This window comes from Myotis yumanensis, unplaced genomic scaffold (assembly GCF_028538775.1).
Source record: "Myotis yumanensis isolate MYYU_CA2020_CCGP unplaced genomic scaffold, mMyoYum1.0.hap1 SCAF_5, whole genome shotgun sequence".
In the NCBI taxonomy this organism is placed as follows: Eukaryota; Metazoa; Chordata; class Mammalia; order Chiroptera; family Vespertilionidae; genus Myotis; species Myotis yumanensis.
Window position 1 is genome coordinate 58,143,215 of NW_027223756.1, and position 136,741 is coordinate 58,279,955.

At 39.8% G+C, this 136,741-nt stretch overlaps 2 protein-coding genes and 1 pseudogene across 4 annotated transcripts; all 3 read left to right on the forward strand.

Moving 5' to 3' along the window:
* Window positions 1-14,002: 14,002 nt before the first annotated feature.
* On the forward strand, window positions 14,003-102,084 carry LOC139011367 (uncharacterized). Its single transcript, XM_070416931.1, has 20 exons — window positions 14,003-14,210; window positions 18,234-18,334; window positions 19,598-19,667; window positions 23,892-24,022; window positions 27,228-27,316; window positions 29,195-29,294; window positions 31,099-31,142; window positions 32,151-32,228; window positions 36,209-36,405; window positions 44,557-44,621; window positions 46,360-46,466; window positions 49,460-49,571; window positions 55,004-55,103; window positions 65,024-65,063; window positions 68,914-68,965; window positions 78,664-78,778; window positions 81,372-81,455; window positions 83,441-83,564; window positions 98,344-98,434; window positions 101,022-102,084. Exons 1-20 carry the CDS (start codon window positions 14,003-14,005, stop codon window positions 101,097-101,099), a joined length of 1,986 nt encoding a protein of 661 aa, XP_070273032.1. The 3' UTR covers window positions 101,100-102,084.
* On the forward strand, window positions 87,507-87,767 carry LOC139010056 (cytochrome c oxidase subunit NDUFA4 pseudogene; annotated as a pseudogene).
* An 8,836-nt stretch (window positions 102,085-110,920) lies between the features above and the next one.
* On the forward strand, window positions 110,921-116,213 carry LRAT (lecithin retinol acyltransferase). 3 transcript variants are annotated; one of them, XR_011471555.1, is made up of 4 exons: window positions 110,921-111,061; window positions 111,146-111,686; window positions 111,847-112,016; window positions 114,259-114,345. XR_011471555.1 is itself a non-coding variant. In XM_070415356.1 (3 exons), the coding sequence occupies exons 2-3, from the start codon at window positions 111,147-111,149 to the stop codon at window positions 114,409-114,411; spliced, it is 693 nt and encodes a 230-aa protein (XP_070271457.1). In that variant the 5' UTR covers window positions 110,921-111,061; window position 111,146; the 3' UTR covers window positions 114,412-116,213. The 3 variants fall into 3 exon arrangements, 1 of the variants encoding a protein (XP_070271457.1); XR_011471556.1 differs by having other exon boundaries at window positions 111,847-112,101; window positions 114,259-114,327; XM_070415356.1 differs by lacking the exon at window positions 111,847-112,016 and having other exon boundaries at window positions 114,259-116,213.
* The last annotated feature ends 20,528 nt before the right edge of the window (window positions 116,214-136,741 follow it).

A 136,741-nucleotide genomic window follows, 5' to 3' on the forward strand; every position in this document is an offset into this window, starting at 1 on the left:
AGAGGAGGGAGGGACACCTGGGAGGTTGCATGATGCAACCTCTTCCAGTATTTGGCAGAGAGCAAACACTGAGAGCTGGCCTCCAGCAGAACAAACCCAGCCAGCTGACCTCCATCAGAACAACCCAGCCCAACCTTAAGATGGAGCCCATATCCCAACTCACTGAAAGCTCTTTCTGAGCCCATGGATTCGGACACATAATTATTTTTAACCTGTGGCTGTGGCAGGAGGAGACTTTGCTTTCTACCGGGTCCCAATGTGTTAGTATTCCCAGAAACAAGTGACACTGGAAATATATTCCTCCCTGCTCTGTGTTGGCCGTTTTCTTTCTTTTTAATTGAGATGTAATTGACATATCCTATCTAATAATAGCCAAACATGGTAATTGACCGTACCTTCGTTACCCCTCCCATTGGCTAATCAGCAAGATATGCAAATTAACCGCCAACACAGATGGCGGCTAATTTGCATACTGCAGGCAGGGAGGGACAGCGAGAGCCGCCAGCATGAGCCACCATCCAGGCTCCCGTGGGCAACACCAGGAGCCACCTGCCTGCTGCCCGGGACCTGATCCGGTCCTGGGCCGCAGGCATGCTGGCCCCGCAAGCCCCAGGAGCTGCCTGCCTGCCACCTGCAACCAGATCGGTCCCAGGCCGCTGGCAGGCCCCAGAAGCCCCAGAAGCTGCCAGATATGGCAGTAACTCTATCAGTAAACACTCTGAAAGTCAGTGGCATAAATGCACCAATTAAAAGACAGATTATGAGGGTGAATCAAAAACAAAACCCACTTTAAATAAAAAGACACATATAGATTAAAAGTATATGAATTAAGCTGCAGCCTGTTTTGCTCAGTAGATAAAGCATTAGCCCTTGGACTGAAGGGTCCCAGGTTAGATTCCAGTCAAGGGCATGTACCTCAGTTGCTGGCTTGATCCCCAGTCCCTATTAGAGCATGTGCAGGAGGCAACCAATCAATGTGTCTCTCCCTTTCCCTTCACTCTCTTTAAAATTCAATGGAAAAATATCCTTGGGTGAAGATGAACAAAAACAAAGTAAATGGATTAAGTAACATTAAAGAGATTATAAGAAAAATATATTCCAAATTTTGTTAGTTGTATAATGGTTATGTTTAAATTATTAACACGTAAGAAATTGGGTGAAGGGTACATATAATATGCTGTAGTATTTTATAGGTTTTTTTTACATGTATGAGATTATTTCAAATTAAAATATTAAAAAATTAAAAATTAATAAAATATTAATTGAAATGCATCTGCATTACATGAAAAATCTCCTAATTGCTTCTAGCATAATTTATTAAATTGTGCTAAAATTTACAAGGGTTCAATTAAAAAGTATCTTAATTCTAAATGATATAATAGAAAATATATAATAGTGCAGTTATAAGCACTTATCTGAAAAAAAAAATTAAAGAAGTGAATTTAAAGAAAATATATGCACAACCCATAGACACAGAGAACAGTATGGTGATGGCCAGAGAGAAGTAAGGAGCAAGAGCTGAGTAGAGGGGGCAAAAGGGGGGAAATAGGGACATCCTATATAATAATAATAAAAGGCTAATATGCAAATTGACTGAATGGCAGAATGGCCAGTTGCTATGATGCGCACTGGCCACCAGGGGGCAGACGCTCAATGCAGGAGCTGCCCCCTGGTGGTCAGTGCACTTCCATATGGGGAGTGCCAGCCAGCCAGAACCTGGCTCATGGCTGGCCAGCGCAGAGGTGGTGGCAGGAGCCTCTCCCACCTCCGTGGCAGCACTAAGAATGTCCAACTAATGGTTTAGGCCCGATCCCTTGGGGGCCTAAGCCTTTAGTCGGACATCCCCCAAGGGCTCCCTGGCTGCCAGAAGGATGTCTGACTGCAAGCTTAGGCCTGATCCCCCTGGGGAGTAGGCCTAAGGTCAACAGGTGGACATCTGCCAAGGGGTCCTGGACTGCAAATGGGCACAGGCCGGGCTGAGGGACAACCCCTGGCCCCGAGTGCACAAATTTTTTTGCACCAGGCCTCTAGTATCATTATATTAATTTCAGGTGTAAGACATCACGATTGGGTATATTGCAAAATGATCACCACAATGAGCCTAGTCAGCATCCATCACCACACATAGTTACACAATTTTTTTTCTTGTGATGAGATCTTTTATGATTTATTCTCTTAGCAACTTTCAAATATAACAGTGTAGTATTATTAAGTATAGTTACCACATTGTCCATTACATACTCAGTAAATAATTAATTAGGACAACAAGGTGAATATATCGTCCTAACTGGTTTGGCTCAATGAATAGAGCGTCGGCCTGTGGACTGAAAGGTCCCAGGTTCAATTCTGGTCAAGGGCATGTACACACCAGTAGGAGGTGTGTAGGAGGCTGCTGATCGATGTTTCTCTCTCATTGATGTTTCTAACTCTCTATCCCTCTCCCTTTCTCTCTATAAAAAAATCAATAAAATATATTTAAAACAAACAAACAAACAAAAACAAATGAAGTGAATATATCAAACCCAGATTTGTGGCCTTTTCTCTCTTCTTTAATAGTTCCTCTTTCTGACTTACCAGTTATTGCCAATCACATCATCAGATCATCAGCCAATTAAAGTCACAGTCTTCCTCATTCTCCTTACCCATTTATCTAATCAGTTGTTAAAGCTTGTTGTTAGAACTATCGTCACACTACCACTTTTATTTTATTCCTCCTATTTCCACTGCCAACATGCTAAAGGAGGCTCCCTTATTTCTTGTCCAGACTGCTTGTCTATACTGCCTGCTGACTGATCTCCCCCTCCACTCCAGTCACTTCCTGCTCCAAACCATTCACTGTGCTGACAGATTAATCTTCCTATAATGTAGCTCTGATGATGACATTTACCTGATCAAAAGCCTTCAATGACTCCCTATCTCCCACCATAATGAATGTAAACATAATTGTCCCTTCCCACCTTTGCTGTGTTTTCTCTCATGGAATCACATAACATCCCTTTAATGTGCACTATAGAGTACTCTCAGACTGTGTTTCTCTTTTTATATGTACCGCCTTCAGCCTGGGTTGCCTTCATACATACTCTTGCATCTCCATCAAAATTCTATACAACCTGAATGTCCTCTTTCATGATTCCTACTTCCTCCAAAACAAAACCTAAAACTTCGGGGCCACAGCTCAGCCTTTTTCATAGCATTTATAGAAACCTTGTGTTGCTATACGTGTGGTGTGCATCTCATTAGATGCTAAACTTATTTTTGTGGCTACTGCACCTAGCGTAAGAATATTTAACACTCAGTAACGCTTTGCTGATATGGAATTGAATTGGGCTGGAAATAAGTCTTTAGAGTTTACACTTGTAATATCTCTCAAAACTTCCAAATGCAAAATTAAATGACTTTGCCAAGGATAATATGTGAAGATAAATAACCAATCAGAAAGTAGCTGTTGATAAGGTGGTTGTATAAAAATTACTAATAAGAAACTAATAACCATCTACAATAATAAAAGGGTAATATGCTAATTAGACTGAAAGTTCTTCTGGATGTCCTTCCTTCCAACAAAGCCGCAGCAGGCAGGGGCTGAGGCAGAGGCAGCAGAGGCTCCCAGCCGCAGTGGCAGTGGGCAGGGGCTGGGGCCGAGGCCCTTGCATGAATTTCATGCATTGGGCCTCTAGTTTTCAATATAATAGCCATCACACTTATAATTTCAACCACACACATACAACTAGATAAAACATCTCTAAGGAAAAATTACTAGAAGAAAATAGGAAACCATTGAAAATTTGAGTATGGAAGGTCTATCTAAATATGACACAAACTCCCAGGAAAGACTAATGTATTTTAACTACATTAAAATAAACCTCTTCTCAGCCCAAAACAAAACAAAAAACCACTATATACAAAATCAAAGACAACATACTAAAAGAAATCAGACTACATATACACACATTAGCATATACATTGAATATCATTTCAGGATTACACTCAGAGTCTACCAGGGTTTGCCTCTGTGGAGATGTGTGGAGCAGGAGCATAGAGGATAAGGTGGGGAAAAGGCTTCATTTCTCGGTATATTTAAAATTTTGACTATATGTTCATATTACCTACATATCCCCAAAATAATTAAAATATGTAATGATTTATTTGCTGTGATAATTATTTCATAATTACTTTTTATTTTAATATAAAAGGTGACTAAGGAATTGCTTTTCAAGGAAAGTATAACTCAATTGAAGAGACTATGCGTAAGTAGTTGTTAAAAGCTGTGGAGTTTGAATCCTATCTGTACAACTTACTGTGCCATTTAGTACAAGTTATTTAACTTCTCTGAGTTTCAGTATCTGCATTAATAAAATAGAAAAAAATATTTACAGTAACACTTCATAGAGTATTATGTCACCAGAATTCAAGGAAATAATGTGTTGAGTACATCGCCTGATTCACAGAAAGTGTTAAATAAATGTTTATAAGGCTTATGAATTACCAAATGTTTTAAATTGTCAATTGGAATTTGTATAAATAAGTATTTTATTTCATAGAACTGTAGAGTAACCATTATTGCCATATCTGGCTCATGGGGACTAAGCATTGTTGTTCCAGCTACAAAAAGTTGTCTCTAATCAATGATCTGTTGCTACTAACTGCAGGCTGATGTTGTAATGCTCCACAGAGAAGAAAGCATCTGGCTGTCTAACTTAGGTGGAGACTCCACTTAAATTAATTCCACCAATCAAAGGTGAAATGATTATAGAACTAGACTGCACGCCTTGTGAGAAGGTGTAATTCCAATCAGAGTTCAAGCACAGTGTGCCAAATAGAGCATGCTGTCTGTCATTATGGTTCCTCTTGCTGAAGACCATAAAATATTGCTTTGTTAAGATACCAATTCATAACATTGTGTTAAATCTTACATAGAGAGAATACATAACCTCATATGCAAAAGGCTGATAAACACTTAAAGAAACTGGAAATTCCATCTTATTCCATTGTAGTATGCCTGGCTTTTTGCTCATTTGTGTTAGAATCTGAGATGTGGTATCATAACTTTAAAGAAAAGATTTGCTTTTTACCACAATCTCAAATTGTAAATCAGAATTCTATTAGGTAAGATGTTCTCTGAGAGAAAATGGCCAACAGTGATTTAGTGACCTACATTGGCCCTGCATTCGGTCACTAGGTTTACATTTTAACTACCTGTTTTCTTAAATGTTTGGGCCAGTTTTTTCCTCTGATAAATTATAAATGATTAACAAATTCCAGGAAAGAACAATATTTCTTACATCAAATTTCCTCTACTTCCACGTTTGTTTTCCGAGAAAAGAGCACAGGTAGTATTTAAGCCAAAATAGTCATGTAATTTAATTCAAAGGTCAATGAGCTTATTTGTTGAAATAATAATTTCCCAAATTATCTATCAGCCATTTGTGTTCTGATTTGAAAATATAACATCTACTGCTAACAATCTTCATATATATTAAATAACTCACTCTACGAGTTCCTTGTCTGTTTTGTTCATTTATGCCCCAAAGTTATTTGCTGAATTCAAATTTGATTTGGTAGAGTTACTTTAAGTTCTTGACCTGGGGGAAATGATGTAGGCCTGAAGGAATAACAGAAAGCACCACCAATTTTGAGCATCTTCTTAATGCTCGCTGTCATGCTATAGTTTAGTTGTTGCTATTTTGCATGTTCTCTCATTTAATCCTCAGAACAAGCCTAGAGGGAGATATAATTATCTGCATCGTATAAATGAGGAGGGTCTTTGAGAGGTTACAGTGATATATGCAAGATCACTGTTCCAGAACAGGGATTCTGATCCATAGGCCCGATGCCTGTACTCTCAACCACACTTCTAAATATATTCACAAAACACTTCTTGATCTAAGGTAACATATAGATACAAGATATTATTATGAAAACAATTCATGGATGGAAGGAGTTCCCAGCAGAGATTATGGATTTTAAAATATGATGTGTTTATACATACCTGTATATGAGATTATATGAGCATATATTTGCATCTATCCAGGTCTATCTAATATGACTTTCTAGCTTCCTCTCTGGGTTAGAAACAAGGTGGTTGGATGGTCTTTTACAGCCTTTCTCAAACCTGGATTTCAATTGTTTTTTAATATTTGTATTTTCAGTCCAATTATAGGTAGAAGCAGTTTTTCAATGCTGACTACATGGTTCAAGTTCAATAAAATTTGATGAACTGAATTCTCTCAGTACTTTAAAGAAAGATACATCCATCAGGAGGTCCCAGGAAGCTCGACTCAATGCTGACAATGATATGTCCGTTTTTCTAATAAGTAAACCATTTATAGACCTAAGTTAAATGTATATTGGTAACCTGACTCCTCAGAATTGGATTTCTTCAAAATAGGCAGGAAGGAAATGATTTGTTGACAGGTTGAAAATCAGTCCAACCTAATAGCAAAAATATCCCACTAAGGGAAACAAAGTTATCTGTTAGCATATTTGTTTATAAAAACAGCCCAAGGAAAGTGAAAATGAAAATGGTTTTTGAGTCTATGAGCAATGTGCTTTTAGTTTCACTGTGTAAATCAAAGACAGAAAGCCAACAGGGGCTATGTAACCTGGACTTCTTATGGGGCAGTGGGGCGGGGGTGAGGCAGCCACCTGGGTTTTGAGCTTCTTAACTTTATAAAGCTCCATCAGATGTACCACTTGGGGGCGTTGGGCCATGGGGCAGGGGTGCTTTGGGTGAGATTTAGAAAGTCAGGCAAGCCAGTGCCCAGAGAAAGAAGGATTGTCCCAATCAGAATTACATCCAGAGACAAAAATGGCCAAGAATCAGCCATTTTTAATGCTGGCCAGAGATCAAGGAATGCTCTGAGGCTGCCCTGGATGGAGACACATTGGAATGGAAAAGTTAGATTTAAGTGTTTGCTGTGCCAATTAGTCTGTTACTGAGTTATTGGTTGGTTTGTTTGTTTCTAGCTTCACATAAGTTACAATTTGAGACCCTTACCCTTTGAAACAATTTTCATCACTAGATGTGATCAGCGGAATAATTACAAGAGTAAGTGAGTGTGGTAAAAACAAAAAAACGTGGCCAAGTTACATTCCTCTGTTTGATGAAGATTCTCGTGATTTTCTCAAATAAAGTATCTTTGAAGGGGAAAATTATATAATACTCCCAAAGAAAGAGGGGAGGTTGGAAGAACAGAAAATGTTATGAGGTCAATAAAAAGACATCTTCGCTTAATGCCCACATTTACTTTAAGCTTCTATCTTGAATGAAGGCAAATGAAATATGACCTGTATCTTGGGTTAGTTTACTATCTAACTGTGACTGCACTTACAGTTCTTTCCATTCAAAATTAAATCCATAAAAAAAGACTATGCTGTGTATAAGGGTCAACTTGACATTGACATTTGGAAGGACCTTGCTTCTTCCGCGAAAGGTGGCTTATGTTACCCTTCTTGCAATGGGGGTTGCTGTGTGTGTTTTACCTTGAGTGGTGGAGCAGTGACCTCCGCTTGGTAAACAGAGGTGCGATTTGTAAAAGCCCAAATATTTACTGAATGTTTTGCAAAGAAGAGCAGAGTGTCAACCACATTCTTAGTTGATAACTGTTGTGCCAGTAGGTTCTTGAGAAATGGCCTTCCGCAGGACTAACCAGGACATGCTCATCTACAAAGAAACAAAATACCTCAAAATTCAGAACACAGTGTTTTCATTTTTTACAAACAACACCGAGGAAATTCTATGTACCCACATCCAGGAAACCACTTGCTTAGTCGTACAGCCCTCTTTTCAGAAAACTGCCTGGTAATCTTATATCAATACTTCTTGTGGATCTCATCCAATGTGCTTTGTTAGGTTAGTTTCCCCATTATCACTTCATGGATAGTTAATATTGCAGCATCTCATTGTGGGATGGAAGGCTCCTTTTTCACACCCCTTCTTCATATCTACTTGAAATGAACTGCCTATAGCTCCTATAGGATTATCCTAGGAAAATTCCTGAAATAATGCTTAATCAAATATGCACTCCCAAATTGGTTAAAGGCTAGTTACAAAATGTGGGGTTAGTTACAAAGCTCATGAATGGCTCACTATTGCCACCTGCAGGCCTCCTGGAGGGTGGGCAGTTGGAAGCCAATATGTACATATATTTTTATGTGGGGCTGTCAGAGATTTGACAAATCCAGATAAGAGACGGAGTGAAAATAAAGTAGAGGAGCCCTGTGAAAGCTAGCCCGCAATCACCACGAAGCCCATCTGAACACTGTCCTACGATGGTGCCCTGATAATGTCATTCTCCTCATCGAAACCTGCAAAGACTCCCAATCTCTTATCCTATTAAATACAAACTTCTCAGCCTTGTATTTAAGGTTCTCCACAAAAAAAATGCTCAATATAACTTATTAGCCAGATCTTCTAAATGAGGTCTCAAAATCCCATACAATGTGAAGGTATTATTATAATCAGCAAAAATAAATTAATTAAAATAATTTTATGTAAGCCCCATGAAGGCAAGGCTTTTTATCTGCTGGTATCTGCAGCACTTAACACAGTGAACTCAATAAACATTTGTTGAGTGAATAAAGTATGTTTTCATAAACCATTACTAAATAGTAAATATTGCTAAAACACTAAAATAAAATATTAAAATGCCATTTGAGGCCAAGCAGATGACCATTAAGGGCTTACAAGATCAGTCGAGAAAAGAAAAGACAAAGTACACCAGCCTCGAAAGCATCTGTCTCCGAGCAAAAGCTGTTCACAGATGTAACAAGGTCATCAGGTGCCACAGGGCAGGTCAGTTGTGAAACTGGGACAAACGACAGTGATTCTTCTGTGGCTCCATTTGAGTGGCATCAGGAGCGGAGAGAGTCAGTCACTGTGGCTTTTTGACTGAAGGGGACCCCACATGTATTTAATTTTTGGAAAACAAAAGCAAAACTATATAACACTTTAAAACAAATCCAAGTTTCAATGATGTCCATACAATGGGCTGGACAAGTCCCAGGATGCCACAGCACTAGGAGGAATTTCCAAGAGCTACTGGTCACTGCTTCTGATCCACTGTCTGGAGTATAAGGAGACAAGGCCACAAACAGGCCTCTGAGCTACTCCCACTTGCCTGGAACAAGTTCGGCCAAACAAAACATACAACCTTAACAAAGTTAAATAAAATACTGGGAGGTGGGGAGATGAGGGAATTGACATAGTGTTGTATTTCGGAGCTCTGTCAGGATTTGCACTAACTTAAAGAAAATGTTTAGAACACACAGGACCAGGGAGAGAATGTAGGGTAAAGAAAGCCCAGTGACCTTTACCAGCCCCTCTCCTTAGGTTTGTCTGTCCTGGTCTCACGCTTTAGCCCAGCTCACTCACCTATGTCCCATGCCAGCACCAATAAGAGGGGGGCATGGCTTACCTTTGGGAAGTTCCGCAGGGTGTTAGGATTCAGGATCTTGGGTTCCTCACCTCATTCCTCAACTGCAACTTGCAATTAAACCTCAGACTTCCACACCTCTGTCTGTTGTAAGAAAACATACCACCGATGCGCAGCTTTGCCCCAGTGCCCTACCCTACTGGGGCACATGGTGGTACCTTCTTTCTCCTTTCAGGAATCCCTACTTACTTCCTGCTCTCCCAAGAACAGGATCTGAGAACCTCACATGCAGTGAAGCATGAAATACTAATCTGGCCTAAGGTGTTACTTCTACCAAGATTGAAATTTAAATCTGAGATAAAACTAGAAACCAAAGATAGGAGCTTCTAAAGATAAAATTAGAGGAAATAGTCTATTGGCAGAGAATTACTAAGAGTAGTTGTGTGAAGCAATTTTATGATGTAAGAACAGTATTCTATTTCAAGTACTTAGACTTTTCTTCTGCATGACTGTTTCTTAAAAATACTCCTTAGCCCTGACCAGTTTGGCTCAGTGGATAGAGCGTCGGCCTGCAGACCGAAGGGTCCCAGGTTCGATTCCAGTCAAGGGCATGTACCTTAGTTGCAGGCATATCCCCAGTCGGGGGGTGTGCAGGAGGCAGCTGATCGATGTTCCTCTCTCATCGATGTTTCTAACTCTCTATCCCTCTCCCTTCCTTGCTGTAAAAAATCAATAAAATATATTTTAAAAAAAATACTCCTTAGATTTTTATTTTGTTTAAAAATGCAGATTCCTTGGCCCTTTTGCCAATCTACTGAATCAGAGTACCTGGGGATGGACCCCAGGGGTCTGCATTTTATGAGCCAGCTTCCCCAGGTGATTACTATACTATGTGCAGGAGAGTAGGAGACCCACTGCCTCACACTAAAGAGTACTCACTCCTGCTTTACATAAGGAGGCTGATTTCGATTCGGCAATTTCAAAGATCATTCAATTCCTCTGTTATATTTTATACTGAAGGCACACTGAAATTATTTTTTGTTCCAAAAAGAATTTTTTAAAACCAAGCTGTATCAGTTTCTCCTCTTTAAGTTAAAAAATACATGTTTGGTGTCCTAACCGGTTGGGCTCAGTGGACAGAGCGTCGGCCTGCGGACTGAAGGGTCCCAGGTTGAATTCCAGTCAAGGACATGTACCTTGGTTGCGGGCACATCCCCAGTAGGGGTTTGTGCAGGAGGCAGCTGATTGATGTTTCTCTCCCATCGATGTTTCTAACTCTCTATCCCTCTCCCTTCCTCTCTGTAAAAAATCAATAAAATATATTTAAAAAAAAATAATTTAAAAGATAAATAAATAAAAAATACATTTTGGTAATCAACTTACTGACATCTGTTGCTTTAAGAGCATTGTTTCAATGCTGCCCAAAGAATGCCAAATAGACTGGCCTCAAGCCCCATGCCTTAACACATTGCAGAAGTCCTTGCACATAGGAGGTGTACAAGAAATAGTTTGGAAACATTCAAGCACTTTATAGAAATAGACTAGAAAAGACCAGTCTGTTTAGGAAACGGTTGAATTGGGAGGAAGAGCCAAGGGAGGAAAGGGTCAAAGATAATAACTCTGAGGAACAGAAGAGCTGACAATTAACATAAGTAGGAAAATAAGAAGGAGGAACCGATCTAGGGGAGACAGAAAACGAGTCCATTTTCTAACATTTTAAGCTTGAGCAGTAGTGAAGCCTCTAATAGGTGGTGGTATTGGAATGCTGAAGACAGGGCTTTGGGAATGAGAACCAATGTTGAGTCAATGGGGGACAATGAGGGTTTTCCAAGAAGAAAACAAGGTGTGAAAATAAAAAAGGGCCCGAGGACAGAACTTGGACCTGACTTTAAATCTAACAGAATGAACAGAGAACGAAAGAACGGCTCTGCCCCTGCCTCATGCCCTAATCCTACAGACATGCCAAAGACTTCAGATCTCCAGAATGAAACCCTGGGGGCTTGAGCTCACCTGTGAACCTGGGCCTTGGAATGCGTTCAAATTAAAGAGTAATGAACAATATTCTACGGAGAGTCCCTTTGCTGTTGGGCATGCCTGATAACCTACAAGGAGCAGTGGAGTAGTCGTTTTACTTATTTCATGTTCTATGGAGCCAGAAGCAGGTGGATTGTCTAGTAGTAAATAGAATTTGTTCATGATTCTGTGAAGTTAACCTCCTAGTTGTGCTGAATTTCCTGAGAAGCGTGGAGGACTCTGTTGGATTGAATAGTAAATGGGTTTAATATCACATACGTCATTGTTGATGGCTGTGATTACATAGCACTTACTGGAGCTAGTGACCAGAATATAAACAACTAGAAGTGTGTTTTATTTAAGGCCCTATCAAGGGAGCCAGACTCTCCCTGATATGTAATGTAATAGCGACACCTGCTGGTGAAGTTGTTTCATTCTTAGACAACAACAGGGTGTGGATAAATACTCATCTATGCAAACTGCCTCGCAGATTCTTGTAGGTAAAATATCCAACCTTCTCCTGTTGCATGTGTACAATTGACTGTCTGAATGTTAGACTCCTCTGCCTTTGTGCAGAGGGATGGCAATGTAGGAGTAAATCATCAGCCAGTCTCAATCACCAGCATTCAAAGTGGATCAGGTCAGAACCCTGAATTCAGAATTTGAGTGTGTCATGCCTGAGAGAGACTTGGCCTGGTGGAGCTGTGGATTCTGACAGTGCTTGGGTGTACTTCCCACTGGGTCTTAGGATGTGACAGTAATAAGTCAAAGATGGCCCCGTATATTGGTTTCTGGGTTGTTGATTTCTTCACAACAGACTGGGACCCATGAACCCAAAAGCCTGCGGGCACCAGCATCTAATTCTTATATTTAAAACACACTCAACTGTTTTAAACACGGCACAAATTTTAGCTATTGAGAACCGGCCTGCTTTGCATACTTTGAGAAGCTACATCCAATATTTGCTGGTCAGATGTTGGATAACTTTGTAGCGATTAAAGACCCCACTCTGCTGCTGTCCTTGGGAGCTCCCTGATCCAGAGACTCCCAGAGGGATGGCTGAGTGACCTCACCTAGACAGGTGAGTCCCCTCCCCATCCCATCATTCCGCTGGGGTGTTCCCTTACCTTCCCTTTGTTCTGGGGGGTCGCCCTGGGCAGCCACAGCTTCTGGACGGTCCCATGCTGTGTGGGACTCCTCTGTCCTGCTCCTGCATGCACACTTGTCAAAGTGTTGCCCAAATAAAGCTTTGCTGTGTGCCCCTCCCTTCTTATGATCATATGTTTTTCCACGACCAGCCCCAAAATCGCTGGAACTCACTACATTGAGCAAGATAGGCCTTGCCTCCGCAGGGAGAAAGAAATGAACTCCGTAAACTGAAATAAATCGAGTTGTTAATTTGGTCAAGGCCATACACATCCTCTGTGCCTCTTCTTTGTGCTCTTGTTCCCCTTCAGACAGCGACATTGTTTCCAAAGTAGGAGCAAAGAGGGTTTGGTGGTACTGGTGCCCCTGGTTATTCCTTCCCAAAGCATCCTGGGGACCTGGCCACAAAAGGGATGAAGCTCACATGTGAAGGCCCTTTAAATATGCTATGCCCAACTCAGGGAGGCGTTGTCCAGCTGGCGGCAAAACGGGTGGACCTTAGTGTGGCTCTGAGTTCAGTCACGGCCCGTTATGGCCAGTGGAGCGCAGGAATGGTGGAGTTGCTTGGAAAGACCATCCCACCCAATGCTAAGCCCGAGGAGGACACAAGGGACTGGGCCTAAAGTCCAGGGGCTCAATATGTGAAGGTGATGAAAGCTTCACACACTTTGTGGCAATTCCTTCTCCTTCTGTATGACTCGCATTTCCCCTCCCATGGTAGTTAAGGATCAAACTGGCTGCTAGTGTCTTGCCTGCACCAATTTCTAGCTCCATTAGTAGCCTCTCTGTGCCTAAGTTTCCTTGCCTGTAAGATGGAGACAATAACAGTACCCACCTGGTTGGTTTGTTGGGGGTATTAAATGAGGTCACAGTTATTATTTTTTTCTAACTGGGGCAGTGTGCGGTGAGAGCGGAGAGTGTGGAGACTGGAGCCAGACTGCCTGGGTTTCAATTCCAGCTTTATAACTTCTAGCTGTGTGACCCTGGGAAAGGGACTGACTTCGCTATGTCTTGAGTTTTCCTCAATTGTACACTGGGGATACTTGTATCATCCATCTCGTTGGGTTGTTCTATTTAATGTGTTAGTAAATATTAAACATTTTAAAGCATGAACTCAAAAGCCTGCGAAGTAAATAAAATAAGTAAAGCTCTTAGATTAGCTTCTTGTAAATCGTTTCTTCACCGGCCTGGCTGTAGGAGAGCTGGCGTTGGTGTAATTCTCTAGCTCCTTGGAAGAGAAGTCAGGGGCCCCCATGTCTTTATCTTATTGGGTTGTCTTCGTTCTCAGGCTCAGAATTTGAAAGGGAATAAGGCGTGAGGACCCTCCTGGGTTGGCAGGACTGGGCCCCCGAGGCCCGGGCTTCGGGCGCGGGTGGGGCGTGGCCAGGAGGGGGCGCGCGGGGCGCGGTTACTCCCCGGAGCGGACGCGAGGGCACCAGGGCGGCCGGGCTCCCGGGTGTGGAGCGCGCGCCATGAGTTGTGTAGGGCCGCTGCGCCCGCTGCGGGCGACTGTCCGGCTCGGGCTCGGGCTCGGGCTCACGCGGGCGGCCGCCTGGGGCGCAGGGCCCCGGGCACTGGGCACGCGGGCCGAGGCCGGCGCGGGCGAGCAGCCGGGGTCGCGGGGCTGCGCCGTGCGTCTCGGCTGCGCCTCCGCCTTCTGGGGAGACACGGCGGCATCAGGTAACGCGGCTGCGATCTGCGCCGCCGCTCACTCCACTGAGCCCCTTTCTGCCCGCTTCCCCGGGAGGAAAGGTTGGAAGGGAGGCGCGAGGGCTTAGGGCAGCCCTGGAGGGACGCCACGCGTGGGGGACTAGCTCCCGGAGCCAGGGCACTGGGAACTCTGGAAGGTTTCGAGCCCCACGACGGGGCTTTTCTGCGCCACGCGTCCCAGCCTGGCGGCGACCTTTCTCCTCCCCCGAAGCCCCGTGGGCCAGGTGCCAGCGCTGGCTCCGCCTCTCCCTGTAAAAGCGCCCGCCTTCCTCTTTTTCCGGGCCCTGGGACCGTCAGCCCCTCCCTCCGCTCCATCCCGAGTAACAAGTCAGCTCGGAGCCAAATCCGTCCTTTCCTCCACCTGGCCCCCGTCTTCCCTTGGGAACGCTTCGCTTTCCTGGTCTGCAAAATCTTTCAGCGGACTTTGGCAGCAGAATGACTCCTTGGTTGTTGGTGGTTGTGATTTTTTTAAAAAATTAAATCTGTATTGTTCAGATTATTACAGTTGTTCCTCTTTTTTCCCCCCATAGCTGCCCTGGTGGTTGTGATTTGAGGGGAGCAGTTGGGACTGTTAAAACGGGCATTATACCTAAATGGTTTAAGACTCTCTTGTGCCTTTGGTCCCCTAGAAATGTGTTAGAATGTTTAAATCTTAAAATGAAAATTTAATTTAAAACTAAGACCTAAAGTAAAAATGTATTCTCCTCCCTCCGTTTGGGCACCTTGATAAAGAAATCAGGTGGCCCTAGCTGGATAGAGCATCTACGTGCTGACCGAAGAGTCCTGGGTTTGGGTTCGATTCCTGTCAAGGGCACACGTACCTTGGTTGCAGACTCCCCCAGGTCTGGGCCTTGGTCAGGGCTCATGCAGGAGTCAACCAATCGATGTGTTTCTCTCACATCGATGTTTCTCTGTCTTTCCGTCTCTCTTCCACTCTCCCTAACAATCAATGGGAAAATATCCTCAGGTGAAGATTAAAAAAAAAAAAATCAGGTGAAGGAAAGAGGGTGGGGAATCAGATCCCCATTATTCAAGCCCTGATTATACATAGTGCTAGTAACATATGGGAATGGGGCCTGGGAGAATTTATTCATCACTTTTTTTTATATGGAAGTCATCTAGTGAAATACTGCCCAGAGAATTCCCTTTGAGGAGATGTAAACATTTCTTTGTATTGCAGTGTGTTTTGACACCTGGGCTTGCTTTGGTTGCAGTGTCTGCCTCTTTCATTTGATTTGAAGGGTATTGTCTCTGTGTCATTGTGCCCCCAAATTCTGATATTGATGTTTATTCCTTTTTGTTTAAAGTCTTAATAGAGGCCTCCTTCTGCCTCACAGTTACCAAGGGCAGGTTGACATCATAATATGTGATTGAAGAAGAGCCTGCTCTGGGATTCAAGAACCATGACTAACTTCTGAAGGCTTGTGTTCAGTGTGGGTTCTGGGCCCAGTTCTGCTGCTAACTGGCTAATGATATGTGATCTTGGTGTTCAATTTATTTAATATCTTGGAACTTTGTTTTTCTTTTCTTCTTCTTTTTTTTTTCTTGTTGTGTTAATCCTCACGCAAGGATATTTTTCCATTGATTTTTAGAGAGTGGAAGGAAGGGAGAAGAAAGAAACATTGATGTGAGTGAGACATACCAACTGGTTGGGGCTGGACATCCCCAGTTGGGGCCGGCCTTCCGCACCCCCCTGGTTGGGGCTGGGGTTTGAACCTGCAACCAGGTACATGCCCTTGATCGGGAATCGAGCCCGTGGCCCTTCTGTGCACGGGTCAGTGCTCTAACTACTGAGCATACTGGCCAGGCCAGACCGTTGTCTTTCTTATTTCAGAGAAGCTGGGACTAATAACCTCTACCCATTTAGCCAATGACTCCTAAAGTGAGGGGTCAATCTTGGCCCTCCTATTCCTTGACCTATCAGTAGTAGTATTAACTAAATTGATCACTGTCTCCTTAAAATTCTTTCTTCTTGAGGTCTCGTGAAGTTTTCCTCCTTCTTTCCTGCCCCTTCCTTCTCAGTCTCCTTGACTAGTTCCTCTTCTTCTTAAAAGCTAAAGTTTGGAGTGTCCCAGGCATAGGTGCTCTTCTCTATAATATTTAACATCAGTACCTAGGAAGACTCTACACTTATGCCTCCAACATGGACTTTTCCTGCTCTAAAATCCATGTTAGGGTATCCAGCTGCCTTCTTGATGCACTTGGATTTTACCACTTGTGCCTGTTTGAATTTTGCACTGTTGCTAAACATCTTGGCATAAAGTCCCAAAGAGATATTTCTTCCTTCCCTGAAGTCACCTATGAAAGATTCTGTTCTGTGTGCTGTCTGTAGAATGGCTTAGCTGGAGATTGACGGACATTTCGGATGGTACTACTTATCCCAACATAGTTGCTTGTGACCTTCCTGAGCTCAAGTGTGGTGGAGAAATACTAGTAACATAGCATTAATTATAGAGCCACTTATCTTTCAATAATCCTCCTATTTTAATGTTTTTTTGTATGTACATCATGTCTAAGTTTACTCTTTTATGATGGTAAGAGCCATCTATCTGTCTTCTATGGTACTAGAGGCTCGGTGCATGATATCGTGCACCGGTGGGGTCCCTCGGCCTGGCCTGTGGGGATCAGGCCAAAACTGGCTCTACAAAATCCCCCGAGGGGCTCTGAATTACGAGAGGGTGCAGGCCAGGCTGAGGGACCCCACCAGTGCACAAATCCGTGCACCAGGCCTCTAGTATGCATATGAGATCTTTGGTTAATTTCTTCCTACCCTTTCCCTTCCCCGCTTCCCTCTGAGATTCATTAGTCTGTTCCATGTTTCCACGTCTGTGGTTTCTGCTCCTGCGTTGAGCGTCATAGCTACTGGTTGGACGGTCGCTGAGGCTTTTATATATAGAGATCGTAGTTGCATTATGCTGGGAAAAATATGTAAATGACTATCTCAATAATTAATAAATACTTCCAACTCTGTATTTACTTTATGGAGTCATGTAAGACTTGGCTTTGTCAAGTCCCTAACCTAGTAGGAAATGTTTCTACTTGTGAGAAACCTTTGCATAGAATCTTTTCAGTAGGTTTTAGAAATTTCACCATGCCAGAATAAAGAATTCTATGGCACTTAACAAGATTTGAGGCTTAAGTAATCCTTGGGTATGCCATGATAGTTTATGAAAAATGAGAGATATGATGAGAGAGATGAAGAAACCTTCAAGAAGAGCTGATTTGAAATGTACTCTTATGTAAACAATCAACTTTTGCTAAGTACCATCAGGTACAAAGCTAGACAGGGACACCAGATTAAGACAAAGCTCCTACCCTTAAACACACACTATTTAGGAGGACAGCATAGCTTATGATAGCATTTTTCTTTAGACTTTTATGTCTCTTGTGTTTTACTTTGAGAATTGCCTTTGAGATTTTTAATAACACAACCGGTTATTTTAGAATAATGGAAGGAGGAAACTAGAAGCTTGGTAAGAGCAGATATTAGATATTCCCTTTGACCTTGCCTATTTCTGTCATACCAAAAGCTGTGAGGGACATAATTGATTTTTGCCTGAATTGATTATGAGCTTGGAATAGCAAAGAAGATTTACACCTGATACATTGGAAAATTTGTCATTTCTTTTTACAAAGAGATCTTTGCCATTAGATGGAAATAAATTCTGGAGAGCACTGGAAATGGGGAAATCTGCTACCATAGCTACAGATATTTTTCTGTTACCCTATAATAATTTACTTTTTTTAAATCAGCATGATGAAGTGTATGGATTATCACCCCAATATGGCAGTGCTTGGATGTAAAGTACAGTGACCAAAATCTCATTAAGCTAGGAAGGGTTCCCACAAAACGCATATGCATATATGTGCAACTTCTGATTTTGGATAACATAAAGAAAATGCGATTTCATTCATACTTTTTAAAAATGTTGATTAAATTATTGTTAAATTTAAATTTTAGAAAGTAAACTACACTTTGTGCTTTACTTCTAGTTCCTCAGCTACTATACGGAGAGAAGCTGGATTATTTGGTTTTTGATTATCTCTCAGAGATAACTATGTGCCTCCTAACTGCTGCCAAAGTAAAATCATCTGTAAGTTAATTATTGTAATCATTTACTTATTATTGTTATCTTTTAATCTTTCTTGTTGAAAGTATTACATAAGTTCCCTTCTCCCCCCCACCCCAGCTCCTTCTAGCCCACCACTGCCCCAGGCCTTCACCACATTATTGTCTGTGTCCATGGGTTATGCATATATGCATATAAGTTCTTTGTTTGATCTCTCCCCACCCCCCTATTGTAATCATTTTAATTACCATGAAATGATACCTTAAAAGATAATTACATAAGAAAATGTTTTCATAGATGACTTATAAAACTTTAAAATGTTAGTTCTCATTATTAGAAAAAATATAAGTTGTTTGGTTATTTACTGTCACTGAAGTCAGATTATCTTAAGGAACTATAGCTAACTGTGGAAGAGCTTTGCTCACAAAGATGGATAATGTAGCCTTATTTATAACATGCACAGAAAATGAAAGACCTAAATGGCCAACAATAAGGACATGGTTAAGTAAATGATGAGAGATCCAGACAATGAAATCTTATGTAGCCACTAAAATTATACTTATGAAAAAGGCTTTATTAACATGAAAAATTGCTTATGCTGTCATATATAATATGTGATCAATGTCTTAGTCCTAACTCTGAAATATTTTTGTTATATCCAATAAATTAATTATTTTTGTTTTAATACAAAAGGCCAAGAAATTGGCCCCAGGCATGGAATATCCCAGCAGAAATTCCATTTAGACCAGAGGACCATTTGAATCATATAGCTTGTTAGAGTTAATTTAAAAGTGAATCCCTAATAATGTAACTAATTATCTAGTTTGTGCTTTAAACTACTCTTACTCCACTCCACTCTATTGGTTTCCTACATCAGTTTCTATAATCTACCAAATAAATGTAAAAGCATTACCTTCTCTTGACAATGTAGGGGTATGCTGAGGACATGTATAGTGTTGGGAATTTTAGTTTTTAATAAAACTTTGGAGTTAAAACTTCTATAGATCACAAAAGAAAAGTGATTAGTTTGTTTGGTTATTCTTATTTCATCTCTTTGGTAGTAATGCAGGTTAAGTTTATTTTTATATCATGTAGATATTTCCATTGATTTATTATAACCTCAAATTCATAAGGGATTAGTGATTTTCAGACAACATAAATATTACAATTACTTAAAATTTAACTTAAAAGTAGCCTTGAAAGTAACTAAAGGATTGATTAGTCTGTTGCCTTTGAGTTGCACAGATGCATTTCATAGCGGATAACATATTTATTTTTATATTTTAGGATTTGGGCTATGTTCCTGATTTTGTACAGACTGCCATGGCTCCATATATAAAGGACATTCATAAAAAAGGTAATTTGAAAAACATTTAAATCATCTTAATTTTCTGTATTTAATGGCATGTCAGGTTTTAAGAAAGAGAGGATATATATTTATATGTTATGTAATATATATTACTAGAGGCCCGGTGCACAAAAATTTGTGCACTGGTGGGGGGGGGGGGGTTGTCCCTCAGCCCGGCCTGTGCCCTCTCGCAATCTGGGACCCCTCGGGGGATGACCACCTGCTGGCTTAGGCCTGCTCTCCGGGGGGATTGGGCCTAAGCTGGCAATCAGACATCCCTCTGACAGCCCGGCAGCCCTCGGGGGATGTCCACTTGCCAGCGGGGAGCAGACCTAAGCTGCAGTTGGACATCCTTAGCGCTGCTGAGGAGGCAGGAGAGGCTCCCACCACCACTGTTGTACTGGCAGCCATCAGCCTGGCTTGTGGCTGAGCAGAGCTCTCCCATGTGGGAGCTCACTGACCACCAGAGGGCAGCTCCTGCATTGAGCGTCTGCCCCCTGGTGGTCAGTGTGTGTCATAGTGACCAGTCATTCCCAGTCTTTCTGCTGTTAGGGTCAGTTTGCATATTACCCTTTTACTATATAGGATAGAGGCCTGGTGCATGGGAGGGGGCTGGCTGGTTTGCCCTGAAGGGTGTCCCGGATCAGGGTGGGGGTCCTGCTTGGGTGCCTTGCCAGCCTGAATGAGGGGATGATGGCTGTTTGTAGCTGGTCACACCCCCTTTAGGGTGTGGGTCCCCACTGGGGTGCCTGGCTAGCCTGGATGAGGGGCTGATGGCTGTTTTCAGGCTGGCCACACCCCCTTCAAGGTGGGGGTCCCCACTGGGGTGCCTGGCCAGTCTGGGTAAGGGGCTGAGGGCCGTTTTCAGGCTGGCCGGCAACTGAAGCTCCCAGCCTCTCCTTTTTTTCTTTTTTTTTTCTTTTGGGATTTATTTACCTTCTATAATTGAAACTTTGTTGCCGCCTGCTCACTCCAGCTCTGAGGCCGCGGCTGGCTGAAAGCAGGTATCTGGAGTTTGTTTAGCTTCTATAATTGAAACTTTGTTGCTTTTGGAGCTGTTGCTTTCAGAGCTCAGAGCTGGGCCGCAGCAGGCGGGGAACTTGGCTTCCTCCTTCACTGGAGCAAGCAAGCCTCCTGTTCACTTCAGCTGCGAGGCTGCCGGCCACCATCTTGGTTGGCAGTTAATTTGCGTATCTTGCTGATTAGCCAATGGGAAATGTAGCGGAGGTACGGTTAATTACCCTTTTGTCTTTTATTAGATAGGATATTTATATGTATTTATGTAATACAGCTAAATATATCTAAATACTATATTTATATTATATAGATAAATATATATTTACATATACGATGTAGTCATTAAAAATAAATAATTAACTCAATGAACATTTAAAAAGGCCTTATGAGCCACTTTGATGTGGTTCTGAAGAAAGAAGGCAGTTGTTATTAGGTGAGAGAATGTTTAAAAATATAGCCAGTGTTAACACACCAACATATTTGGGTTGATTTCCAGTCGGAGAGTTATAATTATACTGATTCGCACTGTCTCACCCTGGGTCTCTGTGGCTCAGAGCAAATCTTAGGAAGATGTCTTGGGATCTATAAAAGCCGCTGACTATACTTGAACCAAATCTGAGACTCTGACCTCATTGCCATAGTGCTGTGACTTATTGGGCTAACAAAGAAAGTCTTTTGCAGTTGGGTCCTGAGGTAACTTCCAGTGACATTACTGAGTATCTTTTAAGTACTGCATATGTATCTCTGCTTAAGAAAGATAAATCCCTTACAATATGTTGTTGTTTAAGATCTTTAAGATGAAGAGTTGTTGTGTGTTTTTTTTGAATCCTCACTGAAGGATATTTTTCCACTGATTTTTAGAGAGAGTGGAAGAGAGGGAAAGATAGAGAAATATCAATGTGAGAGAAACACATTGATTGGTTGCCTCCTGCATGTGCCTTGACTGGAATCGAACCTGAGACCCTTTGGACTGTAATCTGATGCTCTATCCACTAAGCCAAACCAGCTAGGGCAAGATGAAGAGTTTTTAATAATTGCTAGTCTGATGTGGTTATTGTGTACCATTTAGTTTTATTGTTGGTGAATCTCAGAATATATGTTAGGAGGTTCTGTTTTCTAAAATATCATTATTTTCCTCTAGAGGGAGCTATATGTCCTTTTTAAAAAATAAGTTATCCTGAAAGTAAGGCACAAAGAAAGCAAGGTGTCAGACTTAACCAAAACTTTTTATGGACCTTAAGTATTCGTAGTAAATTTGTTATTTGTATATTATCTTTCATTTTAGAATCATAGAATGTCAGTTAACACACAAGGGCCTCTACTTCTGCTCTTGCTATACGTTAAATATAGAGTTAGACATCACAGTACAAACAAGGTTGAAGATACTACCACTTAGATGAGAGGGTGGAAATAGAAACAGGTTTGAGGCAAGGAGTTTTAATCAATAAAAGTACTAGTTGAATCCATTATTGGGAAGGATTTCTTAAGGAGGGAGAGGTGGGAATGGATATAAAGAAAAGTAGGGTTGAGCTTTAGGGAACCCTTGAAAGAGGAGGGATGGTGGAGTCAAAGAACGAGATATAAAATGTGAGGCGGGGGGGAAGGAAGCGGTGAACTGTGGAAGAGACAGGGAAGAACCTGATAGTGCAGTCACCAGAACTCAAAAAGGAGGGAGTTTTAGGAAAGTGTTAGTGGGGTGGAGGGAGGTGGGGAGGAGGATGTAGGTAGATTCAAATGTACCTGAATAGGTTAAAGAGAGTGAAAACAGATAAAAAAAATATCGCATTTAGTTAGGAAAAGTATAAATTCTAATAGTTTATACTTAATAATCACTCTTTGGCCAGTTAATAGGAGTGGTTCAGCAAAACATTCAGAGCCCTTTGCAGATTTTGTGTGATGGCCATTTGGCCATTAACCACCCACACAGTCCATATAGAATCTGACACCACAGATGACAGATGGGGAGTGGGACACCCAGGGTTTTCATCCTGCCGCTGTCCCTAACAAGCTGCACAACCTTGGACGCGTCACTTAGCTTCCCTGCACCTTGGCTTCTTCATCTGTAAACGAGATAGTTGGATTTGGTCAATGTTTCTTAATCTGGTATCCAAGGCGAGGCGTCAGGGAATCTGACATGCCCCTGAAATTATAAGCAAAAGAAGCTTTTTCCCCTAAGGAGAGAATCCATAGTTTTTATCAGAATCCTCAAAGGATAATGAATCTTTAAAAGATGAGAACACCTGGAGTAGGTGACCTCTCAAGTCCTCTCTACCTTAGAATTCTGGAATGTTGACTCTCTCTCTTTAGCCACTTTGTAGTACAGTGGGGCCTTGACTTACGAGTTTAATTCGTTCCGTGACGGAGCTCGTAACTCTAATTACTCGTATGTCAAATCAAAAGTGAACGAGTAAGACACGTGATGCTGGGCTGATGTTGTGGAGTTCACTGTGACGTTCGCTGCGCCAACTAGCGGTGGGGTATCTGAAGCTGGCTCATAACCCGAATTTTAGCTCACAACTCAAAGCAAAAAATCGGCCGAGAGACGGCTTGTATCTCGAAAAACTCGTTAGTCTGGACACTCGTAAGTCAAGGCCCCACTGTATTCCAAATAGCTGTCAGACATCAAATTAAAGATTAGAGTTTTCAAAATGGAATTGATTGGATCAGTTCCCTCTAGAGCAGTGGTTCTCAACCTTCTGGCCCTTTAAATACAGTTCCTCATGTTGTGACCCAACCATAAAATTATTTTCGTTGCTACTTCATAACTGTAATGTTGCTACTATTATGAATCATAATGTAAATATCTGATATGCAGGATGGTCTTAGGCGACCCCTGTGAAAGGGTCGTTCGACCACCAAAAGGGGCCCCAACCCACAGGTTGAGAACCGCTGCTCTAGAGGATTATTTAGAAAATCTGGAGAATTTTAAAAATCAGAACTAGTTATTTCTTTAATAGCCCACAGATATTTTTATGAGGACCCAAGAGTTACATCTCCCTTCACATCAGTTACCAGCCATGCATCTGATGAGCGTAAACACCGGAAGTGGCTTCAGCCACTTAAACATTATATAGGGATGCCATTGCCTTTGGTATATTTGCCTATAAAAGGTAAAAACAAACAAACAAAACAGTGGGCAGAGAAAGCAGTTCTTTGAATGAAAACTGCTAATTGAACTTGCATCGGAGTGATTGCCATGTGTTTCTCTTCTGGCAGGCGTGCGTGTGGTCAGCAATGCTGGGGGTACCAACCCTCTCATGTGTGCTGCTGCCCTGGACAAGATGGCCAGGAAGGCTGGTGTTGATTTGAAAATAGCAGTGGTCACTGGAGATGACATCCTGGGAGAGGTTATTGACATTTATGTGATACACTCCTAAGCAAGAAGCCATCTATCATGTGATGAACAATTAGGATCCTTTACCTTGATCTAATAATTGGATTTGGGTATAACTCTTCAGACTGAGCTCTAGAAATCTCTCTCTAATCTGTGTCACTTTAGTCTAGAAATTCTGGTCTAGATTATCCATTAATGTTTATAAACCTCTTATGTGCCTGCTATGAAAGATTTATTGACTCACTGAAGACAATGTTTAGAATAACTTTGGACCCTCCTTTGAACATGGAAGTGTAAGTTGAAATTGTGTTTCTTACAAACATGAAGTTTTTTTTAACACAAGTGATTACTTACCTTTCTAATCTTAACATTATTTGGGTTCCAGCTGATGGATTTTGCTGCAGGTGAAACATTCTGTGTCACAACAGGAAAGGAAAGGAAATTATACAGTTTTTTATTAACACTTCAATTTGAAAAGCTAGATGTTTCAAGCTTTTCCTTGGTGCTTTTTTCTTAGGCTGAGCTTGGCTCCCTGTGAAATTCAAAGGCTGTAAAATCCCACTTGTGAAATGCAAGCAATTTCTGTGGGCTCTTGGATACTTATGCTAGCTGTCAGGAACACACAAAAATCAATGGACTCATTTGTTTGAGAGTAAACAGAACAGATCTGCTAATTAGCTTTATCTTGGTAGAGCCTTTGGCTTGCTCATATAGGCCTGCTAAATGTCCTCTCTGTGCAGGTTTAGATTCCTGATTTGTGAAAACTGCTGTGGAGATAACCTTGCAGAGCTGTCCTATTTCTGTGTAAATAGTATATTTTAAATTCATCTGAATCCTCCTTCTAACTGCTGTGAGTGAATTTGCTGCCATAACTGTCCACTGATTTACTTTATTTTTTGTTTTATTGATTTCAGAGAGGAAGGGAGAGAGGAGAGATACTAGTAGAAACATCAGTGATGAGAGAGAATCATTGATCGGCTGCCTCCTGCATGTCTCCTTCTGGGGATCAAGCCCACAACCCAGGCATGTGCCCTTGACTGGAATAGAACCTGGGACCCCTCAGTCCACAGGCTGATGCTCTATACACTGAGCCAAACCAGCTAGGGCCACTGATTTACTTTAAATATGATGTTACATTAGCATGTGGCAGACTTCTGCTTTAATGATCCCAATATGATGACAAATTCTTAAAATCTTATCCAAGAGAATTGAACTGTCGACCTGTTTTCCTCTTATGGTAAGGAATCTAACCCTGGACAGATTTTCATTTGTTTGTAGAGAACTAATATGGAAACAGTAATCCTGTGAAGCAGGTCCCTGCCTTAGGACGATCAGAGTTTGACCTTTCATAGCCAAAACCCTGCCTACTCCTGTTGAAATAGTAACTGAACACAACGAAAATATGTACTTATCATAATAAGTCACACACTTTCACATGTATGCATATGTTATGCTATATATTACTAAAGGCCTGGTGCACAAAAATTTGTGCACTCGGGTGGCGGGGAGCGGGGGGTCCCTCAGCCAGGCCTGTGCCCTCTTGCAGTCTGAGACCCCTTGGGGGATGACCACCTGCTGGCTTAGGCCCACTCCCCAGGGATCGGGTCTACGCTGGCAGTCATACATCCTTCTGGCAGCCTGGGACCCCTCAGGGGATGTCCACTTGCCAGCGGGGAGCAGGCCTAAGCTGCAGTCGGACATCCTTAGCACTGCTGAGGAGGCGGGAGAGGCTCCTGCCACCACTGCTGTGCTAGCAGCCATCAGCCTGGCTTGTGGCTGAGCAGAGCTCCCCCTGTGGGAGTGTACTGACCACCAGAGGGCAGCTCCTGCATTGAGCGTCTGCCCCCTGGTGGTCAGTGTGTGTCATAGTGAACAGTCATTCCCAGTGGTTCTGCTGTTAGGGCCAATTTGCATATTACCCTTTTATTATATAGGATAGCTATATTTTTTAAAAATATATTTTATTGATTCTTTACAGAGAGGATGGGAGAGGGATAGAGAGTTAGAAACATCGATGAGAGAGAAACACCAACCAACTGCCTCCTGCACACCTCCTACTGGTGATGTGCCTGCAACCAAGGTACATGCCCTTGACAGGAATCAACCTGGAACCCTTCAGTCCACAGGCCAACACTCCATCCACTGAGCCAAACCGACCAGGGCTATAGCTATGTTTTGTAATAGATATAAAACACCAAATCCCTGTTGGGGACTTAAGGGTGGAGCAGTCCCAGCTTTAATCTTTGGTGGTGACGTTGCTTTGGCTTTGGTGTCACTCGTGCTGTGACGGACTTCAGGAGAACAGAACGTGTCATCCACTTTTAGAGCCTCTGGGAGGTGATGACATGTTCTTTTTATGAGTGACCATCTCTATGTAGGTGTAGCTGATGCTGTGGTGCTTCACACAATTTTCAGGTGCTTTGTCCTGTTTGAGCCTGAGCCCTTCTTTTGAGGGGGGAGGTTGTAGAGACCACCCTATACCATGCTCTCTCCCGTGCTTTGGTGCTTAGCCTGGGAAAACATGTCGGCATTAGGAGTCCCTGAATACATCATTTCATGATTAAGGGGAACATGCATTGATAACTTTTATTCTGAACATTGGCTTGATAGGAAGCATGATTCTTTACTGGAGAGAAATTGCTATAGGACCTTTCAAATTCTGCATATCACTTTGTAAGAACTAGAATAGATTATATATGTATTTACACCAATCCTGTGGGATCGATACTATCAGTGCCCTGCTTTAAAGATGAAGAAACTCAGAGAAGCACAGGAAAGCTGGTGGTTTGCTAGGGGCCAGAGCCCACATGCTTCACCAACAGGCTTCACTCAGCCTTTCTTGATTGGGTTCTTTGTCTACAAATTAGGGGTTGTGACACCTGCCTGTCAGGGTTGTTTGGAAAACAAAATGAAACACTGTATGAAAAATGCCTGAAATAGAATATACAGAATAACTTTTTAAATATATTAATTTCTTCATCCCAATAATGAAATGTATAGGAGTCTACTTATCTATTACATGTTCTTATTGTTCAGCATATACAAGATGGGGCAAAAGTAGGTTTACAGTTGTGAGCGCACAAAACACAATTTATTCTTTTATTATTTATTAATTATTGTATTACTTTTCATATGAACAACTGTAACTCTACTTTTGTATAATACAGGTAAGCTCCCTGTAAATAAAGGCTTAAAATATTTTTGTAAAATATTTATAGAAGGAGGCTCTGCAAGGATCCACTATCACAGATATGGAGAGTGGGAAGAAATTTCCAGACACCATTGAAAGCATGAATGTGTACCTTGGGTAAGGTCTTTTCTCTTATGTCCCTTATTCCTCCCGCCCTTCCTTCCATCCTTTCGAATATAGATGGACACTTGTGGCTTCAAAGGGTTGGCCATTTCAAAAGCCTTTTTCCCAGGGTGCCAGGTAGCAGCAGAAACTCTTAGGAATATCCACAGGACTTTCTCAAGAACCACCATAATTTGCAGCGCCCAGGCCAGACAATAGGCCTGAGTAAAGGAGGCAGACATTCTTTGACAACTGTCGCTGCTACAGTGTTCCCTTGACCTATCTAAACCAATAGCAGGACAGAAGGAGGAATTTAACTTTAAGCCTTGGGTGTTAAAAAGTTTATGGCTGCTAATATCACCAGCACATCTGGCAGAAGCAAATGCAAATCCAGATGTTCCCTCAAAAGAGGCTGCTCCACAAATAAAGCCTCACCAAACTTAATAGGAGTTCGCAGTCTGAAATTCCAAAAAAATGTAAATGCCCATGGAATTCATAAATTGGAATGTTTTTTTTTAATATATATATTGAATTTTTATTTGGGAGACATTGAACACTTGTAATTGGAATGTTTTGATGCAGAATGCTATAAGCATGTTAAAGATGTTTAAAGAAGTGAAGATGGAATAAAAACCAGAGCAGGGAAAAAGCTTTCAAAGAAGGCCTAGATGGATTTGAATAGAAACCAAATGAACTTTATTAATCAAACATATAGTCATTGAAATAAAACTTTAATGGGTAAATTAAACAGCAGATTAGATACAATTAATAGAAGATTAATGAATTGGAAAAATAGATCTGATAAAATTTACTGAGATCAGCCCAGGTTAAAGAGATAGAAAATGAAATAGAAGTTTGAGATACGTGGATAGAATTGTAAGGTCTAACGTCCTATCTAAGAGTGAGAGAAGAGAATATAAAGAACTAGAGGTCCGGTACATGAAATTCATGCACTTGGGTAGGTGGGTCCCTCAGCCCGGCCTGCGCCCTCTCACAGTCTGGGAGCCCTCAGGAGATGTCCTATTGCTGGCATAGGCACACTCTCCAGAGAGAGCAGACCTAAGCAGTAGTAGGACATCCTTAGCGCTGCCATGGAGGTGGGAGGGACTCCCACCACTGCCGCTGCACTCGCCAGCCGTGAACCTGGCTCAGGGCTTCTGGCTGAGCAGTGCTCCCCCTGTGGGAGTACACTGACCACCAGGGGGCAGCCCCTGCTTGAACGTCTGCCCCCTGGTGGTCAGTGCATGTCATAGCAACCGGTCATTCCGCTGTTTGGTCGATTTGCATATTAGCCTTTTATTATGTAGGATGGGGGAAAGCAATGTCCAGAGACAATGGCTGGGAATTATTCAGGGTTGATGAGACATATTTATCCACAGGTTCAAGAAGGATAGTCAACCCCAAGCAGATTAAACAAAAAGATATAATACCATTCAACTGTCTAAAACCGAAAAGTAAGATTGTAAGAGCATCCAAAGAGAAAGGCAGTACACAAGCATCAATACTTAGACTGATAACACACCTCTCAACAACAACATTGGATACCAGGAGATTGTGAAATAGTCTCCATGAAGTAAAATAACTGACATTCTAGAAATGTATGCCCAGACAAACCGGCATTGTATAAGGGGTGAATGTTGACAGAACACTTGATAAACAGCTACAGGAAATACTGATTTAAAAATAATAATATGAATGGAAGTATCTAGGAGAGTGTTTTTGTCCACATCATTTAATGCCTGGAATTACTTGAAGTATATTTGAGTCATTGGACAAAATGATAAGCAGTTGTGTGTGTTTTTTGTTGTTGTTGTTGTTGTTGTTGTTGTTTAATCAAAAGCTTTGATCTGACCTGGGTGAAAAACAATAACAGGGATGATCTGTTTCCCAAAGAGCAAGACCCATAAGCAGGGCCCTGGACCTCGGTGCCGACATCGTTCTAACGGGGCGCTGCGTGGACAGTGCTCTCGTGCTGGGACCCCTCATTCACGAGGTAAGTTGATGGGGAGAACACACTTGTCACCTTGAGCTTATCATCTTTGTTTTGCTAACTAGCACACATGTAATTTTCTTTGGCCATTACAAAGTGTGTTCAGGTGCCAATTTGTTAAGTTCATAATATTAAAAACAATCCAAAAGTTAATAAATTGCTTTCCTATTAGAGGTCTAATATGTCTAGTGTACCAAAAGGCATACAGTGAATTTCAAATTTGATTTTATATAATGATGTTCATTAAAATATGGTAGAATATTTTATTGTTGTTAACTAAGTTATTCAGAAATGAACATGTGAAACTGGTTTATATATGTGTGTGTGTGGTTGGTGTAATAACTCCTGCAGCTTTTTATTCAATACCTTGGGATCCTTTAGAATATTCAGAGTTTGAGAACACTTCTATGTGTTTGGGGACTACTTTGCTTATGCTAATTTTTTAATAGTAATATTTTTCTAAAAATAGATGTATTAACCCCTTCCTTGTCAAATTCCTAGTTCTTGGTGTGCCTCCATTTAATCCCTTAGGGACTTGAGGTTCTTTGTTGTAAAATATTCTTAAGTCAAATCTAGCCTCTCAAGGGCACTGGAGGCTCTTTCTCTAGATATGGAGAGAAAATTATAATTGTGTTATATAGATAGAATGAGCCATCTTTTAGGCTTCTTCGATCTCCCTGTTCATCCATTCAGACCCAACCCAGTGTCTAATTTCACTTTTTTGAAATTGTGTTCTCTAGTTTTAAGTCTGCACTCTCCCGGGGGAGGCTGCTTCTAAAGCCTTCATATTGGTCCTCAAATCCATGTACCTTTGGGCCCAGCTATTCCTCCAGTGGACTCTTCCTTCCCTCCCTTTTCCAATCCGGTCATCTCTTTAGGGCCTAGCTCTTCCTCTCTTTTCTTCCTCCCACTCAGAAAGTACTGTTCTTTGTAATGTTGGTTTTGCTACTACTTGGAACAAATTGTATCCTATGTATACTCAAGAGCAGTGATGGCGAACCTATGACACGCGTGTCAGAGGTGACACGCGAACTCATTTTTTTGGTTGATTTTTCTTTGTTAAATGGCATTTAAATATATAAATAAATATCAAAAATATAAATCTTTGTTTTACTATGGTTGCAAAGATCAAAAAATTTCTATATGTGACACGGTACCAGAGTTAAGTTAGGGTTTTTCAAAATGCTGACACGCCGAGCTCAAAAGGTTCGCCATCACTGCTCAAGAGGCTTCCAATATTTATCATTATCTCTAGTTCTTGGCTGCCTGCTTAACAAGATCTCTAAAGTTCTCTATCTGTACTGTTCTCTCTTTGTGGTAATCTATCCTGCAAACTCTAGTCATCATGGTCTCCCTCGACTCTCAGCTTCTTAACTCAGGGAACCTGCCAGCTTCCATTTCAGTTCCGCCTCCCAGCACCGGGCGTGGAAACTCAATCACAGACCCATCTCATTTGTTTCAACTTGCTTAGTTAGGGGTCACTAGTTTCTGTTGCCTGATGTCCAATGTCTTAAACACTGTGGTTTCATATATGTTACTTGGCTTTTTTGTTGTTCCAGGCATTAGTTTAAATTAGATCCAGGTTATTGCATCTTGTCCAGAGCAAAATTCTACTTCTTGTTTTTCTGAGAGGTTTTTGTTAGTTTCTCCATATAATTTTGTATTTAAATCTATGCAGTAATCTTGAATTATACTTTAGATCAAGTAGGGAGTTGATTAAACACATGCTATGTAAAGATTCTATATCGAAAAGGTGAATTATAAATAAAATAATTAATTTTTGTGGGTGTCTTTTTTCCCCTCATAGTTTGGTTGGAAAAGCAATGACTTTGACTTATTAGCCGCTGGAAGGTAAGTTTAATAATATTAGTAGTGATTTTCCTCTTTTAACTACATTACAGTAAAATTTACTTAAGCTTTTCAGAAATTAAGATATGTGTGTCTGGTAGGTCACCTTAAATACATTTTAAACTGAAAATAATTGTATTTCTTTAATACTACAGAGTTTTACAGCTGAATAAAGATGTCTCTTACAAAGATTGAAGAAATTTTATGAAACAAAGTAACCATTGATTGAATAAATTTTAAGTAACCATCGTTTATTATTGAGTGCCTACCTACTATATGATTTAATAGGCACTTCACAAAATTATTTTTTATTCTCACAATTTACTTATTAGGTAGATGTTGTTATTCCCATTTGAGAGATGAGGGAATTGACACACATTAGGGTTATGTAAGTTGCCCAAAGTCACAGAGCTATTTATGTGGTGGAGCCTGGGTTCACATAGGCCAAATAACTAAAATCCAGAGTGTTTTATTTTCCCATGTTGTCAACTCTATAAAGAGCTTCAGATATTTCAGATTTTTGAAGAGGAAATTTTAATAGTAGATATATTGATAAGTTTTTGTCCATTAACATATCAAATAGATTGGTAATATTTTACACATTTTCTCCCCTATTCTATAATATAATGACAATTTAATGTCACACTTTAAGCCTGGTAATAACTTACATGTTGAAGCACTTTGCAGTTTTCATGATGCTTTAACATGTTTTTATTTCAGTTAATTCTCACAACCTTATCAGTAATGCATTAGTCCCATTTTGATCAGTCTGTCACTTGGCCTAGGTTCTCGTGATTCTCAGACCAGGCCATTTTCTGTTATTCCAAACTAGCCTTTCTGCATCATTACCCTACTTTATTAAAACAAACAAAAACAAAATGGCCAAGGTTTTTCTCACTTTTATGACAATACCTTCAAATATAAAATTTTATTTATAGCATTATTTTGTATCTGAGAAGGCATTGAAAATTTTGCTCACCATATTAATGCTATTTTTTGTTTGCTTTGTAGCCTTGCAGGCCATCTCATTGAATGTGGTGCTCAGAGTACTGGTGGAATATTCACAGATTGGCATTTGGTACCAGACTGGTAGGGAGCTCTATTTTGTATATACATATGTTATAGCATGGCACATAACATCTGATTTTATAAATTTTACTAGAGGCCCAGTGTACGACATTCGTGCACTGGAGGGAGGGGGGTCCCTCAGCCTGGCCTGCACCCTCTCGCAGTCCAGGACCCTTCAGTGGACATCCTCCAAGGGGTCCTTAGTGGCTCCCGCCACCGCTGCTGCGCTCACCAGCCGTGAGCCTGGCTTCTGGCTGAGCTGTGCTCCCCTTGTGGGAGCACACTGGCCACCAGGGGGCAGCTCCTGCATTGAGCGTCTGCCCCCTGGTGGTCAGTGTGCATCATAGCAACTGGCTGTTCCTCCGTTCAGTCAATTTACGTATTAGTCTTTTATTATATAGGACTTTCTGTTTATGAAATTATAATTATTGCTATTTTAAAATTTGAATTGTTTTTATTTGTATTGTATATTACATTTTACTGGTATTGTGAAACACAGACAAACTTTATACCCTAGCCATCATTACCTTATTAGGATCCAGAGCTAAGTTTCAGGAGAATTCTTTTTGGCATGTTAATAATCATACTTCCCTAAAATAACATATGATATTTTATTATGGCCTCTAGTTTATTATTAGGCTGAGCTATGTACTTATTTGGGGTTGAATTATACTCCCCAAAGATATGTTCCAGTTCTAGCCCCCAGTACCTTTGAATGTGACCTCATTTGGAAATAGGGTCTTTACAGTGGTAATCAAGTCAAAATGAGATCAGTGGGGTGGGCCCTAATCCAAAAGGACTTTTGTTCTTATAAAAAGAAATTTGGAGCTAGAGGAAGACACATACAGAGGGAAAACAATGTAAAGATCCTGTGAAGGAAGAATTGGGTGATGCATCCACAAACCAAGGAATGCTGAAGCGAGGAAAAGGACAAGGAAGGATTCTCCCCTAGAGCCGTCAAGAGAGCTTCACCCTGCTTGTCGGCCCTAGGAAACCAATACAGTACCTACAATAGAAATAGAGTCTCGCTTTCTTAGGATTAAATACACTAAATATACTGGAACCTTGAAATTTCAGAACATGCTGGTAAATTACTTTTTCTATGATCCTATTCCATCTAGTGCTGTGTTGTTAGAAGTCTCTTGATCTCAACTCTAAGAAGCTCCTACAACATGAGCCAACTTACTAATAAGAAGCTTACAGTGCCTAGGCCTTTGCCTCTAGTGTAAATTAAAAATCCATAGACGACTTTGCAGACCCCTGTCAGTCTAGTCAGTGGCAATCTCTTTTGAGTCTTGTTGCCCACTCTTCCTCCTAACTTTGTCTAGAGCCAGGCAGGTGCTGCTCACTCTTCTTTCTGATTCTTCCTTCTCCTCTTCCTAGGCTTCATATGGTACCAGACTAATAGGAAGCAATAAAACATGAGACTTATGACACCAATGGGAAATGTGTCCTCAGCCCTTTGCTCTTACAGGTCTGGATTCTCTCCCTCAGAATGCTCATCTGCTTTTGCAGTGTTGACACTGGCATGGGAGCAGATGACTTCCAGATTTATATCTCCTGCCCTGCACACAACTCTACTAGGAATATCTGAATAGATTTGCTTTTGTTTATAATTTTATTCTTACCTTAAACTCATCAGCCTGTATTGAAGACTTATATTTAAAAATATATATATATTTTTATTGATTTCAGAGAGGAGGGAAGAGGAAGAGAGAGCTAGAAACATCAATGATGGGAGAGAATCATTGATTGGCCACCTCCTGCACATCCCCATTGTGAAATCAAGCCTGCAACCCAGGAATGTGCCCAGACTGGGAGTTGAACTGTGACCTCCTGGTTCATAGTTTGACATTCCACCACTGAGCCACACCAGCCAGGCAAGACTTGTACATTTTGAGAGTGATAATGGTCGGTCTCCCACTGACGTAGTCTCTGGTGATCTTTTTTTCTCTTCCATAGACTCCCTTTATCTCATCAATTTTCAATAAGGTCAATTTTCAATCCATAGTATCTTTCACTTCCTTTCATATTTATCCACATTTGTAGGTTTCTTATCTAGATTCTGAAGACTATCTTATCCTATATAATAAAAGGGTAATATGCAAATAGACCGAACGGCATAACAACCGGTCACTATGACATGCACTGACCACCAGTGGGCAGACGCTCAATGTGGGATGCCCACTGGTGGTCAGTGTGCTCCCACAGGGGGAGTGCCACTCAGCCACAAGCAGGGCTCGCTGAGTCCAAGGGGAGCGGGCCTAAGCCAGCAGGCGGAAATCCCCTGAGGGCTCCCGGACTGCGAGAGGGCACAGGCCAGGCTGAGGGAGCCCGCCCCCCCCCCCCCCCCCCCCCGACACCGCCCAGCCCTGTGCACTGGGCCTCTGCTAGTCTTCTAATTGGTTCCATGCCTCTTGCTTCCAGTGCAACAGCTTTTCAACTGTGAAACAGATTATTGACCTGTTGGAAACCTGAGATCCTAGATTCATCATATTGGCCTTATCTGTTCAACTAGGTTGTAAACTCTTTAAGGGCATGGATCTTTGCATTCCTACAATTATCAGCTGCATTTCTTAGCCCAGAATAACAATCAAGGAGCATAATCTCTAGAGACATTGCTTGGAGTCCTGGTTCTACTACTTCCTACTCCATGAGATGGGACAAGTTACTCAGCCTTTATGTGCTTCAATTCATCCATCTGCAGAATTAGGGTGCTGGTAATATCCATTGTCATTGCATTATTATGAGTGATATGTAGTAAGTTTTTAATCAAGTTTTTAATAAAGTGTTCATTTTTATTTTATCGTTTTGCACTATTTCCTCCCGCTCCCCCTCCTCCTCCCCTTCCCCCTCACCCTCTAAAAATCAGTGGGGAATTTTTTTTAAAGGTCATGCTTAATTTTTAACATTACTAAATGACCATTTCAGAAGCAAACTAGGGTCATAAGCTATAACTCTACATTCTCTAAATTACCCTTAATCCCCCTTTTTGTTTATCTTTATGCTTCTTAGTTAACAGAAGATCAACTTTATAAATAAACTAGAGGCCCGGTGCATGAAAATTAATGCACTCCGGGTGGGGAAGGGGGTCCCTCAGCCCGGCCTGCGCCCTCTCGCACTCTGGGACCCCTCAGGGGATGTCTGACTGAAGGCTTCGGCCCGCTCCCTGGAGGATCAGGCCTAAGTCAATCAGACATTCCTCTGGCAGACCGGGAGCCCTTGGGGGATGTCCTAAGCCATTAGTCAGACATCCTTAGTGCTGCCACAGAGGCAGGAGAGGCTTCTGCCACCACCACTGTGCTGGCCAGCCATGAGCCAGCTTCTGGCTGAGCGGCACTCCCTGCTGTGGAAGCACACTGACCACCAGGGGGCAGCTTCTGTGTTGAGCCTCTGCCCCCTGGTGGTGAGTGCACATCATAGCGACTGGTCGTTCCACCTTTAGGGTCAATTTGGATATAACCCTTTTATTATATAGGATGGTTCGTTGAGAGCTGAGGCCCAAATTTCACCATTTTGGCTTTATAATTAAGGGAGGGAGGGAGAGCCCAGCTGATCACTAATGGAGTAAGCCGTGCTCACTCTGAGACTTATTAGGGACCAGAGAAATTTGATGGGGCAGAAATCTAATGATGTGCAGCCCTCTAGATGTCACAGCTCCTGCAGTCTCATAGGGGTTCTCATCACTTCCCATCAAGAGGAGCTAGAGACCATTTCCAAACCTTCTGAAAACAGTTCTCTGAATTTTCACACTGAATATTCTTCCATTCCTGTCAATGTGATTTCTTTCTGTTTGGCTCCCAGACATCACCCATATTCAGTACTTATCACACATGAATAAGCCATCATATGATTTTTAAAAGGTAATATATAATATGTAAAATGCACAGTTTTGGGTTATTGTTACTCATCAAAAGTATTGTTTGGTATAAGGTAATATCTTTTCCTGAGGTTTTCTTCCTGGCTGTTGTAAACCACAGTGTCCCCTGATTTTCACCCAGGCACAATATAGGATTTCCCGTACTGGAATGTTTTCCTGATGGACAGTTCATCCTCTCCAAGCCTCCTGGCACCGGGGGATTGGTCTCCTTTGGTACAGTGGCTGAGCAGCTAGTGTATGAGATTGGTGATCCTCAGCGTTTTCTTTTACCTGACGTCACTTGTGACTTTTCTCAAGTCTCTATTACTGAAATTCCAGGTCAGTGACTAATAAGGGCTTGTGTTCATGTGTTACATTCTCTCCCTTTCTCTCTAGAAGTTTTTAACATAAAATTGTGATTGTTTTCAATTCCAATACCATCTTTTCTAAGCCAGATGTGTAGATAACTTGAAAATTCTATGATGTGATTTATGGCATATATTAGAAAGTAGTTGGAATGAAGTGGGAAAGATTTTTTTTTAAAAAAAATTGCTTTTAACATGTTTAACAATTTGGCAAAAAAGAATAGAAAAATGGTGTCTTAACTGGGTATTTAGCCAATATTAAGGTTAGTTTTTTTGTGAACTTCCAAATCATTTTACCTGTATCTTTCACATGGCACTGAATGACTTCAGCCTTGTGTTATTCACTTATGTATGTATGTGTATGTGTGTGTATATATATGTGTGTGTATATATATATATATATATATATATATATATATATTTCATATGTCTTCTACTACATTGTAGACTTCTTGAAAATAAAACTTTTGTCTGGTTAATTTCTCTCTCCTTTGTAATCTCTACTACAGCACCTTTCAAATAATAAATAAGAGACAGACATTTATTGACTGAATGAAGAAATAAATGCTTTATGTTCAATTAAAACCAATTGTCAATACATCATAAAGAGAATGTAGATATGCTGGAGAGAAACAAATGTGCCTTTCAGTTTAAGAAGCAAATTATACACTTGAAGTTATATTGTGAAGCTGAGGACAGGAGAAAGTGATAAACAGTGGAATGAATTTTTACTCAATCCATTTAGAATCCTTTCTGAACTTGAAATATATACCAGTACTGTATAGAAAGAAAATGTTTTCATCTGTGAACCCGGAAATTATGTCTTAAATTTTGTGTATTTAGTCACTGCTACTCTTCTAAATTAAATATGAAAGGTTTTACCCAAAAGAAAATCTTAATATTTTTGCTTCAGTAATAGAGACTTTGACTAATATTTCTTCCATTTAGACTTTTTTCAGTGATGTAGTAATTTTGTCCCAAATGAAACATATTCCACTTGGCTTCCTACATTTTCCATAATTTGCCTGCAACTGGCGTACCTTAAATAGCATTCTTAGCGATTGCAAACTAAAAATCATCTCTATTTAGTAGTAAGATGATACAGGCATACCTCAGAGATATGGCAGGTTTGGTTCCAGACACCTCACTAGAGAATATAGCAGTAAAGTGAGTCACAAAGTTTTTGGTTTCCCAGTGCATAGAAAAGTTATGTTTATACTATACTGTAGTCTGTTAAGTGTGCGGTAAGATTATATTTTTAAAAACAATGTATATACCTTAATTTTAGAGCACCCTGTTGCTAAAAAATGTTAACCATCATTTGAGCCTTCAGTGAGTCATGATCTTTTTGCTGTCAAGGGCTGCTGACTGATCAGGGTGACGGTTGCTGAAGGCTGGGGTGGCTGTGGCATTTCTTAAAAGAAAGCAACAGTTACGTTTGCTGCATTGATTGTCTCCTCCTTTCACAAACGATTTCTATGTAGCATGCCACGCTGTTTGACAGCATATTACCCACAGGAGAACTTTCAGCATTGGAGTCAGTGCTCTCAAACCCTGCCATTGCTTCATCAACTAAGCTTATGTAATATTCTAAATCCTTCGTTGTCATTTCAACAGTCTTTATAGCATCTTCACCAGGAGTGGATTCCATCTCAAGAAACCACTTTCTTTGCTCACCCACAAGAAGCAACTCCTTATCCATTTAGGTTTCATCGTGAGGTTGCAGCAATTCAGTCCCGCCTTTAGGCTCCGCTTCTAATTCTAGTTCTCTTGCTATTTCCACCACATCTGCAGTTATTTCCTCTGCTGAAGTCTTGAATCCCTCAAAGTCATCCGTGAGGGTTGGAATCAGTTTCTTCCCAACTGCTGATAATGTTGATATATTTTTTTTTTAATTAAATCTTTATTGTTCAGATTATTACATTTGTTCCTCTTTTTTCCTCCCAATAACTCCCCTCCTTCCAGCTCCCACCCCACCCTCCACCCTCACTCCCCACCCACTGTGTTCATCCATAGGTGCATGATTTTTGTCCAGTCACTTCCCGCATCTCCCACACCCCTTTTCCCCCCAAGAATAGTCAGTCTATTCCCTTTCTATGTCCCTGATTCTATTATAATCACCAGTTCATTCTGTACATCAGGTTATTTATTCACTTGATTCTTAGATTCATTTGTTGATAGATGCATGTTTGTTGTTCATAATTTGTATCTTTACCTTTTTCTTCTTCTTCCTCTTCTTAAAGGATACCTTTCAGCATTTCATATAATACTGGTTTGGCGGTGATGAACTCCTTTAGCTTTTCCTTATCTGTGAAGCTCTTTATCTGACCTTCAATTCTGAATGATAGCTTTGCTGGATAAAGTAATCTTGGTTGTAGGTTCTTGGTATTCAGCACTTTGAATATTTCTTGCCATTCCCTTCTGGCCTGCAAAGTTTCTGTTGAGAAATCAGCTGACAGTCGTATGGGTATTCCCTTGTAGGTAATTGAGCCTCTTTCTCTTGCTGCTTTTAAGATTTTCTCTTTGTCTTTTGCTCTTGGCATTTTAATGATGATGTGTCTTGGTGTGGTCCTCTTTGGATTCCTTTTGTTTGGGGTTCTCTGCGCTTCTTGGACCTGTAAGTCCATTTCTTTCTCCAGATGGGGGAAGTTTTCTGCCATTATTTCTTGAAATAGGTTTTCAATATCTTGCTGTCTCTCATCTTCTGGCACTCCAATAATTCTGATATTAGACCGCTTAAAGCTGTCCCAGAGGCTCCTTACACTATCTTCGTATTTTCGGATTCTTTTTTCATTTTGCTTTTCCAATTGGGTGTTTTTTGTGGAATCTTTGGTTTGATTATTGTGCTCCTCTGGTCTGCTATTGGGTATAATATTCTTTATTTCAGTCCGTGTATGCTTACTTTCTAATTTCTTTATCGTAGCATCGAGGGTCTCATTAGTTTTCGTGAGGCTCTGCACAAATTTATGGCAAGCCCTCAAAATTGCGATTCTTAGCTCCATATCCTCCATTTCTGTCATGTTTTTTTGTCTCCGCATCTTTTATGCTTTCTTGGTGCACCCCTTTGTGGTCTCGGTGCACAGTCTTGTTCTAGCCAAGCCTTAATTGTTGTAGTTAACACTAGAGGGATTTGACCTCCAGGCCGACTGGCTATAGGAATCAGCTGTATGGAAAACGTCTGCCTTCTGGGGAGGCGCTAATCCAGCCTTTGCCTGAGGCGATCGGCAAATGGCTGTGCGCAGGGCCTGGGCGGGGCGGGATCAACAGGGCGGGCGGAGGGAGCAGTTATGGCCGCGCTCAGTCCCGTTCCCAGAGGCTCTGCTTCTCAGAACCCCGGCAGCCGCTGCAAACCTCAGAGAGAAAGCTGCCCTCAGGTTCCAACTGATGCCGGATAATCCCTCTTCTCCCGTTTGAGTCTGGGTCCCTAGAGACTCGCCCGGATCCGGAGCCCAGAGTCTGAGACTCACTCCTGACAGAAAACGACAACCGCGCCCTCAGCCACCAGCCAGCTTTGCGCGCGCACCTCGGTACCTTTGTATTTTCCACACTGCGCCGCCTCTGAGCCTCGATTTGCTGTTCTCTTTCCTTCTAGTTGTAGAGTCTCTCTTCAGCCAGCCTTCCTGTGGTTCTGGGTGATGTCCGTTCCGTCTTTTAGTTGTATTTTTGAAATGGTTGTTTGCGGCAGCGGTCTCTGGTGTTTACCTACGCCGCCATCTTGGTCTCAGGACCAATGTTGATATTTTGACCTCTTCCCATGAATCGTGAATGTTCTTAATGGCATTGAGAATGGTGAAGCCTCTCCAAAGGGTTTTTAATTTACCTTGGGCAGATCCATCACTAGCTCTGACAGCTGTAGGAACTGTATTTTGTAAATAAGACTTGAAAGTCGAAAGTACTCCTCCATGGGCTGAAGAATGGATGTCGTGTTAGCAGGCATAAAAACAGCATTAGTATCTCCCTCTTGTATTTTTTTAGAGAGAGGAAGTGGGAGAAAGGAGAGAAAGAGAGAGAGAGAGAGAGAGAGAAACGTTAATTTGTTGTTCCACTTATTTATGCATAGTTGATTGAATCTTGTATGTGCCCTGATTGTGGATTGAACCCACAACCTTGGCATATTGGGATGACGCTCTAACCAACTGAGTTGCCTGGCCAAGGCCAACACTAATTAATCTCTTTGTACATCTCCCTCAGAGCTCTTGGGTGATCAGGTGCATTGTCAATGAGCAGTTATATTTTGAAAGGAATCTTTTTTTCTGTGCAATAGGTCTCAACAGTGAGCTTATAATATTCAGTAAAACATGTTGTAAACAGATATACTGTTGTTTCATGTATAAAGAGCAGGAGGAGTGGATTTAGCTTAATTTTTTTAAGGCCCTAAGAGTTTCATAATAGTAAATGAGTGTTGGCTTTAAATTAAAGTCAGGAGCTGCATTAATGCCTAACAAGAGAGTCAGCTTGTCCTTTGAAACTTTGAAGCCAGACATTAGCTTCTCCTCGCTAGTTATGACAGTCATAGGTGGCATCTTCTTCCAGTAGAAGGCTGTTCTGTCTACATTGAAAATCTCTTGTTCAGTGCTGCCACTTTCATTATCTTAGCTAGACCTTCTGGATAACTTACTGCAGCTTCTACATCAGCACTTGCTTTTTTTACCTTGAACCTGTATTTTATGGAGATGCCTACTTTCCTTAAACCTCATGAACCAACCTCTGCTAGCTTCAAACTTTCCTTCTGCCGTTTCCTCTCCGCTTTCAGCCTTCGTAGAATTGAAGAGAGTCAAGGCCTTCCTCTGGATAAGGATTTGGCTTAAGGGAATTTATGGCTCCTTTGATCTTCTATCCAAACCACTAAAACTTTCTCCATATCAGCAATAAAAGCTGTTCCACTTTCTTATCAGCCATATGTTCACTGAGGTAGCACTTTTAATTTCCTTCAAGAACTTCCCCTTTGTGTTAACAACTTGGCTACCTGTTTGGCACAAGAGGCCTAGCTTTCAGCCTATCTCATTTTTGACCTGCCTTCCTCACTAAGCTTAATAATTTTTAGTTTTTGATTTAAAGTGAGAGATTTGCGACTCTTCGCTTGAATACTTAGAGGTCATTGTAAGGCTATTAATTGGTCTAATTTCAATATTTTTGTGTCTGAGGGATTAGGAAGGCCCCAGAAGAGAGAGATAGATGGGAACAGCCCTTCAGTGAAGCAGTTAGAACATAGACATTTATTAAGTTTGCCATCTTATATGGGCACGGATTGTGGCTCCCCCAAGCAATTATAATAGTAATGATCACTTATCAGAGACCACCATCTATATATATAAAAAACCAGCGACCAGAACTCCATAACGACCGGTCACTATGACGCCCACTGTGGCCAGTGAACCAGCCTGACTAGGGGTAGGGCTGGCCAGCCAACCTCCTGCGGCCACTCCCCCAAGCCAGCCCCACCCCTAATCAGCCTCTCTCACCTCAATTGAGGGCAGGGTGGCCGGCCAAACCTCTGCAGCCCCTCCCCCCAGCCGGCCCTGCCCCCAATTGCTCCCCTACCCCAATAGGTGGCGGAGCCAGCTGGCCAACCTCCTGAAGCCCCTCCCTCCACCTGGTCCCACCCCAGATCGGCCTCCGTACCCCATTGGCTCATGGCCCTTCCCCCTCCCCCCCCCCCCCCCGCCAGCTTCACCTGCGATTGGCCCCCCCACTCTGATCAGGGGCAGGGCTGGCGGCTACCACCCACAGCCCCTCCCCACCAGCTGGCCCCATCCTCAATCGGTCCCCCCACCAATCAGGGGTGGGGCTGGCTGGCCAACCTCCTACAGCCCCTCCCCCCAGCCACTGGCCCCCCGATCGGACCCCCCAAACCCATTTGGGGGCATGACTGGCTGGCCTACTGCCCACAGCCCCTCCCCACATCTGGCCCCGCCCCCAGTCGCCCCCCCACCCCAATCAGGGACAGGGCCCGCCAGGCAATTGCCTGTGGCCCCCACCCCCGACTGGTCCGGCCCTGATTGGGCTGGGCCAGTGGACCCCACCCGTACACGAATTTGTGCACTGGGCCTCTAGTAACAAATATAACAGTGAAAGACTTTGAAATATTGTGACTTACCAAAATGTGGCACAGATAAGAGAAGTGAGCAAATGCTGTTAGAAAAATGGCACCGATAAACTTTCTGGGCGCAGGGTTGCCACAAACCTCAATTTGTGAAAAGTACAATATTTGTGAAATTAGGTATGCCTATATTCATTTATTATTTCTGATGTTCCTCTCTTTTTCCTATGTCTCTATAGGACTGTTTCTAAATATGTAGTTTAAACAAAGTATTCAATACCAGATAAAATGTGACAACTTGTTCTTTAAATAATATGGAGAACCAAAATTGATCTGCGGCTGCTTCTCTAAGAACAGTCTCAAGGCTACTATCTTAGGCAAATCATCATTGTTGCTGCTATGCATTGCACATGGCCTTCTAAAATGTATAATTTGTATTTATGATGCTTTAAAATGCGGTGGTTGTAATGCAATATAAAATAACTTTAATTAGTATATTTATTCTTTTTCCACTTCAGTCTGTTAAAAAAATAATAAACTCTGAGTGAACTTTTACCCTGTAAATGCCCTGACATGACATATTTGAACTTTCCATGAACTTTCACATGAACTTTTAATTATCCTCTGAGAAATATAACAGATGGAAATTGGGCAGATTTTTCAAATATTTTTAGATGCTGTACTTTGACATGTTTAACAGAGACAGCAAGGCCAGCTATCTCTGTCCGGTGTTTACTTTGCTGACTTTATGGTACTGCAGGCTGTTTAGTTATATTATATGCCTGAATTAAGAGTTTCGGGTCACATATTTTTGTTTGGCTTCTTGATTTTAAACCGATACTTGTAAATGCATTTAAAGACAAAGCTAACCTGGGTCATAAAATGTAAGAAATTCTAAGAGAGCTTTATTGAACCTATTGCAATAATATTGTTTCAAATCATTGAGATACTAGGGCCTTTTAAGGTTCATTTCAGGTTGTAGCATATGAATCAGATATGTTTTTCACTTTGAATAGTTTGCAGCTAGGAATTCAGTTCAAAATGCATGGGGGTTTCTGAACGGTCACTTGAGAAAGGAAGAGGAAAATTAATTGAGCACCACTGTGTTACTGGTACTGCCATGGTGTGAGATAGGCTCCTTGTAAGTATTTAAGCTGCAGCTCTCTTTTGAAGTAGTTTGTATGTTCATTTTACAGAAGAGGAAAGGGAGGCAGAGAGGTTGAGTAATTCGACTGAGAACACACAGCTAAACTGGGATTTAAATCTAGGTCTCCCAGATTTTTAAATCCTTGCTCCTTCAACAATTTCTTGCTCCCAGAAACAAAATGTCTATTTGATCAAATAGATACTAAAGATAAAAGTGTGATAAAGCTATAATACCCTTATAATCTTTGTTTTGAGAAATTAAAGTTTTCTTTATTATTGATTGCACAAATATTGTTAAGTTAGATTTAAAAATTCTCAGAATGCTTTCAGTGATATGAAGATAGTGACTAAGATTTTTGCTTCTCTTGAAAATTACGTATTGTCTACAAAATTATGATACATCTTATCACATTTTCCAAATAATGCAGGCATGTATATTATTTATCCACTGATAATACATCTTCTTGCTTAGAATCAATTCTTACTAACACCCACTTTATTTTCATACCATAATTTATTCATCCTGAGTAGTGTTTTAGATATTACTTTGTTCAGAGAGATGATAGTATGGACACCGACATATAAAATGGCACACAACTGCATTTTTGAGATGAGAATGTGAACTGTATTAAGCTGTAATTAGCCCAAGTTCTCTGACACTTCACTAAGCAATGACCATTTTATTGCTGAGGCTGATAAAGATCTTTTCATTTCACAAGGATGTGTTCAGAAGCTTAAGAGGCCAGTTGTGATCTTGTCAATGATGTAATTTAAATAGATAGCAAGTTAAAATAAGTTGCATTTCTTGTTTTAGGGGAATTTCTAATATTCTCCATTCTTTAATTTTTGAGTTAATTTAAAAAACACAGCTGTGTATTAAAAGTAATGAACAGATTTTGTACTGAAATAAGTGATCCTGATTTTCTCTTTAATGTTTAGGTGTTGAAGGTGGAGCGGTGCGGGTCCAAGGAGCAAAGGGGTCGCTTCCTTCTTCTTTTTATAAGGTCTTTTCTCTTGTGTGATTTTGTTACCTGCTTAGAATTCAGGAAGGAGGCACATTAATTTCCCTCTGTCCAATAGATAGGGGATTGAATTAGGCATAAAGTATTAATTTCCTGTAGAAAGTAGGCAGAGAACATGGGGAGGGGAGGACAAGCCCACAGACCATCTTTGGTTTCTTGATATTGGTAAGATTAATTGGTATATATAAATTCCAGAACTCATACTATGGCAATTCCTTAAATTTAGGGTAATCATTATTTATATGAAACTACAGGTGTGTATGGTAGTACCACAATTACAAAGCACCATAGAGAAGGACCAGAGGATAGGTTTTGAAGTATTAATACAGAGAACATATATCTGTATGACATTAAAAAATAATGTTATTATTTTAGATGTGATATGTTCATGGCAGAAAACAAAATTTAGGCAAATGTGCTTTTTTTTTTTTTAGGCTGTTGCTTTAACAGGGCTCTGAAGGCTATGAGGTGATGCTCTTTCTAAAAGTAAAGCATCAGTTTTTAAAAAAGGCAAACTGAAGTTTTAAAAATGGACTTGTTATTTATAATCTACAAATATTCTAGTTAGGACTTTTTGATTGCAAGAGACAACTCAAACTAGAATAAACAAACATGAGTGGTAGTCACACACAAATATAAACACATATTTAGATATTTTGATTATATTAATTTAACATTAGAAGCATTTCTTCATGATTAAATACTTTTAACATTATTTCAAAAGTGCTCCATAGCATTCCATTATTGGCATATATCATAGTTTACTTAAACATTACATCCTTGTTGGACATTTATATTTTTTCCAATGGAGTATTTCCAAATTCTCATCCCAAGTAGAAGAAAAAGTTTGATTGGAAGCTTAAAAGCACAATTAAAGCCACAAAAAACATTTTTCTAAATTCAGAAATCAAGATCAAATATAGTTGTAATTAATTATCTAGTTAATTTAGTTAGTAAAATGTTTAAATAACATTGAATTCAGTGTTGATTCAAAAGTAATTTTTAAAGAACATATTTCTTATAATGAACCTTAAGTCTGAATTTACTCTTGAGTTGTTGTTCTTCAGTTTTTATCATTTGGTAATCAGGATGTGCCTTCACAGTTGGGCCAGTTTCTTCCATAATTTTAACCAGCACTTATAAGATCTATGCTAACATTTGCAGTTAGAGCTTTGAGTTTCTTGAAACTGTGCCATATCTCCATTAAAAATAAAGCCACAATTCTGATTAAAACAGTTTTTATATATTTTTCTAACTTTCTACTATGAAATTACATTTTTATTATGACCTTACCTCCCACCATTTATTTTTATTTTTTTAATATATTTTTATTGATTTTAGGGAGGAAGAGAGAGGGAGCGAGAGATAGAAACACCAATGATGAGAGAGAATCATTGATGGGCTGCCTCCTGCATGCCCCACACTGGGGATTGAGCCTGCAACCCGGGCATGTGCCCTGACCAGGAATCAAACTGTGACCTCCTGGTTCATAGGTCAATGCTCAACCACTGAGCCACACTGGCCGGGTCCCACGATCAATTTTTAAAGCTTCCACTTTAACCTCTATGAAAGTCATTATTTCATTTAAGAAAATGCAACTTTAAGTGTACTTGGAACTGAAAAGATAATTTCTGCTCAGTAGTTATATGGTCCATTCTAGGGCATATTATTGTTGGCTTAGAGGATACTGTTGTTTATATTTGTAACCTTATGTCATCAGGTAAGCGCTTCTTATCACGATGGTTTCAGAGCCACTGCTGTCTGCCCAATGGGAGGGCCAAAGGCAACTGAAAAGGCAAGGAGAACAGCTGAAAGTATTTTGAAAAGGTTTGTACATGAAACAAAAAGATGTGTTTTCTAGTCTAACTAAATTTAAAGCATGGCAGTGACCAAGTTACTTAACAGGAATCATTAAAATCATATTATGGTCACTTAACATTTCCCCTGAAAGTATTTATATGTTCATTCAGCCCATACACAGTAAGCAACAGGTACTGATACAAATGAGCCCTGCACCAACAATTTTACAGTTTAATCTGCACAGATACCTAGAAACAGGTGTTAGAAAAGTTTTATGGATGCTAAATTCTACTAGAAAACCTATACTTTTCTTTGTCTTAACCTAAAGATTATGTTTAGAAAGTTAACATAAAGCACACAGGCAATGGAGTCAGAAACAACTGGCCCTTTCACAGGTCATATGGCGCCTACAAGTGCTGGTGTCAGGAAATAATTTCATTTGTCCCAGAGAGTTCTCTTTTTTTAAAAAAAAAATCCATATAAAGTAATTTTATGATATTTCTGTAACCAAATTTAACAACTTTTATAAATTTTCTAATGCCCTAATCAAATAATTCACATCCTATCCATAGGAGTAAAGTTCCCTACTATGTTATGCGTTTAAAGTATGTTATTGAGTTAATCAGGAGAATCTGGGTTAAAGATTCAAACCCCTATTAATAAAAATAAGTATTGATGACTGATATAAAAAGGTAAATTAGTGCTAATTTCTTTTTTAATGAGAAGAAACTCATACCACCGTATTTCAATTCTTCACCAACAATGATGATCATAAAACATTTTAAGGTGCAAAAAAATATAAACAGGAAAATGAATGAAATAGCCCATGATACCTTCATTTCATATAGAATCCAAGTGTTTTTAAGTTAAAGACCACTACAATTTGAACATTGTCAATGAATGAATGAATGAATTCTCTCTTTCAACTAACATTTGAATCACTTACTTCATGCCAATCACTTCTGGACCCTGACTATATAATTGTGAGCAGACAGGATGGTTATACTCATGGAGTTCAGTATGTGGATAAACGTTAAACTAATAACTGACAAATAAAGATTTGAAAAGTACTTTGAATAAAAAGAAAAGAGTGTTATGAAAAAGAATAATAGGAGAACATAATTTAAATTTAGCAGGTAAGGAAGGCTTTACTAAGTGATATTTAAACAGATAAACCTAAAAGATAAGTACCTTTGTAGGTACTTAAATAAAATAAAAGCAATGAAAACATAGTTACATATCACAATATCTGACACACATTATTCAGTAAATATTGCTGAATGAATGACTATTCCAAAAGTCTTAAAACAAAGCAAACATTAAAACAAAGAAAGCATAAAACAAGATGTCAAAAGTCAAGTCAAAATCATAGTTGTGTAAGTGAACATAAATGTTATAAATAGCTCAATCAAAAGATAGTCTCTTAGCCCAACTAGTGTAGCTCAGTGGTTGAGTATCAACCTATGAACCAGGAAATCATAGTTTCATTCCCAGTCAGGGCACATGCCCAGGTTGCAGGCTCCATCCCCAGTAGGGAGTGTTCAGGCGGCAGCTGATTAGTGATTTTTCTCTCATCATTGATGTTTCTATTTCTCTCTTCCTTCCTCTCTCTGAAATCAATAAAAATATTTTTTTAAATGGTAGTCTCTTAGAATCGATTAAAGTCAATATTCAAGCAAGTGTTATAATGTGCATTGAAATAAAACAATTGAAAAAAGTAAAAAATATCAGAATAGGCAAGAAACAAGAAAAAGGGTGAGGAGGTAACAAAGGAAGAGGAAGAGAATGAGAAAGAAAATACAAAGGGAGTTGATAGTGATAGTAAGTAAAGTAGAATTTAAATGGCATAAAATGTATCACACACAGTAAAAGTTCATGTAGATATGCTAAATAACATGGCATTGAGACATTTAGGTCAGAACTGCTAGATACATTAAGAAAAATGGAGAGAAATACAATTGCTGTGGAAGACTTTAACAGATCGTGTAATTTAAACAGAACATAGAGTATTAGAATAATATAATAGTGTTGAATTAATAGCTACAGTTAGAACATTTTCTCCCAACAGACAAGTATGCACCTTGTTTCCAAGCATCCTCAAGGCTACCTTACTCCATTTCAGGAAACGGAAATTTTGCAGATCACAGCCTTTGACCATATGTAATACAACAGATTAATAATAAAACTTTAAGCAACTAAACTCTAATCCCTCAGAAATCTAAAAAGTACTTGCACCTGTAATTATTGGGCTAAAGAGAAAACTCTTCAATTTTAGACTGTTTAGAAAATTAGGACATTGAGGCTATAACATACCAAATGTTGTGATTTGAAGCTAAAGCTAATATTCAGGAATGAGTTGATACCCCAAATGCCCTAAATTGCCCCAGTCCTTCAACTGTAATTGTTATTAACATCCAAAATGGGTGATCTTTATCAAGAACCAGCACAATTTACAATAGCTAAGATTTGGAAACAGCCTAAATGCCCATCAGCAGATGAATGGATTAGAAAACTGGTACATCTACACAACGGAATACTACACTGCTGTAAAAAAGAAGGAATTCTAACCATTTGCAACAGCATCGATAGAACTGGAGAGCATTATGCTAAGTGAAATAAGCCAGTCAATGAAAGAAAAATACCACATGATCTCATTTATGGATAATAAAGAACATTATAAACTGATGAACAAAAATAGATACAGAGGCAGAGCAGCATCGAACAGACTGTCTGTCATACTACAGTGGGAAGGCTAGGGAGGGTTGAGCGGGAGAGGTAAGAGATCAACTGAAGGACTTGTATGCATGCATATAAGCATAACCAATGGATGCAAGATACTGGGGGGAAGGGGAGGCCAGGGGACGGTCAATGGGGAAGAAAAGGAGACATATGTACTACTCTTTGTAGTACTTTAAGCAATAAAATAAAATAAAAATAAAAATGAACCAAAACTAAAGGAATGTTGGAGTTGATCTACCATAAATTCATGAATTTTTTTTGTCACCTATACTTTGCTGCAGAACTCGTCTTATGTTTGAAAAAGCTGGCTTAGGAGATTATAGTGAAGTTCATATACAAATTTTAGGATCTGAAGAAACATATGGAGCACAAGCTAAAGCAAATGTAAATGGAGTAAGTAGAAAAGCCCATATTTCTTAAGTTCCAATGTAAGTGAATGGTTTGGAATATTCTTATTCACTTACAGATGAAAGTATTTACTGTAAAGACTGACCTAAGGTTTAATGGGTTATGAATTTTGGGTTACTTCGATTTTATAGTATCTATTTTTTAAATCTATGTTCTACAACAAGCTGGTTATTCAATTTGAATTTTCTATTTGCCTACTGCAAAACTCACCCTAATTCCATCCCCTTTCTTTCTTATCCTATATTTAATATTTGAGTTATGTTTAGGCTTTTGGATATCACATATATGGTTTTCTTCAAAAGTGTTTAGAGAGCTATGAAATTTAAATTTTTAACTTCTGATGAGTTCTCAATACATATGTTGATCTTTAGGAGCAAAAATAGAAATAACATTTCTTTCATTCTTACAGGAAATTTTCTAGCTATTCACTAGAAAAGGTATAAGAGATTCAGAATTGTTTTTTGGCTTACATTAAAAAATTCAATATGTAAAGTATGTCATATCTATTGTGACCACCATTAAAAATCAGTTTCATTAATCTACTTCAAGGCATTTTGAGATTATTTTAAAAATATGAAGTCTTATCAATGTCTCATTAAATTATGGATAATTAATTTGACCTTATCCGGATAGTTTTTTTCTCTATCATATATTTAATTCTAACAGCATTATTATGAGTGTGTCTTATATAACTTTCTACTTAACATCTTTAACCATTTTGAATAATTTTTAGGACTTTTTAGCCTCAACAGTCATAATCACAAAGGTTTGGCCATTTTATTATTCTGGATTATTTGTAGATATTTTGGCCAATTGTTATTGCTTTCACTGAAGTGTTAATCAAAGATGGAAAAATGTACGGGAAATAACAGTAACAATCACAACACCAATTGAAAGGTTAATATGTGCTAGGCACTGTTCTAAATTCTTTATTTGTGGTCACTTAGCTATCACAACAACCCTTTTAGGTACGTGTTGAAATTTCCATTTTATAAATGCGGAAACTCAGGCACAGAGAGGTTGAGTAATTTGCCTATGATCAGACAGCTAAAGAGGAGGAGCAGGACCAAATTTTGAACCCCCTACAGTCTCTTAGCATTTGCACTTTTAACCTTAGGAGCAAGAGTTTCTTTTCAATGTAGAGTTGATTAAAAAGATCTAAACCCTTTGTAACTGAATTATTAAGGCTAAGTAAATATAACAAGATAATCCATTATATTTTAGAAAAGAAAAATAATATTGTTATATATAGTCTTAGGTATATTAAATAATTCAAGTATCTGTGTCCAGATCTTTATTAAGACTCTTTTCTGTTTAGAAATTTTCTCTTCTATATTAAACAGTGAGCTCAGCAAAATATTGGATAAATATTTTATTTTGGAGAAAGAATTGTTGGTTGCATAATTTTTTGCAGCCTGTTTTTCATTTTGTACTATAAAGCCCCCCAAATGCCAAGAACTCCTGTGTTTTATTTTGTAGACTAGTGTGTGGTAAGGTCAGGATATAAACTTAGGGGCTATTTAGAATTATATGAGAAATTTTAGATGCTTGAAAAAACTCAGAAACAAGAACCAGGTGTCAAAGTGTAGATATTTCTCTGTACACAGAAATGTGTGCTCTATTAGTTGCTAGGTGATTTAATTGCCATATTTTGTAATTGACATATTTAATTGACTTGATTAGATTGAGTGAATGTAGAACATAAAATGAAAGGTTATTTTGAAAGCCAACTTTTAGTCTGTTGTTTGAAAGGGACTCTTCATTAAAGCTTGCTTGAAAACAGTACATAATGTCTATTTTTCATGATGTGCCCATGAACCTCTATTTATTCACATAATTAAATAGTCAGATTCATTAATTTGGTTTTAGAGGGAGATATTGACAGTACATATAATGGGAAAAGTAGAAGGTAATTATTGGTCTTATTAAAAATAATTATAGCTCATATTTGTACTTGAAGAAGTGTTTCACATCTAATACTACATTATTTTATATTACTGACTCTATGAAGTAGCTAGAAAGCTGATATTATCTGCATTTTACTGGAAAGGAAAATGAAGTTATAGAAGATGGCGGCATAGGTAAACACCGGAAATTGCTGCCTTGCACAACCACTTCAAAAATACAACTAAAAGACAAACGGACATCATCCAGAACCACAGGAAGGCTGGCTGAGTGGAAATTCTACAACTAGAAGGAAAGAGAAAAGCAAACTGAGACTCAGAGGAGGTGCGGAAGTAAAGTGCAGAGGTACAGTGCAGAGGTACAAAGGCGCACGCAGAAAGGGCTGGCAACTGAGGACACGGTTGTTTTTTTCAATCAGGAGGGAGTCTCAAGCTCCCAATGACTCTGAACTCCAGTTCTGGGCGAGTCTCTGGGGACCCAGACTCACACGGGGAGAAACTGGACTGTCTGGCAGGTCCCATACAGGGAGAAACTGGACTGTCTGGCATTGGTCGGAACTCGAGGGCGGCTTTCTCTCAGAGGTGCTTGCAATCATTACTGGGACACTGAGACCTGGGGCCTCTTAGGGCATGGCTGAGGATCAGCCATAGCTGTTTGCTCCGCCCTGTAGATTCCCTGAGACCCCGCCCCACCCAAGCTATGCATAGAGGCTTTTGCATATGAATGGCCTGGCCCTTTGCAATCTGAAATTACCTAACAAACTGCAGCTGGGACAGAGAGACCCAGAACATCCAAAAGAAAGCCCAAGGCCCCACAGCAGCTTGCATTGCTTCACAGCTGGGCCTCATCTGGGCACCTCCAAACCCAAAACAAAGAAGAGGAATCTGCAGATCTCTCCATAGCTCCTGCTGGGTAGCCTCAGGCAGAGGCTAGATTAGCACCTCCTTAGAGATCCAAGAGCCAGTGTACCCAGTGGTCAGAGTGGGACCATCCAGATTACAACTCCTCAGATCCATAAGGTACACACTCAGGGGTCAGACTCAGTGATCACCAAAGCCCCACTGAAGCAAGTCTTGCCCCAGAAGGGTGTCTCCAGCACAGAAGTTCTCCCACTGTAGACACAGCTGATTCTCACAGCTAATTGGCCTGGAGGTCAATTCCTCCCAGTGATACCTACAACAATCAAGGCTTAACTACAACAAGACTGTGCACAAAGCCCACAAAGGGGTGCACCAAGAGTGTCCACCTCAGGTAATTGGGGAGGCTGAGCCATTGGGCCCTATAGGACACCTAGCACAGAAAGCCACTCTATCAACACAGGGAAGCATAAAAAATGTGGAGACAAAGAAACAGGTCACAAATGACAGAAATGGAGGAAAACAAACTACTGGATATAGAGTTCAAAACCACAGTTATAAGCTTTTTCAAGAATTTTCTAGAAACCGCCGATAAATTTAGTGAGACTCTCAATAAATCTAGTGAGACCCTCGAGGATATGAAAAAGGACCAACTAGATATTAAGCATACACTGACTGAAATAAAGAATATTATACAGAGTTCCAGCAGCAGACTAGAAGATTGCAAGAATCAAGTCAAAGATTTGAAATAAGAAGAAGCAAAAAAACACCCAACCGGAAAAACAAAAAGAAAAAAGAATCCAAAAATATGAAGCTAGTGTAAGGAGCCTCTGGGACAGCTTCAAGCATACTAACATCTGAATTATGGGGTGCCAGAAGAAGAGAGAGAGCAAGATATTGAAAACCTATTTTAAGAAATAATGACAGAAAACTTCCCCTACCTGGTGAAAGAAACAGACTTACAACTCCAGGAAGCGCAGAGAACCCCAAACAAAAGGAATCCAAAGAGGACCACACCAAGACACATCGTAATTAAAATGCCAAGAGCAAAAGACAAAGAGAGAATCTTAAAAGCAGCAAGAGAAAGACAGTCAGTTACCTACAAGGGAGTACCCATACGACTGTCAGCTGATTTCTCAACAGAAACTATGCAGTCCAGAAGGGAGTGGCAAGAAATATTCAAAGTGATGAATAGCAAGAACCTACAACCAAGATTACTTTACCCAGCAAAGCTATCATTCACAATTGAAGGTCAGATAAAGAGCTTCACTGATAAGAAAAAGCTAAAGGAGTTCATCACCACCAAACCAGTATTATATGAAATGCTGAAAGGTATTCTTTAAGAAGAGGAAGAAGAAGAAAAAGGTAAAGATACAAATTATGAACAACAAATTCACATCTATCAACAAGTGAATCTAAAAATCAAGCGAATAAATAATCTGGTGAACAGAATAAACTGGTGAATATAATAGAATCAGGGGCATAGAATGGGACTATTCCCAGGGGGGAAAGGGGTGTGGGGGTCTGGAAAGAGACTGGACAAAAATTGTACACCTATGGATGAGGACAGTGGGGGCGGGGGGGTGTAAGGACAGAGGGTGGGGTGGGAACCAGGTGGAGGGGAGCTATGGGGGGCGGGGGAAGAGGAACAACTGTAATAATCTGAACAATAAAGATTTAATTTAAACAAAATAAAAAAGTAAAGTTATAGAGACATGAATTGATAATTAAGGACAAGCAGATCTTCAGAATAAGAGGCAGAACTAGACCTTAGAATTTCTCTCTTTCCAGTGAACTTCCAAATGACCACACATTTCAAAGAAGGTGATTATTGAATTCTTTAAATTTTTAAATGACATTTTTATTTATATACTTTTATAGTTAATTCTGTTCCCAAGTAGGATAATTGATTAATGCTATGAACTACCCAAAGATTGTAGGTCATCTTTGTTGCAAATATTCTTCAGGAGCTATAGCAATTTTACACGTATAATTTAAAATCATCTGTCATATGAAAAAGTAATGGGCATTGCCCTGGCTGGTGAGGGTCAGTTGGTTGGAGCATCATCCCATGCACTGAAAGGTCACAGGTTTGATTCCTGCTCAGGGTACATATCCAGGTTGTGGGTTTGATCCCCGGTGGGGGTACGTATGAGAGGCAACCGATACACGTTTCTCTCTTGAATCAATGTTTCGCTCTCTCTCTTTCTCTATAAAATCAATAAGAACATATCCTCAAGTGAGGATTAAAAGAACAACTAAGAAACTATCACCCTTTTAAGAAAAAAATTAATGAACATCAATTAAATAAAAGAAAGGACAAATGGAAAAAACAACAAAGGCATTTTACAAATACAATTTTAGCAATTTTCCAAACTATCTTTACCATGTGTCAAATTAAATTCCTAAGATAAAATAATTATTATTAATATGTAGGGGACTAAGAGTTTTATCTTCTATTTTAAATAAGATGTTTATTTTGTGAACATGTGTGACATAATCAGGAAAACTTATAATAATAAACTTCTTATAGTAAACATGCATACCAGAAATATTTATATAACCCAGAAAAAAAATCTTCTTTTATGGTGCGCAAAAACAGATTGTGCCTTATTTTGACCTCTGCTTTTGTTCATTTCTACTCTTTGTCAACAGGGTCCGCGAGAAGTAGTTCTTTGGCTTTCGGTTCATCATAAAGAGAAGAAGGCACTGGAAATTTTTTCAAGAGAAATTGCACCAGCAGGGACTGGAATGGGTAAGCATATATGTGTTTATAGTTGCAGTTCTGAGAATCCCTTACTTTCTAATCACCATCGTCAGTTGCAATATTCATTAATTAGACCTCTGAATATGCATAATAGTGGATTTAGGTGATAATCCCAGACAAAGCAACCTGGTAAAGTTTATTATAGGTTTGCTGTGCCCATGTCACCACCCATCCCATCCTGGGTTCCCTACATTAGGGTCCTTTTTCCCCAGAATGGACTCCTCTGATACCCTCTGAACAGGTCCCGTGCTGCCCTGTGCCACTCCACTCCGGCCCCGACACACAGGGCCCTTCCTTCGGTGCCCTTGCTTTCCCCTCACAGCTGAAATTGACCTGCCACCCTCACCGGACCGGACCGGGCTTCTCAAGGCTTCAGTTTTGCTAATCCAGTGAACTTATCCTATCATGGGATATAACTTTTGAAAGGCCATGAATTCCTCATTGCACATATGGAGAACTGTGGCTTAGGCAGGGAAGTAGGTAAAATGAGAGAAGGCAGATGCCCTCCTTTGGCTCCTAAGAAGAGAAGTAAAATTTTCTAGTAATATTAGTGTCATGGGGAAGAGTTCTGTTCCTTTTCCACTACCTTCCTTTTCCTCTACCTACGATGAGAAATGGAGGGGGGAATTGAATATTGGCGATGCAAGACTTACATTTTAAAATTAATACAAAGCAAAAGTGAACAAGTGGGACTACCTTAAATAAAAATACTTCTGCACAGAAAAAAACAAACAAAACACCAACAACAGCCACCAATAAAATAAGAAGGCAACCTATGAAATGGGAAGTATTTGCAGACCATATAGCTGATAAAGGGTTAAGGAACTTACACAATGAACAGCAAAAAACCCCAAACAATCCAATTTAAAAATAGGCTGAGGAATAGACATTTTTCCAAAGAAGACATACAAATGGCCAACAAGTACATGAAAAAATTGTTGAATATCACTCATCACGAGGAAAATGCAAATCAAACCACAGTAAGTTGTCACCTTACACTTGTTAGAATTATTTTAAAAAGAGAGAGTGAGATAACAAATGCTCCTCAAGATGGGGGATTGGGAGAGGGAGAGAGACAGAGACAGAAAGGAAGAAAAGGAAGCGGGGAGGGGAAGAAGAAGGATTGGGACAAAAATGTGAACATATTTTTAAGCTGCAAAGTAATACACATGAGCAAAATGCAAAGTGATCTCAATGAAATATTTGTACAGTATCTATAGAATCTAGTCCTGTCTCTTCTCAGACTGCATATTGCTCATCACTTTATTATTGATGATTTGGAATTGCCATTTTGAGCATACAAACTGTATAGACTGATACTCCCTCTATAGTTTCCATTAATCTTCAGGTTTGAGAAAAATAAAATCCATAATGTGTTTCACTATTTTTTTAGTTTGTGATGCCGCTAAAAAAACAGTTTCTAAGTGATACTGAATTTGGGAAGGAGTTTAGGGATTCTGGGTACTATTAAATATCTTCATTCTAGGACAAACTTTTTGGTACAGTTTCTTCTAATGGAACAATCACAGCACACAGGCACAGCGTGGAACAGCTTGACACAATTTTACATCCTGCATAACGAGTTGCCAGCTTTCTGCTTTTAGTCAGTATCTGTGCCTTTACTGCTCCCCAGTAATCCAATCCCACATTGCAGATTGCAGCACCCCATTTCCAGGTGTCAGATTCTATATAGGTCAAGGTTCTTGATCTCAAACAGAACTCAAGCGAGTTTAAATAGAAAGAGATTTATTGAAAGTTATTAGTGTCTCCCAGAATCTTAGGAGAACCATAGAACCAGTTTGGATACTACTCAGTCAACACACACACACACACACACATTGATTCTGCTGCATCAGGCAGGTAGGAAACTGTATGTCAGAGTCCACCTTAGTTGTCTCAGAAGAACACACGGCCCCACCACCCTGCTCCCCAGCAGATACCAACCCCCTGCATGCAATGCCCACCTCTCATGGGTCATTTGTCATCCAAGTCCTGGTTAGATGCCTTTGCTTCCTGGGAACTTAGGCCACATGCCAGCACTCTAGCTACAAGATGACTGGGAAATGTTGGAGTTAGAATGGGTGAGGGTGAGCCAACCTGCAGGACTGGCCGCAGTTCCCTGCTTCCTTACAATTTCATTGTGAGACTTTAGGCAAGGTGCTTACCCCTCTCTAAGGAATCCATTTTCCTAATACCTAACATGAGGATTTTGGACCTCATAGATTCCAGGAGTTTTTACAGTAATGCAAATCTGCATCTGTACTAGTTACAGTTCTGGCTTCTAGTGAGGGAATCCTTACAATAACTAGTGAAAGTAAGTCAATGGGATTTATTGACTCAGAACTTAATTGTGGGAAGAGCAGGGCTGAAGCTGGCATTAGCGGTGTCTGTCTGTCTCAGCTGGCCTCTCACTGTCTCTCCTCTCTGCTTTGTGTAAAGATCAGCTCCTCCATGAAGCTAGAGCAGCAGCCCCTGACCACTCCAAAGCTCACATCTGAGATCATAGAGGAAAAGAGTTCTTTTCCAGACTCAGTTTTAAAGGTCCCAAGAAGGACTCTTTCAGGCGAGCTTGGCTTGTGTGCCTGCTCTTATGGGCAGAGGAGTGGAGCAGCAAGTCAAACTCTAGGCTGGCGAGTTTGACATGCTTGCAGTAGAGTCTTTAACCAGAGAAGGGGTCCCATAGGTGTGGCCACAAGAGAATTGGTTTGAGCAGTCAGCCACCTCCAATCTATGACCAGTGCAGATTCTGAGATGTGGGGTTTGTTCATTTGTTTTCAGGCTTTCATTTTGTGAATCTCAATGTTGTGAAGGATTTAGTAGGTGATACAAACATCATATAGATTGAGCACCTGCAATCAGAGAGTTTAAAATTTTGTTATAGAGATAAAGAAAATAGAGGCATCTGAAGATTTAACCACAAACAAACAACATAATCCTTTCAGGGAAAGATTTGAAATCTAAAAGCAGTTGAATTGGAACTTGAAGGGATGCATTTGTTTAACAGTTTTGCCAGGCATTTCCCCCCAAATTATATTCCCAAACCAAATCATGTTTGGCTTAGACAGTGGTTCTCAACCTGTGAGTCACGACCCCTTTGGCGGTCAAACGACCCTTTCACAGGGGTGCAAGCATGCAGGTAAATATCCTGCATATCAGATATTTACATGACGATTCATAACAGTAGCAACATTACAGTTATGAAGTAGCAACGAAAATAATTTTATGGTTGGGTCACAACATGAGGAACTGTATTTAAAGGGCCAGAAGGTTGAGAACCACTGGCTTAGAAGATCATTGGTAAAATATAACATTAATATTTTTTCTTGAACTTTTGGCCTTCCCTTTTTTTCGCAGATGTTGACTGTGTTGGTATATAATGTACTGTGGAAAGTACATTATTATACTGAAATATATTTTGTCTTTAGCAATCAATATGATTTTGTACTTTGACTTTACACTTTATGAACATAGCTTGTATAACAGGGAGAAAATCTATCATTTTCTCCTTGAATCAAAAAATAGGTGGCTCATCTTAAAACTTATGTGGAATACAGATAGCATTTTGAATATTAGGTTCTATTGTGTTGGCAATTAGGTTCAATTGTGGAAAATGGGTGGAAAGTTCCAGCCGATCAATGTGATGGTCTTTGGTTCATCGTACAAATGAATTTCCTCGTTTTATAATCTGAAGCACATGCATATTAAGTAGAGAAAACTAATTGCAGTAAATCCTGGCAGTAATCTGGATATTTCAATAATGTCTCATTGTTATTTCTGAATTTACTTGTAACACTGTTACATAAGAGTCTTATTTTTAAATTGTTTTAGTCTTGTCGGCCTCTCTCTCTGATTATTCATTTAGAGTGATTGAATCAGATTGTGTTTAATTAGATTTTATACTTATATGTCATGTCAAAGCTCTTGAGTGTATTTTGTGCCTTTTTTCTCGTGGGCAATCCATATAGATGTAGTTAGTGGTTTGTACATACTCTGATTAACTATTTCTTTCTTCAAATTTCTATTGCCATAGACAATGAGCACTTTATACTAGTTGCTTTCTTGGCTGTAAAGACCAGCTTCTCCACGAAGCCAGAGCAACAGCCTCTGACAGCTCCAAGGCTCACATCCAAACCACTCTGAGATCAGAGAGGAAAAGAGCTGCTCATTCCCAGACTCGGTTTTGGAGGCCCAGAAGGACAACCTGTCCACCCTATTTAAGATCGCCTAAACATATCCTGTCCCCCTTGCCTGATTTTTCTTGAGGGTGCTTATCACTATATGACCTACTTTAAAAAGATTTGACTTACAGTTGACATACAATATTATATTAATTTCAGGTTTACAACATAGTCATTAGACATTTACACATCACTGATCACTCCTTGCTTTCTAAAATAGGATATACATTTATGTTCAATGAAGGCATAAATGAACTAGGTGCAAAGGACAGCAATTCCAATAAGTGCAATGTAACGGTTTTAATGACTATCACACTTATTTTATGACTATTTATCCCAGCATTTATGCCCCTTTTTTCATTGTAGGGCAGACTACAGATGTTTAGGAGGCTGAATTTACAGGGCTGAACTGGATTTGAGAAATAAGGGAGGGGCGTCAAGGATCATTCTGGGATCTGGCTGGGACCGCTGGGTGGATGATGGTTCCACCACAGGAAAAGAGAATATGGGGGAAGAAGCAGGTTTGGGCGGTATCCAGTAGGGAGCCACTGAGGAGACATCAATATATAGATACTAATTTCATATCAACATGCAATGGATTTGCTAAAGAGGATCCTTCCAAATAGGCTTAGAAGGATCTGCCAGAGGCTTTTTAAAATTCAAGGAAATAAAGTATTTTTAAAAGGATGCAATGGTCATGGTGTCAAATGCTACAAAGAGGTCATATAAGATAAAAACAAAACAAAAAGTTCCCATTTGATTTTGCGGTAAGGATGTTACTGATGACCTTGGCTAAAACACTTTCAGTCAAGTGGCCGGGGCTGAATCTAGATGCAGCGAGTTGAGGAATATCATTGCTTTTATCATGAGAAAAGTAGTTGGTGTGAATAAAGAGGTCTTATATATGGAAATGCTATGCTTGAATATGGAGTTGAGTAAAGATAAAGAGAGGCCTGTCACCACAACTGAAGTAGCGCCTGTCCTAGTCACTCTCTAGCCTGTTACCCTCCTTCTTTTTGGCAACCACTGGCTGCAATTATGTTATTTATCGGCCATGTCTTGACTGTCTGTATCTTCCATCTAACATGTAAGCTCTCCAAGTAGAGCGAGTGATTTTTACCATTCACTATCAATTCTCCAGTACCAAGAGTCGCGCCTGGCTCATAGGGGATGCTCAGTACATTTATGTTCAATGAAGGCATGAATGAACTAGGTGCAAAGGACAGCAAAGTAGAACTGGGTGAATGTATCACTGGGAAGGGCTAAACCTCACTTAAAGGGAACCAAATGGGTACCTTGAAATACTTTTCCTCCTTTGTCATTATTTGAATGCATAATTTTAAGTCCTTACTCTTTAATATGATGGCTGATTCTTATAATAAAATAATCTTGTACAATGCATTATCCTGATACGAATTAGCAAATTTTTCTTAAGGTGAGAGTCAAGATTCTAGAAAAAAAGCAGAAATGAATGTTGAACAAATATATATATATATATATATATATATATATATATACACACACACACACACATATACATATACATATATATGTATATATGTATTATTTTAGGGTTAAATAACAAACTGAGATAATAAGCTTTAGAAATAAGTAAGCTCTTTTTTTAAAGGTCAACAATTTAGTAAAATTTTGAATGATCGTTACAGTGTAACAGACTGACATACCTCAATGTGGGGTTGGGGGGATGAGAAGAGATAAACCAAAGAACTTACATGCATAGCCCATGGACATTGGCAATAGGGTAGTGAAGACCTGAGGAGGAAGTAAGGATTGGGCAGAAGGCGGGGAAAGGGAAGGGGGAGTGAGGGATAGCTGTAATACTATCAACAAGAAAAAATATATTTTAAAAAATACAGTGTAATTTCTAGAATGAGCAATGAAAAAACATCTATGCCATCTTATTTTCAGAAAGAACTGAATTGGCATTGTGTGCATTCTGGATATCAGTCTTATATATGTTTCTTAATAATCAGTGCCAAGTTTGCATAGACCATAACTGGCTTGTGTATATTTTTGGTGGTTGATAATACTGTAAATATTAATTTGACACTTTTACTTTGCTTTATTTCTATGTCTTTTATTTGTGAACAATCATAAAATCTCATGTGGCCCAGATAGCAGGAGTAAGCAATGGGGACTTACTGTTAGGAATTTAAGCAGAATTAAGTAACTATAAAGTATTTCTTTAATAGGAAAATAATAAGACAAACCCTCTCTTGACCTTTGTTTCACATTAAAATGACCGGAGTTTGACACCAAAATGACAGCTGGTTAAAGCAGCCTGAGATTTCAAAGTGCTTGAGTATATATAAATATTATGACTGATCTCATAAGTGTATTGGAAAACACTTTCAGAAAGGTCCTTGGTTTAACAGTTTGCTACATTTTGGTTTTATCTTCTGAATTTAGAAGAAATAGAATAATTAAAAACATGTAGTTGAACTCAACAGAACCAAGATCAGAGGTTAATACTGTGAATATATATTACCATGTTGTGCACAAACCGAGGGCTCAGATCCTTGTAGTTTGATGATATGACAGATACCGCTACAAATTAACTTTATGTCAATAGCAATATCATGTAGAAAATCCATCACTAAAATTTTGTTTGGCCACTTCCTTTTCTGTAACAGAACATGTTAGGGCAGAGGGAACTCTCAGAAATCAAGGAAGGACATGGACAGATCATTTCTATACTCTGGTCTCCTAAGAGTCAAAAGGGCATATCTACTGTCAAGCCTCTACTCCTGAAAATTCTCTTGACTTTGTTTTAAATCTCATTCAAGCTACTGCTTATCCTAAACATGTATCATTTGGAAGGGCTAGGTAAACCAGACTCCGTTTTGAAGGTCCCAAGGAGGACTCTTTCAGGCAAGCATGGCTTGTGTGCCTGCTCTTGTGGGCAGAGGAGTAGAGCTACTTGGAGTTTCTGTGCAGTTCTCTGTGGGCAAGAAACACTTGGGATGACCCAGGGAAAAGAATAGGAAGCAAGATTAATAAACAAAAGTCACAGTGATGAAGTTTGTTATTAAACAGAACAGATTAAGATTATCGGCCGCACAGAGTTCAGGCAGAAGCTTTCCCATGAGGCACATGCAACATTTCTAAAAGGCATTAGCATCAATTAGTGAAGAATTAATTCAGAAACGTGGAGGTTGAGTGGGGACGTGTCATCTGCGTGGGAGTGTAGATCTGGGGAGCAGAGAAAAGGCTGCGCCAGTCTCCTGCAGGTGGCATGGTTGGCATAGATTGAGATGAATGATTTTATATCTTTTTATTTTTACTTAAATATTTTTTTATTGATTCAGAGAGGAAGGGAGAGGGAGAGATAGAAACATCAATGATGAGAGAGAATCATTGATCGCCTGCCTCCTGCATGTCCCACACTGGGGATTGAGCCCACAACCCAGACATATGCCCTGACTGGAAATCGAATGGCGACCTCCTGGTTCACAGGTCAACGCTCAACCATTGAGCAACACTGGCTGGGCTATTTTTTAACTTTTTAAAAAATAGTACATGCACATGGTACAGAATTCAGACACTGCAACAAAATCAAATGAGAATTAAGTCAGCTTCTCACTTCAACTCCCAGTCCCCAATTCATTCTGAGGGGTCAATACTTTTTTTGTAAATCCTTCTATGCTGTATGCATAGACAGGCATTTATATACAACTTTTTTTTCCAACACAAACAGTAGTATCATATACAACATCTCCATTTTATGCACAGATAGCATGCAAGTCATATTATTCTAAACCTTGTTTTTCTAACCTAATAGATAATAATTTCATTCCTTTTAATTTCCTCAATTCCTTTTAACAGCCACATTATATTCTGTCCTATAGATGTGAAAATTCCCTGTGATAGACATTTAAGTTGTTTCAAGTCCTTTGGTTCTATAAACCATCATTCAAAAACCTGGAAATCACCCTGACACTCTCCTCTTTCTCTCATTCTCCACACCCAGCGTGTGGCCAGATTCTATCAGTTCCACCTACGCAACATGTGGTGTGCATCTGTTCCCTCTTGCCACCTCCCCTGCCAAACCCCAGCCACTTCTGACATGGCTTACCACATTAGCTTCTCACTGGCCTCCCTGACTTCACTCTTGCCCTCTTCAAGTCCTTCTTCACAGGCAATGAATGTGAGCTGTTCTCATCATAAGAGAAAGGCAAACTACAATGAATGCCATTTTCCACCTATTCGATTGTCAAATTTCAAAAATTTTGATAATACAGTGCTTTTGTAAGGGCTGTAGGATTACTAGTACAGGCACTCATACATTGCTGGTGGGAGTATAAATTAATTCACTCAGTTTGGGGAGCAATTTGGCAATATCTATCAAGAATGAGAAAGTATATGCACCTTCGTTTGTTTTTCCCTGCGGCCTGAAATGCTTATTTCCTTTGCTTATTCCCTTCTTTTATCATTGACTTCCACTGAGAAACGTTTTCAGTCTAAATTTGGTCCCCTTATTAGCCTGTCTTATAAAAGGATGCAATTACATATTTATTTGTATGGATTTTACTTAGTGTCTGCTCTGAGTACCACTTTTTACTTTATCAGAAGGGGTAGTGGAAAAACTCAAGGAATCTGAGTTCTGATCATTCGACTGCCTAACTGTGGGCTTTCAGAGAATCACTCAACTTCTCTGGACTTCAGTTCTCTCATCTGTGAAGTCAGAAATCTAGACTAGTTGACTTCTAAGGCCCTATAATTTATAGTATTGAAATCGTATGAGGGTATAGTATAAAGTGAAATATACATAAATATTCAATGCTGGTTGTATTCTTAATATAATGTGAAATTCACCTAAATATGTATTGCATGCTTGCATAAAAGAATTTTATAAGTGACAGTTTAGTTGATTATTTTCTTCTGAGTAACTTTACTTTATGATTATTTCCCACAGTATAGTTTCTTAATTCCTTTCTTACCTTTTACAGATGTGTCAGCTACAAGATAGTCTTAAATGACAAACCCTTATTGTTTTCTTATAATACTCTCCTTGCCATATTTTTATAAGGCATTATATTTTAGCCAACGTGTATCATTTGAGTTATTAGATCATAGAAGTCTTTTCTCATTCTTGTTCTTAATTAAATTATAAATCCACTAGGTGGTGTATATGGACACAGAGAGAGAAAAGTTAGCACCATTTTCTTCTCTATAACTCAAATTTAAAAAGTTCTGTTTGGGAAGGCCAACCATGATTACGTTTTGGTTTTTGGAGCAACGAGAAGCTGTCCCTATTAAAAAACAAAACAAAACCCACAAAAAAAACACAACCAAAAAGGATTTCCTGCAATAAAGTTTAAGGTTTCCCTTGGCTGTTAAAAAGAGTTAATTCTATAAATTGAATATTTAAAGTAGAAAAATGTATCAAATAAGTACAATGTTATTCTATTAATGTGATGAAAATTGTTTGCTGTCTTATCTCTTTCAGCTATTTCAGTTGTAATAATAACTTGATCCTATTCCATATGAATTTTTACTTGTCAAATTATTCCTCCATTTTCTGATTCTTAATTAGGAATTCTGGACATTGTTTTAACTTGCATTTTTCTGAAGAGCTTAATAGCACCCTGTGTTAGAAAATTAATCATTTGTTACAGTGGACCACACTGAGGTTATATTATGCCATTAATCAAACCCTTATATCAAGTAAGAAGGAAATTGTTTTTTGTTTGTTTGTTTTTTCTTTAGCACCTGGTCTGACGGGAGTGGTTGGAGGTCGTCCAAAAGTGTGAGTTTATTGATGATTTGCTAAAGTTTGTTTTTTATATATTGCTCCCCTCACATCATTTTCTGGATAGGGGGTGAGAGCAGGGCAGGTCTGGGGTCCTAAGCCTGTCCTCCTGGCACATCTTGTTCATTAACTCTCCTGAGACTCCCGGGAGCCTACGGAGGCTCTTGAACAGTAAGCTGACCTTATCAGAGAGGCACCTGTGCTGATCCTGGATGACTCAGGAAGGTGAATTGGTCCCTGGGGTTAAAGTTCTCATGAGATAAATGGCTTTTCTAGGAAGTAGAAAAATAAGGCTGAGCTAACCTGTTTTTCCAACCACTAATTTACAGCGGGGGAAATATAATTTATTGACAAGTAACGGAACCTTATTTAGCTTCATCTAACAAAATTAGAGGAAGGTGGCCATCTCATTTAGGTTAGGACTTCTACCAGAATTGGTAGTTCTTTTCGTAAAAAATGAAGTAAGTTCCTGTCCTGTAGTGGAATTTTCTAGCTGCTTTGTGTTCTATTCTTTGGCGATAAGATGTGATATGTTAAGATTACTGGGTTCCACTGTGTATTTGTGTCAGTTTAATCAAGAATGCATGGATTCTCTTTTAGACCGAAAGAGAATCCATGCATTCTTGATTTTTGATAAGACAGAAAAAGAGCTTCAAAAAAAAGTTAGCTTGTACTGTTTATTCTTTTCTGCCCATTCTGTCCTGAACTGTCTATAACAAAAAGGGTTTCACCCCTACTGGTCCTTCAGAACTGCCCTTGTCAAGGTCTCCCATACCATTATTTTGTTTAATACAAAGGTCAGTTGTTGTCATCATCTTACTTGCTCCCTGAGCATAATTTGGCACTATTGGCCATGATTCTCCTCCTTTAAATACTTTCTTAACTTGGCTTCCAAGGCACTGGCTTTCTGTGGATGTCTCCTGCCTCGTTGTCAGAAACTCCCCCATCTCCTTTGCTGGATCTTCCTCCCCCCTGACTTTGAAACCTTGCAGTGCCTCAAGGCATGGACCTCCCTTCTTTTCTACCTACACTTGCACCTCTGATGAGTTCATTTTATCTTTACCTTTAAGTACCGCCTGTATGCCAATGGCTGTCCAATTTATTTCTCTAGCTCCTTTGTCTTCCTTGGTCCTCAAACTCACCTACTATCTGTTTACTTAATAACTCCCATTTGGATGCCTAGTAAACATCTTAAGCTTAACATGTCCCAAACTCAGCCCCACAATCCCCATCCAACCAGTCCACCCTCTTTTCAGCTAATGGCAACTTCAAGCCAAAAACTTTCATGTCATTCCTGACTACTTCCTTTTCTCATGTCTTATATACAGGCCAGTTCTGTGTCAAAAGTTGTCAGAAGTTCTGTGTCAAAATATGTCAAAAGTCTGATCACTTATCACCCTCACAATGACCACCCTGGTTACAGCCACCATCATCTCTGGCCTGAATTATTACAATAATCTCCTAACGGATTTCCCTGGTTCTAGTTCCCACTGTAATCTGTTCTCAAAATAGAGTGACTGTTTTTATTTTTAAAATTTTTGTTGTTGTCATTGACACTATTGCAGATGTCTCCCATTCCCTCCCCCGCTTTGCCCACCTCCACCCAGCCCCCACTACCTTCCCCTGGCCTTCCCCACACTGTTGTCTGTGTCCATGGGCTATGAATATATGTTCTGTCTTTAAACATGTAAGCCAGATGATATCACTCCTTTGTTTCAAATCTTTACTCTTACCTAGAGTAGATGCTGAGTCCTGAAGATGGTCCAGCAGGTTCTGCCCAATCTCTGTTCTCCAGTCTCCACCTTCTCCTAGGCACTCACTGTCTGCCAGCCTCCCACACTGGCCTCACTTCCAGGTTGCCTCAGGTCTTTGCACTTTCTCCTCACTTTGACTCAAATGCTCATGGCTCCCTCCCTCACTTCAGGTCTTAGCCCAAAAGTCCTTTCTCAAAGAGAACAACCTGACCGCACTATTTAATGTTGCCTAAGATCCATTAACACTTTCTGTCCCCCTACTGTGCTTTAATTTTTTTTTTAGGGCACTTATTACCATCTGACCTACTATCTATTTTACTAATTTATATTCTTTATTATTTTTTCAAATAAATTATCAATTTCTTGCTCTCTCTCTTCTTCCAGCACCCCCATGAGGCAAATGTTAGTACCCTTGAAGTTGTCCCAGAGGGTCCTTATACTATCCTCATTTTTTTTTTTTTTTTTTTTTTGGATTCTGTTTTCTTTTTGCTATTCTGGTTGGGTGTTTTATGCTTCCTTATATTCCAAATCACTGATTTGATTCTTGGCTTCATCTAATCTACTGTTGATTCCCTGTAAATTTTTCATGTCAGTTAGTATATCCTTCATTTCTGATGGTTCTTTTTTATGGTTTCCATATCCCTTTTTATGCTATTGAAGTTCTCATTAAGTTCATTGGGCATCCTTATAACCAGTGAACTCTGTACCTAGTAGATCACCTGTCTCCATTTTGTTTAGTTCTTTTTTTTTTTTCTGGAGTTTTGTTCTATTCTTTCATCTGGGACATGTTTCTTTGTCTCCTCATTTTGGCAGCCTAACTGTGTTTGTTCCTATGTATTAGGTAGAGCTGCTACATCTCCCAGGCTGGGTAGAGTGGCCTTATGTAGTAGGTATTCTGTAGGGTCCAGTGGCACAGCCTCCCCCATCACCCAAGCTGGAAACTCCAGGTGCACCCCTCTCGCCCAGTGCACTGTGTACACCCTCCTGTTATAGGTGAGTCTTGATTGCTATTGACACATCAATGGGAAGGATTTACTCCTACAGCGATCTGCTGCAAGGATGGACTGGGACCATGGACCTCCCACCACCATGGAGGATCAATGAAGTCAGGAACCAAAGACTATGTACTGTAATTCTGTTTACACAAAGTTCAAAAAACAGGCAAAAATAAACTCATGTTTGGGGATACACGCTTAGGTGGGAGAACTATAAAGAAAAGCAAGGAAATTACTTTCATCAACGTCAGGATAGTGATGACCTCTGTCAGGGATGGTAGTGACTGGGAGAGGCAGGAGGGAACCTTCTCAGTTGCAGGCAGCAATCTGTTTCTTGACATTAGTGGTGATTATATGGATGTTGTTTTGTGATAAATCATCAAACTGTAATGTTAGTCCCCTGACCTTTTCTCTATAAGTATTATATTTCACTATAAAAAAGGTTTAAAAATATTTAAGGATCCCAAGGTAGTTGGTCCCATAAACTTAATCTTATACACCATACAATTTAATAATAACTTACTTTGTCTCTAGTTTCAACTCTTGGTCAATTCAGTCCACAAATATTCAATGCTTTCTCTAGGTCTGTGTTTCTTTCCTGTTTATAATTTTTGTGGGTTTTTCTTATACTTTGTTGTCTTTCCACATTAGATAAGTTGATTTCCCCCTGACCCTTGTATTTAGATTAAACTTAAATATTAGATCACACTAAAGGCCATTTATCTCTGTCCATGTCTAGAAATGATTCCCTGGCTCCATGCAGACTTCTTTTAGGTCTTACGGAAGACTGGGTGAAGGAATGTACTGGTGAAAATCCAGAGTTTGTACTAGAAAAACAACTTTTTCATTCAACTTTTAGTGACCCACTAATGCTTGGCTTTTGTGTACATAAAGGCACTTTCTGATGAAGAAATATGAGTGCTCCTTGGTATGCTCAAAGGGAAATTGATGGGTGTATATGGTCAGTAAGAAAACTAGGTAGAGGTGGGTCAGGCATGACAAGTGAGTGGAGGTCTGGAAACCCCACCTCCCTTTTTTCTGAGCCCTCAGATTTGTAAATCTAATGTTTATTGTCCCTTCTTTTGTATTATATTCTAGATCTCCTGTTCTAAAACCATTTTTCTTCCTGTATCCCAAAAAAAAGGTTAAGGTAAGAGAGACTCCTCAATCTGCTTCAGTAGTATCTTAATTATACTTTCAAGCATATGTGATACTGGTATTTTTTGGAGAGATTAGTTTTGACAAGCCTTTAACTGTATTGTTCATTTCATTAAAAGATAAAAACTGTTAACGGTCATGGTTTCAGAATGGGTCACTCTAATTACCTGATTGTTCTTATTATGTGAAGATTAACCCTTCCCATGAAGTGGATCTGTCTTGACTCAGATGGGTGGACTACACATTATTGCATCTGCATTTTTTCCCAGGGTTACAAATATGTACTGGATATTGTCTCGGTTGTTCACTTTTAAATATATTGTACGTTGCCAGTTATCTTATGTTTGGGAATCCGGACAGCACTCAGGGTGAAAATATATTCATAAAATGTAAATGTCTCTGATAATTTAAATTAAACAGAAAAAAAAAGGAAAAATAAATGTTTCTAAACTTTCACACATAAAACTTTAGGAGCCATAAGCACATCTGAAAACAATGTATTTCTTTAAAAAGTGATTGTCAAAGTAATCCAGTGCTTCTGAATTTTTTAGTCAGCAAAATTAGGGAGTTTTTTTTAACTAACATTTAATGCTAATAAATTATATGAAGGGAGGGATCATATCTATCTTATTTACCACTATAGCCCCAGCACAATACCTGGCACATCATAGGTATCAAAAAATACTTTTAATGAATGAAGTTTGTTGTGTTAGGCAACATTATGTGTGCTATTTTATTCAATCTTCACAATGATACTACAAGTTAGGTTTTGCTATCCCCATTTTATTGATGAGGAAATTGATTCTCAAGGAGGAGAAAAGAATTGCCCAAGGTCACACAGACACCAACTAGAAAATGGCAGACACGGGAATCAAACTCTGATGTGCCTGACTCCAAATCTGACTTTTGATGATGACACTAATTTGAGCAAAGACAGCTAGTTGCCTTCCCAACAGCCATTTCCCTCCTCATCCTTCATCAAAGTCCTAATTTTGTCTTAGTGTCCTATTCCCTCAGGTGACTCAGGTAAATCCTGATTGGTCTAAGCCAAAATAATGCTCTCATTGCCCATGCCTGCCTGTGACCAGTTGAAATATAACCTGGCTGGGTCATTGAGATTGGAGAGAAATATTCTTTTTCTTTTTTAAATATGCTTGTATTGATTTCAGAGAAGAAGGGAGAGGGAGAGAGAGAGAGAAATATTAATGATGAGAGAGAATCATTGATCAGCCCCCACTGGGGACTGAATCCAAAACCCGGGCATGAGCCCTAACCAGGAATTGAACCGTGACCTCCTGATTCATAGGTCGGTGCTCAACCATTGAGCCACACCGGCGGCCAAGGAAATATTCTTATGGTTGGTGGTAGGGCGCGGGTTCTGGGAAAGGATTTTGTTTTGTTTTGTTTGCCTCTTTAACAAAGAAACACAAGGGGAAAGCAGACCTTTCTCTGACTCCTAAGTGTTGATATGCAGTGGTTCTCAACCTTCTGGCCCTTTAAATACAGTTTCTCATGTTGTGACCCAACCATAAAATTATTTTTGTTGCTACTTTATAACCGTAATGTTGCTACTGTTATGAATCGTAATATAAATATCTGATATGCAGGATGGTCTTAGGCGACCCCCGTGAAAGGGTCGTTCCACCGCCAAAGGGGTCACGACCCACAGGTTGAGAACCGCTGATATAGGGGGATGTGATACCTAGAGCTGTTGCAGTCTTCTTGCTGCCACGAGGGGAGCTAGGAGACCATCTTAGATGCCTAATGTACTGCTGGGCTCCCAGTGTTGCTCAATAAGTGGTAACTGTCAATCATGTCCTTGGTTTTTACTCAGCCAGTTACTTCAGAGCTTGAGCCACCAACCAGTCACTCTTATCTTATTGACATTGTCAAAACTAATTACGCCTCAATTTTAAATGCCTCTTTTCTAAATGGACATATAAAATGAAACGTTATTCTAGTTTTTATCATTATTTTATGGAACTGGGATGTCTTCACTTATTCATGAATTCACTATTTACTGGTGCCAGTTACTGGGGGGCAATGGTAAATACTTGAAAAATGCACAAGGAAGAACAAAGAGAGACCGTCCATCGGCCTGGTTAGAAAGGAGAAGAGCCAGGGAAAGGTCGAGGAGGAAGGGTCAAGGAAGTCTCTGCACTGGAGCTGACAAGAAGTGACATTTGAACTGAACCCTAAAAAGCCAGAAGGGATTATCCAGGTTGGAAACATAAAAGGGCATTCTCTGCAAAGGAGGTAGCATAGGCGATGCATGGGTTCTGAGAGAATATGGCACAATGAAGGAAGTACAAGTAATTGAGTATATAGAATACAGGTTGGACAAATCTAGAAAGAAATCTAGAAAGGTGAGCAGGGCCCTGGTCACAGAGGGCCTTGGGGCCAAGCTGTGGTATAAGGCATAGATCAGAAAGCAGTAGGGAGTTACTGAAGGATAGTAAGGGAACATGATGGTACCTGAACTTCAGGAACATCATTTTGGCAGCAGAGAAGAAAAATTTGGGGAGGAGAGAAAGGGAATGATTAGAGATAAGAAAAGCAGAGAAATATAAACCGGAGCTTTTAGATTCAAGAGATATTTAGGAAGTGGTTTAGGTAGAACTTGGTGACTAGATATGAGACATGAGAACGTAGTGGGTAGAAAGTTTTCAAGAAATGCAGATCTGGCACAGGGCTGTGGAGGAGGCCGCCAGACATGAGTTAAGGGCTCCAATGCACATAGTTGAGTGTTTCACTGTGGTTTTAAGAGTAAGAAGGGCTGGATTAATCCACATTTGGATAAGTATTGCAGAAGGAAAATGGAGCAAGAGAAGTGAGAAGTTGGATGTATTGTTTATTTTTTAATGTGTTTTTATTGATTTCAGAGAGAGAGGAAGGGAGAGGGAGCGAGAAAGATAGAAACATTGATTGGCTGCTTCCTGCATGCCTTTTAGTGGGGATTGAGCCCGCAACCTGGTGACCTCTTGGCTCATGAGGCAATGCTCAAGCAACTGAGGCACACAGGCCAGGCAGAGGCATTATTTAAAGAGACAGGTTGAAGGACTAAACCAACCAGAAGAAAGTCTAATACGTGGAATGCAAGGTTAGGACTTCATTCCAATTCTGATGGGTAAGCAGCTATAATTGGAACAATGAGGGTAACAGGAGCTTGTGGTAAGAAAGTTGAGCAGTGTGGTTAAAGATGTTACAAGTGGAGTAGCTCCAGGTAATAACAAGGGAAAAAGGATGAGTTGTTGATATCTGTGTGGAGATGAAGGTTACTAGAGTTGAAGAAGCCAAAGTGTTGGATATTGGAAGGGTCACCCAGATGGCAGATTTGGGATGGAGGGAAAAATCATAAGCCATGCTCCAAAGTCTCTGATACATGTCGGGGAATGATGAGAACAAGAAGGGATGGAAGATAATAAATTTGAAATGTACAAGTTTTAAAGGGAGAGTTTTTTGATTTTTTACAGAGAGGAAGGGAGAGGGATAGAAAGTCAGAAACATCGATGAGAGAGAAACATCGATCAGCTGCCTCCTGCACACCTCCCACTGGGGATGTGCCCGCAACCAAGGTACATGCCCCTGACCGGAATCGAACCTGGGACCCTTCAGTCCACAGGCCAACGCTCCAGCCACCGAGCCAAACCAGTTAGGGCTAAAGGGAGAGTTTTTATAAAGAATTGGAGGAAGGTTGAATTGCCAAATGCTAATAGTTGTTTTAGCGCTTATGGTGTGCCAGCTATTTTACTAAACTTATTTAACTCTCACCTATGAGGTAAGTACTATTATTATCCCCATTTTCCAATGTGGAACTGATGCTCTGAGACTTTTAATAACTTGCTCAAAGTACAAAGCCACGATTCCAATCTAGGCTGCAAAGTTCACACTCTTACCCACGTCACAGACCTGTCAATTCTGCTGGACAGGCCCAGCTAGCTCCTGTTGGTTAAGTGGTAAGTTCAAGAACAAACAGCCTCCACTGAAGGGTGTAGTGTCTGCAGTGGGGAGCCATTCAAAAAAGGCAGAGCATGACTGGTCCTTGATAACATCAGTTTCTCTATATTTTGTAGAGTCCATTTTATTTAGTACTTAAACATAATAGTGTGCCTTTGAACTATGTGTTAATATGTAAACTTCCTCAGGCCTTTTCAGAAGTGGGTGTGGTATACTTTTATAATAAATGGTGATATTAATTATTAACTTTAAGTATTCAATTATGTAAAGGAATTCATTTGGATCTCTCAGAGAACTTATACAACATTCTGACTAAGAATGGCTAAAAGAAACTAAAATATGCAATCCGGAAAAACACACTGCTCTACTTTTTCTCTGGTATTCCTAAGCTTTGTGGCGACTAATTTATTTGGGATTCATGACTACCTAATAGAAAAAAATTCTCCTTCTTTTTCTTTTTTTCTTTTTTGTTACCTGTCAGACATTGTCTTAAAAACCAAGAGCTCAAGGATGTCAGAAGGCATTATAATCCAAAGAAGCCTATTTTGTTTTTACTCAAATTAAGTTCTTTTTATTTTCTTAATTAAGGCCCAAAGAATCTTTGAATAATGTGCTAATCCAATGAATCACTGAGAAATTAGCTTCTTTGTCTTACAGGGTTACTACTCTTCCTGAAAAGTGTAGCCCATAGACATGAGGAAAATACAAATTCATACAAAAAGAAATTTATGGTGTAATTATAAACTAACTGTACCAGGGATTTCTAATGAGAAGTCTGCATGTCACAATTACATTTGAGAACTCTGGTACATATAAAATAAGCTCTTTCAAAATGTGATTCCAGTTTTATTTAGAAATGCATCTACTGAAATGAAGCATAATGTACACAGGTTATGTTAATCATGAATGTGATCATGGATAGTTTAATCCAAATTAAGAGTAGATTTGTCAGATACAGAGCCTGCATTAGGTAATTTGTGAAACCAAATTGTTATTATTCACCTGAAAGGTTCAGAGAGGCAGTTTTTGAAAGGTTCTTAGTGAAGCTTTGGCTCCTAAAAAAAACTGTACAGTTTATAGACCGAATAGTTTCTACACGAGGGGAGAGAAGAGAAATTGGAGCATTGTTAGTAAAAAAAAAAAAAAAAAAAAAGTTACCTTTATTTCTACTACCACTCCATTCTTTGAAACAAAAGTAATTTGTGAAGTCAGGAAGTAAAGGCAATGAAATTCAACACAGACCAGTTTATCTGATGCTTTTTCAATGTCCAGTTTGCACGGCTCTGAGTTCCCTGCTGAACTGTAGCCATATGGTGGGGCGGTGGGAGGGGAGGTAGAAATAAGTTGCAGTCTTTCCCTTCAGGTTGCTAATAATATATTTGAATTTTATGTTTATTGTTCTCTCGCTTGTTTATATGGTTTTGCCACTTATTTGTAAATTTCTAAACAATCCATTGCTGAGTTTACATAATTTTGAACTTTATATAAGTGGAATCAAGCTCTTTTGTTCTGTAACTTGGCTTGTTTTTTTCACTCAAAATTATCTTCTGAGATTTATCAGTGTTGAGGCATAGAGTAATCATTTATTCATTCTTCATCACTATAGAGTTTCATTTTATGAATATGCTATAGTTTGCAAACTTATTTTTGTTTTACAGGAACGCTGAAATTTTTGTAGGTTTCTGTTTGTCCGTTTTGCTCTTACACACATGACCACCTTGAACACCCTTGTACATCTGGTACTCATGTGCAAAAGTTTCTCTAGGTATTTAGTAGTACCTAGAGGTAGAATTGTTGAATCATTGGGTATGTGCCTCTTTATCTTTGTTTCTAGATAATGCCAACTTGTTTTCCCAAGTATTAATTTACACTCATCCCTTCAGAGTCTCTCCAACACTTGGTATTAGCCAACTTTTGAATTATTTCCAGTGTGATTAGTACAAAGTAATATTTCATGTAGTTTTAATTTGCATTTTCCATGTGTTTATTACCCATCCTGTTGCTTTTCTGGAAATGCCCATTTATATACTTTGCCCTTTTTTTTCTGGGTTTGTGTATGTGTGTGTGGGGTCTATCTTTTCTTAATGCTTTTTAAAAAAATTTGATTTCAGAGAGAGGAAGGGAGGGGGAGAGGGCAATAGAAACATCAATGAGAGAAAATCATCAATCAGCTACCTCCTGCACGACTGGGGATCTAGCCCACCACCCGGGCATGTGCCCAGACCACGAACTGAACCGTAACCTCCTGGTTTACTAGTATAGGTTGAAGCTCAACCACTGAGCCACTGCAGCCATACTCAATTTATTTTTTATTATTCATTCAAAGACCATGCTTGGCTTTTTTATTTGCTTTATTGTAAATTTACTTCTTATTTCATTAGCATTTGCTCTTGCCTTTATTATTTCTACTTTCATTGTATCTGTTTTGATGATCTTTTCCTAATTTCTTATGTTGAGTGCTTACCACATTAATTTTCAATCTTTCCTCTTTTCACGTAGGAAATTAAGGCTATAAATATCTCTCTAAGTGCTATAATATGTAGGTTCTACATATTTTAAAATGTTATGTTTTCATTTTCTTTTCTAACTTCTATTATGTTCCCTTTTTGCTCATGAATTATTTAGATGTATATTTAGATGCACAAGCAATTATAGCAAGTTTGCAGGATACAAGTAATCCAAAAGCCAATTGTTTTACTATATACCAACAATGATCAAGTGAAATTTGAAAAAAAAAATGCTATTTACAAGAGCAGGCAAAAAAAGATAAAACACTTAAATATGAAGCTAACAAAATATGTATAAGATATATATGAAGGAAACTATAAAACTTGTGAAAGAGATAAAAAAACAACAACAACCTATAAATGGAGAGATAGCCCGTGTTCACAGATAAGAAGACTGAATATTATCAAGAGAGAGTTTTTCCCAACTTGATTTATAGATTCAGCGCAATCATAATAAAAATCACAGCAAGTTATTTTGTGGATGTCAACAAACTGATTCTAAAGGACCCTAATTTAAACTATGGACTTTGGTGATAATGATGTGTCAATGCAGCTTCATTGATTGTAACAAATGTTCCTTCCTGGTGCAGGATGTTGATAGTGGGGAAGGTATGCATGTGTGAGGATAATGGTATATGGAAACTCTCTGTACTTTTTGTTTAATTTTACTGTGAAAATCAAACTGCCCAAAAAATAAAGTCTTAAAAATGAGGTTTGTTTTTTTTTCTCCCCTAAGTTTGGAAGATAATTTTACTAGGAATATCTGTAGGATGAAAGTTATAACACGTGGATTATTCCCACTTATTGCTGCTGAAAAATCAGCGGTCCGTTTGGCAGCCCTTCAGTGGTTAATGTCTCTTTTCTTTTCTGGCTTCTTTTTTTCTTTGGCATTCTGTCCTTTCCACATGTTGTGCCTAGGTATCCATTTCTTATTACTTGGTTTGGAATTCATTGGGTTTCATTGCATGAGAGAATTTGTTCTTTCATTCATTCTGGAAATTTGTAAGCTGCTATCTCTCTGAATAATTACTTTTCCCTTTCTATTTTTTCCTTTAACTCCATGAAGTACTAGTATGTGAGACTCTTACTGTTCCCAAAAAACAGACTTCCTAGAGTTACTTCATCTTTGTCAAAAGCCGTAGAAAATATATCCTATGTAGGAGTTTCTGGACTTGCCCTTATAATCCACCTCAACCATGACCTTCCTGAATTGTCCTCCATTGTGAAAACCATTTGCTTAGAGTTGGAAAAATACAATAACACAAAATAATGTTTTCCATTGGTGGGATTCATAGTAACCTGATTTTGGCAATATGGCTGCCAAGTTTTCAATTACAACTAGAGGCCCAGCGCACACGAAATCGTGCGCAGGTAGCTCGCTTCCACTTGCCTCAGCTGGCCGCCCCATCCATCGCCACTTGTAGCTTGCGTCCCACCTCACCTGCTGCGAGAGCCGCTGCTCGTTTGGTCATGACAGCGTTACAGCGTGACGGCCACGAGCCTCTTATATAAGCAATAGTATTGAAACATGAAGTGACCCAGTCTTGTTATGGGAAATGATGAATCTGTTTCATGATGGAAATGGAGTGGGTAGTATCACCAATCAATGCCACCTGCAGATTTTTTATATAGTTAGCATAAATTTGGAAATTAGGGGCATAACAAGTTGAAAAGGAGTTTCTAGGGCTGCCAATATATGGCATAAATGTAAAGCTAATTTTTAAAAGAGATTTACAGCTCACTTTTATCAGTTGGTTTCAAAAAGCTTCCTATTCACCCGTTAATAAAAAGATAACCCCTAATTAGCTCCTCATAGGCTACTATGAAGTCATAAACAATAGGGAAATGGATACTAAGCTAATTACCAGCTAATGAAAGTTTCCATTTGGAAGTATTTGAAAGATAGCTTATCAGAACAAATATTCAAATGTATCTGCTTCAGTACATTTCTCAACATTTGGGAGGAACATATGCTGAATAAGAACCTGTAAGTAAACACCTGCTGATAGCATTCAGTATGGCCATATCCACTTTTGCCAAATTACCATCTAAAATTATTGAAATCTGTTATTGCCAGGGATCTTGGTTTTGTCCAGAACTTGCAATGGCAAGAAACAACAAGCTACCAACCCTTTGCAAATTAAAATAACAAGTGGCACAGTTCAGTCAGTTTTGTCTTAGTAACCTTAAAAAGAAAAACTAAGCAGCAATTTTAAGCAAGCTGGACAGGATGGGAGGAGAATAAGGTTTCCCTTTGTTTAGATGGAACAGCATGGATACAAAAAAATAATTCAGGGATAAGCACAGAATACCTTTCCAGCTGATAGTTATTGCTTGCCTACTCTATACAGCGTGGTTCGGATAATCACAGCACCTGCATTAGTCATGAAGAAGATCAAAAATAATTGCAAGGGCCACCTTGGAAATAACTAAAACTCATACAGTTTAGTACATTTATTGAGAGCTTGTATGTTGCAGGCGCTGACTATACTACACATTAGGACAAAAACAAGAAAAAGACATGGTTCCACCCTTATGTGCTTATATAAATGGATGCATTCATATAAGTAAATTTAAGACATGCTATTCTAGATTCCCTGCCATAGTGTGAGTTGACTGTACATGGGTGTGTGAGCCAGGTTCACCACACCCTGATGCAAAGATGAGACTGACTAGCTATGACACAGAACGCTCCATTGTGAGGCTCTGGCACTTGAGCGGTGTGCCTCAGATGAATTCTCTGAGGACTGGGTGGGGGAGCTGGAAATGCTCTTTCAGGGAAATTGCACTGATGAGGCAGCCATTAATATACAAGAAACAAAGAGTCTTTCATTCCAGTGTCAGCCTCAGGGCTCTACTTGCTAGTGCTTCTTCACCTTAGTTTGCCCCAGACTATCAGAGTTCATTGTCACTCTCTCCTCCCCATCAGCAAGCAGAGGCAGAACTGAGATTGGAATACTTACCCAGAAGCAGAAGAGAAGTTTGTAGGTTGTGGGGTTTTTTGTTTGTTTGTTTTGCACTGAGAAGAATGAGAAAGCAATAATGCTTCATGTAGTCCCATAAAAGCAGAACTTTAAAAAAACACCTAGAATTAGTTTCAAAAACAGAACTTGAACGGTGGGAGTCAAGAACGACCAATTAATATTCCAACTAAATGAAATTATAAGTACCTTCTTATTTATACAATCTTTTTTCCCCATTTCCTGGCTTAACAATTTTTTTTCAGATTGATATCCACCTGATTAATGGAGAGCATATTGAAACCTTCCACGAAGATCTCACCTTTACACAGGACACATTGGCTTCACCGAGTTTACCCAAGATAGCTGATGACCTGAAAGGTATGTTCATACTCTCTATCGGGTATGTTCTGCCACCGTAGTTATTCTTTGCATTTTTCATTACTTTTATTCTTTCAGTGTATCTTTAGCAACTGTAAAGATGATGTGGCAAGTATGTAGGACACTTTGGCAGGAAGTCTTAGGGGAGGTGTGAGGGGAGTCTCAATAGAATATTCATCAGCTTTCTAGGTGTGCTCTTTCAGGGTCATGGTGCCAGGGCAGGGGGTTATTAGTCAATGTAGCTGGTCCTGAGGCAGCCAGGAGTCATTTGTCTGCATTTGCTGCTTTTCTGGTCCTGGAGCTGCAATACCACTGAGGCCTAGATGTTATCTCCTAGGGAGGAAAAGTCAGGGGGGGAGAAGTTACTCTGGGGATGAAGTCCTTGTTTTTCTCAGTTTTGCCCCTTGCTAGGCACCCAGGGCTTTCCACCCTGGTGACCTTTTGTACGAGGCTTTAAATTGCTCAGTTAGTTGTTGGTTTTGTGGGTTTTTTCCAGCTATCTGTCTCAATTTGCCTATTCCACTTACCAAGGAATTTTTCTAGCTTCTTCCTAACCTTCCTCAGTAACTGAAACAGGAATTGTGTTGTTAGGGGGCTGGTGTTAATCAACTAAATCTTGGTAACAGAAATTTGTGTATATTGTAGCTGTGCAGAGTGAGTGTTACCAGAAAGGGGGCCTGGCCCTGAGTGGGTCTGCCTAGGGACAGGCAGTAATGTGGGTGCCTGACTTCGTTCAGGAAAGATTTCACAACACGAGTCCAGGTGATTTTTAGAGACATTTATGAGAGCTGGGGACAGTGAAACAAGGAAGGGCCTAGGACAGAAGAAGCAACAGGAGAGAGACTAGGTGGGGAAATGAGCCTAGATGGGGATGCTTGGGCTCACTAAGTCGAGAAAAGGGGGCCTTGAAGACAGGTTCAGGGGGTTAGCTCAGGATGAACTACCACTGCCCACTGCCCTGGTTGCAAGTCTCGTGAGGTCCTTCGGAGTTTAGGAGATGCACGCCTGTGGGGGAAGAACAGGTGCGGAGGGTGGGGGGGTGCGGGGAGGAAAGAAAAGGATCCTCTTGAGAATTTTTAAAGGCTGGGAGTCTAGGAGGTCTTAGGGGAAGATCTCAATAGGATATTTTTCAACTTTATGCTAATGTACCAAAATGAGATTTATTCCCTTGGGTGTGGATGACAAGTGGCACTAATTGGATTTCTACTATTTATCTCCCTGAGTCAGGTGATTTAAGCTATATGTCCTCTGTTGGGGAGAAGTGCATACCATTTACTCTTAAGTGTACTTGGACACAGAAGATAGGATTTTGCAATTTACAAGATGGCTGTAAACTGCTTGGCCCTTTATCTGTCTCAGTTTCCCTATTCTGCTTGTCTTGGCTTACTAGCCTGTGCCATTAAGACTGCCTATATATTCAAAGGGTTTATACTATAATTGTCCATGTGCTTCTTGGCCTAATTTTAATTACCTTATGCTTATGAAATGAGCATTGAAGATATTTTACAATTGAGAATTTATTCCCACTTGTTTGAAATGGTTTTCTTGCCCTAGCTGGTTTGGCTCAGTGGATAGAGCATCAGCCTACATACTGAAGGATCACTGGTGCAATTCCAGTCAAGGGCACATGCCTGGGTTTCAGGCTTGATCCCCAGTAGGGGGCATGCAGGAGGCAGCCAATCAATGATTCTCTCTCAACATTGATGTTTCTGTCTCTCCCTCTCCCTTCCTCTCTGAAATCAATAAAAATATATTTTTTTAAAAAAGAAAGAAAAGCTGAAACTGGTTTGGCTCAGTGGATAGAGCATCGGCCTTTGGACTGAAAGGTCCCACGTTCGATTCCGGTCAAGGGCATGTACCTGGGTTGCGGGCACATCCCCAGTAGGAGGTGTGCAGGAGGCAGCTGATCGATGTTTCTCTCTCATCGATGTTTCTAACTCTCTATCTCTCTCCCTTCCTCTCTGTAATAATTCAATAAAATATATTTTTAAAAAAAATTAAAAAAAAAAAGAAAGAAAGAAATGGTTTTCTTACTAGTACATTTTTTAGGAGCTCTTACTGGTTTTTCATATTCTTTACCTTGATCTTGGTGAACTGGTAATTATTTCATGATTCCCAGCATTAAATTAAATGCTGTTCAATCTTAGTGAGTATATATAGTTTTAGTCTCTTATGAAGATGAGATATAGAGTCTTAAAGAGTTATTATTCCCACACAATCATCATAAAGATAAAAAATCTGAAATTTTCTGCTTCCCATTTTTTAAACAAAACTGTAGATCTTTAACTTTCTAGCAATTATGCAGTTATACCCATTTACAGTGGTATGGATATCTCAATTAACATTGTCACCTACTCATTTTATTTTTGGTTTTATATAAAAATTGTATTTTTTAAGCAGAACATATATCTTTGCTTCATAAAAGTTTAGTGTTCTTAGAACTCTGAAGAAACATATCCAACCTAGCGTGCTGAGCCTTCCCAAAGGGGATGATCTGATTGTGAGCAATTAAGCTGCTGTATGTAACTCTCCTGTTAAAACAACCACATTCCATATGACCATCTTCAATTTCCTTTTCTACCTCCGTTGGTAGATCTTCCAAGTGGCTCACTGACATATCGCTTAGAAGATCTGGCCTACACAAGAAGCGGGGACAAAGGCAACTCTGCAAATATAGGTACGTTTTTGTTTATTAAAGCCATTTTTCACATCTCTAGAATTGGTTTTAGTCACTTAACAAGTGTTCATTTGGATTCAAACCATGGAAGTTTTTGTTTACTGAATTGGTGAAGGTATATTGAGTTGTCCAATGCCATCTAGTTATTTTCTTACTGATATAACAAACAAAAATGTGTGCTTCAGATGAACTGTGCCTTTCAATAATACATTTTCACAAAGAGATAAATAATATATTTTCACAAAGTGATAAATAATTTAAACAAACTTGGGGCCAGATTGACCCCTATATAATAGTATGATAAGGCACTTATTGTATGAATTGGCCTATTGACAAGAGCTCCCTTTTAATCTTCTTTTCCCTTCTCGAAATAGTACAATCCCTTATTATCACACTTCTATTTTTCCTGATTCATATATATTTCCTTTCTTTATATATTTTTAAAGAATACCTTTCTACCTCTTAAAAATCCTTTCTCCTTTTTCTCTCCAGATCCTTTTCTTTTCTCCTTAGAATAACTTCCCTGGTTCTTTTTCCTTTTTAACCTCTTGGAATGCCATTTACTCATCCCTTTACTGAAATCCCAATACCCAGATTGTCACTTAATTAATGTCTTTAAGTGGACTGTAAATGCCTTTGTCTTTTAGTAAAAATAATATATCTAAAACCAGAGTAGACCTAAATCTCCATTGTCTAGTGAGTTTGCAAACTGAAAAGAAAACAGGTGAACAAATACAGGTGCCTATATCTGAAATCTTATAAACAATGACTCCGTTGACACTTTGTCTATTCCTGGAAGGCTATCAGGATTATGGCCACAGGCAGTTGGTATACTTCATCTTCACCATTACCTGCTGTATTTATTTGAGCTGTTTGAGCTGAGATAACTAAAAGAAATGGATTAGCCGGCCTTTTATTTCTGAACAATTCCTAGAACAATGATTTTCAAACTTTTTCATCGCATGGCACACATAAACTAATTACTAAAATTCTGCAGCACACCAGAAAACATGTTTTTTGCCAACCTGACAAAAAAAAAATAGGTATAATTTTGATTGATTTACAACAACAACAAAAATAGAAATAATAGTTACCTACCTGTTTTGCTCCAAAATGACTTTTTAAAAGTCAGGTGCCTTTACTTGCATATAAGGATTTCTGGTATCAAGTATTAGCCAAGCAGATGCATTCTTATTTTGTGATGAATCAGTAAGTTGCAACTCCATTATATGACCTATATATTTATGGTTCAAGACAGGACATTCACATCAGAGGGCTATTGTTATGTTGGGTATTGTAATTTTTTTTACTTGACAATTTAAGGGAAAAGAGGTCAGTGCCCCTGACTAAATAGTCAGGTATTGCATGTTTTAAAAATTTTGCACCAAGAAAAAAAAAAATTTGCACCACATCAGTGTGCCATGGCACACCGGTTGAATAGAGCAGTGAGCATGATTGTCAAGGTCATTGGCCTCTGAAACTTATAGTCTTTTGAAGTTAATATTCCCATATTTTTGTTTGATTTTGCATCATCTTCCATCCTCTCTTCTCAAATTGCAACTATTTGGCTTATGCTTAGTTTTAAAAATTGAAAGAATGAAAGTAAATTCTTAGAATTTCATGATGCCCTTTGAAATAATTAGAGTTGCCAGACAAAATAAGGAATGCCTTATTAAATTTGAATTTCAATTAAATAATGAATATTTTTTAGTGTAAGTATGTCCCATGCAATGTTTAGATATGTCCTAAATTAGACATCTAAATCTGGCAACCCTAAATTAGAGAAACCCTATATATTGCCAAAGCAAGAGGTTCACTTTGATGATAATAGTTTGTCCACTCTGTCTCTTCAAACCCCTTTTTCTCCTTCACCATCCCATACACAATATCCTCACAGAATCAGATTAAGATACTTCAAATTAGCAAGTCATTTTGATCAACCTTCAGCATATGTGCTTAGTAACGTGATGTTTTGTATACAATAGGCATCATAGCACGTCACCCTCTCTACTACCCATACTTAAAAAAATTTCTAACTGCCCAAGCCATAGAAGATTATTTCCAACATATTCTGCATAAAGAACAACCTGGAGAAAATTCGGTGATAAGGTATGTTTTAACTTAAGTGATTGAATTATATTTGGGGCTTATAATAGTTGAGCATATTGATTTTGAATTAGGAGATCAATGGCTTTTATTTTGATTCTAGAACTTTTTCTTTTGCCCATATTATGGGAGATACAAAATAACAGAAGACAGGAATGCTCTCTTTCAAAATGAATTGGTGGTCATGCTGAATTGACATCTTTGAACACTAAAGTGACAAAATTTGAAGCAGCTAGAAGTCAACATAAGACCCTTTACCATATGCTAAAATTGGATGGTCCAAACATCAAACCTAGGGGATGGGAGAGAACTGTGTGTGACATGGTCTAGGGAAAAATGTGAGAGAAATAGTATATTGGCCCTTTAGGTGTTGCCTCAGTATGAGATTCTTAATATAGTTGCATATAGTTGAATCATATGCCAGAGAAATTGATTAATAAGTAAAATGTAAATAGTCTAATTTTCTTAAAATTAAAGAGTTTTTAAAAAGAATATGCAATATATTTTAAAACTAAATTAATTAGGTATTATTTGATATGATTATATTTTTAAAGGTGATTATTTTCTGTGAAAAAAAATTATACAGTTTTTCTTTTGATCAGCTTCTATTTCATTATCTTTAAGTTCTATTTATTTTCTGATAGCTGACTTTTAGAAATTCAGTTATCTTAACAGTTTAATCTAAGACCAGAAGACTGACATAATTAGATGAATTTATTTACTATCCAAAATGAACAATCAGAACATTCAGAGTTAAAGGTGCTATAATATATATTTACAATTTAGATTTTGGTGTTTTTTTAAGAAAATTTTTTTTATATTATCTCTTACAGTGTTTTGATACCTAACTCCAAACCTTCACTTCATTCATAGATGCTACTACTTCTATATAAATAATCTTTTCTGTAGTCTTTGATTTTGGAATATGGTCTTAAGAACCTGCTTAAAACACATTGCAAGTGTTTTCTCTGTTTTGTTCATTGGCGTTTTATGCCTGACTAAACGCAACAGTGAGGTTTGACATCATTTTTGACACTCCTTCACCCTAAAGTAAAGCCACTGGCACTTTCCACGCTGAAGGTGGATCTTTTGACATGTCTTGACTTACATTAGATGTTTGGAAATGTCAGGTCAATAGCTGTGGGAATGGAAAGTGCTGCTACACTTTGATAAAGGAGATTAGAAGGCAGGGCATTGCAGTTAGAAGGTTTATGCAAGAATTTGAGGAAGAACAGCAGGGACCAATGCAAAGCAGATCACTATCAGTGTTTTGAGTGGGAGGAGTATTTGAAATAGGCTGAGGTTGCAACTGAAGAATCACTGGAGCAAGGTGTAGTGGAGGGCTATGATCCAGTAGACTTGGGTCAAAATAGGGTGAAGCTATTGGCAGGTTGCAGCCCACTGGCTTAGTCATAGTGAGCTCATGATCAGATGAGTTAGCAAAGCATATTGAGGATTTCTTAAGGAACACGAGACAGCCAGATAAGCAGAAGCTGAGGTCTGGCTCTGAGAAAATATCAGTTTCTATAAGTTTATTTTAATAAGAGGCTATATTTAACTTAGACTTTTTCTTCTTTTTTTTTCAATCCTCACTCAAGGATATGTTTTTATTGATTTGAGAGAGAGAGGAAAAAACATTGATCGGTTGCCTCTCATACACGTCCCGACTGGGGATTGAACCCACAACGTAGGTATGTGCCCTGACCAGGAATCAAACCTACAACCTTTTGGTTTATGGGATGGTGCTCTAACTAAGAGAATCACCTAGCCAAGGGCTTTTCTCTGTTTGAGCAGATAAACAAGTCTTCATAGATGGCTCTGTCATTATGTTAGTATTTCTAAGACTGTGTCTGTTGGGCACATCATCAGCTGTATTTTCAAACTACCCAAACCTTGTTTGTGCGGGGTAAGTCTGCCTGGAATTCTCAGCGGGGGGCCTCTTTGCAGCTAAGTTCTCTGATTTACTTTAGCCTCCTTCTGGAATTTTTGCTCTGATCCCTCCCTGGGCAAAGGGCCAAGCTTATAAAACCAGGCTTTAGATCAGGGTTTAGACATACATAGCCTATAAAAATGCCTTAGTTAGCAATAAATAATCTCCTGTGCAACTGTATTTGGCTCTACTATGCTATGTGTGTTTAGCAATTGCTCTTACTGGGAACATATCTATTGAAGTAGGTTGGGGATGATATACATTTCTCAATCAATGGGGGAAAACCTAAGAATATTTCTTTTACTGTCTCCTTATTACATTTTTTAAAACTATTGAACTCTGATCTTAGGTCCCTGAGTGTTCCTGGGGAAGGCGATATATTAGTGTGATGCGATTATGCTATAATGTTAACCCGTCTAATGCCAGCTAAGTGATTCCTAACCCCTGGGCATTAGGAAATGAGTGGGGTTTTCCAGTTATCACAGTGACGGGGAGCAGTGTGGGCACTGGGTGGACAGGAGCCAGTGCTGCAGACTTCCTACAATGCATATGACAGTCCTGCAAAACCAAGAATTACCCTGCACAAATGCCCATAGCACTGCCATGATTGGCTCCCAGCTGCACTCCCACTGGTAACTGCCCTAACACTTTGTCTGCTCTTCTCAAACCATTCAATTCCTGCCATAATTCCATATTTTTTTTTCTCAGACTCTTCATATCATTCAAGGAAAACTTACTCAAATTTGCTCCCTCTTCCCCTTACAATTCTGTATCTGTACCTACCCTGTTCTCCTTCCTCCCCTCTCAGTGAAAGACACCTTTCATCTCCCTTCAAGTAGAACAACTCCACCCAAGGTTTTGGTTTCATCCCATCCCATCCTACCCCATCCCATCTCATCCCATCCCCAGCTCTGTCTCTTACATCTTTAAAGCCTTGCCAGTCCAGCCCTGGTCATTGTGGCTCGGTTGGTTGGCCATTGTCCTGTGCACCAAAAGGTTGCCCTTTCAATTCCCAGTCAGGGCACATGCCCAGGTTACAGGCTCAATCCCTGGCAGGGGGCATGCAGGAGGCAGGCGATCAATGTTTCACTCTCACATAAATGTTTCTCTCTCCTTCTCCCTCTCTCTCCAAAAATCAATTTAAAAATCTTTAAAAATATAATAATGCAACCTGCCCTTTTTCCCATCTGTCTTTTCACAGCCAAACACTCCTCTGTATCCTAACAAATCCTAGCAAAATGATCATTCCCCTGGGAACCCTCCTTAATCTCTACTTTTTACTCTTTAATTGCCTTCTGCTTTGCTTTGGAATGTATGTCTCTAAATCTTGTATTAAGGTTGTATTGACTTTCTGGCACCATCGGCTCCTTGCAGCATAGGAAGTACGTTTTGTTCTTCCTCTATCCCATCCTTACATTCTTTCCTTCTGGGCATCAAGTATAGATGGTAAGCCATGATAGATGCTCAATAATTATTTGTGACCCTTGGATCACTTTTTCATAGATTTTTGTATTAATTTATAAGCTGGTATTTAGTAGTGAAAATATCCTTTTCAATAAAAAATATCTCTAGTGAAGGAAATCATTAAATGTAACTAATTTTTTTACAGAGATTTTTTGGGGGGGGGCATTGACAATACTTTGAATTATTAAATTGTATTATTTGGGATCCATTTTCTTTAGTTGGTAGTAGAATAAATTTTTGAGGATGGAAAGTAAAGCTTTTGCAGGAAAGATTAGAGAATTTTATTTAAGTGTGAGAATGCTAAGAATCATGTTAGGATGTATTGGTTCCTAAAGGTTTACTTTTTCAGTTACATTTTTATGTAGGTGGAAAGATTCACCTAGCTGTTTTTTGCACACATTGTGAATGTCATTTGTGAATAGTTATGCAATAAATAAAAATACTTTAGGAAAAGGTGACTTTGGGTGTCTACTCATCCTCAGTGCACCGGCTACCTGCCCCCTGGCCGTGCAGGTCTGTTTTTCTCTGCTCCCAGGTCCTCTGCCACAACCATGCTCCGCCAGGTCCTCAGTCAGGCCAACAAGCATCCAAGCTTGGTCCCCCTCTTGATATTCATTGGAGCCCGAGGTACTGTCTTGTGCCTGGCATTGTTCAATCCTGATGTCTGTTGGGACAGAGAGAATAACCCAGAACCCTGGAACAAACTGGGTCCCCATGATCAACACAAGTTCCACTCAGTGAATGTAGATTACAGCAAACTGAAGAAGGAAGATCCACTTCTAAACGAAAGGTTTCACTATAAAGCTGCTTAGAATGAAGGTCTTCCAGAAGCCATCCACACAATTTTCCACTCAACCAGGAAATATTTCCCCTCCAAATGCGTGAAGTCATGTTAGTGTATTCAGTTAGTGTATTTTTTTAAAATATATTTTTATTGATTTTAGAGAGGAAGGGAGAGGGAGAGAGAGATAGAAACATCAGTGATGATGCATGCCCCCCACTGGCAATAGAGCCCACAATCTAGGCATATGGGCCGACCTGGAATTAAACTGTGACCTCTTGGTTCATAGGTTGATGCTCAACCACTGAGCCATGCCAGCCAGGCCTTGAGTTAGTGTACTGATACTGATGAATAAATATCTGAAACTTGAAAAAAATATTTTAGGATAATTGACATTTTTAATGTTTCTAAATTTTTTTTTATAGTTTTCTGACTTAAAAAAACCTCTGTCCCCAAGGAAGTTAATTTGCATCATAACTGAGGTATTTTGTCAGAAAAAAACAAGCCTTATATACAGGGTGGGATAAAAGTAGGTGAGTCCTGGCTGGTTTGGCTCAGTGGATAGAGTGTCAGTCTGCAGACTGAAAGGTCCCAGATTCGATTCCGGTCAAGGGCATGTACCTTGGTTGTGGGCACATCCCCAGTAGGAGGTGTGCAGGAGGCAGCTGATTGATGTTTCTCTCTCATCGATGTTTCTGGCTCTCTATCCCTCTCCCTTCCTCTCTGTAAAAAATCAATAAAATATATTTTTAAAAAAATTTAAAAAGTAGGTGAACATGAGAAACAGTTTATTCTTGTATTATTATTTATTAACTAGAGGCCCGGTGCACAAAAATTTGTGCACTCCAGTGGGTCCCTCAGCCCGACCTGTGCCCTCTCGCAGTCTGGGACCCTTCAGGGGATGTACACCTGCTGGCTTAGGCATACAAGTTAGGAAGCTCAGCTTTATGTACATTTTCTAAAGCCTTGTTACTATACCCTATGGAATGAATTATATTTCTGTGATAAACAAACCTTTTTTTCATATTTAAACTCTCTCTCTTACCAACATCTTCAATATAACAAAGGCTCTGAAGATATCAACTCACTTGTAATCTCTCCAGTGAAAGCCATTCTGTTCTCTTTTCTCTCCTTCCTTCCTTAGATTGAACAAATGATTATTTGTTACTAAGTGGCAAGTTCTTGGGATATAACAAAGGAGAAACTCTAATGGAGAGATAGAAAAGTAAACAGCCATAATGTTTAATGTGGTTACAATAGAATGTTTGGGAAAGGGACAAGGTAAGACTATTCAAGTAATCTAGGTCATAGAATATGGTGGCCTAGGCTGAGATAGCAGCAAAGATGAAAAGAAGTAAACAGATATGATGACTTTTTATGATACTGGATAAAGAGGACTTAGATGTGAGGCATGAAGAAGAGGGAGAAGTCCAAATTACTCTTGGACTTTTGGGTTGAGCAACTATTTGCATGGTGTTCTCATTCACTGAAGAACAGTTAGAAAGAAGGCAGTTTTGAGGCAAAGATGAGTTGTACCTGTGGCATTCAAAAGGAGACCTTTAGTAGGCATTTGGATATGTAGGGAGCTCTGGAGAGAGCTACCTACCGGAAAGATACAGCTGGGAGTCATCAGTACAGACACAGTAATTAAAGTTATTGGATAAGATCAGTCAGGACCCAGGATAGAACCTTAAGAAACATCAATATTTAAGAAAAAGCAGAGGAAGAGAGGATAACGAGGAGACTAAGAAGGTGCAGTCAGAGTTAGTTACCTGAAGGCCAAGGACAGGAAGTTCAAGAAAGGTCAGCCTTGTTAAAATCCTGCAGATAAAGGAAGTAATATAAAGACAGAATTATTCTTTAGGTTTAGCCATAAGGAGTCTATTTGTAATCTTATAAGGAAGTTTCAGTGGAATGGTGGGGATGAAGGCCAAATGACACTAGATTTTAAAATGAGTAAGAGATGTGGAACGGTTATGATTAAAGATTATGAATGGAGAAAATAGTCATTGTAGAGAAGGAGAAAAAGCTGATGGGGGTTGGGGGGCTGTGGCGGGGGGGAGGGGGGGCACCTGCAGCACTCAGTGCCAGCACAGCACCCAGTATGATTGTGGTGGTGATGGTGCATGGATCCCTAGTATCCATTCCGTTCCTAGTTTGTCTTCTCATACCAGGGAGGTTGGAAAGCCAAAAAAATTAAACTCGGTCTTTCCTGCATCTAGGTTTCTAGATATGACTAAGATTTTGTCAGTCAGATGCTTCCAAAGAGGTTTGGAAGTTAGAAGTGTGGTAAAGTGTGCATGCTAGTTGAGGCTCTGGAGTTGTGGGGTGTGTGTGTGTTTCATCAGTCATAGAAGAGATCTCAATATTCAGCAGCTATGTAGGTGTGAGAAACAAGGAGCATGGCATCTGCTTTTTCATTAAAGATTGAGCAGGTGCATTGGGGCTCTAGAGCTAACAGATACAGTGTTAGTTTCTTAGTTGCTGAATTTTAACTAAAGTGATGTATTCTTAGAGCCAACAGCCCAGGAGGTAGTTGTTAATCTTTGAATTACAGCTAAAGGAGTAAGATCCTGTAACCACCTATTCTGGTGGGAGCCCCTGAAATCCTTGCCTTCTTGACTATACTAGTAGTAGTAGTATCAGTGCCACCTACTGGTAGGTCAATTGCAGCGATTTTCAACCTTTTTCATCTCATGGCACACATAAACTAATTACTAAAATTCTGTGGCATTTGACAATCTAAGGGAGTAGAGGTCAGTGCCCCTGACAAAATAGTCAGGTATTGCATGTTTTAAATTCCTGTGGCACACTGGTTGAAAATTGCTAGTATGGTCTGTTCTGGAAGTCATTCTAGAAGGCTCATCTAGATTCCCACCCTTTTGGTTCTTACAATTTTTATATTACATCTAATTCTCTCAACTATAGAGCTTTCTGCTTAAAATAAGTAGGTTTCTATTACTTGCAACTTAATACTGACTGATAAGTAGGCTTATATAGTCCTTTCTCAACACTAGATTTTGTGGCCCAATAGCTTCCCAAAACTAGTTTAACAAATACCAGAGGAGTCTGATAAAAGTAGTTTCAAGGGCCCAATTTTTAGAGATTCAGGTTAAATAAGTCTTGGGTGATCCTTAAGGATCTAAATTTTAGTAAGACATGGTTTTCAAAGATTTCACAGAGGTTCCAATATCTTCAGTATCTTTTCTCTTCTGTTGTTTGAATCAATACTTTTAACCATCCTCCTCCCATTCTCACTGCTAGCCTCCCAGATACTCTCACACTCCTTGATAATTTCCACATTTGATTCATAGGTTCCCTTTCCACTACTTTACCTGCCACTGTGGTGAGATGATTCATTATGCTAATGACCTATCAAATATGCTGAACTTAGAATTTCTTTCCTTCACTTCTAACAATCCTCATAACTTTACTTCTGCTACTCACACACAGGACACAACATGCTCTCATTGTTATTCAGAAATATTTTTACATGTCCACAATTTTGACTTTAAAACCCTCTTCTCATTCTTTTACTTCTACTACCCAACTCACAGGACTGATAATACAAGGTGGGGCAAAAGTAGGTTTACAGGTGTTTGTGTAGAAAATAATGCAATAATTGATAAGTAATAATAAAAAAATAAGCCCTGTGTTTCCCATATTCATAACTGTAAACCTCTTCAGCCCCACGTTGTATGCTATCACTCTTCAGTTTGTTTCAGGGAACATTCAGTATTTGAATAAAGTACATTCTCTACAAATGTAATAGTTCCATACATATTCAGCATTACATGAAGTTTAACCTTGAGTTTATGTAGGGCCCAGTTATAGATTTATGCCACACTTGGTGTCCCCAGGAGATGGTTGTACGTTCTGCTAAAACACATAGTGTCCTAAAGCCTTGGTCACCTAAACCCATCCACTCTTTAAATATTGAAGCAGATGTGGTATATTTATTGATCTCTAAGGATGTTGATAGAATCCTACCAGTTCACCCTCACCTTCTCATTCTGCCGCCTCTGTTATTCGTAGGATGTCCTGGAATTAGAGTCCATTTGCACTAGGGACTGAAAAACTAATTACCTTGTGTCATCCAACTTTGTAGTTATTAACAACTTGCCCTAATCATTCAGACTAACTAGCATCAACAGCATGGGGTGTTGAATTTAAACATTACTTCAGAATAATTTCAAAATAGTAGGGCCATTGTCATTTTTTGGATAATCTTGAAATCCATACTTGAGAATCAAACCTTAGGAAACCTGTAGACCTGTAGAAGTGCAGTTTTTTATTTTGTTAACCAGAGAAGCATGTGGCTACCACACGTGGCTTACCTTCGGGTCAGCAATTCCACTTCCCATTCCCATTCACCTCCCTCACCACACACACACACACACACACACACACACACACACACACAGCTGACATTTTCTTGAAAACAAAGAACATGGTTTGGCATTCTTTCTAATAAATTCACCATAGTAGAGTAATTGGGCCTTAATCTTTCTTACCAGTACTAAGGAATACCCCACAAAGCATTTCTTTGAGTATCTTTGAATACTTAATGCTTAGATTGATACCTAAAGGGCTGGAATTTTCTTTGTATAACATCATTTCTAGGTGTGCTCAAACAAGTTAAATTATGAAAGGTATAATACATTTATATTTAAGATTTTTATTTTCTGGATAAGTAAAATTGGAGAAAAATGGTATTCTTTCCTTGGGGCCATCTGGTAACATCACTAAGAAAGAAGGTGTAAATATGTTTCTGGTTTCTTTGAACATTCCCACATGGTGCCAATCATTACCAGCAGTGGCCAATGAGACAGTTGAATTTCACTAATGTATTCTGAGATTTAGTCTAATCATCTGCTGTCTCTATTGGTGGATTCTATGCAGATACATTTTCTTTCTTGTGTTTTCATTTAATACTTTCCAGAATATAATCAATTGATTTGTTCTATTTTTTTCTATATAATTCACCAATAATAATTTAGCCAAAACTAACAGGAAATTCTGCTGGAAGTCTGATCTCTAATGAATACTGAAACCAAGCTCAGCACATTAAAGGAAGCAATTAAAAAGGCACCCCATTTGTTTAGGTATGCTAAGTCAGCCAAAACAGAGGATTTTTCTATTTTTTGAGCTTTTGTCAAATTTAAAGTATATTACATTTTAAGACAAGAATTTGTTAGTATCAATGCTACTCTACAAATACTTTAAAAAATATTCTTAATGTAACTTAAAGATGACTTTTTGAAATAAATGGCCTAGATATGCCAATAGTACCTATTCAATTTGAAAAATAAAAAAGGTATAAATACCATAGATATTTTCTAGTTAAATATATATATATATATATATATATATATATATATACTATATTGTGTGTGTTTGCATGTACATTCCATATAACATACCAGTCATATTATAACCATGAATTGTGAAAGATTATAGAAGTCACCTTGTGTATTGCTTTACTTTAGAAAGAATTGCTCCTGCATTACCCTTGGAACATGGTTAGCTAATACAGTTTCTTACCTCTTGCTCTTTCACTTTGCTTTTCTTCATTAAGGTATTGGTCGGGTATTCCGTATCCCCACCTGTTGCTGGTGGAAATGGGCTTCTTGAGATGTTACGAGAAAAGAATTTTCTGAGATTCACACAAGATAATGAATGATTTTCATTTGCGTGGAATTAAATGCCTGAGTTTCCAAAGTTCGATTTCCCTCCATCCTGCCAAGAAAAAAGTCCAGCATCAGGCTAGCTTAGCCTGTGTTTCCAGCTGCAGTCCATTGTGTGGGGCCCACATAGCTGTGGGCCATGCAGCTTCTAGGGCCACATGGCTATGGAGGAACAGGGGTCAGAGCAAGGAAGCAGAAACAAAGCCAGAGGATGAGAGAGAGAATTCCGCTGGGGATTATGTATTCTCAAGTTTTCACAGGCTTGCACTGAGGTCCATCCTCCTTGTTGCCTGTTAGACTGACAGGCAAGTACCTTCCTTATATCACCCCAACTTCACTGTGCATATGCCCATCTCCCCCTTTGTTGGACCCCTTTCCCTATAGATTTGCAAGGGAATAGACCAGTTATTCCCTGCGGAATATAAAGTTGCAGCTTCCTGGTGAAGCTGCCCAGATGGCCATGCTTATAATGTCTGGCCTCTACTTTCTTCCTATTATTAATAACTAGCTAATTACAGTGGTAACAATTGCAGTCATGGTCATACCTAGCCCTTGTATGGTGTTCACCATGTACCAAGCACTGGTCCACTTTTCACATACTGACTCATGGCACCCTTATAGCAATATCCTTACATTTCCCCCTTTTCATTTATTGAACTCTACTGACTTTAGATATGAACTCTCTTCTTGTATTGTCTCATGTAGTTCTCATGCCCCTCTCCTATATTAGATGCACTTCAAGGCCACTCACCTGTATCCTTTCTGTAGAAATGATCTGCCAGCAATCCCTGCAGAGTGATGTTTACTCATTAGATTATTTTCTTGTGGTTAAATAACACAAATTTCTTTAGCTTTTTATAAAATCTATTTTGTAATTCTTTCATCACTTCTATTGCTCTGTTCCATTTCTTCTACCAGTTGTCGACATCATCTTCCAGTTGTAGAAATGCAAAATGAACTTAATCTGTATAGTGTTTAAATTGAAAAGAGACTTGTCTAAGTTAAAGCTTGGTGTGCGGATTAACTTTTGGCTCCTGTATTAGCTGTGGATGTGTTGGCAGTGAGAACAACACCAGGTGTCAGACTGGTGGAGTCAGACTGGACCTTGGTGCAGCAACCTCCGTGCTTGAGTTCTGCCTGGGAAAGAATTCAAAGCCAAGACCCAAACTATAAGAGGAAGTTCATTTAGAAAATCACAGAGGTAGAAAAAGTGAGCAGTAGAAGAAATGGACTCAGGAAACAAGTTACAGAGGCAAAAGAGGGGCCCTTGGAGCTTAGGAGAAAGGAAGGTAATGGTAACACCCTGGGGGAAAGGTGAGGGGGAGGGGAAAGCCACACGTGAACTCTCTAGGTCCACCTTCCTAAGGGTTTTTAAGGGTGGAGATTTTAGGGAAGGTCCTAGGGGAGGATCTCAATAGAATATTCAGCAGCTTTCTTGGTGTATCCTTTCAGGATCATGGTCTCCACTGATTGGTCAGTGCTAGGACGGGGGATCTTTAAGTCAATGAGCTGGTCCTGGTATCAGCCATTACTTGTCTGGTTTTGCTGCTTTTCTGAGCCTATAGCTGAATGAAACACAACTGAGGCCTCTAGGTGAAAACTGAGACCTAAGTCAGATCAGAACTTCATTGTCCTGGGGGCTTAATACATAAGAGCTGTTCTCCAGCCTTCCCCCCTCTCCCCCACTACCCCCCCCCCCCCCCCACACACACACATGACTAGCAACATGCCTGGGGAGAAAAGAAAGATCCAAACCTCATGACCAGCAATATGAAAAGTCAGGGGATCTAAATTGAGTCACCAGCGATATGCTAGGGGAGGAAAGGTTACCCAGGGGGTGAGGTCCTTGTTTTCAAAGTTTTGCCTGTTACTAGGCACCAAGGACTTTCCACCCTGGTGACCTTCTATACCTGGCCGAAGGTCCTTACTCTAATCTTGTATGCCTAACTGCCTACCACAGAGATTTAGATACAGAGATAGAGACATATTTATCACCAACATGTAATGTCCTGTGCGAAGTGAACTAGGAATACAGTAAAAATTTAACATATGGACCCAGTACTCAAGTTGCTTTGAAACTCTTTAGGAATATAAAACAATACAGTAATATGACAATAAAACAAAAACCAGAAAAATAGAACATTTCGAACTGGAGTAGACCAATTCAACATCAAGCCTTGAGTAGCAATACAGAACTGAAACAGCAATTCAATGGAAAATTGTTGGGTCAGTAAGCCAGTACCCACACAAATACGTTTTCTGTCTATGCCACATAGCTACCACTTAGTGCATGCCACCTTCTTCAATCCTTTGTTATGTATGTCCTTTCTCCTGTAGTACCACTTAGGGCCCTCCAGGTAGAGATGATGTCCCAAACCTCTTTATATTACCAGCACTTAATAGAACATGTGTTCCCAATTTACTATTGATTCGTAAAAGTGAGCACACAGGACATAATCTGCTTGGCAAGAGCTTATCAGGTAATTTCCCATCAACCATATTAAAGATCCATGTAGGAAGTAGCATCTAAGCCCAAGCACAATGGCCTGCAAGTAGAAGGACCTCGTTAGCACTTATTGAGCTTTATCAATTCATTCAATAGGTATTATTTATTGAAAGTCTATCTAACCCACTCAGGGTTTTTCAGCACTTAATTTTTCACTTATATTTTCTCACAACTATGATCCTGGGAGGGAAGTACAGCACACAGTAATGAGATAATTTACCTAAAGTCACAGTAGCTGAACCAGGATTCAAACCCAGGCAGTCTGCCTCCCAAGTCTGTGCTCTTGACCACTCCATCACCTGACCTCAACAAGGGAATGCCCAGCAGCCTCCCTCTCTGCGGTCAGGGGACTCTCCCTTGCATTATTTCTTGCAGAGTTGGACAAAGACAGTTCCAAGGTGTAATGGGATGTATGGGGCATATGGTTTGGGGCTTTACCCCGATCTAGCACTGATATGCTTAAGGGATTCAACTTTAAATAATATGAATCAATCTTGGCCAACATTTCCTTTTTCTTTGAGCTCCTGAAGGACCTTATAATATTCTCTTGTCACCCACTGTCCTAGATTTTCATGGAAGATGGTATATGTGCTGCACAGCAGGGCAGAAATACTTGACCAGTAACTCAAGCAACGAATGCAAAAGTCTGGGGAGAATACTGTTCTCACTTTAAATTTATGAGCAGACTTTTCTGTTTTGAATATAGTTGCAGTAATTATAAAAGTATGATTAACAACAGTTCTCATATAATTTTCTATTTCCTCATTAAGCCCACATTACACTTGGTTATATGTACAAAGAAAAAAATGGGTCAAATTTATATTATTAACAGTCATCAACTTACAAAGGAAATAGTAACCTTGGGCAGGTTTTCTTATTTAAAATTAATCTTTGCTTGAAATAACACATGTAGAAATTGCTCTTAAACATGGCTTTAATTTGAGTAATAATGAATGTACTTAATAGTATGTAAAATTGGTCGTTGAAATTGTACAGTGGGGAAAAAAAAAACAAAGGCTAGTTGTTTCAGTTCCTTGAAGGTAAAATGTTTAAGAGGAAAAAATAATCTTTCCTGATACTAGTCCTACAATTGACACAATATATGCTGCATGAAGATGTCAAAACAAAATGAAAAATTGTCTCCTGTCAGTCCTTATTCTAGAACACATGTTGTATGTATAAACTCATATTTGTGCCTGTATAACCAATCAGGATATTTAGTCTATTTCCATATGTATTTTATTGTTTTTATACATCCTTGAACAATTTCAATTACATTCATTTGTTTCCATGTTATAATTCAAGAAATTAACAAAAACTTGTTTTAAAATAACATAACAGAAGAAAAATAGTTATTAGATGACAATGCATCTACCCTACATCCACGCAATTCAGCTAGCTTTCCCTTTTCATTTAATTTCCCCATTTCTGCCTCTACTCCCTTCACAGATACACATCTTGGTCCAAATACCCTGTTTCACACTGCCCTGGACAGTGTTGACCTTCTCTGAAGTATTTCCATGCATGTGCACATCAGCATAAGTATATATATATGTATATATATATATCAATTCCATTAGCACATACAGTTAATATACACTAAGTGGCCAGATTATTATGACCACCCCATCAGTACAATGAAGTGAATTCGTTATGCAAATAATAATAATAAAAACTTGAGAGTATTTGCTTAGGAAGTTTTCAATATTCAGTATTTTTGGAAGTGTCAATGAAGCACTGATGGGGTGGTCATAATAACCTGGTCACTCAGTATATATGTGTGTGTGTGTGTGTTTGTATGCATATTTTCCCATGCTCTAAGCACATTAAGCACCAGATAGAAGTTACAATATAAGTTTGTCTTGTGATCATTAGTAAATCTTCCCCGTGAACACTCTTATGAACTGTCTATTGAGATATTCTGACATCAGCATATACTTTGTGGTATATGGCTAAGTCCATGATCAAAGACTAATACTGCTTGAAGGCAAAAAAAAAAACCCTAAAAAACATACTTCCTAATACCAGCCTCATGATTAACACAATACATGCTATGTGTGGACTTCTTCCTTTCCACCACCAGTTTTGTGTCCTGGCAAACAGTTTTGAATTCTAAGGCTGGTAGCAGTGTGCTAGCACTAGTGCTGAACCTGAAGCAAGGAAACTGGAAGGATGTTTCTGTGGGTTAAAATGCAAGTTGTACTATGGCATAAGGCATTTTCACACTAATTGTCAGTGACAGTGGGAAAAAGTCAGTTTAGGTTTGGTGGAAGCCCATTACTCATGTGAAAGGTATCAGTGCCATTGCCGAAACATGGGAGGACTAGCCAGTAACTAACTGTAAGGATGGTGGCTGGAAGAAACTATGACTAAATCTACTGTTAGAATTCATCTTTCTTTTCTTAATTCCATAGATATGATTTGCCAGGAATATATGCGTTAAACTTCGTTTTAAAAAATTCCCTCGGTGGTGGAGGCACTGCCTCCCTGAGAAGTGACCCACAGGTAAGCATCTAAACATTGAACATTTTCTTTGTGTCTGTTTCCTATGTTGCGTTGACATAGCCTGTATCAACAGCATCCTATGAACCATAACACATACACTAATACTACAGAGCTCTCGGTTCAGAAGGGGAAAGAAAAGAATTGTAAAATCTTTTTGGATAACTTCTTAGTAAAACATCATTATCTTCATTTTAATGAGTATGACTTTAGAGGATCTGAAGGTCATATAGCAGAGAGAACACTTAGTATCTCGACATTCAAGAAAATAGTTTATGACCTGATTTCAAAGCTAAAGATTATTTGGCATTCTATAGTTTAAGGAGAGCCATTATTTGAAGTAAAGAAAGTTATCTTTCTATCATGGTCCAGAAACAGCTGAAGCCAAATACTACTATGGAATTGGGTTGAAATTTATCTGAGTCATCTTAGGAAGGAAATCAAATTAGTAACTTAACTCAGTCCACTGTATCCCTTAGCCTTCTATATTGCCTGTTATTTAATCCATCCTTTGAATCATCTGAAACTCATGAAGTCATCCTAAGCTATACAGTAGCCATTGGATAAGGGGAGGATTGCAAAGTTAATAAAAATATCTCACATCTTCAGCTATGTGTCTTATCTAAGCCAATAGCCTGTAGGCATCATTGGTTAAATGAAATCACTAGCAGGAAAGAGATACTTCAGTTCCTTTATATGTTCAATTTACTGTGGTTTTTCTGTTTATTTTGCTGTGATTCTTATTATCACCTTAAATTTTTTCTATCATATTCTTATAACTACTACATTCCTATATAAACATTGAGGGTTTCTGATTCGGGAACTGTATATCCTTTGTACACATTAACCTTTTTTCATTTTGTTCTTCACATAGAATTCATTAGCTAGTTATACACTTTACTTGTTATACAAGTAACTGTATTCCTTCAGTATGTGTTTTTAAAATTTATTGTCATTATCTATCTATATAAAAGGCTAATATGCTAAGTGTTCAACCGTCCAGGTAATGACGTCAAGTAGCAACACCTGTCTTCCTCTCCCTAGAGACAACTAGCTTCAGGTGGAAACACTTTACACTGTAATCAAATGTCTATGAAGCATTTTCCTGTGCCTCATCTCATTTGATCCTCACAGAAGTCCTGGAGTAGGTAGATAGGAGACTAGGAGGAATCCTATTTTCTTTTCATTAGCCAGAAAACAGATTTAGAAAGCTTAGAAACTTGACCCGACTGAAAAGAAGTAAAGAAATGGTGGACCTTGAGAATGACTTCAGGTTTTCTCACTGTGGAGAATATAGTCAAACACTGCTATATTTTACCCTTTATTCTCCCTGCATAATAATACAGTTATAATAATAATGTGCTTTGTGTTGTTATTTACTGCTGTGTTGCTGACAATTATCTGAAAGAGAAGCTGGGGTGCTTCACTGGACTGGAAAAAGTTTAGCTACATCAGAAAACAGGTCTAATTAAGCAAGTTTGTTCTATATCTATAAAAGGCTAAGTTGACTCACGCATGCACTATACATATAAAGCTCTCGCTGGCGCCAATTGCATGCATGTTTTTCGATCTGTCATTGTCCATCATGAATTTGGTTATTTTTGTTGACATTCTGAAGCTGAAAGAAAGTGGCGGCGTTGCACAGAAGTAACAGTGGCGATTAAATATGATCATAATAGTGATCTGGGTAGATATAATTATCCCCATGTAACCAAAGTTGCCGTCATATTCAGAAGCAAAGATGGGGGACCTCCTTTTGAAAGGGACTTGCTCATTCATTGTAAACCAGATCCCAATAATCCGAATGCCACTAAAATGAAACAAATCAGTATGCTGTTTCCTACATTAGATGCAATGATGTATTCTATTATTTTCCCACATGGTGAAAAAGGCTGGGGAATGGATATTGCATTAAGACTCAGAGATGACAGTGTAATTGACAATAATGCTAGATTGAATGGATGATGCCAAAAAGGAAAATTTTCCCATTGAATTTCTTAAAAGTACTACTCCTTCAGGAATGCTGTGTCATAAATTAGAATTGAAAGTAGATGCAATCATTATGCTACCCAGAAATCTTAATAGTAAATGAAGTCTTTATAATAGTATTAGATTTATTATAAAAAAATTGTGACCTAACATAATCGAAGCTGAAGTATTAACAGGATCTGCAGAGGAGAGGTTGTTCTGATTCCAAGAATTGATTTGTCCCTGTCTGACACTGGCCTCAGTGTTAGAATAAGTTTAATCAATGTATCAGTCATTGTTTTTATCAGTGTTGTTTTTATATCATGTCTTTGTTGTTATTGTTTATTAATCAATTTATATATTATTTTCATATACATTTCACTAGTTTTCTTTCATCTCTGACACTTCTATTATAAAGGGCAAATAGCGATATTAAAATATTTCTTCTAATTTCCTTTCAATGTGCATGAATTTGTGCACCAGGCCACTAGTTTTAAATAAAATCTTATTTACCCAAATTATTTATATAGAAATCACTTTTTAAAATGTGTGATATTAACATTAATAACAATAATAGAATTCTTTTCACGCTCAGTACTTTTCTGTTTGATTTGTTCAACAGGGCAAAGCACTTGGACAGATGGTACTGGACATCCAGATAAAAGATGTTCCTGATTTAAAGTCATTAGTAGGTGGCTGAAAGAGTGTCTGCTTTGGGAAACCTATTCTTAGTACAAATGCAAAATTGAATAGGAGATAAAAGAATATAGAAAATATGCATTGAAGCACACACCAGCTAGGTAAATTGAATGCCAGCATTAAAAATGTGGTGACTACAAGGAAAAAGAGAATAGGTGATTTTTTAAAAATATAGAACAGATATATCCTTTAGGCATTTGATGATGTTCTTTTTTCTGTCAAGCATCTACTTTAAAAACTTGGTAAATTGTGATTTAATGATATATTCACTTTTAGATTATCTCTGGTCCCCAGTGCCAAGCTGGGATAATCTTATGTGTTTGAAGAGCATCTTTCTCTCCTTTTAAATGTTTTAAAAAATCTTATTACCTATTCTAAAAAATTTTTATACATAACCATACAAATTTAGTTCAGGTTCAAGGAAGCAGTCTATTAATTAGTTAGAAAATTTTAACACATTTGCAGTATTCTCACACTGAATTAGGAAAAATAGAAAATATCTGCATATTTTATCCTCAGTAGGAAAAAGTTTGAAAAATTAATGGCACAATGTCCTAATACTTTGAACTCAAATTAAATTCAAAGTTTGCTATGCAACTAATTTTCAAATGTTAGTCCAGGTGACTTTTAACCACTTTTAATTAACTATCATTATTTTATGTTCCATGGTAAATAGTATGGTGATGATTTTGCAGTGAGTTGATATAATAAAAATTGTGATTATAGTTTTTAATGAATTACTCTGATGAGCCTGATTTTCCCTAGATACCCTTATCAGCACCCCACCCCACCCCTAATTTAATACTAGAGATTGACATCAGTAAGTGAGAGCCTATTGTCACATAACAAATGAAGAAGAAAAAGATCAAGCTTCTAGGAACATGCATGTAAAATTTAATGTAAATAAATGCTCCAAATAGGAATGGAATGAAAAACTCATTTTTTGTTTAGATTTTTACATAAGCAAATGACCAATATACATGTATGAATTTCTTGAGGCATCTATGTGAACTTTGCCAACTGGCTGAGTTTGGGAGTTGTCTTCTGTAGAGTCTGCAGCACAAACTTAAGGCAGTACAGTCTTTTTGACTACAACTTCCAAAAGTTTCTGGAGCTACACTTTGTATCTGCTTTCTCCCTTCCTGTCTTAGAGGAACAAAAGTTCTTACTCATCTCCAGTTCTAACTCTCCACCTGTAGTTTTGATGACGTTGCTTCCCAACTCTTCTAAGACTAACTTCCATCAGCTATCCTATTTTTCTTTGCTATATATTTTTCTTCTCCCCTAGTTTCCTGCTATGTACATATATTCTCATGTGGTCCCCATTTAAAACCAACAAAAAGCAAATGAACTACAAGACATTTTTCATTTGGTCCTCTCTCCTTTCCTTTACTGCAAACTTTTTGAAAGACTTGTCTCCATTTTGTCTAGACCAGCCGTGGGCAAACTACGGCCCTCGGACCGGATCCGGCCCGTTTGAAATGAATGAAACTAAAAAAAAAAAAGACCGTACCCTTTTATGTAATGATGTTTACTTTGAGTTTATATTAGTTCACACAAACACTCCATCCATGCTTTTGTTCCAGCCCTCCGGTCCAGTTTAAGAACCCATTGTGGCCCTTGAGTCAAAAAGTTTGCCTTGCCAAAACCGGTTTGGCTCAGTGGATAAAGCGTCAGCCTGCGGACTGAAAGGTCCCAGGTTCAATTCCGGTCAAGGGCATGTACCTGGCTTGCGGGCACATCCCCAGTAGGAGATGTGCAGGAGGCAGCTGATCGATGTTTCTCTCTCATCGATGTTTCTAACTCTCTATCTCTCTCCCTTCCTCTCTGTAAAAAATCAATAAAAAATATATTAAAAAAAAAAAAAAAAAGTTTGCCCACCCCTGGTCTAGACCTTCCCTTTGCCTGACTCTTACTCTGTCAACCTCAGCAAACTGGCTCTGTGAAACTACTCTGGCACCTTTCCTATTGCCTAATCCATTGGTCCCTGCACCCTCTTGCTAGCTTCTCTGCATTTGACACCACTGAACATGCCCTCCTAGTACAACTGGCTTCCTCAAGCACTTCCTCTCATTCCTCCTCAAGCACTTTGGCAACTCCTTAGTGCAGCCTTTATGTGGAGCTTTGTTCTGGCTGCCTTCTCGTCCCGTTCTCTGTGCTATCCTTACGCAGTTTCATCTGCTCCCAAGGTCTGAACTACCGACCCAGACATTTATGACTCCCAAGTCTCTATCTCTTAGCCAGACTCCGCTCTAGAGATCTTACTTTATCTATTTGTGTACCTGTTACCGTCCCTAGCTAGTTATTGGAAGGAAGAGAGCACAAGGAACTCAGAAATGGTTGAGCATATTTAGCTGGGAAGCAGAGGCCTCTTTGCCTCACCAGGAAGCTACAGCTTCACACCCCAAGAAATGGCAGCATTGTCCCTCCAAGGGCATTAACACTCCTCCCTTCCTCCTCCAGTACTGGATTTGCTGGGGGCGAGTGGGGGGCAGGAGTTAAGGACATGCACAGTAGAAGTCAAAATGGCACAGGGAGAGGTGCTGGGTCATAGAGGCCTGTCAGTATAACCTGGGAAAAATGATCCTTGGCTAGGGGGTGCAAGCCCAATGCAAGCTCTTGAAATCTTGGGAAGAAGTTAATCGGTTATTTTGAAAAAGCTCCTTGTTAAAACCCCAGGACAGGGGTCCTCAAACTACGGCCCACGGGCCACATGCAAATACAAATATTGTATTTGTTCCTGTTTTGTTTTTTTACTTCAAAATAAGATATGTGCAGCGTGCATAGGAATTTGTTCATAGTTTTTTTTTAAACTATAGTTCGGCCCTCCAATGGTCTGAGGGACAGTGAACTGGCCCCCTGTTTAAAAAGTTTGAGGACCCCTGCCCCAGGAGAACAAAGCTCTCTCTCTCCTGCTAGGGACCTGCACTCACCTCCTGCCCTGCGTTAGTGCCTTCTCATCATAGTAGCCATGTGGCCTTAGCAGCTGCTGTGGCCACTGGCTGGGCAGACTCCAGATGCAGGCTCCAGGTGGGAACCTGGATACCACAGCACAGCAACCTATTGCAGCCGGGAGCACAAGCTAAGCTAGCTGGATGCTGGAATGAACTAAGCTTTCAGATGGCACAGGCTCTCTGGACATTGACTCTCTTTTGGTCCTGATTTTCCATGGAGAGATGGGACATTGGGGAACTCCTTTAATTTTGCTTCCTGAATAAATCATCCTCTCTTGTGGGTCCCTGGAAATGCTTTTCCTCATAACACTGCAAGAACCTCACTTCTACCAGCAACATCCCCACCTTGAAAAGCCATAGACTTCTGATACTCAACATATCCAAAAGTTGAATTCATTTTCTTCCTCCCATAAGCCTATTCCTACTCCTATCTTCCTTCCCTCAGTTAAGGGTTTTACTGGTTGTGCAGCAGGGAATTTCAGAGTCATCCCTGGTCCCACGTTATTCCTCTTTCCACTCCTACCACCACCATACATCCAGGCCACCACATCTTGCCAGTGTGTCTCCAGAAATATCTTTTAACTTTTTCCCATGCCCCGCCATTTCATTTTCCATTGGTTAGTCTAGCTCCTTTTCTCATCTCTTACCTGGACTGAGTGGCCTTTTAATTGGTCTCTGCTTCTAGTTTCTCTCCCTTCTCCCACCAATCCATTCTCTACCCTGCCTCCGAGCTGCCTTGGATCATCTAATTTCCCTTTTCTGGTGGCTCTCTACTGCCTACAGAATCTCTGCCCCCTTTATATTACTGCTGCCTTAATTAACAAATAGCTTATAGTAAGCTATATTCATTTTGGTCATGATTTTTCATATTATGAAATATAAATTTTTGTTTTGCCCAGTGTTCTTATTTTACTGTTTGGGGGGTTGGTGGGGGTGGTGGTGCCCCAACTGATTCCTGTCTGGCTGGAGCTGCAGCCTTTAATCTTTCCAAAGACAATAGGCAGGATTGAAGCCCTCAAAATAAGGTGCTAGCCAACCAGGAAGCTGGGGAAATCTTCCTCCCAGGAGGTAATTGATTCCTGTTAGCCTCGCATTCCAGGCAGCACTGAGCTAGGAGGCTGCAGGGAAAGGAGTCTGCGCTTTTTCCTCTGCTTCCTGAGGGAAGTTCACGAAGTCTTTCCCCCTACCTCCTTAGAGCTAGCTAGTTTGGGCCTCTGTTTGTGCCCTGGGGTCAGACCCTAGTATATGTAAACAAACAGAAGAAACACCATTGTTAAGATTATCATTTTTTATGTGCTCAAGGATTTAATAGTCTAAAAATGATCTAAGAACAACAACCATCATCTGAAGGGAGGACAATAATGTAAAAACGTAAGTTTAGGAAATCAAATGTGTCAGGCTTAGGACCCAGGGGGAAGAAGGTCTAACAGGTAAGTAAGAAGTCTGGGACACAGCCCTGGTTTTGCTTCTGACTCTGTGCCCTTGGGCAGTACCTTGAACTGCCCCAGGTTCCTGTGTCTAAGGACAGTGTAGGACAGTGATGGCGAACCTCTGACACGCAAACTCATTTTTTTGGTTGATTTTTCTTTGTTAAATGGAATTTAAATATATAAAATAAATATCAAAAAAAATACATCTTTGTTTTACTATGGTTGCAAATATCAAAAAATTTCTATATGTGACATGGCACCAGAGTTAGGTTTTTCAAAATGCTGACACGCCGAGCTCAAAATGTTCGCCATCACTGGTATAGGACTACTGGCCACTCAAGTGCTGGGAACTTCCTGATGAGGGCGTCTTAACTAGACGGTCCTATTGTAGTAAAATCACTGATGTTAAAAACTGGCCCCGAGGGTATTTGAGAAGCAGGGAACCGAAGTCTAAATTAAAAGGTGTGGGACTCAAGTTTGAATTTCCCGGGTTGGGCACAGCACCTGGCAAGCAGCAGGTACTCAATATTAACGGATGACATGTCTGAACTGATGGAAGGTCAGGCCCTCCCCAGTGGTAATGGACCTGGGACAGGAAACCTGTGGCTGAGTCCTGATCCACACTAACAGGGGGGCAGAAACAAAGTTATAAGCCTCATTTTCTTCCCATGTAAAATAGAGGTGACACTTTACAGAGTTATGAGGATTTGTTCTGTGCCTCGCAAGCACACAGGAAACACATAATATTGTGGTCATATCCTCCATTTCAAAGCCTTCTCCGAGGAGCAGGAAGGCTGCAGAGGTAAAGAGTCTGTCGGTGGGAAATCCATTAGCCTTCCAGCCTTCTGCTGGACTCAGTCTGTATCTTGTCCCTGCAAGCGAGCAGAGACCTCTTTCTCCTGGAAGTCCTCCACCGCCCCCCCCCACCCCCCCCCCGCCCCCCTTCCATGGTGAAGCCGGGAAAGTAAGTGGGTTTTGTGAGTCCTGATTTCAGCCTGCTTACCACAGAGACCCAGCGGAGTCTTGGCCTGTGCAGCTGGGAGAAATGGACCTGGGCCTGAGAACCGCCGCTGGGAGGGTCCAGGACCAGGGCCCCAAGCACAGGTCAGGATGTTGCTGCTGTCCCTGGTTTTCCGCAGGGCTCTGGAGAAGCGGTGGTCCAGGTGAGAGTCTGCTTTTCAGTGCAGGGTATGTGTTGACCAGGAAAGCCTCTGTTCTTTCAGAATCACCAGACCCGGAGACCCATTCATGTCCATTTAAGACGTTTGCACATTGAAACTTGAACAAGGCCCTTCATACGGTCTGGGAAACAAGAGGTCTTCTTAGCAACCAGGGGGATTCTCCTCGTCCCAAATGACCAGTTCTGGTTCAGGAAGGAGAACTTTCTAATGTTAGATTTCTCTTAGGCACTTCCTTCTAACAGCAGTTGTCTTCCCATAGTTTAGTTAAAGTTGATGCAGGCCGGAAAGTATTAGTGAAAGTGGGAGCCTCTTAGTGAGTAAACGTATTTTTATGAAGGCTTCCCCTAGGGAGCAATCAAAACCTGACCCTCAGCCACAGAAATACATGGACTCTGAGAACGTTGAGAACTTGCCTTTTGCAAGGTTACAGGAATTGTTGAAGAACAGGGAAGGAGAGGACAACCAGTTGAGCCGACAAGCGCTCCTTTGAGGTTCTATTTTCAATTGAAAAGTAGCCTAATCCTCACTGACTCCTCCCTGCTTAAGAGGTTCCAAAGAAGACAAAGGACGTTCTGCTGCCTCCTCAGGCTTACCCCGAACCGAACTCTAGGCAGGCGGGGCGGGGGAAATGGCTGCTTTGGGGCAGCTTCAGTGAGAAATAATAATAATAATAATGGCATAACATTTTGACTTAAGAATTGGGAGTCGTCAAAGACAAAAATAACTTTCAAGAAACTATAAACACTCCCCATCCTGATTCATTTCCAAAGACAGCAGAATGCCTCTATCTTGAGCAACCTACACGGATTCATGCCTCATCTAATGACCTCACCTTTTTTTCTTTAAGTGACTCCCTTAAAGCAGAGGCCCCCTCCGGGAAAGAAAGAAAAATCAAAGGCAAATCACCTTGGCACCGCCTGCCTCTCACAAAATGCCCTGGGGATGCGGCTATTGAGGGTCTTCAAGTGATTTCTCCTTAATATATTTTTGTCCTAAAAGAGCAGAGCCCTCTGTGGAGCCATGAGGCAGGCAGTTCTCTATGCTTTAGTCTCCCCAAGTTCCCGAGATAGTGTTCCAGTTCTAAACCAGTAGTGACCCCCTGAGACGGAAATGGCTAATTACCAAATCCGTTGTGTGTTGTTGTTTTTTGTTTTTTAATCTCCCAAGCTCGTTTGGCTCTTGACATTAAAGGGCTCCGATCTGGGCGCTCTCTCAGAGCTGGAGCCCACTGCCCTGTCCAGAGTCCAAGAGTCGGACGTGGGGTCTGCAGTGCCGGGTCCGAGAGGTCTTGATCAGACTTGTGAAAATGTACTTAGATTTTAAATCCTGCAGCGGAGCTGGTGTGCTGCAGCTAGAAGCTAACAAGCGCCCCGGTGCAGAAGGATTTGATTTGTTTCAGCAGCTCCACAGTTTGGCACTTGATTAAAAAAAAAAAATTTAAGGGGAATCCTGGGGTAAAAGGGTTATTTTAAATTTCCACGTCCACTGCCTCTCTCCCCTTTTTCCACCTTTTTCTTTCGTTTCGTTTGTGGGAAATGGAATTTTCTTCTCTTTGCTGGGATTATAATGTGATTCAGGGTCATCTGCGAAAATAACAAAAGTCACAGGCAAGCGGATGACTGGGACCCAGCGCTGATGGCAGACCTGGGGTGGGAGCCGGGGTGGGAGCCAAGGCGGGGCCTCCTCCCCGCAGTTCCAGGTAAGATGTGTGGCCCTCCGTCCATCCACCGCAGCAAGCCCCCTCCCCACGAGGGCAGAGGATCTGCTCGCTGGTGAAACCAATGAGCCCCTTACTGCCCGGCTTAGTGGAGCCTCACGAGGATTCTCCATCGCGGCCTTGGTCTCGGAATTTGGGCATTTGCATAACGCAGAGATTCTCAACCTGTGTGCAGCAAGAGGTCCGTCGATGCGAAGCAAGAATTTTTAAAACATGCAATATCATTTAATAAAACATACCTTTCTAAGAGAATATCCACAATCTTATTTCAACTAGTACATAGTCACACCATTAAAATAACATGTGGGAATCAGTCTAAAATTCTGTTTTCAAACCACAGAATCCACCCCACAGCCACACTATAAATTTCCCAGAATTGTAAGGCATTGACATTTTTCTAAACAACCCAGCCCAAACAGAAATGAAGATGATTTCCAACCAGCAGGGGTACAATCTATTAGCATTTTCTTTGATTCTCCTACAACAGCCACTCCATCAGAAACAGTATAGACACTTGTGCTATTCCGTTGTAGAAAGAGGTTCAGGGGAAATTATTCAAATCAAATGTGAAGGTGTGGGGAGCCATGGCTGGAAATGGGGATACATGTGAATGGAAGGTCAAAGCAGACAAGAGGCTGCTTTGCTGCCCACCAGCGTAGCCAGAGCGAGGATGAAGTAATGAAACATCATTCCTGGTGGTACTTGTTTCTTGGAAAGCATGGTGGCGCTTACAACAGGGTGTTCTGTACATCAGCTCTTCCCAAGAAAAAAATGGTGGGTGAAACTCATGAACCTGAAATCCAAAGCCACTGACTTTGGCTCTGACTTCTAGCTCTGATGGGCTTGGAATCAGTCCTTCCGCATTAGGGTATAACCTTGCACTCAAACACTGTGGTTAATGAAATCTTGCACAGAGGTTCTTGGCCTTGTGTTGATACCTGGTCCACTGGAACTTGGCTATAATATAGAACGTGATGATTTTGCTTACAGTACCTTCATCATGCCTCTTATATGATAACCACACTCAGCACATGTCTGTTCTGCCACGATTCATGACCTGGCAGAGTGAGTGTCCATCTCTCTGTACCAGTGATGAAAAACAATGTGTGTACTTAATTCCATACATACACATTATATATACATATATACACATATATGTAATTTTTATTTTTTAAATACTGGGTACATTCCGGATTTTTAATCAAAACTACTGACGTGGGTGTTTTTGCATTGATTATACCGCGCTTTAAAAAGAACAAACCAAAAATATGCAATACCTGACTATTTAGTCAGGGGCACTGACTTATTTTTTCATAGGTTGTCAAATTTAAAAATGACAACAGCTAACAACAATAGCTGTCCAGCATGAGTGAATAGAAAGTATACCTTTTTTGTCAGATGGGCAAAATATATTTTTGTGGTGTGTTGCAGAATTTTAGTAACTAGTTTATATGTGCCAGGGGATGAAAAAGGTTGAAAGTCGCTGGCATGACCTCTGCGCAGAGTGGGGACCCCTGCCTGCCTGGCCTGGCGCGCAGGGCGGGTCAGCAGCGCCCCCACCGCTGCTCGGGGACCATCCTCCCCATGCACCTGGGTCACCCTGCAGACCTCAGCAAGGAGCTCAGCGCCTCGGCCTCCCTTGGCCACCTCTGGGCGGCTGCACTTGAAAAGAAAGCGGCAAAGTTGGAGTGCGTGAACCGAAGCTAGGTCTTTGCAACCTTGCAGCCGGAGAAATAAACTTGGCGTGACCCCGGCTCTCCAGGAAAACGTTAAGGGCTTCGCCGTTTTGCACACTGACCGTTGGAGCCGCGCGCTCAACTGTCACTGGTGCCTCGGAGCGCGGAGGCGCCTGAAGTTCTGATCCGGGCGCGCGGAACCTGGACGCGCTGGTCGCCGCCCCACCCGCCCGCAGAAGACAAGGCGGATGCGCGGCACTTACAGGTGAGGAGGATCGTGGCGTGTGGGAGGGGCTATGGTTCTACGGAGTTTAGGAAGGAACACGCAGGCTTCCGAGGCGCGCACCTTTCGTAGAGTCAATGCAAACACTTCAGCCGATGTTTCCGGGCATCCAACCCGTTAGGAAGAGAAAAATATCGCCCGAAGGGACCTTCCACCGAAAACCTCCCGAAGTACCCAGAACGTGCCCTGGTCCAGACAGGTGCAGACCGCTTCGCGCGGCCACGCCTGCGCCACTACAGTTCAAAACTGCCCGCTTCAGCCGAAAGCCTGAGGCCGTGAGTGCAAGAGGGAGCCTGTCTAAAACGGATCGCGGTGCAAAAGCCCGGAATCCCGAGGCGGCCTGCCCGCTTCCAAAGAATGAGGGTCCCACGCGCCCCACTCCCAGCGGCGTGGGCCACCGGCGCCCAATCAGCGCTCTCTCCGGGTCTGTGACGGCGTTCGCCCCGCCCCCTGGGCGGTGATAAAAGGCCTCTGCGCAGCCGGCGGTGCCGAGATTGGCTTGCGGCCCGCGCCTGGCGCGCCCGGGAGTCCAGGTGCGCTTCCCTGCTGGCTGCTCGCCGCACGGGTCTCGCTGTCCCCTCCGCCAGCCGCCGCCAGTTCCTCACTCGCCTTAGTCCCAGAGCAGTGCCACCCCTAGGCGTCTCCCCCTTTCCTTTTTCCTCTCCCTCCCTCCCAGGCCGTCGCTGTCGCCTCCCCCCTCGGCATTGGTCCGCTGGCCGCAGGTGAGTTGCAGCGCAGCGCCCCAGTCTGGCCAGCTCACCTTGCTTGAGCGGCGGCAGCCCCCCAAGACTCTCGTTTCCCTGCAGGATGAAGAACCCAATGCTCGAGGCGGCGTCCCTGCTGCTGGAGAAATTGCTCCTCATCTCCAACTTCAAGCTCTTCAGTTCGGGCGCTCCAGGCGAAGACAAGGCAAGGAGCAGTTTCCAGGACATCAACTCCTTCCACCGCGGCGACGTCTTGGAGGTGCCCCGGACCCATCTGACCCATTATGGCATCTACCTGGGCGACAACCGTGTCGCCCACATGATGCCCGACATCCTCTTGGCTCTGACCAAGGACAGGAGGCTCACGCAGAAGGTGGTCTCCAACCAGCGTCTCATCCTGGGCGTTATTGGCAGGGTGGCTAGCATCCGCGTGGACACTGTGGATGACTTCGCCTACGGAGCCGGAATCCTGGTCAATCGCCTGGATAAGTCCCTCAAGAAGAAGGCCCTGCGCAACGAAGAGGTGGCTCAGAGAGCGGAGAAGATGCTGGGCACCACCCCCTACAGCCTGCTGTGGAACAACTGCGAGCACTTTGTGACTTACTGCAGATTCGGCACCGCGGTCAGCCCCCAGGCAGACAAGGTACCACTTGTAACTGACTCACCGGTGGGCTGGGCGGGGCCGCCCCCACTCCCGTCCCTAACCGTGTCTCTCCCCTGGGATCAGGCATTGAGTTTAGATGAACAAAGGCTCTGGTGTTCCCAAGGGAGACAATGTAAGTAAATGGCCATGTGTCTTGCAGGACCTCCCAAAAGGCGCAGTGGAGTTTGGCAGTGCAGCACCGCTGCCCACTACGAGAGAGCCGCCGGGCTATTGCTACAGAAGTCATCAGGGTGTCCACCCAGCGTAGTTGAAATGACAAAGTCCGCCGTGTGCTTGCAACTTTTCCCAAGAATTTCAATTGGCAGGAAGGTGTCCAGAGTTTATATTTAATCCGTAACACTGTGTACAGAGTGTTGTGCATTTAAACTAAGGAGGCTTGCAGCATTCTCCCTCTGTAAGCAGAATGAATTCCCCTTGCTCAATATCAACTAACAAAATTCCCAGTAAGAAGACCTCCCTGGTATATCTCTTACTCCTGTGTGGGCTTTAGACGGGTCTTTTCCAGGGTACTTTGAAATTTTTGTGTTGGCTTTAATCCCTATCTAAGACTCCCTGATTGTTAAGCATCCTTTACCCATTAGTCCCAAAGGTGGGTTAGGTTTATGGATTCCCTAGAGATCAAAACACTTGGTTTTCTAGAAGAGCCATTGGCTGTTGGAAGGTAATATTAATGTGTGAAGTAAAACAAACAAACAAAAAAACAATATCAGAATTTAAGATGGTTAAATTAGCCACAAATCCAAAGGGGGGGGGGGATGAATTTTTAGCTCCTTTGCCCAAATCTCTTAAATTTTAAAAATAGCTAACATTAAAAAAAATGCCTGCAACTTCATTTGCAATTAAAAGCTTTCTCAGCCTGCCCCGAAGTTGTTAAAGCTTCACAATAGAAGCCTAGGTAATCGCAAAATGACCTTCACGGTTGACTCTTCTTCACATTTATGTATTTTTTGAACCAAAAGAATCTGAGTCTATGTAACCAATATTTTTATTGCTCCATATTTTGATTAATTTTTGACCCATGTGGGAAAATCTTTCCTCTGTGGCAGAGCATGAAAATACTATGCTTTTATATATATATATATATATATATATATATATATATATATATGGGTGCACCAAACTCCTTGTGATTATTTATAGAGCCACAAAGACTCAATCTAGGAATGCTTTTGTAGGAATGCTTTTTTTTAAAGAATCACAGCTCTAGGCTTGTTTAGAAATGAACTTCACCACATTTACAAACATGGGCTCCAAAGTACACAAAAGAAAACACATCAGATTTACTTAGGAACCAAGCAAATTATTTCTCCAAGGAAAACAGTATTTCTATCGGGTAATACTTTGATGGGACACATATAACTCTGTATTATATATTTCTACAAAAAAACAACAAACAGTGTAAGTACTTTTTTAAAGTAGTAAAATATTCAATCTGCATACATAAGTAGTTGGAGTAGTTTTTCATCTTTGGAAACTTTGTAGGGTTTTACAGAAGTAGAAAAGGGTTTTAACTGCTGTTGCTGCATAGCACCTCTTGTGAAACTTGAGTTTTTGTCTTCACTGTGAATGGTCTAACAATCTGGCCACGGAATAGACTTCCCAGGGGGAAAAAATCCCCATCCCAATTTTTCCAGTTCTCAGAACTGCCTGTTGGATATGCTCTGTGAGAATTAGGTCATTAATGCTGAAGGAGGACTGATTTCTACTTTCCAGAAACAATGAGGAATTATTTGGTTCTGAATCTCATTTTTGAATTATATATATATATATATATATATATATATATATATATATATAACTATTACCAGGTTAACATGAGAATTTCAAAGTTGTCTCTTAATTTTGAGTTAGAAAGTTAAGAGCTATATCACCAAATTTTAGAATGGTTCATTGAATGAATTGAATTCACCAATAATAATGGACAACTTATTTATTTGAGATTAGAGATCTCTTTGCTTATCTAATTTTAGAATATATTTTTATTGATAAACAGTTTAATGCTTTTAACATTTAATCCTGAACTTTTATGGGGTTACATTCTCTGTAGTTTTCTGTAAAAGTTCTGTATTTATATAGGCAGCTGCCATTGGTAACCTATTTGCCAGAGGTGTTATTTCAGCGGGCTGTTACAGGATGTGGAATCAAGAAACTGAACTCTTTTTTTTTTTTTTTAAATATATTTTATTGATTTTTTACAGAGAGGAAGGGAGAGAGATAGAAAGTTAGAAACATCGATGAGAGAGAAACATCGACCAGCTGCCTCCTGCACATCTCCCACTGGGGATGTGCCCGCAACCCAGGTAGATGCCCTTGACCGGAATCGAACCCAGGACCCTTCAGTCCGCAGGCCGACGCTCTATCCACTGAGCCAAACCGGTTTCGGCAAGAAACTGAACTCTTAACATCTAAATTCTTTCATAAGTCGTAAGAGAAATTCTAGTTTTTCTGGTAGGCAGAAAATAGCCTGGAAAATTGTGCTTTATTATTTTGTATATATGATTCTTCTTAGGCTTAGCCACCTTTTCTGACATTCTTAAATTTTATTTTCTAGTTTTGTGAGAATTTGAAGATAATTATTCGTGATCAGAGAAGTGTTCTTGCTTCGGCACTCTTGGGATTGGCGGCTATAATCTGCCTGGGCATGGCATCATATACTACTCTTCCTGCTATTTTTATTCCATTCTGCTTATGGATGGCTGGCTAACTTCACATCCTCATGTCAGTGTGTGTATTTTGTGTGTAAATATGTTTATATTTATAGAGCACAAATCAGAATAAGCATCGTCGAGAAAAATGTGACCTGAAACATTGTGTTCTGGATAAAAATGTGATTAAGAATCACACAAAGTGCTTACTGTGTAAGCCCAAGAACAAGGCTTTCTGAATCTTCCTCAGGCAGTTACATTTTAAAGCTCTGTGCAAATCTTGGAAACCTGACAACTGTGATAGACTTCATCATTACAAGAAAACCAGCCTCTAAGATGATGGCCACAGGAGATGGTTTTTTTTCTCTTCTGTAATCACTGCTCTTCTCCGTTAGGCCAGAATCTGAAGATCAGAAGACTTATTGAATGAGATCGTCAACTCTATTGTAAATTTATTCACTGAAAAACTTATATAAACTGAAAGAATTTCCCTTGTTCAGATGAAAACCTTTTTGATGATTGGCCTAAAAAGAAATTCTCAATCTTTTTTTATGTATTATAATTCCTGATGAGTCAAGAATATTTCATTACTTGAAACCATATTAGCAAAATTAAGGTTTACTCATAAAATAACTGACCAGAACTATAGAAATCTGTGTTTTCCTGCAGAAATAGCTACTATAGCATCAGTTGAACAATTTGATGTAGCTTTACTTAATATGAAGCCTAGCACTCTTCCCCCTCCCCCCCTTTTACGTGTCACTGTGATTACTTTAAAGGACTCTAAGCGGTAAATGGATATAGGATTGCAATAATTTGGATACTTGTAATGTATATGTACCAATTAAATATGCGGATATCCACATACACTCAAACTGATGACAAATTAGGTTTGTTCTTGACTGCTTTATTATCATACCAGTGTGGTTACTATAGAGCATTTGTAGAGGTGAATGTTACAACAAATTTAGTCCATTTTCTTATGCCTTTGCCTGTGGTGTAACTTGCAAATATGACTTTGGATGGTTTAGCTTTTAGAGCACTTACTAATGTACTGTATAATTTTTAAAACCCCTCAGATTTGTTTTCTAGTCCATTTTTTCCAATTTCATTGGCAAGTATAGCTCACATCCTTAAAAGAAGAATGCCATAGCAGCATATAAGCCCCAAACAAGTAGGACCCAAGGAAATAACTGTTAGGGATAATTTGTGTCTTAGTACTTCCAGGCATGTAAATTGATTATACCAAGGCTGTTTTAATATTTGAGTTGTGATGTAGTGGTGTTAAAGCAAGCATTCAAGTACTTTAACCAAAATTAACAAATTCTACAATTAAGCCAAAAGCTAGACTTGTATTTCAAGTATTAAAGTTACTTTACAAACTACCAAGAATCACAAAATAAGTCACATAATGAGTGGTATGAGGAGGTGGGATCAGTCACTCAATAATCCAACCAGAACAAATTTCAGAGCAGATTTTAGCAACTGATATTTTATCACCACTAAATTTACCCACAAATTCAGTTGGAGTTTAATTTTGTGTTTAATCATTTAAATATGTTAGATAATTAAAACATGAAATGGCAATACCACATAATAAAGTTGTTCCATGGGCCTGTTCTGACCACTTAAAAAGTTATTGTAAGTATGTATGCATAAGAGCAACCACCAGCCCTGGCTGGTGTGGCACAAGTTGGTTGGGAGTCGTCCCATGCTGGTTGTCCCGGTTGTGGTCTGGATCTCAGTACAGGCATGCAAGAGGCAGCTGACTTATGTTGATTGATGTTGCCCTCTAACATCAGTGTTGACTCTCCCTTCCTCTCTCTAAAAATCAATAAACTATTCTTTAAAAAAAAAAAAAGCAACTACGATGAAAAATCCATTATATTAGTGTTTTTTCACTTACTGTATATTTCCCTTGTAGCAATTGTTTAAAGTCATTTTTAAAAAATATGGTGTCCCCATAAGTAATTAACACTTTTTTGCAGACTTTAGTATTATAAGTCACTAAAGCCACTGTCTGATGTTAAATCTGTGTTCAAAGATAACAATCCCTGATTAAATGCCAAGGGAAGTACTTAAGGTTGGGATTAACACAATTAGTCTTGACTCACTTCATATCCTTAAAGCAAGATTCAATTCATCATTCACTTAAGTGCTCACTATATGCCAGGGACTGACCTGTTTCAATTTCATGGTCTAGATTTAATCATTCTAACTAACCATATTGAAGTGTATACAGTGCTATGGGAACACAGGGGAAGAAGACATTAAATTGTCAGATAAATCTCTCTGAAGGAGGCAGTGCTAACATTAAGGTGAGAAATAGTAAGAGGTGATCTTATCACACTGATGTGTTGTTTCACTACTTAGGGGAAGAGGGATCTGGAGGGAGGTTTTATTTACTTTGTTGAACTTAGGAGAAAAGGAGAATTTTTATTTAGTTGGCTCAGCTTGATTAGTTGCTTAACTAGGTAGAAAAAGATGCAAATATTCCTCATTGTGGTTATGGAAAAAATCCTGCACTATTAATGTGTCTTGTAATGAATTTCAAGATGGCATCATCAGTTAAGATTGATCCTTGTGATCCTGCCATATATGAGCCCATATATTTCTAGACTTCTCACTTGTGAAATGGTAATCAAGTAGTATCTCATGCAGCTTCTTATTGCTTATTTTGTTCTTTGCCATATCCAGATGAAGGCCAAATTGGACTACTGGGACTAAGATGAAATAATGCATGAATCGGTACAGTGCAGGTGTTAGGGATAAAAAGGTCAATGAGACATGGAAATTTTCCTTAAAGTTTATGGCCAAATGGGTATAGACAACACAATAGAGCTGATTGAAGGCATAGAAAAAGAAGTGGTTATAGTTTTAACTAAAAGGCCAAAATTATAGGGACTGTGTATTGAGATAAAAAACAGGTGTTTTTCAAGAGATAGATTTGGGCAGGACATTTTACACAAGAGCAAATGCATGAAAACTGTCCACAACATGCCTGGCACATAAGTGTGAGGTACTCTACTCTTATTTTAAGTATGTATGCATAGAAGTTCTGAAAGCATGAAACTGCATGGCGCATTTGGGCAAATGCAAGTGGTTCAGAGGCTAGAGCAGAGCAAGGCTGATGCGAGGTGTGGGGAAGGAAAAAAGTAATCAGGTGGTACAAGTCTTGTGTGTAGACCAAAAAATGTGGACTTTATGAAGAGGCAATGGAGATTTGGGGTCCAGAAAAGTAACTCCCAAAAGTATGAAGGAAAGATGGGAACATGAGCCAAGACAGGACAAGAGCATCTATTAGGATTTTAGCGATGGTCCTAAATCTTTCAAATAAAGGCCTGTAATTGTGAGGGTGGAGAGCAAACATGTCAGGAAAGTGTCAACAGACTTCAGCCAAATCCTTGTGTTTGAGTAACTCTTGGTGGGGTGTCAGGGAGGAGTCATGTGTCATTTCCATCGGAAAGTTGGTTCCTGAAAAATAAATATGGTGGCTGTGTGTATACTGAATATTCCAGATATTTGTTCTGCTAGATATAGTTCTAAGGACAAGCAAATATATAAGGATTTGTCATCTAAAAAATTAGCTTTTCAGAATATGGATATATTTCTTATTTTTCCATTTTCTATTTCATACTACTACTGTCAAATAGAAAAAAATGTTTTCCTGCAATATCACATACTAAAGGCAAACTCTTGTTATAGATGAGAAGCATATAAGAAATGATAGTTGCCAATTTTCTGTTTTATATGCTCTATTAGGCTGTTTTACCCAGCCTAAACCTATCACTTCAACTGGTTTTATATTTGGTATATATACATGTATGTTAAATCAATTTTACATACTGTCCTCTATATTTGAAATTAAAACTTTACGTAGATCTGCTTTCAGACTGATATGGCCTATGTTACCTACATCTTGAAGCCTACCTTGATTATGCAAAAAGTGTTCTATACAACATTTTATGAAAAACCTCTTCTCCATTCCACAAAATCAAGCAACAAGAAACAATTAGAGCCATGGACATGGATCTTCTGGCCAGATGTGAAATGCCGCCAAGGCAGCCTGTTGCTTTACCCTGGCCATGAGTGAGGTAGAGATGAGGTATGAATAGAAGCAAGTCCCAGGGCCAGACTTGATGGGCACTAACAGCATTGCAAAGGAACACAGAAGTTACTGGGCTGAACCCTTAAACACCTAACTACATTTCAGATGTGAAAAATTAGGCACAGAGGTTGACATGTTTTGTGATTATGCAAATAATCAGAGCCAGAGCCAGAACTTAACTCCACCTTTCTTTCTATCACTCAACATTGGCTCCCTGAGGTCTCCCACAAATTGGACAAAGTTTCCTACAGTGAATGTATTAATTTCTTGCAGACTTTCTGTGTACTCCAAGCAGGACCACACAAGAATGAACTACTTAGAATCTTAGTCCTGTGGTTGCTTAGTATAATGAGAAAAAAATGGCAAGTAAATAGATTTCAAAACAATGAAAGGTCACATATTAGGTCAATGTACATTCAGATTAGGTGGCATCCATGGGCCAATCAGTTGTGGCTAACTCGCACAAGGACATGCAAGGCATGGTGAGGTACTCTAAAGAGCTCCTTCATCTGATTTTCCTTTGAAAATGGCTCTCAGTGTTAGCTTAAATGGCAGATAAATATCTGATTATCACCTTAGCTCATTTTGCAACAATGTAGAGAATGAACTAGGTGAGATATAAGCTTCAAGGACATAAGTTTTATTACCAAAATGTAAGAGAAAAATGAGGACTAGATGTAAGTCAATGGCAGGGGGGATGGAGAGGAGAGGTGAGAAAGAGGGAGGCTGTTTCATAGAGTCTGGCAGGGTGTATGTCTGTTAATGCCTTAGTTTCTCCTTTCCTCTCACCCTCCAATATGTGAGGGCTTCACACTGGCCAACTGAGCCAGAAGCCAGTTGACAGGAGAGCCTGGGAAATAGCCTTCTCGGAAAGGCAGAACTGTACCTCAGGGAGAATAGGCCAAGACTTGGCACCAGGATAAGTGTGCTGATTGTATTGAGTAATACTGGTGAACTTAGGGGAGTGGGCTGTGGGAGATGTAGGATGAACCTGGTTTGGGATTTATAAAGTTTGAGTAGCCTAGGGTCCCACAGGTAGAAATACAGAGTAGACACATGGCGTCTCACTCCTAAGACAGAGCTCAGAGATGGGAATATATTTGGGAATTATAATAGTGGTGGTTGAAGCCAAGGATATGAATTAGAGCATTTTTGAGAGGTCTATGAAGATTAGTTTTTAAATATAAAGATGGAAAACTAAGGTCACAAGAGGGAGGAAGAAAGACCAAGAACAGTTTCAGAAAAAGAATGAAGAAAATAGTACAAAAGTTTAAAGCAGACATTGTGAGAAAGCCGAGGAGTGAGTTTTGAAGATAAGAGTACAAATAATATCAAGATATAGAAGAGATAAGAACTGAATAATTTTTCTATTGGATTTGACAAATAAAAAGACTGCCAGTGACCTTGATTAATAAGCACCCCACTAATACTAAATAGGAGATGTTAAAAAGGTTGGGAGAAGAAGGCAGATTGTGGGTTGAAATGTAAATGAGTGTGGGCCTCTTTTTACAAAGTTTGGTGGGGAAAAGAAAACACAAAAGACTCAGAAAACAGTATTTATCTAACATCTCTGTTTTCACTTCAGCATTCTTTGGAATGGACCATATTGTCAACTGTTTTATGCCTCATTTTAAGAAGCATAAATCATAATTTAATTTTCACAGTTCTTTTCTGAGGAAAAAACATTGTGATATCAGAACTGCACTTTCAAAAAAGTGACTCCTTTCAGAGGGTCATCAAATCAATGACCGATTCAATTCCCATTTCTGTTGGCTTCTTTAAAAAGAACACTTATTCACATGGAAATTCTAATAGGTCCAGGGGAAGTGAGAAGGGGTAGAAAATAAGAAACAACCCTACTGCATAGACAGCCGTGGGCAAATTACGGCCCGCGGGCCGGATCCGGCCAGTTTGAAATGAATAAAACTAAAAAAAAAAAGACCGTACCCTTTTATGTAATGATGTTTACTTTGAATTTATATTAGTTCACACAAACACTCCATCCATGCTTTTGTTCCGGCCCTCCGGTCCAGTTTAAGAACCCGTTGTGGCCCTCGAGTCAAAAAGTTTGCCCACCCCTGGCACAGACTCTAGAGCAGCGGTTCTCAACCTGCTGATTGTATTGAGTAATACTGGTGATTGTATTGAGTAATACGATTATGAATCGTAATGTAAATATCTGATATGCAGGATGGTCTTAGGCGATCCCAAATGCTTTGGGACCCTTTTCAGTAGCATAACCTCAATTAACAATCCAAGTAGCTAACATGTCCAATGAAAATTGCACAAAATAATATCATATAATGTGTCCTTTGTCCTATATTAACCCCAACATATGTAAAAGTTTGAAACCATTTTATCTGCTATTTGACATAATCACCTATCTTTTGAAGAAGAATGTTAGTATTTCTGAGAAAATCTCCTTGTTTGTATGGAGTCAAACAAAGAGCCTAAATTCCAAAATTTAACAGATAAACAGCTCTTGCCTGTTAAGCCTGGCTCTGCCTGTAGTTGCCCCAAAGGATCTGCTCAGGGAGAAAAATCAGAGCTTAAAGCTCCATATTGCTCCAGACACCTGATCTGACCAGAGGTCTTACTGCTGGTGGAAACCAACAAGTTAGCAATTGCTAAAAGCTTGAGCGACATGAAGACTTACTTCCTCTCTAAGACTCCCCTAACTCTTCTCTCCATCCACCTCTCCACACACATCTCTCTGTCCTTTACTTCTGACAAGCCACAGGCGAATGACTGCCAGGGAATTTAACAACAGAAAATACTTTCACTTCCTATCACAACTAATTTTTCCTGGATGAGGACTTAAAGGGACAATACCATTGGAGATGATTATTCTAAAAACTATAAAGGAATTTCAGACAAAGACAAGCTGGAAGAAAATCTGAAAATGAAGAAAATGAAGGAAATGGATTTAGAGCACCACAGCAGTCTGAAGGATGAGGTTTTCCTTAGGTGAACAGCTCCCCAATACCTGCTTCCCTTTCTGTTGCTGCTGCTGCTGCAGTGGCTGCTATGCCTCCTTCTGTAGCTCAGATGTCTCCTCTTTGTTAGTGCTCTTTCTCCTAAGCTCTCTGGAACCAAGTGAGATATTTTTTTCAAAAGAGATTTAGAGAAAATGCACTTTTTGCATGTGTTCTCCACCTATAACTGAGTGATAGGTAGAGAAACAAAGACTCTTAGAGCAGTGATTCTCTGAATATGGCCCTTTACTTGGTTTCTGCCAGGCCTCATACCCCTCCCCACCCCCCCGGAATGTATGCATGTGCATTCAGTGATTATTCTAAATATTTAGAAAAAATAATCCATATGTAATGAATGGTATGACAATATTAGCTAACTAAATTTTTTATTACCCCCCCCATTTTCTTGCATTCTCAATAAATGAGAATATTCTTTTCACAGTATGCATTTCATTAGGTTTAATTGCCTTCATCAAATAAAGTGCTTTTTTAAAATCTTAATATCAGGCAATTATAAGTTTCCCCTTATTCTAATATCCTATAGTACTGTTCCTTAATGAGCACTGTATTGGCCACCTGCATCAGAATCATTCAGGAAATCTGTTAAAATTGCAGGTTCCTGGGCCACATTCCACATGCAATGGAGCAGTGGTTACTCCATAGTTGAATATCAAAACATTATTGTTCCTTTCCTCTTTAGTAACCTGATCTTTATTTAGTTGGAGTTAGCAATACACCTACTAGAATACTACATTTCCTGGCCTTCTTTTCCACGTGACAATGTTCTGACCAATCTAATGAAAGCGGAAGTGTTGTGTAGGAATTCTAGGAATGCCCCTTAAAAGGGAAGAAGTGCACTTTTTCTTTTCCCATTTCTCTTGCTGCCAGTCTGGAAGCAGACACAATGGCTAGAGTGCCAGCAGCCATTCTGGATCATGAGGTGACCTTGTGGATGGAAGACAGGTACCTAGGGTGGCGAAGCAGGAAGAAGGAACCTTGGGTCCCTGTGGTGATACCATATCAGATTTGGACTGTCTTCCTGCACAGGAAATAAGCTGCTAATTTCTTCAGGCAATTGGAGTTATTTAGAGTGTTCTTTTCTCTGCTGTTGACCTAATCTCACTTAAAAAATATGTTAATTCAAAATTTCTGTGGGGGTTTTAAAAATTTGCATTTTTAACCACCTAAGGTAACACAATCAAATTTAGGAACTATTTTACAACTATTCCTCGGACCAATCAGAGATGTAGATTGAGTACTTTATACATTTGCTTGTATTGCCCAGGGTTTAATACCATGACCAACAATAGGAGACAGTCCATTAAAGTCTACAGAATAATATGTGGGTAAGGAAAGTCAACAGTTTTACTCCTAATTTTCTTCCTTTAGCTATCAGAGAAGATATTTCTTGTGGAGAGGCTTAAGAAGTAGTTGGAAGATAAATCTTTTTCTTCTGCTTTGAAAGTCCTAAATAAACCATACCACACCATGAGCTGTAAGTGACACCACAGTTTCTCAAATGTGGTGGTGGTTCTGCCTCTAGAGTCCCTTCCAGACTTTGTTATCTGGGAAGTCTGAGTCCCATATTCCTACTCAGTCCTTCGGTGCTGCTAGCCTCATGGGGGAGTAAAATCAGTTCTAAACACACAGCAATTAAATGCTTCTTCATGACGTGTGTGTGTGTGTGTGTGTGTGTGTGTGTGTGTAGACAATATGGACATACACACATTATTTTATCAACAAAGTAAATTTCCAAGTTCCTGGGCATTCTATGTCCTCCAACATTATGTCAATTAATAATTGTGATAATTATGCTAATAAAATGCCAATGATTTGAATGAAAAGTTGTAGTGCTCAGAAGTCATGGATGATATATGTTAATGATCTAATATTCTCAGTGACCCACCTGCATGCTTCAAGACATTGATTATTCACCTTTTCTAAAAGGGTACAAGAAATCCAGCTCTTGGAACCTCTATTTCTAGATTCCCTATCAGTCTTACCCAAGTTATCATCTTTTCCTTTTGTTCTGTGTGCCAGAGATTCTATAATTAGTATCATAGGTCAATGAAGATGGTATAGTGATTGCTAAATTCAAATCTATAATATCAGCAGCAACATTGAAGTTAGAAAAACAAAACAACCTAAATGCTCTAAGATTTCGTTTTCTTCCCTGTAAAATGGAGATAAAAATAGTACTTTTAAGAAATCAAGTTGCAGTGCAGAATAGTTAAAATAAAGCATTTAAGTTTTGAGCACAATGCCTAAACAAAGTGATTAAAAAATGTTACTGTGACTGGTAATTCTTTCTTCTGTTAAATATTTCAGCTTCATTCTGTGTTTCTGACTAGGTGATAAAACATCTGTGAAACTAATACATACATTTTTTAAAACCTATTCTGTGACATTTAAAAAAATACTTTTTATTGATTTCAGAGAGAAAGAATGAGGGAAAGAGAGAGAGAAACATCAATGATGAGAGAAAATCATTGATCAGTTTCCTCCTGCATGCCCCACACTGGGGATCGAACCCACAATCTGGACATATGCCCTGCCCACGAATCAAACCATGACCTTCTGGTTCATAGGTTGACGCTCAACCCCTGAGCCATGGCTGCCGGGCTGTGACATTTTTAATAAAGGAGAAAAACAGAATCACTTTCCTCAAATTTAGCCATTTGCCAGATCCTGCTTCTAACATCTCACAAATTAATAACAGTATGGCAATCTGATATTGCCTATGTTTTACCTATGTTTGTCAAGTGAGTCTGTTGATCACAAGACCAAATTCATAACCAGCCAACTATAGCTAGCTACTGTGGCCATTACAATGAAGGTGAAGTCCCAAAGACTCTTTTTATTTTTAAATGTATTGGGGTGACATTGGTTAATAAAATCATACAGTTTCAAGTGTATAATTCTATGATACATTATCTATATATTGCACAGTGTGCCCATCACCCAAAGTCAAATCTTCCGTCACCATATATTTGACCCTCTTTACCCTTTACTATCCGCCCCCCACACCTTCCCTCTGGTAACCACCCTACTGTTGTCTATGGGCCAAAGACTTTCTTAACCCAAAAGCAACCATACACAGTTGTACACTCTTTTTACAAGCTAGACTTTATCCTCAATCTTGTATCTGGTGTTTAAACTAGATGAGCAAATAAATCTTACACTTCTGTCATTCTAGCTCAAAGCCTGAACGCATGGACCAGCACTGGCAACTCTATGCCTTCTATCACTTGATACCCCACCAGGCCTGCTGTCTGGTCTTCCAGAAGGTAATTAATTAATATGAATAGCAGTATTAGTTGTAGTAGCACTAGTGATGGAATTATATTCTCAATAAACATTTGTTAAATAATTTATATTCTTTTATTTATACATTGATAGAGGACTATTTTTTAAATAACTAAATATACTAGAACATCTGTAATAATTTCAGAGTAACATTTTGTTTTTAAATGCTAGATCCTTTTTCATTGTCATCTGGAAATTCAGTGAGGCTAGTCTTATATTCATTAGAGCAGCATTTTCCAGCAAGTGTTCAATAGGTGTTTCTCAGGTTATAAATAGGCACTGCATGAACCCATTGGGTCATTAAATAAGTTCGTTAAGCCATGAGTTAAATAGTTAGGACATCTCTGAACTTGTATAAGCTATTGTGCACTGAGCATCACCAAGAAGGGATCTGAGGGTTTTTTTTAATTTTTTAATTTTTTTTTTATTTTTTATTTTTTTAAAAAAATATATTTTATTGATTTTTTACAGAGAGGAAGGGAGAGGGATAGAGCGTTAGAAACATCGATGAGAGAGAAACATCGACCAGCTGCCTCCTGCACATCTCCCACTGGGGATGTGCCCGCAACCAACGTACATGCCCTTGACCGGAATCGAACCCGGGACCCTTCAGTCCGCAGGCCGACGCTCTATCCACTGAGCCAAACAGGTTTCGGCGAGGTTTTTTTTTTTTTTTTTAATTAATTTGATAACATTACTATTTACTTCAAGGAACATTTTCTGGTTCAAGCATTGTACTGAACACAGTTTGAGAATTTAAGGATAGTGGTTTTGAAATACAGGCATCTCTACTTTATAAATAAGAAGGCATACAAGGAGTAGTTTGGAGAGAGGAAAGGGATGAATATGAGATGGATGCCATACTAGACGCTTTATATTTAATATTCATGGTAGTCACTGAGGCTGCTCAGCAAAAATGCCACATTGAGGGTACCTAGGATTATACCTCCTAGACGCCTTTGCTGGTGGCATCATGTAAGCAGTCCCAGCTAATGAAATGTGATTGGAAAGGACAGTATCAGTTTAGAATCTGGTATGTAATTGTCCCTGTGAGATGGCCTAGATCTCTCCTTTCCCTCTGCCTTGGCCACTTGCATCGTAACAGCTACTGATGCTCCATCATTCTGGGTTGCTGAGTGACGAGCTGAGGAATGGGAACAGAGCCATAGCTACTGTATCCCAAGAGAGAAATAAACCTTTATTATTTTAAGCTGAGATTTGTGTGATTGTTTATTATTGCAGTCTAACCTAGCCTATCCTAACGGACACAGTACCTTATTTAATCGAGACAACTAACATACAAGGCAGGAAATATTGTTATAAATACAGTTAATGTGAGAATGGAGACGTTGGGTGGCTAAATAATTTGTATCCAAACTTACACTGCTGGCATTTAAACTGTCTCATTCCAAAGACCACTGTATTTAATCCACCTTGTTCCTCTGGCGGAAAAAAATGTTTTGAAATACAACTCATTAGACCTCGTAAAATGCTTAGAAATCAGTAGGTGCTAGATAAATATTTGTTTAACAATATTGCCCATGCCCTTGAACTACTCTGGGGTTAGTGAAAGGATAGAGTCCTCTACTGTGCCAGTTAAGTACACACCTAGAGATGAAAGAGAAGGCTGGCTATAAAATTTCCTTTAGGGTCTGCAAGAATTTCAGCTTCATCATAATTTCAAATGAAGGGATAAATAAACAGAGTAGCATAAATAGTCCAAAAGCTAATTTTGGAGTCAAATTTTTACAAGTTTCAATAACTTTAGCTATAACTTCTCTAAACTCTGACATTATGAAAGTCATCGCAGTCATATTTTGAAAATAAGTACACTACATTATCTCCATCTCCCTCCTTCTACATATTAGTAATTTGGGAAATTATATAGAAATTACTTTCCTTTTATGAGGCTACTTAAAGAATTCAAACTTGTTAAAAAAATAAGCTACCTCTATTTTTTAAATTGTTTCCACAGTTTACATTTTAATATGTTATTATGACAGAACAAGACTCCTTTTTTTTTTTTTGTCATAAGGGCTTAGTAATTCAGTGATGGTAAGACACAGGTTGAGATGAAAATGTATCTCATTTTTAAAGAATGAGATTTGAAATAAAATAAGTAAAAGCTGGGAAAAGGGTTGTCCCAGAGACTGCACATACAAGTGGATCTTACCTTCGTTCTTTCTAGTCATTTGGATCACCTTTCCCCATAAACTTGCAAATAAACTTATAACAAACCCTAATTTGAGATTTATTCCTGAAAAAGAATTCTAGTTGGTATAAGTATTTTAGATCCCCTTTTCTAGGAGTCTTGAGAAATAAAATTAAAAGCCATTCATTTAACTTTACATGTAGAAAATACAGTTTCTATAGCATTTGAAAAATACATCTATTTATAGACTATGGGTAATAAAAGATTTAGAAGGAATCTGACCCAAAGTACATAAATGTTAAGTACTGGAATGGGAATGGTCTTTAAATAATACTGTCTTTTCTAAAGCAGGGTTCTGTGGCCTGACTCTAATGCCTATTGAGAAGCCTTTGTTTATTTGGTTTTCTTTATACTTACGGGGAGGTGGGGAGGTCGAGAGGGGCAAAGAAACTGGAAATAGAAAACAACCCTTCAGGAACATCTTTTGTAACTCACAAGATAATATCTCCACCTAGTGATGTTTTAAGGATCCTACAGCAAGTCCTAAAAATAAATAAATAAATAAATAAATAATTTTTTTGAACTTTTCAGACTAATATGTCTAACACAATTTCAGTTAGTTTAACTTTAAATGTGTATTTATAACTGATTACTGGGAATTGAGAAGACACCAACATGAATCTTTTTGTGGGGAAATAAACAAGCAGCCACACATGTTAATCAAGAAGACAGATCAATTACCATACTTGTAGTTCTTGAGGTGGGTAAATTAGACATTAAAAAAATTTAAGGTATATAATCAGTCTAGGTTTTCTAGTGGTTTTATTTTGAATGCATGTAGCCTCTATAAATGTGATGGTATTCATTGACTGAAGGGCAGAGAGTTTAGGAAAGAATATTTGTTGAGCTCCATGTGTGCATTAGGTATTATACCACTTGTTTCTGGACACATTTTGAGATAGTATAGCATAGTGATGATGTCTGCAGGTTTTAAAGCCAACCTGGGGCTGCTATATTACCTTGAGCTACTTAAGTTCTCTGTGTCTCAGCTTCCCTACCTGTAACATGGGGCTACATGGGACTAGGACAGTGGTTCTCAACCTGTGGGTCGTGACCCCTTCGGCGGTCGAACGACCCTTTCACAGGGGTCGCCTAAGATCATCCTGCATATCAGATATTTACATTACGATTCATAACAGTAGCAACATTACAGTTATGAAGTAGCAACAAAAATAATTTTATGGTTGGGTCACAACATGAGGAACTGTATTTAAAGGGCCAGAAGGTTGAGAGCCACTGGGCTAGGACCTTTGTCAAAGCCTCTGTGAGCCTCAAATTAATTAATAGGTGAAAATTCCTTAGAGTTATTTATGGCACAGAGTAGGTACTCATTCTTTGTTAGCATTTTTTATCATTTAATCCCTACAATTCCCCTTTAAAACTGGGGCTCAGAGCCGTTATTTGCTCAAGGTGTCCCAACCACAAAATGGTAATACTATAGGGATTTGAGTCCAGGTCTGTCTGACTCCAAAGCCTTTACTAATTCCTTACTGTTGGAGCATGTTAAAAATAAAACATACTCCACATTAGTTAACTTCCACATTAGTGCAGTTAACATATGGTAACAACAAACTAAAATCATGAGTTATTGTAAAAGAAAGCACCTTGAGGTTGGGAATTAGGAGATTGAATGTGTTACTGTGTAACCCAGTGGATTATTCTGGGCATCATATTCCTCATTTGTTAAAGGAGAAACTACATGATCTAGGTTCTTTCCCGTTCTAATATTCTGTAAGTCTGTGAATCTAAAGTTGGTTCTTAAAGCCTTTTTCTTTGTCGTGGTTCCTAAGTCTTTTGCTTTGACTGCCATTTAATCGTGAGCTCTATTTTTATAGAAAGCAAAATTTTACACAACCGCATCCGTGAAAACTGGTTTTACACAAGCATAGAAACTGGTTGTTCAGCTCTGCCACAGCCAGATCTCTCTACACTGCCTGGAGGTAGCGCCGGCCTATGATTAAAGTACCGTTCTCTATCGTCTAGTACTATTTGCAAATACTTTTAGCCTTATCATCAGCTCCCACTTCCGCCCCCACCAGATCCTTATTTTAAAAGGTCTATCGTTATGACATGGCTATTTGGGGTCCAACTAGTAGCTTAACGCCTGAAAACGTCAAATGAGAAAAAGAATCTTTACAATAAAGTATCTATATATTCTTCTAAAAGAAGTTCAAACCATAGCCCTTGTTTTTAAGCGCCTTAACAAGACGAGCAGGACCTTCTTTTAGTATCATTTCGTGACCACCCGACCGCCAAAATTTGCATTCCTCGCTGCAGTTGGTTCAAGTGCCTGTCACTCCGAGCACTTTTAAGCTCCTCCCCCAAGAGCCGCTTTCGGATTTGAACCGTGGTCTTGTCCAATCGCCCTCGCTCCTCCCCGAGGCCGGCCACTGATTGGTCCAGGCCGCACTCCGCGTGGGGCTGTTTATGCCACGGTGCGCGGTGCCCACTGGGAGCCGAGTCTAGGCGCGAGGACCCGCGCGAGCCACGCCGTGTGGACTCCCCGACCCCCGCGCCGACCGACACGTCTCTGAAACGGTGGCGGCGGTTTGTGGTCGTTGGTCCCAGGGATTTAGGACCAACATTTGAAGACCCAAAGGGGTGAGAAGGGGATGGGGGCAACGAGCTCGCCGCCACACCGCGGGTAATGGCTGGGGGCCCGGTCGCAGAAAGCCTTGCCCGAGTCCCTCACGCCAAACTCACCGTGAGGACCCGCTCGCGGGAGGCGGCGTCTGCGGCGTTCACCCCGTCGAGTCGCGGGAGGGCAAGTGCCATAGGCGCGGCCTCCCAGCCCGACAGGGCATCTTGGGGCCATAAGGCTCCCACCATCACCCCTCGCGCCGCGTGTCCCCGGCCGTCTGGCCCCCAGCAACCCCTTCTCCTCGGGGCCCCTCGGCCGGTCCTTCCGCCCCACGGCGCCCTGCCCTCTCCCTCATTTCCGCTCTCCCCGCCGCCTTCCGGCCTCTTCCCGCCTGCTGCCCTCCATGTTCTAACACGCCTCCTCCTTCGAGCACCGCAGGGCCTGCCACCCACCTGACCGCCCCGCCAGACGGACAGACGACCCTTGTCGCGCCCGCGTGTTCCCTCCAGAGGCTCTGGGACGACGGCCAGTCGGGGCGTCCTGACTGCTGGGTGAGAGTTGGCGGCCACGTCGGGGTTTTTACCGAGTTCTAACTGCGGGTGAGCCTTGAACTTCTTCTGCCCGGGGCTCTCGTCCGGCTTCTCCGAGGAAGGCTGCGGGCGGGCGGACCGGAAGGGTAGCGGACCCCCTTGGTCTGCAGTACGGCCAGTAGTTCCATCTTTATTTGCTAACGACGGACAGTTTTGAGTTACTAACTTGTAGAATGTTTTCTTTGGGGTGCGACCGAAAGGACCGCTGAACCTGGAGTCAGGAGACCTCGAGTTTCATCCTGGCATTGATCCTTTTAAGATGCTCGTGAAGCCCCTTGGTTTATATGTAAACGTAGTTGAGCTAATGTTGAAGTTTCTTGAAGCTCTCACATTCGTGTTTTGTTTTTGTCTTTAATATACTTTTATTGATTTCAGAGGGGAAGGGAGAGAGAGAGAAACATCAACGATGAGAGAACCATTGATTGGCTACCTCCTGCACCCCCCTCCCTACTGGGGATCGAGTCCGCAACCCGAGCATATGCCCTTGATCGGAATCGGACCCGGGACCCTTCTGTGCACAGGCTGACGCTCTGTCCACCGAGCCAAACCGGGTCGGGCGAAGCTCTCACATTCTTGATCAATACTCTATAGCTTTTGTAACCTATGGTGATTCTGCTAAGGCCAGAGGAGAGGGTATAGCAGCAGGAGCGTTTAGTCTTGGCTTTTCTTACAAATTTCCCCCGCTTTGTGTTTGAGGATAGCATTAAAAACAGGAAGCGGGGATATGTTGCATGTATAACACTTAACATATACATAATATATTCACATGGCGGTAGAATTTTGCTTATTTAAATAACGGAAGATATTTTCATTTCAAGCATCACGAGTTGGACAAACTTAGATTTGGAGCCTTTCAGAATTAAAGCGTCTTACGAGCTCTAATAAATTCCTGCCAGGCTACACATTTAAAACATTCCATTTTAAAATGAGTTTGTTTGCAACTATATGGCATTATAGATATGAAGATGACTATTAGTGGTGCAATTACTAAATATTAGCAGTACCTTAATTTCTGTGTAAGACACTGCTTTAATTGCTAATCTTCACTTAAGAAGGTGGGATATTGGACTTCCAGCATTATTTCCAAATATTATAATAAGTATAAACACTTGAAATATGTATTACTGGACATATGAGGTAAGAATTCATAAGACTGTATAATTTATGGGCTGATATTAAGCCTCATTTTTAATGGTGTCATTTTTGTTGTTAGGAAACGTAGACATGTAGGTTTAAGTAGGGCTTGTGATACAGATTATATAATTGGTGTAAAATCTCAGATTTTCATAGTAATGCCAGGTATTGTTTCTCATTTCAGTTTACTACCTGATGGTTGGTTAAACAAGAAAAACAGTGAAGAAAATATGATATCTATGTTCAAATTTTAACAGATTTCTGATGACAGACTATAGAAAATGATGTAAGGGATAGTACTATGTGCACTATTCTGTTGAATACAAGAATTTTTGGTTCTATGGGTATATCTTTATCCCAAGTTCAAAGAGCATTATACTTTTGTTTTCTAAGCAATATTTTAAAAAAATAGTTTCATTTTAAAAAATACTTTAAAATTTAAACCTTCCCTCCATAGTATTACTACTAGAGGTTGTAAACCATTTGGTACTAAAACTTTTTATATATTACATATATATTTAATTTACAGGAATAAAAATATATTCTCATTCTTTAATAAAAATAATTTAAAATGGAATTGAACTAATCCATCGACACCTCTCTTATTTTGAAGTGTTAGACTTACACATCATTATACTTTTAACCAAATCTTTCCATTTTCCAACCATGTTGCTATAGTGCAGTCTGTCATTAAAATGAGTTGCCACTAAAAAAATCTCCATTGACCTGGCAACCATGGTCTCGTGTACCATACTCAATAACAACTGAACTAACAAATCTGCATTTTAACACCATGTAATTAAAGGAATGCCATAAAGATTTAATGTACTTTCTATAAAAGTGTTCTGATACCTTAAAAAATTGTTTTTTAATATTGTGTTCCGTTTTTTTAAATTATAGTAAAACTTCCTGTGTCTATATTCACAACTTCATACATTTTTATAGTCATTCAGAAGATGAAGTTTCAATTTAAGTAGTTTGAATGAGTTGACACAAATTCCTTTATTTTTATTTATATTTTGCAAAAATTGTACCTTTTTCTTCCCCCCCCCCAAATATATTTTTATTGATTTCAGAGAAGAAGGGAGAGGGAGAGATAGAAACATCAATGATGAGAGAGAATCATTGATTGGCTGCCTTCTGCATTCCCCCTACTGGGGATCGAGCCCGCAACATACGCATGTGTCCTTGACCGGAATTGAACCCAGGACCCTTCAGTCTGCAGGTGGACTCTCTATCCACTGAGCCAAACTGGCTAAGGCATTTTTTCTTTTTTAAAAAAATTAAATCTTTATTGTTGAAAGTATTACATAGGCCCCCATTCCCCCCGCCATTGACCCCTTCTAGCCTCCTCCCCATTCCCTCTGCTCCAGACCTTCACCATCCTATTGTCTGTGTCCTATTGTCTAATATGGGTTATGCATATATGCACACAAGTTCTTTGGTTGGTCTTTTACCACCCACCCACCCTTGCCTTCCCCCTGAAATTCTGCAGTCTGTTCTATGCTTCTATGTCTCTGGATCTATTTTGTTAATCAGTTTATTTTGTTCATTAGATTATACATGAGTGAAATCATGTGATACTTGTCTTTCTCTGATTGGCTTATTTTAATGCCTAGCACAATACTCTCCAGGTTCCTCCATGCTGTCTCAAGGTGTAAGAGATCTTTCTTTTTTTTCTTTTCTTTTTTTTTTACTGCTGCATACTATTCTATGATGTAAATGTACCACAGCTTTTTTATCCACTTGTCTACTGAAAGGCACTTGGGCTGTTTTCACATCTTAGCTATTGTAAATTGTGCTGCTATGAACATACGGGTGCACACATTTTTTCTGATTGGGTTTCGGGTTTCTTAGAATATAGTCCTAGAAGTGGGATCACTGGGTCAAATGGCAGGTCCATATTTAATTTTTTGAGGGAACTCCATACTGTTTTCCCTAATGGCTGTACCAGTCTCCGTTCCCATTAGCAATGTTAGTAGTTCCTTTTCTCCATATCCTCTCCAGTACTTGTCATTTGTTGATTTGTTGATGGTAGCCATTCTGAACAGGTGTGAGGTGATACTTCATTGTTATTTTAATTTGCATCTCTCTGATGATCAGTGACTTTGAGCATTTTTTCATTGTCTTTAGGCCATCTGTATGTCCACTTCTGAAAAGTATCTATTTAGGTCCTTTGCCCACTTTTTTAATTGGATTGTTTGTCTTTCTTTTGTTAAGTTGTGTGAGTTCCTTATATATTTCAGATATTAACTCTTTATCAGATGTATCATTGCCAAATATGTTCTCTCATAGTGGGCTCCCTTTTCATTCTGTTGATGGTTTTTTTTTGCTGTGCAGAAGCTTTTTTATTTTGATGTAGTCCCATTTGTTTATTTTCTCCTTAGTTTTCTTTGCCCTAGGAGATGTATCGCTAAACATATTGCTATAAGACATGTCTAAGATTTTCTGCCTATGGGCTCTTCTAGGATTTTTATAGGATTGGAATTTTGGTAATTCTCAGATTGATTCTAGAATATTTTAGAATGAATATAAGATATTGTATGCCATTTTTAGATTTGATTTATAATTCTCTGAGGTTCTTGAATTTTGGCTCTTTTAAAAATGTATTTTGACTAAGTATGGTATTAAAGTTGATATCTTTAAACTTTGTTAATTAGATATGTGTATATGTTTGTGTGTCTATTAATCACTTGATATCTTTATTAATTTGAAAGAGACAAAGAGAAAAAGAGAGAGAAAGAGAGAGAAAAGCATTGATCGGTTGCCTCCCATACTCGCCCCAACTAGGGATAAAACCGGAAACTTAGGTATTTACCCTGGCCGGGAATTGAACACACATCTTCTGGTGTTTGGACAACACCCCAACCAACTAAGCCACCATGTCAGGGCTTTGTGTATATATTACTTTTGTTTTAGAGATTTTAAGATAAGGAGACATTCTTTTTAAGGGGGAAAATGAGATTGTTGACTCACCATTGTGTTTTGTACTTATGTGATTTTTAAAGTTTTTATACCAGTTTGATTGAGATTTCTTGTCACATACTTAGTCTAGCATACCTAGTCTTTTACATTCTTTAGTAAAAGAGTCTTTACTCTGGGAACCAGTCTATTATTTCAACATAGATCCTGGATAATATCTTTAAAAATCCTATATGATAAAGAGGTAATATGCAAATTAACCCTCATACTCTCACTAGATGGCTGCCTATGATCAGGCCAGCAGGGGGGTTAGTGAGGGACGACCAAATGACTGAAAAAGCAGGCTGCATGGGGCAACCAGGCCGGTGGGGGGTGGGGCAGTTGGGGGCGACCAGGCCAGCAGGGGGGGCAGTTGGGGGCGATTAGGCTGGCAGGGGGGGCAGTGAGGGGTGACTAGGTCCATGGGGGTGGCAGTTGGGGGTGACCAGGCCAGTGCGGGGGGCAGTTAGGGGCTATCAGGCTGGCAGAGGGGGCCAGTTGGGGGCAACCAGGCAGGCAGGCAGGTGAGTGATTAGGAGCCAGCAGTCCAGGATTGTGAGAGGGATGTCCAACTGCTGGTTTGGGCCAGATCCCCGGAATCAGGCCTAAACCGGCAGTCGGACATCCCCCCAAGGGGTCCCAGATTAGAGAGGGTGTAGGCCAGGCTGAGGGGACTCCCCCCACCACACACACACACACACACACACACACACACACACACCGTGCATGAATTTCGTGCACCAGGCCTCTAGTATAACATAAAAGACATAGATTAACCCAAAAGATATGTCTGTAAGGTAATGTAGGTGTGGGTTGGGTAGATGGGAACCTTTGCCCTCATGCAACCCAGATTTTAAACCATAGAAAGTTTGCAGGTGTTTTTGTTTGGTCTGTACAGTTTTTGTTACTGTTTTTTTCCTTCATTGTATTAATTTTTAGTTTCTCCCCCTTTTAATTTTGACCTTGCAGTACTCTGTTTTCAGGGAACCATGAATGTCTTGTAGAGATACTGCTCTCCAAAATGCAGGCTTAAAGCATAGAAGGCATCTAACTGGATGATGATGATGATGATGATATTAATATTTCCTGGATTGTAAGTCTTTTTAAGGCAGGTTCTACGGCAGGGGTGGGAAACATCCAGCCTGTGAAATCATTTTGTCTGGCATTAGGGGTGAGTTAAATGTTTGACCAAATATAACAGGCTAATTTTTAAATTGATACTTTTGTATGGCCTGCAAATCCTATATAATAAAAGCCTAATATGCTAAGTGTCCGGTCATCTAGTCGTCCGTTCAACCAATCAAAGCGTAATATGCTAATAATATGCTAAGGCCACTCAACCTCTCTCTATGACGTGCACTGACCACCAGGGGGCAGATACTCCAACTGGTAGGTTAGCTTGCTGCTGGGGTCTGGCCAATAGGGACTGAGCTAAGTGGGCTCGACATGCTCTGGAGCCCTCTCGGGGTCCCTTCCCGGCCCCGATTGTGTACTGGTGGGGTCCCTCGGCCTGACCTGTGCCCTCCCAATCCAGGACCCCTTGGATGTCAGAGAGCCAGTTTCTGCTTAATCCCACAGGCCAGGCTGAGGGATCCCAATGGCACACAAATTCGTGCACTGGGCCTCTAATGATGTTATAAATATCCAAATGGCCCTTGGCAGAAAAAGGTTCTTCATGGCTCAACTCTCTTTGTATTAAATTTTGGAAGGGATGCTAAATGCCACATGGTCTAGCAATGCATCCTTTGCTTTACTCTCTGCAGCATGTGCAGCCCATGTTTGAAGGCTTTTATTTTGGCAGGAAGCTGCATCTGTGGCAGCCCTTTCCGATATTGTACAGTCCTCTCTGCTTAGTAGAAAGTTATATTGAGGCATACTTTGTTCCAGGTGCTCTCCATTTGTGGTTGTAGTTCTATCCCTTATGGTTAGCAATATGGCTAAAAATCCAGTTAACACATTGTATTCGGGAAACGTATTTATACGTTTACGTCGACTGTTTCCCGCATACAATGTGTTAAATGATTGGACATGAGAAACATTCAGTAAATCTGTATAGGATTGAACTGAATTGTGAAATTTGACTCATTAAGTGTTTGAATTAAGATGTGGAACTAAATATATCCTGGACTAAAGTATGAACATGATTTTCCACCAGATTAAGTTTTGGTCATGCCATTTTTGTGCCTGTGAGTGTGAACATGTAAGTACCATTTATGTAGTTGTGCAGTTGTAGTATGTACATGCAGGTCTTTGGCTCTCAAATTTTTTAAAAATAGAATTCACATAAAAATATGCAGATTTCTGACTTCTCATAAAATTGGAAACTGGCATAACTAGGCAAACTGGATTTCCTCCCTAACAGTTTGCTAAAATTTAGTAGCCACGGCCCTTTTCTGAGGATACATGGACTTTGTAATTAATTAAGCACAGTCCATAGCACATCATAGAGTGTTATACTTTGCCTTTCCACTCATTTAACATTACTTGTCAGGGCCTTGTAGGCATTTGAGATGATCTTTTTG

What these genes read in the sequence shown, in the direction of transcription:
- LOC139011367 (XM_070416931.1), top strand. Translation starts at nt 14,003, where the DNA reads ATGAGTTGTGTAGGGCCGCTGCGCCCGCTGCGGGCGACTGTCCGGCTC. An exon ending in AGGCAACTCTGCAAATATAG is followed by an intron (nt 81,456 to 83,440) that starts GTACGTTTTTGT and finishes TGTATACAATAG; the next exon opens with GCATCATAGCACGTCACCCT. An exon ending in CCCTGAGAAGTGACCCACAG is followed by an intron (nt 98,435 to 101,021) that starts GTAAGCATCTAA and finishes TTTGTTCAACAG; the next exon opens with GGCAAAGCACTTGGACAGAT.
- LRAT (XM_070415356.1), top strand. Translation starts at nt 111,147, where the DNA reads ATGAAGAACCCAATGCTCGAGGCGGCGTCCCTGCTGCTGGAGAAATTG. An exon ending in TCAGCCCCCAGGCAGACAAG is followed by an intron (nt 111,687 to 114,258) that starts GTACCACTTGTA and finishes TTTATTTTCTAG; the next exon opens with TTTTGTGAGAATTTGAAGAT.